General features: G+C 44.2%; 1 protein-coding gene and 3 long non-coding RNA genes across 6 annotated transcripts; 2 read left to right on the top strand and 2 right to left on the bottom strand.

Moving 5' to 3' along the window:
• Positions 1–5568: 5568 nt before the first annotated feature.
• On the bottom strand, positions 5569–9444 carry LOC307209956. Its single transcript, XR_013835798.1, has 3 exons — positions 8697–9444; positions 8405–8548; positions 5569–7446 (listed from the first exon to the last, which is right to left on the bottom strand). It is a non-coding gene; the product is annotated as an uncharacterized lncRNA (long non-coding RNA).
• A 45689-nt stretch (positions 9445–55133) lies between these two features.
• On the bottom strand, positions 55134–131931 carry BAHD1 (bromo adjacent homology domain containing 1). 2 transcript variants are annotated; one of them, XR_013835587.1, is made up of 8 exons: positions 131438–131931; positions 83477–85123; positions 72155–72516; positions 66803–66962; positions 63680–63756; positions 60701–60792; positions 55997–58579; positions 55134–55962 (listed from the first exon to the last, which is right to left on the bottom strand). XR_013835587.1 is itself a non-coding variant. In XM_079964504.1 (7 exons), the coding sequence occupies exons 2-7, from the start codon at positions 85104–85106 to the stop codon at positions 58390–58392; spliced, it is 2511 nt and encodes an 836-aa protein (XP_079820630.1). In that variant the 5' UTR covers positions 85107–85123; positions 131438–131931; the 3' UTR covers positions 55134–58389. The 2 variants fall into 2 exon arrangements, 1 of the variants encoding a protein (XP_079820630.1); XM_079964504.1 differs by having other exon boundaries at positions 55134–58579.
• Positions 58468–76485, top strand: LOC307209949. Of its 2 annotated transcripts, XR_013835794.1 has the most exons (4): positions 58468–58586; positions 60511–60683; positions 61421–61821; positions 74915–76485. It is a non-coding gene; the product is annotated as an uncharacterized lncRNA (long non-coding RNA). The 2 variants fall into 2 exon arrangements; XR_013835795.1 differs by lacking the exon at positions 74915–76485 and having other exon boundaries at positions 61421–63512.
• Positions 78365–87381, top strand: LOC307209974. The gene is made up of 2 exons (XR_013835804.1): positions 78365–79139; positions 86797–87381. It is a non-coding gene; the product is annotated as an uncharacterized lncRNA (long non-coding RNA).
• Positions 131932–144179: the final 12248 nt, after the last annotated feature.

The following is a 144179-nucleotide window of genomic DNA, read 5'->3' as shown; positions in this document are numbered from 1 at the left end:
GCTTAGCGGCTTAGAAAAAGGGAGGGAAAGGGGGGGGAAAAGTCGGAAAAACTCACAAGACATTTCGTCTTGCGAAGCAAGCCCATAGGGAAATTCGTTTTGCGAAGCGCCTCCAAAACGGAAAACCCTTTCGTCTAGCGGGTTTTCCGTCTTGCGAGGCGTTCGTCTTGCGGGGCACCACTGTATAATGCTCAACAACTTGTAACAGTAACGAATTCCAACTAACTACCCAATCAGTGAAAGCAACTCTCAATCCTTCATTTGCATACTGGTGGCACAGAGTGGGAACTGCAGCCAGTCTGAATACATAACAGCAGGAATATGCAGCTGTCCCATGCAGGGATTTAACCTCCAACCTTGGCTACATTTCTTCTTTCTTTTCCTTTTCTATTTTTTGCAAGGCACTCTGTATGCCCCCCCCGAACCTTCAATGCCCACCACACTTTTAACAACAACCACCTTGCAAGCTTATTGATATACTAGAAGTCTGGTAGCACAAGTTATATTTTTACCCAGTGTATGTCCAGAGGCTTCCTTCCCTTGTACTACGCAGGCAGCTTCACGGCTAAATATCTTTTTACTCTGGGCAAGGCACTCTGAGTATGCTCAGAGGCTGCCTGTTCTGGTGCTAGGAAATAGTAACTGCAGACTGTAGTGTCTGTGTTATTGCAAGTCATATAATAATACTTTAATTCTATTAATGTTTAATTGTTTTAATGATTTTTTAAAAATAATTCCCCCTTCTCCCTTTTATATCAGTTAATTCCTCTGGAGTCATGGTGGTTTTGTAAAAGGGCTGTGGACAAAATGGATGTGCCTCAAATCTGTAGAACTGCCGCCATAAGCAGATAATATGGTTCTTGTTGGGAAAGTTGTACAGTGATTGCAAAACTAAATTGATCAAAGCTTCAGGATTTTGATAATCTGGAGAGATTACTTAAAAATAATACCACCAGGCTGCCTCTTATCAAACAGCCTCTGAAAGTTCCCTGGGGTCTCTCTGAAGTGTGTGTGGTGTTAAAATCAACTGAGGTGTTAAAATAAGCTGAGACCACTCAGGGCTTATGCAACAAGAGATAAATTCACTAAGATTAAAAAAGAAAAGTATAAGATCTGTAAATGTTACAGAGGGAGAAATGCAATGCCCCCAAAATTACACAAACCAGAAATATTCCAAAATATTCCCTTAGGAGCAAAACCAAATCAAAACTGGATAAACAGGATTCTCAGACCCTAGTCTCGAACAGTTCCTAACTCATCAGGCTCTTAGCAGATTTTCCTGGCCGTGATCGTATAGTGGTTAGTACTCTGCGTTGTGAGGCTCTTAGTAGATTTTCCTTGCTCACAAGAAGGCCTTTGGTTATTTGAAGTGTTTCTCCCAGGCTCCCCATAGAATCATAGCACTGGAAGGGACCCCCTTCCAGGAATCTCAACTAAAACATCCATGGCAAATGGCCATCCAATCTCTGCTTAAAAAACTCCAAGAAACAAGAGTTCCATCACCTCTCATGTGAGTCTGTTCCACCGTCAAACAGCTCTTAACTGTCAGAAAGATCTTCCTGATGTTTAGTTAGAATCTCCTTTCTTGTAATTTGAATTCATCGGTTCGAGTCTTACCCTCCAGAGCAGGAGAAGACAAGCTTGCTCCATCCCATGTGACAGCCCTTGAGATACCTGAAGATGGCTATCATATCTCCTTTCAGTCTCCTCTTATCCAGGCTAAACATACCCAGCTCCCTCAACCCTTCCTCCTAAGGCTTGGTTTCCAGACCCTTGATCGTCTTGGTTGCCCTCCTGAGATTGCCCATGTGAGATCTGCATGGCCATGTTCAAGTTTTTATTTAACACACAGTTTAAAAAACAATGTCTCTATCTTCTACATAAGGACTGTGAACATCACCAAATCTGACAGAAGCAATCAATAAACTATACCCACCATGTTGACGCATAAAAGGGCTGGTATTGGAGTCTTTCCTTCTGCCTGCTAACCAGCTGTTTTGAAGAGCGCTGTCACTGATTTCATTTGCTACAGCTGCAGCTTATTCAGATGCAAATTTCCATTTGGGCCAGTGTAATCACTTTTGTTTAAAAGATAAATTATAGCCTGCATACAAAGAAGTGATTTTCAGTCATTAAAAGCTAAGCTCTGGCAGCCAAACTAAAAATGGTCATTTCTCAATATAAAATTTAATGTTTTGATCTCCCTCTTGGGGGCCTATAATCAGGCTGTGTTTATTCTGCAATTGCAGTAGTGCAAAATTGGGTACAGAGTGCATAATTCAGCATACTGTACTTGGAATACTGGTTTATTAAAAAGGTCCTTCGGCCTATGAAAATAGTGTGCAGCAAAGTCCAAACCCTCCAAATGTCCCTATTTTCCAGGGATGTCTCTGATTTAGAGAAGCTGTCTTGGTTTGGGATTTGATCCGGGAGTGTCCCGCTTTTCCTTAGGATGTCCCTATTTTCACTGGAGAAATGTTGGAGGGTATGGGGTTATCCGACCCCCAAGCCATCTGAAGAAAATCCTGCATAGTGAAGTTTTTTTAAAAATGTTTAATGTTTTCTTATGTTTTTATATATGCTAGAAGCTGCCCAGAGTGCTGGGGCAACCCAATAAGATGTGTGGAGTATAAATAGTAGAATAATTATTATTACAGAATGGGACGTCCCTATTTTCATCAAAGAAATGTTGGAAGTTATGAAAGTCTGATGAAACTGCAGAAGCCAGATCAGTATTTATCCACCACCAGTTATTAGCTTTGGACGTAAAAAGGGGTGTGAGACAGAAACTTTCTGTAAAGTGTAGAAGCTCCCTGTATGATCTCTATTGGTTTTAGCACGCCAGAATGTGTGGAGTAGATACAAACCAGGTTTTACTTATGGTTCAGACTCACCACAGGCGAGAGCTGTTTAGGCAGCTGAGTAAGACTCTGGGAGCCCTTTGATGCACTAAAGAACTTTAGCTCTTGTTGCCTCTTGGAATATAATTACATAAAGGGTTTGGGCAAATTCATAGAATCATAGAGTTGGAAGGGACCGTGAGGGTAATCTAGTCCAACCCCCTGCAAACCAGGAATCTTTTGCCCAACGTGGGGCTCGAACCCACAATCCTGAAATTTAAAGTCTTATGCACTGGGGTGGTTGCCCCAGATGCAAAATTGTTAGGGGTGCAAAATTTCAACATCTGTTGCCTCAATACAGCTGCCTGCTTTCATCACCGGGCTCCTTTGAAAATGATTTCTCCATGCAAACCCGGAAGTGACCTCTCCAGACAATGGAACAACTCTTCTTTTCTTATCTCTGTGGCTGCGGCCTCCTGGGTGACGTGGATGCTGTTAGGCAGCTGCATGAACATGCATACTCCATCCGTTTCCTTCCCTCCAAGCGGCCCCTGTTTGGACTGACCCAGCGAGGCTCTCCTTATTTTTTGAAGCCTGGGTGGAATTACACACATAAAAACACGGTGAAAAGGGTTTTTTTTTTTTTTAAAAAAAAAAAAGTTTTGAAAAATACACTGAATTTGGCATAGCTCACTGTCGCCATCTAGTGTCACATTTGTATATTGCACTTTGCAACACATTTAAAATGTTTTACTTGCATCTGTATAGTTGAGTCCCTATTCTCAAGGGAAAAGTGGGATCAGTTTTTTAGGTTAGAGAAAGGAAGGGCAGCAAAATTGTAGCTCTGGGGTTGGGGGCAGAGATCCTGAAGATCTCCATATCTGTTGAACCCTCGACACTTCTGACCATTGGCCATCTTGGCCAGCTGGGGCTGATGGGAGCTGGGGTTCAACATTTGGAGGACCATAAATTCCCACCTCTGCTGTAACCAAGAGGACTTTCCTGTCACAATAATTCAAGTGGAAACTATCTGAAATCGGAGGGAACATGTAAATTGAGATAAGAGTTTGTTCACGCAAAATAATGTTCTCATTTGTGAATGTGATCCTCCAATTTTGTCTTGTTGATAGTCCAAGGTTTTACTGTCAGAACAATTTCCCGAGGGAGCTGTTTTCCTAGGACACTTGGAATTCCATGCAGCATTTATTTGGATTGCAATCCAATCCTATAACCAAGTTTTGTTGGGTATCCATAATGCCCGGCCTAGCAACAGAACAACTTAGAAACAAACTAAAGTTATCTCAGCTGCAAAGTCAACAGCACGATCGGAGAGGCAAAAATAAAAATGAAACACAACTTCTCCAGCTACTCTCACAGCTTCAGGTGTAACGTTCTGTACTAATGGGGCATCCATCACAACAGACAGCCACCGTCGGAGCCCAGTGGCTGGGAGGAGACCCACACAGAGAAAACAGAGGTCACTGCAGTGCAAGAGAAGTTTCTAAAATCCGACTGATCGAGCACAAACACTGTGCAAATCCTTGCACGCAGAATAGATCTTGGTGTCCTTAAGACAGGGACAGGCATTTTGTAAAAAGAGAGGTGCGGATCTCTGCAGCATCAATCCCCATGACCTGTTGCTTGGCACCAGCTCAGGAAACAAGGCTGGCTAGCAAAAAGCATTCAGGAGGACTGTGAGTGAGAGACAGGATACATAGGCAAGGGAGCAGAGGGCTCCTCCACCTTTTTCACCTGCGTGTTATTTTTTTGCTCCTTAATCATGGCTTCTCCTCTTTCTACATGATTCTGGCAGATCTAAGTTTGAACAGAAGGATCTGCTGTTATTGCATCTCAGCGGCGCTTTAAAACACAATCAGACCCCTACATCTAGAGCCCTGAGACATCACAGTCATGGCTTCCCCCACAGAATTCTGGGTGCTGTAGTTTGTCAGGGGTGCTGAGAATTGCTTGGAGGCCTGTAGTCACCACAAAGAGCTACAGTTTCAGAGTTCCCTGTGAAGAGGGATTTATTCAGGCATAGGCAAACTCAGCCCTCCAGCTGTTTTGGGACTACAATTCCCACCATCCCTGACCACTGGTCCTGTTAGCTAGGGATGATGGGAGTTGTAGTCCCAAAACATCTGGCGGGCCGAGTTTAGGGATGCCTGGATTTATTGATATACCACTTGGAGAATAGGAGCTCTGTGAGGGGAACAGGGGCCTCCAAACAACACCCTTAACAAACTTCAGCTCCCAGAAGTCTGTGGGGGAAGCTATGGCTATTTAAACTGGCATAGTGCTCTAAATGTGTACTGGGACTAATGAAGTTACATGGCTTTAGCAGAAATGTTATAAAGAATTAAGTATAATAGATTGTAATTGGATTAAAGGAAAAAATAATGTTAGAATTTGTTAAGTTAAATGATAGGACAGAAGTTTGAGGAAGATGGAAAGGATTTGCTGAAACAAATAATTGAAGTGGAATACAAAAAAAGGGAGGTGTGAGGAGGTCGCTGAAACAAGTAAAAGAAAGTTAATAACATTGAAAGTATTGGTTGTGTTTCTTTTTTCTTTTTTAAAATTGTTTTTGTTTTATTTTTGTTATGTATATGTAATATTTTTTTGTTTTTGTATTGTATTGTATGGTTTTGTTATGTTTAATTCTTTTTCTTTTTTCTTTCTGTAACTTTAAAAACTTTAATAAATATTGTTTAAAAAAATTAATGTGTACTGGGACTGTGGCCTGTGTCTCAGTGGTGAACTGATATGCACCTAGAAGAACATGTGCTATTAAGGACCCAGCGGTGATGATGGAAGGACCGGTGAGGAACAAACTGTGTCTGTGGTTTAACAGCTTTCCTCCCCCCACTTTTGTGAAATTGCTTTGTTGTGAACCAAAAACTCCTGACTGTAGTTCTACAAGTGCTTCTTTTATTAAGAACACAACAAATTGCTTCATCTTGGCACCATCTGAAAAGATGTAATCTGTGAATAAAAGCTTTTTGGTTGTTCTGATCTAGGAGCTGAAAGCACAGACTGTGTCTTTGTGGGCTTGATTTTTTTCTTTTTTTAATGACACATAAGTGACATGGAAGCTGGAGCTGGGTGTACGCACAGCCCAATCTGATGCGCTCTCCTAATGGCACAAAGTGGGCTAGATTATGGGCTGCTAAACATTTACACACCAGGGGGCATTGACAGGCAGGGACAACTTTATCCCAAGCTAAGGAATTAGAAGTGCCTTAAGGACTCCAGTCAGTGTGAAGCTGGTTTGACAAACAGCATCCAACAGCAGCACCTGATAACAAAGTGCAGGATACATATACCTTTTGGATAATGTGTGAACAGAGATTAAAAACCCAGCCCTGGAAATGCAGAGAGTGTACAGTAATCAGGAGTGTGAACACAGCCAGGAGACCTTTCTTTCTCTTTTTCTCTGGACTTAGGGTCCCAGGTCGGAACTGATTTGGGAACCATCAGCAATACCTCTCTGCTTTGGAAACTTGAAGCAGCAGCAAAGTTGCACTCACTTGGGATGCAGAATTGACCCAGGAAGCATTGATTGCTGACCCCCCTATTCTAGCAATGCGTCATTACAGATACTTTAGGGAAGTGACTCCCAATTAGCTAAGGACTGTGGCCCCTGTTTTTCAAAAGCCAAGCCACTTTTGATAACTCTATGATAGCTTTTGTTATGTGGGTGGTGCCAGGGACCCCCCCGGGTGAATTATGTGGACTCCCTGAGGCAGGGAGGGCCATCTAGGGGGGCAAGTGTCCCCAAAGAAATTAAAGGAAGGGGCTAGGCCCCCTCAAAATTCTGCAGCAACTGTGTGCATGCCGTGGATGAGCATCATGTGATGTGCTTATCTCACTCGTGCATGCTGCATGGCGTGTTAGCGTCACTTGTGCAAGCCACAAAGCATGCACACAACATGTCAACTAAACTCCTGTTTGGCTGCTTTTTATCTGGTTGTTAGTTTGTAATTATTAGACAACTCAGGGCATGAACCATTCAAGCTTAAGCACTGTTATTTCCCATTGATCTGAAAAGTAGTGCTAAGTGCAGGCTGAAATCAATGAGTTTTTGAAGCAGTTAGTCTGGATTGTATCCTTTCTATCCATTTTCGGAAGGGGAAATGTATCCCCCCCCCTTTATTTCAATGTCTTTGCAAAGCAGTTCAAAATAATTTGCAATGCATCATTTAACATTATGCAATTACTGCCTCCATCTTTCTAACAGCTGCAAAACAACGAGACACGTTGTCGTTCCTCTTTGAAGCAAAAGCACATGTCACACCACTGTTGTGTCTCTATGAAAATATGTTACATTTTGATTGCGTTCTGTGCTTTAGTCCTTTGGCACCTTTGACCTTATGTCTCACTCAAGAATTGCTAACAAAATTAGCTCAGCTAATTTCAAATGTGTCAGAACTTGCCATTTCTTGTCCTGTCAAAATGTTCCGGGTAAAATTGTTCATGGCGCAGAAGGTGAGTGATCGGTTTCGATCGGGGCTGCTGGTGGAGAATACTTTTCTCGGGCTCTGAACCAGCATGGGCTCCAAACTCTCAGCTTTCATTTTTTTAGAACAGTAAGTCAATCTGACACCTATAAAGAAAGTTAGAAAGGAAAATGTGCAGATAATGTTGTCAGGCTTTGGCAGACAAATACAGAAAAGCTAGGTATGTTTAATCATTGTTGGTATGCAATTGCAGGAAAGAATGCTGATCATCCCTGCTTGGGCTCGAGAGAGACCCTCCCAGGACAGCAGAAAAACAGGAGAAGAAGCTTGTTTCTGTTATAATAATAATAATAATAATAATAATAATAATAATAATAATAACAACTTATATCCTGCCCTCCCCAGCCGAAGCCGGGCTCAGGGCGGCTAACAACAATAAAACAGTACAAAAGTACAACACAACACTCTAAAATCATTCATTATAAAATTAATTGTTGCTGCCAATCTGAACAGAGGATAGTCTTCCTTTGTACTGAGGTGCCTTCCTCCACATCCACATTATTTCACTTACTCCCCAAATGTGCTGCCTTAACATTATCAAACACAACTAGCTGGCTTTGGCATATTTTACTCTGAAGTATTTCCCTTGAAATAAATGAGGCTTCCTTCCTACTTGGAAAAAAATGTGATATTGCCATGTTCACCACCATCTCCAATTTTCCATGTCCCCCACACAGCTGCTAACGGGCTGTTTGTCATCACTGGGCTGTTATTTATACAGGAACCATGAACCACAAATGTAAAATACAAAATGAACCAGCAAATACAATGAAAAAACCATCAAATGCCCTACAGCTGCAGCAAGTCAGTATTCATAGACTCATAGATCAGAGCTGGAAGAGACCCTGAGGATCATCTAGTCCAACCCCGTAAAATGCAGCTGTCCCTTATGGGGATCGAACCTGCAACCTGGGTGTTTTTAGCACCGTATTCTAACCAACTGAGCTATTCCTGTCAAATGAATTTCAGCACACGGGTGGTTTTACTCATAAAGGTTGGTAAAATGTGTGTGTGTTTTGCTGACAGCTGTGAAGCTATACATACTTAATAGTATCTCTTGCTGGTTGTATCTTTGTATTGGTTTTCCTCCCCAAAGCTCAAGGCTATGTAAATTGTATCCCCCTCTTCCCTTTTAATCTTCACAACAGCCCTGTGAGGTAGGCTGAGTTGGTAGTTCAGACACCAAATCTGTGAAACTGAACATACTTAAAGTATTTATTTGCTTGTTATTGATCAGGGTTGGCAAACATTTGTTTTTTTGGGGGGAGAGATATTTTGTTGTAAATATTGAGACTATGAAATGTTGCAGTTAAATCAAGGCAGGGGGCTGATTTACTGACTCATTTTTTCTTTATATGATCTGTGTATGGCATGCCATATTTGTATCTTGGTTTTTTTCTGCCAGGAGTTAAGGGTTGTGTCAGTTGTTCTCCCTTCTCCCTCCTTCTGTCTTTGTAAGAGGCCTGTGAGGTAAAATAGGTTAATATATGCACATAAGCAGAAGCTTTTTGCTAATAGATTGCCTGGCAGAATGGGCAGGGCAGGGGGAGTGTTGTGATATACTTCAGGTTTATTCTGGGGTAATTGGTTTGTAATGGCAGTCACCCACTGTGGAAACTAGAGAAGGTTAGCTCTCAAGAAGGATTCAGTTTTGTGTACTTTAAAATATATAATTATTTGCAGAGAATTTTTTAAATAAAGACTTTCTTCTTTTATTGGGGGAAAAACAAGGAGTTGTGGCAAAAAAAATTCTTTATTGCCTTTTTTTTCATTTCCACAGCCAATATTCTGCAAGGTAGGAGCTATCTGGAGTGATAATCCTGCCCCCATTTTGGTTGCTGAAAGCAAGATTCAGTAACATAAGGGATGTCACGTTGCACGAAATGGGGGTGGAAGACCATAAGATGTGCTGCAGAGTTGGGAAAATGAGAGATTTAATGCCAAAAAATTTTTATACAATCCACTCCGTCCACAAAATGCATTGGGCTTGGGCTCTCAGTTGGGAAACAGAACATTTATGTTAAGGTTGGAGGGATCCACTTCTTCATTCATCTGGCCATATGATGGTCAGGTCCCCAAGAGAATGGCAGTCAATCACTTTTAATAGGTCCCAGTAACAAAGGAGTTTCCCACAATGTCTGCCCCTTAAGACTCTTGATTGTGAAGCAATCAGTATCGTTATCGCAGGGTTTTTTCCTTTACTTTTTTCCCCTCTCACTATAGTCTCATTATTCTACAGGCACAATTCAAGTTACTTATCTATTCTTGATTAAATGATACACCACGGTCTTGGAACTACTCCTTTTGTTGCCCGGTTACAATGTGAATTTATGCCCTACTTTTCAAGGAAAGAAGCTTTCAGAAAGCAAATGAATGACCAAGACTGGATTTCTGAAGAGCCTTACTTAGAGGCACCCAGAAGCAATACTTTGTATTCCTTCACTCCATGTTGCTCCTCATGAGTCCAGAGGAACATTGCCCAGCTACTGTTTTATTGTTTTAATATGCTGTAAACTGTTTTGAGATATTTATTAAAAATATAAAGCGGTATAGAAATTTAATAAATACATAAATTCTCCTCCTAACATAAATCCTGGCTACGCCTGTGAGCCTTGTACATACAGCGGTACCTCTGGTTACATACGCTTCAGGTTACAGACTCCGCTAACCCAGAAATAGTACCTTGGGTTAAGAACTTTGCTTCAGGATGAGAACAGAAATCGTGCTCCAGCGGCGTGGCAGCAGCAGGAGGCCCCATTGGCTAAAGTGATGCTTCAGGTTAAGAACTGTTTCAGGTTAAGAATGGACCTTTGAAACGAATTAAGTACTTAACCTGAGGTACCACTGTACTTGTCAGCTCAGTCAAAGCTGGATTTGGAGGAATGAGGAAGCTCCAGAAAAGGCTTTGGAAGTAGCTGAAGATCTGAAACAAAGCAGAGACCGGCCCTGCAAACGGTTGAAGACTGGAGGCCTAGGTTCAACCAGTTCTTTGGCAGAACTGGTATTGTGAGCGTGAGTTCTTCGTCCAGCAGAGAAGGGGAGGAGTTTCCTTCACAGCCAATCAGAATGGCCTTACATGAAATCATTAACATTTTAAACTCTTTAACGTAGCTGAATCTGTATCAGTTAGCCAACAATCTGTTTTACCAAATCGCATTTGCTAACGTTTGCAGTTCCATCTGTGCTGGCTCAGTTGGTTAGAGCGTGGTGCTGATAATGCCAAGGTCACAGGTTCGATCCCCATAAGGGACTGGCCGCATATTCCTGCATGGCAGGGGGTTGGACCTGAAGCTCTTTAGGGTCCCTTCCAACTCTACAGTTCTATTATATGCCAAAACAGTTTTTTGAGTCTCCCTTTGACCTTGAGGCCCTGGGACAAATTGCTTTCCTTCTCCAGCCCCAAATAAACCTTGCCCTCTCACATCACTCAACTGTGTTTCTTTGGATTCTCTGGAAAGAGGGAGCAACTAACAACACAGATTATGCCTGTAGCAGAGATGTGTTGGATCAATGCATGGCTAATGGGCAATTCAAACAAAAATGGCTTTTTCTTTCAGTGTTCAGCTAATGGAGCAATTCAGGAGAGAAAGCCTTTCTCCCTAAAGAACACATTGGTAGTTCTTTTACAGTCAGAGGACCTAATGAAAACTACTGAGTGTATTTAGAAACACCAGGTGTCTCAACAATGAAAGTGCAGATAAGCTATGTATTACTCATTATGAGATGTTTATATGTACTTCCTTTTCATATAATACTTTGTTTTTAAATTGTGTCAGTTTTTGCTGCAAATAAGAGGGTGAAGAAGCTGCAGATGTGGTTGCTGGATGGTTTGTTTGTTCATTCCATTTAATCAGGTGCTAATAAGCATAATTCTCTGCTTGATGCACAAAATAAAACAGATTAAAATCATAGTTCCAATAAAGCAAGACTCACTCAAGCGGTGAATAAAACAAACTGTAAAAGCAAAACAGTCACCCCAAAGCAGAGCTCAAAAGAGTAAATACATCATAGCAGAAACAAATTCAGTATAGAAAATGAGTTGTAGATGAGAGGAAAGTGCTCAGTTCTTTATCCAAGTGCATTCTCTTCCCCTGTATATTTTCTTTTGTGTTAACTGTGTTTCTTTGTTGTGACATTGTTATGTCTTAGCTGCCACGAGTTGTCTCAGTCTTTCGATTGCTTGCAACCATCCCCACTGAGGACTGTCCTGGGATCCAGCCTTGCTATAGAACTACTTCCTTTTGTACACACAAGTGACCCGTTATTCTGCCTCTGGAGTTTAAAAAGCCATTTAGCATTTCCAACTCATCGATAGCCAGTTGGGGTGCTCAAAATACATTGAATTTTCCTCTGTGGGAAGCAGGTTAGCTGGTGCAGGTTATTAAAAAGATTATATAATGCAGCTTACATCAGAGTGTAATAGAAAGGGAACAAACAAGATACTTGCCATTTCCAAGCTGTTGGTACTTGTAAAAACAAATAAACACACATGTGGATTCAAGGATGCCTAGAATTGGCACCCCACTTGCATCTTGAGGGTTAGATTTGTTTTCTTCTGATAAGCTCAGTGGGGGTGAGGGAAAGACAAGGATTGCTGGATGCCAGAGAGGGGTGGGAATGAAATTGCCACAGAACAGTGGTTCCCCATTGGTGGTCTGCAGACCTCAGGAAGTTGGTGGCACATACCCATCAAATGTTCAGGACATCCCATTAGGAGGGGGTGCTCTTGCGTGGGTCATGTGATGCATGTGGGAGCATGGTCTGTAAGACGCATGTCCTGGTTTGGGGATCATTAAGATAATGATCCCATCTCCAAAGAAATTCATTTTTCTTCTTCTGTGCAGTCTGTGAAATATCTGTTCAGATACAGATATATAAAGTCAGGATGGCATGCTGAGATTATTCTAGGAAGCATGCTAATGCATCCTGGGAACTTTTTGTCCTATTAGCTGAGTTCCATAATAACTATTTTCTATTAGTTCACAGCAATGTGATTTTAAGATCTTACCAGCATGCATTACCCTCAATGAGGGTTCGTAATAAGCCCTAATTTGCAGCTCACTTGGTTTACTATTTCATCTCTGATATGTGCTTTCAGCATGGAGGGTTTTGTTACTTTAAGAATCTACAAATTATTTAATTATTCTTTGTTGAATCTCAGTCTTTTGATGAAGGGAAACAGATAGACCTCATTTTCTTCCTTTTAGTTCTTTTGTCAGCCAGCAGACCAGCTAGCACCCTAGTCAATTTCCTCCTTCTGGTGTATTTAAAGTTTTGAAATCATTCTTGGTTGTCTTAATGCTTTTAGTGATGTGCTCCTCAAAGTCTTTAATTTCTCATTTTGTTTTTGTATTCTTTCTTTTTCCCCCATAGAGATAAATGTGTGAGGTTCTAGATGTCCATCAATTCCTCCTCTTCTTAGGGTGAGACTGATATTTGGACCCTTAAAGGTAAAGGTAAAGGGACCCTGACTATTAGGTCCAGTCGCGGATGACTCTGGGGTTGTGGCACTCATCTTGCTTTATTGGCCGAGGGAGCCGGCGTACAACTTCCGGGTCATGTGGGCAGTATGACTAAGCCGCTTCTAGTGAAGCCAGAGCAGCACACGGAAACGCTGTTTACCTTCCTGCTGGAGCAGTACCTATTTATCTACTTGCACTTTGACGTGCTTTCAAACAGCTAGGTTGGCAGGAGCAGGGACTGAGCAGGTTGTCAGGAGCAGGGATTCAAACCACCAAGCTTCTGATCAGCAAGCCCTAGGCTCTGTGGTTTAACCCACAGCACCACCCACATCCCATTGAAGCCTTAGGTGAGAGGTAAGGGAAGTGTCATTGTCGAGTATGTTAAATGTTGGATGAATTGGTTTCTATACCCACCAGGGTGAAATCCTGTTATTGGGGATAGATTCTGCATCTTTCCCCCTGTCCAGTGAGAGATAAATGTTTTAATTAGGGATTGTTCATGTAGTCTTGCTTCCTTCTGTGTTAGTATTTATTTAGCTCTGGCCAGTTCTCAAGGTGTAGACATGGGAGTGGGTTGTTAGTTGAGGATGTGGAATTGAATTATATGAGTGACTGCAGAGCACAGAGAGTGTGATTTGAGGGTGTGTTAGAATAGTAAACTTAAATATTGGTTTAGAGTTTAGAGCATTGATGTGATTGAATAACTGTATTGATCATGTATGGGTAAGCTCGACTGGAACTGAATGGGATGCACTTTTTATGTAGCTAGATTAAGTTGTGCATATAAGTGGCTAGAAATTTACCTGGAATGGTTTGTTTAATAGTATGATTAATGCGTGGTACTTGGGAAGTGAACTGATTTTCTTAACTCATGTGATTTTAAAAGGATGAATTTTGATTTTTATTTGTAATATTTTACTTCCTGGTGGTTAGAGGATATTTTGTTTAGCTGTTTGCTATGTTTATTATGAATTTCCTTTGCATTTCTTGAGTTTATTTTTATGTTTGATATTAAAGAGGATGCTCTAATTGTTTACTGTGCTTTATAGAATGTAAAAATGCTCTGGTATTTTTATATTTGTTGTTTAGCGAAGACATTTTCACCTATGTTTTAAACAGATTTAGATTTAGATTTAAATATAAGCAGTATATGAATTGGCCAAATCAAATAATTAAAATAAATAAATATCTGTGTGCAATTTTTTTATTTTATTTTTTGGTCTGCAGATTTGTGTTCCTTCCTCCCTGCACCACCTCATTTCCGAAGGAAGACTTCTTGCCTCCAGCGACTTTCTTGACTGTGCTCATTAATCTCACTAGACTTGCTGGTACTTCTCCTGATCTGTAGTATTCATTCTAGTTGGGTTTCTGTTATTATGAACAACCTTCATTCATTCTGGGGATATTGGGCTCTCCCTTCCCTTTCAGCTTAATATCTAAATATATTTATAGTCACTTGATGTGTTGTTGAGCTTTTGTAAACTACTTGATTCACAGTCATACAAACACTGTATTTCTTCCTTCCAGTAGCACCTTAAAGACCAACTAAGTTAGTTCTTGGTATGAGCTTTCGTGTGCATGCACACTTCTTCAGATACTTCTTGTATCTGAAGAAGTGTGCATGCACACGAAAGCTCATACCAAGAACTAACTTAGTTGGTCTTTAAGGTGCTACTGGAAGGAATTTTTTTACTTTGTTTTGACTATGGCAGACCAACACGGCTACCTATCTGTAACTGTATTTCTTGTCTACTGAAAATCTTCCTCTTTTAAAAAGCCTTTGAAGTGAAGATCTTTATCCCAGTCTGTGTCTGTATTTCAATTATTGTTAACTGTTTCCTATATGGAATTGTTTTTTAATTGTTTTCTATATGGAACTGGTTTTAATTGTTTTTACAATTGTCCTGTTTAATAATCATATATTTTATTGTTGTATCCCACTCTGAGACTGTACGGTGAAGGCTAGGTAAGAAAACTACCGGTACTAACTAACTAAAATATACTTATTATATTGGTTTGCTAACATCTACATTATTTGGATAGCATAGGGCAGGGGTGGTCAAAATTGTTGTCCAACTACAGCTCCCATCATTCCTGACCATTGTCCATGCTGGTGTGGGACATTTAAGAACAAGTCCACCAGAAATTGACACCAGTGTGTTTCCCCCCCATCTGTTTCTGAGCTCCTAGAAAGTGTAATATGGCTGGGGGCAGGTAGCTGGGACTGAGATAGAGAGGAAAATCATGCTTAGACCTTAAGAACATCACAGGTGCTTTTGGGATAAATTCCTTTATCACAGCAGGGTTTGTTTTCCAATGCACTCAGGAACTTGGGAAGTTGCCAGATACGGAGTCAAATCACTGGACCATTTTCTACGCTTGACTGGCAGTGGATCTCGAGGGTTTCGGGAACGGTTTTCAGAAATGTATCATAATAACTATTGAAAGAAAGGACAAAAGTAGTGTGGTTGTTGCTTGTTACCATAATGATGTCTTGATCAAATACCACAAACATTCAGGAAATAAGGGTAGGCTTGCTATTAACGTTCTGTTCCTATAGGAACAAATAGACAGGGGAAAACAGGAAGTTAGACTAATGTGGCTGCTTCAGTGCTAAAACACCGTGGGGTTTTGTTTTCTCTGCACCAGATCTGGCAGAGGGAGTGAGAGAGAGAGGGAGAGAAGGAGGGGTTTGTGTTTCCTTTGGGAAAGAGGCATAGCGGAGACCATGGTGTTTTCAGGATATATGGTTTATTTACACCTATATACAGCCTGAGCCTGCAATGGAGGGGTTCACAGCATCAACATCCCAAGAGGGTCTTGCTTCTCCCATCATCACAGCCTTGGATTCCAGCAGAGATCAACCATGTTCACTCTCTGCCTTTCCAGTCTGTGGCTTTTGGTTCAGCTTTTAACTCACATAGCTCAACTCTAGCCTTTTGACCACTCTTTTGTTTCCCTTCATGGCCCATCACCCAGGCTGGCCTGGCTATTCCAGCAATTGAATCTGTGCTGGATCCAAGAATTAGAAGGGGACCCAGGCATTCAGCCCCCCTACCCCTCATAACAGTATCCTTTTTCAGCTTTCAGACAGAGGTGCTGTAAAGCTGCTAGGGTGCAATTATTGAAATAACTACAACACTGCAATTTTTAAATGCACATAAAATAGTCAAAGGTAGCTCGTTCCTATCAATGCCATTCTTCCTAAGCCAAAGTCTTGATCTCATTTATTTCATGCTGTTTTGAACACAGTGTTAAGGGGGCTGCCACAGCAGACCAGGTCTCAGGAATTGAGCCTCCTGCCGCTATAATTACAGAACTGCAATTCTCCCTATCCTTGCCTAGTTTAGCAACATAACTTACAAGTGAGAGAACAGATGCCTGAGCACTCGCCGAGCGGGAGGCTGTGGAGTTGTCATGATTCTGTTTCCTCCCTGCTGTTTCTGTGCATATGAATTATGGGGAAGCAGAATGAGACAGAGGGACGCTCACCATATTGAGGTTTCATAACCAACTGCTCAGCCAGACCTGACTTGGGAAGGTCTCTGCAAGTCTTACTCTCATGTCTAAAACCTTGACACCCACAGGTAAAGATTGCCATAGCTGATAGAAGCAAGCCAGCAGTAAATCACACTGAGCAAGTTGGAATTAACTATTTATTAGCAAAAACAAGATCTGCACAGGAGTGTCGGGCCTAATGAGCATGTCTTCCCCCCATGAAGCAGATGCTGAGACTGTGCCTCCCCACAGCTGCCTAAATCCTCTCCTCTCCAGGGTTTCTCTCAATCAATCTGAGACTGTGCCTTCCATGAAGCTAACTTCTCCACCCTTTTCATGCCTCTCCTGGTTCTGGGAGACTGCGGGAAGGGGAGCTTGCCATAGCAGGAGGGGGAGACACCTGTGGAACCTATCAAAGTCCTGCATACCTCAGCCTCCTCTCCAGCCGACTCTGCAGTCAGGTGAGTAACACAGAGTCCAACCAGAGCCCAAAGACCTCATGGAGCCACTCAGAGGCCTGCAAGCCCTCAGAGTAGGACAGAGAGGTTCACATTTGTTGTGAGGACTTGGTCACTTATGTGGACATCCAGTGGCGAAGCCATAATAATAATAATAATAATAATAATAATAATAATAATAATTGTACTGCCTTTTTCCCTGTCAAGGACTCAAGGCACCTTACAGATAAAAGAAGAACAATGGTGTCTTCACATCAAGTTTTGTCTGGCATTTCCTGGGGGATTTCCTGCTTTCTGTCTTTTGCAACTGTCTCTTTAAATTCCTCTCTTCCAGATCCCACTCTTCCAGCTTCAGTGAGACCCACAAGGGCCTGGACACTTGGTCTGTCTGTCATGGTGCTCAGGCCAAGCATCCCCATGGGGTGCTTCATGGGGAGAGCTGTGGGGACCTCGATTCCAAACCAACAGAGCACTCGGCTCAGTTTGAGCACAGCCTGGCGGGCCCATTAGCCCCACCCCTTGCCTATTTTGCTTATTAAGAAGAAGAAGAAGAAGAAGAAGAAGAAGAAGAAGAAGAAGAAGAAGAGACTGCCTGGCAGGGCCATCTCATGTGATATCAGTGCAATGTGTGGGATGTAATCCACTGAGAGCGATCAAGTACAACATTCCTTGTATTGCTAGAGAAGACATGCGGGGGAATGTTTGATCCAGTCAATTGAAAACTTTCTGATTCCTCCTGGCTAGAGCATCCTTCCTTTGCATGTGACTAGAGGTGGGCGTGACCTTACCTGTCCAGGTAACAAAAAGACAAGTCACACAGCACCCTCTCTCTTTTTCACTTCCTTCTTTGTTCGACCAGTTTCTCAGCTAAGAATGCCCTGCTAGCTGCCAGCTAGCAGAGGCACTGGATTATTCCCCCACATGGGGTAGATCCACATGTACATATTTGTAACTAAGTCTGCCTTCAGGAACCCAACTGTGAACTGATGTGAGTAAACTTCTTTTATTGACTTTAACTATGATTGTCGTGTCTTTATTCTTTTAAGAGGAATTAAAGGGAATTTACCAGGAACTATACAATTCAATCTGAGACAGACTGAATTGTATAACAGTGAGAGGCTTACACAAGCCTGCAACCAGCTATCTGCTGTGCGTGAGAAGGGGAATGTAAACTTTGTTAAGTAAAGGAACTTGCTAATGCAAGTTAGGAAGGATGTTAATAAACAATATATCCTCTCCTGCCACTCTGAACATTCCCACACAATGTGACTCACATTCTTGATTGAAGTGCAGTGCATTCAGAATGACATAATTTCAGTGAAAGAGAGAATGGTGCTATTATCCCAGGAGAAAGCATGGAATTGACAAAGTGACTCATCAAACGAAATGTAGGGGTGGTGGTTCAAGTTGTACTCTTCTTGGTGCATTAGTTATTTCTGCCCTGCCCCCAGTATTGCATTTGATCTCCACGTGTATCTCAGTCTTAATCAAATGCATCGCGGCTCATATTTGGCATCTCTCATTTGGGTTCGACATGGCTTAGTATTGCATGAATATTGCAATGCAACCTACATCTAGAAATCTTCATGAAGTGGGTTGACCAAGATATAGAAGTATGTTTGAATTTTATATAATGCTCTAGTTATGCTGAAAGCCACTTAAGCATTGAGCGAAGGATCTCTAGAATGGTGCCTATAGAGACCTTCTCTGGAGCCTCCAGGGTCCCTTCTCAGGCACACCCCTGCTGAAATTAAGATTAAAAGAAGCATTCTGCTGAACCAATAGAATGGGCTACAATGTGTGTTTGGTTGTGATGTGTGGTGCCTATTTTCTGTTTTGCAAATGTGCCCACAGGCCCACAAAGTTTGGCAGCCCTCACATTAAGCCCTAGTTTTTGGTATTTGACATGCTACGCTGACTTGTAGCTGCGTTCAATGGGGCATTTCTACAGAGGCCGGTATCGCCCAGCAGAGATTGGGGGTGGTGCGCACCCTTTGTGGTGCCACAGCAGCAATAGTCAAGGGAGCGATTTGCTTTGCAGTGTACTCATTTGATAAAAAAACAGTTGATGGAAACCTCATTGGCAAGGGATGAAATAGGTGAAACGAAACACTCAAACCAATGTTAATAAACACCACCACTTCCACAGAATCATAGCGACGCAGGGAAGCCAAAATAATCCTGCAGTTCTGAAAGAAATTCATTAAGTGGAAGTAAGTAGGAAAGTGTGAAGGATCAATTACTCTCTAGAGATTACAAGGCAGGATGTAAACAGCCCCATCATGTGTGCCCTGTCGCATGGCAGGAGTGGTTGTAAAGACTCCCAGCTGCACCTGATAATAACACTTATTATACGGGTGCACACAGTAAGGTATTGGGGGGAGGGCAAAGGAAATACTCCAAAGAAATAAATATACAGATGCATAATATGCACAAAACTAGCATCAGAGAACAGGCCTACTGTTCCAAGTAGACCTGGTGACTGAATGACAGTGAAGCCTAGGCAGACCTGGCCCCTGTATTCTAGGTCTATCCCTCTGTTTGTCTCTCGACAAATGTGTCTACCCAGAGATAGATCTGGCATCTGGACACCACTGTAATGGCTGGGTCTCTCCCACAGAAGCAAGACAACTCCGGCAGCAATTAACTCAGGTTTATTGCTCAAAACACACAAATCATTCTGGAGCTCAGTCACTCAGCACCTGCTTCCAAATTAGCTGTTGCCGAGTCTGAATTCCACCCCTTCCGACTCCCACATTTAAAGCCCCCCTTTGCTTCCTTTCCTGTTCACGCCTCTCATTAATTCTTGCTCGCCTACGCATCATGGGATGGGCTATTTCAGGTGGCCTTCCCTCTGAGTCCGAGCTTAAACTGTCAATCTGTGTCTTCCCCCTTGAACTCCCCCCTTCCTTCTCCTTGTTTTTGGAGCTCAGGCTTCTACTGCAACTAGGCTGCTCCTCCCTTGTTCCGCATTCCTGCCTAATTACCTCCTCCTGTCTCTCCAAGCTCTCCCCTTCTGTTAGCAATGGGACACAGCAGACAACCACCTTCCATTTGCTGTTTCATCCTTCCATTCTTTCGCTGACTCCCTTCATCCTCTTTAGCCCTTAATTAATTGCATTGCTTCTACAGTCCACTTCACAGTCACACCCACCCAACCATATTGTAAGGAGCAGTTTGGGAGAAATCCGGCTTGGACAGAGGAAGGCTTGGCTCCAAAGCCTTCACCTGAACCTATTTGACTGGACACTGGCAGGTCTTCTTTGTTTTGTTTTGACCGAGGGGCATGTCTCTCATGTTGTCAGTTTTCAAACAGATTGCTCACCAAAACCTAAAGGAAGGACATAAAATTCCTTGATCCTCCCTGGTAAGTGCTGAGGCCATCACCAGCACCCTGTCGGAAATCAAGCCTTTATCAGGAGAAACTGGCAACTCTCCCAGGCACCCGGCTTGGTCTCCTGTTGACCTCCCTGTCTGCTTTCCCAGCAAGATCCAGGCTAGGTCGCGATAGGCGATTCTTCTCAGCGTGAGAAGAACACCCCCCCTCCCTCCTGCTCTCCCGGCAGGGAAAAGGAGATAGACAGAAACGTTTTTACATGCTTTTATTTCTGTCTTTGAAGCATAACAGAAAACATAACTGCTCTCTTCAAGCTCCAGCAGTTGAGTGACAAACACCTCCTGTACTTCCTGTACAAGAGCAAGAGGAAGAGCTCATATTACACTCTGAGCTAATTCCGGTGCTTCGCACTGTGAATTGACTGTCCCTCTGTTTCCCATGGAACAGTCCCAACATTCCATCATGTTTTGTTTTCAAGCTAGCAGTTTGCAGCTGCATTGCTTCTATATCGTAACACACCCCTGCTAGACCTACTTCTAGCTTCAAGGCTCCAGTGGCAAGAAATGATTGAAATTAGAGTGGAGAACTGGTAAATGGAGAAAGGATGGGGTAACTCTCTTCCTCCCTGCCCGCAAATTCTCCCCTAGAAGTGGTCTATTCACCCAGTATATTTGCCTTGAAAGAAAGTCAGGACATGGGACCTCCATGTTTCTCTGTTACCATCCAGTTGCATCCACACCCTCTTGGACTTCTGCCTCTACAGTCCACCACACTGGATAGTAAGTCTAAAGTGGGAAGTGATCTATGCATACCAACTGCCCACAGGGATTTTGAACCCTGCAAAATAAACGTTGTTGGTTTCTGCTCTCTTCACTGTGCAGCGAAGTGCTTGTCACGAGACAGGTGTTTACATTCCACAGACAGCATTGCTGTTGGGTTTCTCACGGGAAAGGGAGACTGGATGTGACGTACACTGGTTTCCTGTTTTTCACTGTTTCAGTGTGATTCTCTCCGTGCTTCAGAGGACAGAGGATGCATTCTCTGCTCCGGCAGAGGCAAGATGTTTTTCTGTAATCTACCAGCTTTGAAATGTAAATAAAGCAATATAGAGTATGAGCACGTATTCCTCATCATTCCGCTGTGCACGGGTCTCTACAAATCAACAAACGTTGCATGGGGAGCTGAGGTTCACAGAACAGACTCCCTGCTTGAGACCTCCTCCTCCAATGCATGGAGGGTGTCTGAGCCAGGCCACAGGGGTGCAACGGAGAGGGCTAGGGTCACTGAGCATGACTCCACTCTTCCCTTCATGCCATGGTAATAATATGACAAACCTCAATGCTATTATTCATCTGGATCCCAATCCCATCATGAAGAGCTTTGTCTGTATTTTAGTTGCTCTACTTTCAGGTCTGCAACATGAGTGCTGCACCAGCTGAAGACATCCAGTTCCCAGGATAGGCTGCCCACTACCATTGCTCCCTAAACCTCCCTGCCGTTGAGGTTTTTTTCTTTCTTTGCTGCTGCTGTTGCAGTGGTGGCAATGCAGGCTCTCACCCCAAAATTCCTCACCTCAGAGGAAAGGCACTATGTCTACTATAGGGTGATTCCTTAGAGTGAGGCATTGGAGCTACCAGGGCCAAACAATTTCAGAGATTCTGGCTGCTTCTGTTGCAAAGCAGCAGCAGCACCCATGCTCCCCTTGGGCCACTTCACCCCACAATGCCTTCCTCACAATGTCTAGCAGGGGAGCATTAGGCAGCTCTACAGCTGGCTGGAGAACAAAGCTCCACCTGAGATGAGCAGCTCAAGTTGCCAAATGGGAACGCCATCAAGAGCATCATAACACCCACCGATGGGTTTTAAAAAATAATGGACCTTGATTTTCTCATTCCTTCTCACTTTATCTTTCAGATTAGCATCTTAAAGAGGCAGGAAATTGCCCTTCTTTCTCTTTAAAGCACTCTGAAATCACAGACCCGTCATTATTCTTATTAAGAAGAAGACACAGAAGAAGAAAACAGTGTACCATTGCTAATTCAAGACTGTTCCCTGTATCATCTGCCTCTGTTTTTTAGTGGTGAAGCTTCCAGTAATCTCTTCTACGTGAAGCATGAAACGAGCTGGCATATTTTTCCCTCTCTCTCTCACCTGGAAATCCAGGTGTGAAGTGCCAGTAGAGGATGAACGATAAGAGTTTAGAAATAAGAGTAAAGCCACAGGTAAGGGATGCAGATATCAAAATCAATGAAACTCACAAATAAAGGATTTGTACACCTACAGTCTTGATATCTACCCTGTTCTGTTGGCAGTGGAAAACTGAGAGAGAAGGATTGCCACAATATAATATATGCAAGCACTTTGAGCTCTCCAAATGTTAAGCATTATAATAATTCCACTGGCATTAATGGATTGAGTTTAGATTCTCATTGAATAGGCTCTTGAGGTAGTTTCCCACTGACTAGGATGCTTAATGTATGCTAAGCTGGTTAGAGGGTTTTTTGAAAGAAAAAAAAACCTTCTGAACAGAAGGCAGAAAAAGTCAGACCTCATAAAAATGTGTGTTTCTACTAATTTTGCAGTAGATCACAAATAATTTCTGAGTCCCAATTGTTTAATAACAGGGCAATTTCTTTATTTTACAAATTAGGCTGCTGAAATGAAGAAAAATTGTGTGTGTGCAGAGGTGCGTGTTGGTTCCTTTTTTATTCCTCATAATGCTAAAGCTCTTATATAGTATAGCAAATTTATCCAATTAATTCAAACTCAATCCCCCCCTGAAAAGAATTATTCCTTTGGGATGAATACCAGGTAAAGTGGTCCAGTTACCTGTTTATCAGTAGTCAATAGCACTCTTTAGACCTTCTTTCTGAACATGCAAGAACTAAAAATGGGGACAGCCAGGTGTGCACATCTGAAGAGGATTTCTAAGTCCATTTGGTTGGCAGTTGTTACCTCTTCTTGATTACAGAATGTTTGGCAGCAGCAAACCATGTGATGGAGCAGAGGCACTTACCTGATGCACTGGCGAGGGCAGCACAGTGTGGACACGCCAGCAAACCCTCCCCATCATTCCCTTCCAGTAAGTCTGCTACTGATGATTAGCTGACCATTGTTCTAAAATAACTGTGGGCCACCTTGATTATTTTAAAAGGTGGGGCATACAGCCCAGGGAGAAGGAACCATTTGGGGAAGGATGCTGTTCCATCCCTCACCCCTGTGTTTCATGTCCTTCCCCCCACCAGGAACTCTTATATATCTGGCTAACTAAAAGTCATCAAAAGAAACACCCCTATCTTTCCTTTTTCTCTAAGCAAAATGAAAATGCCAACCAATATCATTTGTTCAGTACAGAGATGTAACATACACAGAACGGAATGGAATGTAACACAGAAGATAGAAATCAGGATTTTAGAAAATGTCTCTGCTGCTAGCCTAAGAACAGAAATGCCATTTCATTGCCTTCATATTGGCAGCTTACATAATGCTTTGTAAGCCTTTAATACAAGATTCTTTGGTGGGAAAATGGCAGGCAAAAAGGGTGCACGATGGGTCAGCCACATCTGAAAGATTGCTATGGGGGAAAGAACTTGGAAGCATGTCTCAAAGAATGCACTGGAAATTACAGGCTGCTTAGCTTAATGTCTTTCCTAGGAAATCTGTCAGAAAGTATTGTTAAAGATAAAATAACCAACAATGTAGAAGAAACAGCTTTTCTGAACTAGAACCAGTCTAGCTTCCAAAAGGATAGAGCCTGTCTCACATTTGAGTTCTCTGACAGCGTCAACAAGCATATAGACAGAGGTGATGGAGCAGCTAGAGGGCGCTTGGACTTTCAAAAAGCTTTTGACAAAGTACCCCACCAGCAAGTCCTAAGCAGGGGCGTAGGAAGGGGTGTGGGGGGGTGCGGTCCACCCTGGGTATCATCCTTGAGGGGGGTGACAAAATGGCACATTATGGGGGGTTGGCACTTACCGTGGGGCCTGGAGGGATGTAGAAGGTGGAGCCCCTCAAGGATATGCACTGGGACTTGTGCTTTTTAACTTGTTCATAAACCATCTAGAGTTAGGGGTAAGTAGTGAGGTGGCCCAGGTTCCCAATGATACTAAATTCTTCAGGGTCATGGAAAGAAAAAGAGATTGTAGAGAGCTCCAAAAGCACCTTTCCAAATGGAGAGAATGGGTGATTAAAATGGCAATACAAATGCAACACAATGTAAACAAGTGTAAAACAATGCATGTCAGGGAGGCAGAATCTTAATTTGACATATACAGTGGTACCTCGGGTTACATATGCTTCAGGTTACAGACTCCGCTAACCCAGAAATAGTACCTTGTGTTAATAACTTTGCTTCAGAATGAGAACATAAATTGCACGAATGTGGCACGGCGGCAGCGGGAGGCCCCATTAACTAAAGTGGTACCTCAGGTTAAGAACAGTTTCAGGTTAAGAACGGACCTCCAGAACGAATTAAGTCTGAAGAAATATTTATTGCTCAGATAAGCCTTGACGTCCAGCCCGCTTCGGCTGCGCAGCCTCCGGACTTCAAAGGCCACATTCCAAAGGCTCTGAGCAACAGCAGAGTTCAGCAGCAGCGGTGAGAGAAAGCTGTAAGTTCCAGTGCTTACTTCAGTGTGCTTAAATAAAGTCCACTCAGGATCTTAGCAGCTAAAAGCAGTTTTTATTTACAGCAGACTATCCATTATCTATCACAGCGAACAGCATCGTGAAAACATGTCCTCTCTCCTCAAAAGCGAAAGTAGAGAAAAAGAACAAAGGCTGGAGACTCTCGGAAATGGCGCAGAATCTCCCCGCTCCCAAAAGTAGGCAGGGCGTACACTCTGAGCTGTTTAACCCTGTAAGCTCAGGTTCTCTTCACATTAAGTTCTTAACCCAAGGTACCACTGTACACTCATGAGGTCTGAACTTGGGGCTGTCGTGGATGTTGACCCAGGATGCGGCAGCTGTGAAAAAGGCAGGGGTCATAAGGAAAAGAAGTGTAAATGAAAACTTCCAGTATCATAACACCATTATACAAATCTGTGGCGTGACCACATTTGGAATGCTGTGTATGCTGCTGGTGACCATCTCCTCAAAAAGGGTATTATAGAGTTGGAGAAGGTTCAGGAAAGGGCAACTAAAATGATCGAGGGGATAAAGTAACTAACCCATAATGAAATGTTGCGGCAGAAGAATTGACATGAGAGAGAAGTGCATTAAATGGTGTGCAGCATGGAAAAAGTGGATAGGGAAAGTTTTTATCCCTCTCTCATAATACTAGAATTCACAGGCATCCAATGAAGCTTAATGTTGGAAGGTTCAGGACAGACAAAAGAAATGTCCTCACACAGCACTTAGTTAAACCATGGAACTCACTGCCACAGGAGGCAGTGAAGGGGTAGATCTACAAATGGGGGGGAGGAACACCCTATAAATAAGTCAGAAATTGGATCGTTATAACAAAAGGAAAAAAACCCTATGTATAAAAAATTCATGCTCTCTGGTGCATATTTATAACACATTCACATCGTTGTTTCTTTACTAATGCAGCTGAGTCCATGGCCACCAACTTAGAAGGCCTTAAGAGAGGAGTAGAGAAATCCATGGAGGATAAGGCAAATTCATGGAAGACAGGGCTATCATTGGCTGCTGCTCATGAAGGCTATTGAATGAATTTTAATATTACGGTCACAGACCAGTTCCAGCTCACTTACAATATCAGGAAAATCATAAAACACAACAGGAATACATTGAATTGCAATTGGGTATAACAGAGACAATTCAGATATAGCGGCAGTTTAAAATATATATTAAATCTTGATCACTAAAATATAACCTAAAATTGTCATTTAAAACTTTAATCATTTTGGTAGTACAGCTTGTTCCCTAAGTTTTATGGCAGTCGCACAGAATTTGGCCACCCTTAGCGTGATCCTTGTCCTCTACCAGGAGTTTTAGACATTGAAGTTCGGACCCATTTGGAGATTTTTGTATAACAGGAGTGATAAATACCGAACGTATATCCCCGTAGAAATGGCAGCATAACAAGACATGAGAGACAGTTTCTACCATGAAGGCTATTCTGTTCTTCTGCGGTCAGAGGCAGCATACTTCGGAATACCTGTTGCTAGAAACTGCAGGAGGCGAGAGAGTGCTCCAGTGCTCATGTCCTGCTCCCCAGTTTCCCACAGGCATCCATGTGGCCACTATGGGAACAGGATGCTAGACTAGATGGTCCACTGGCCTGATCCAGTAGGTGGCTGGATGGTTACGTGGGAGCCGGTTGAAGTTAAATCCTTCGAAGACAGAGGTCCTCTGGCTGGGGCGGGACGATATGGGATTGAGGGGGCAACTCCCATCTCTTGCGGGGGTGCAATTAGTGCTAGCACCGTCCGTTAAGAGTTTGGGTGTAATCTTCGATACCTCCCTCTCTATGGAGGCGCAGATTACAGCTATAACAAAGGCGGCATTTTTTCATCTCCGCCAAGCTAAGCAGTTGGCCCCTTATCTCTCTCGCCCTGACCTAGCCACTGTGATCCATGCGACGGTCACCTCCAGACTGGATTATTGTAACTCGCTCTACGTGGGGCTGCCCTTGAGACTGACCCAGAAACTCCAGCGGGTGCAGAATGCCGCGGCGAGACTCCTTATGGGGTCTTCGCTGCGAGATCACATTCATCCAGTACTATACCAGCTGCACTGGCTCCCGGTGGAGTACAGGATCAGGTTTAAGGTGCTGGTTTTAACCTTTAAAGCCCTATACGGCCTAGGACCCTCGTACCTACGGGACCGCCTCTCCTGGTATGCCCCACAGAGAAACCTACGGTCTGCAAATAATAACATCCTCAAGGTCCCAGGCCTCAGAGAGGTTAGGCTGGCCTCAACTAGAGCCAGGGCCTTCTCGGCTGCGGCTCCAATCTGGTGGAACGCTCTGTCACAAGAGACTAGGGCCCTGCGGGACCTGACATCTTTCCGCAGGGCCTGCAAGACAGAGTTGTTCCACCAGGCCTTTGGTCAGGGCGCAGCCTGACTCCCTCCTCTGGCAACCTGCACAGAATCTTGCTTAATCGGTTGCCATTAATTTGATTTTAATTAATTTTTATAATGAAATATTTTTTGAATGTGTGACTATTTGATTGTTTGATTATTTGATTATTGTTAGCCGCTCTGAGCCCGGCTTCGGCTGGGGAGGGCGGGATATAAATAAAATTTATTATTATTATTATTATTATTATTAGGCTCTTCTTCTTAACTCCAGCATACAGAAAGAGCCACTGAATTAGGCAGACACAGTATATGCAGCCTGGGCGATATATAAAAATGGGCAAAAGTACTGAAGAAAAGGATGGTTGATCTATTAGTACAAGTTCCAGTTTTCTAAATGCTTTCATCTGAAACAAGCCTCCTAATTCTGTATAGTTGAGAGCAGTGATTATTTCTTTAAAAATGTAGGGGTACTCTCATTTTGACTCAAGAAAACCACCATTTTATAATTCAAATCGGGGGGGGGGGGATACAGTAAATGGACAAAAGTACAAAGATTCACAAAATGTTTAGGGGTATGTGTACCCCTGTGTACCCCCCAGAAAAAAGCACTGAATGAGAGTCCTCAATAGAATCGAGGTATATGCTAAAAGCTTGAATGGGAAATCTCATTTTGTAAATCTTAATTCTGATCCTGCCAGAGGCCTGGTCAGTATCAAACTTGAATAAAACTTCATCTGAAGGAATCTGCTGTAGGAAATAAAGGCAATAATTGACAAAGGGTTCCCCATGTTGAAATGACTTCATTATAATTAATGAGCTATAGTTTAAGGCCCGCTATGCCACTAATCACAAGGAAATAAATCAAGGGACTTGAGAACGATGGCAAGGACTTCCTGTTGTGCCTCTTTTGGTAACCACACAGTCAGGGCTGATCTTACTCTCTCCCTGTCTCAGCAAGCGGACAATTTCTTCTCCGATAAGTTCCAGACCATTAGCCAGGCGTTGGATTTTCCACGAAAGTACGCAGCAATTAAAAGGGAGGAGAAAATGCCCACATCAAATTTCCATTGCTTAACACACATCTAAACTAAAGGGAAGCAGAGCTGAATGGGAAACAGCTTTGATTCACCCTGCAGACTTTGCAAGCATGTTTGCTTGGTGCATATTCTGCTCTTGGTGCTCCTGCAATCCTTCCTCCACTTAGAAACTGGAATGCACCCAACAGCCAGCAGGTCCAGTATTAATGTCCTTTCCTTGGCCAAATTCACTGGCAAGGGACTCATTTCCCCCTCCGTTAAAAGCAAAAGGGGCCGGTGAACCACATGAAACAGGAAAAATAAAATGCATGTCTAGAATACTCAGCAGCTTAGTTCACAAGCCGCTTTTAAAGCCTCATTGATTCCCTTAGCCAGATTCTAATGGGTGCAGGGGGCCTGCAATGGTGTTGGACTACAACTCCCATCACCCCTGGCCTTTGGCTGTGCTGCCTGGGGCTCATGGGGACTGGAGTCCAGGCAACATCTGGGGGGCCAGTGTTTCCATCCCTACTCTGTTGGAAGCAACACCCTCATACCTGCAAAGAATCCTGAGGATTCTTAAAGCTGCTGAGAATTGTAGCTTTGGGGAGGGGTAAACTATAGTTCCCAAGAGTCCTTGGTGTGGAGGTGCTTTAAGCATACAAGGCCATAAATTGAGGATGGAACCAGACATTACTGGAGGAACAGGGGTTCCCAGCCCCATGTGTCCCTTGAAGCCCTTGTTTATTTGTTGCATTTATATCCTTGCTTTTCCTCTAAGGAGCTCAAGACGGTGCACACAGTTTTCTTCCTTCTCATTTAATCCCCACAATGACCCTGTGGTGCAGGTTAGGCTGAGTGCCAGTGACTGGCCCTAGGTCACCCAGTAGGCATCAGGTCCTCATGGGGATTTGAACCCTGGTCTCCCACATCCTTGTTGTTGTTGTTTAGTCGTTTAGTCGTGTCTAACTCTTCGTGACCCCATGGACCAGAGCACACCAGGCACTCCTGTCTTCCACTGTCTCCCGCAGTTTGGTCAAACTCATGCTGGTAGCCTCGAGAACACTATCCAACCATCTTGTCCTCTGTTGTCCCCTTCTCCTTGTGCCCTCCATCTTTCTCAACATCAGGGTCTTTTCCAGGGAGTCTTCTCTTCTCATGAGGTGACCAAAGTACTGGAGCCTCAGCTTCACAATCTGTCCTTCCAGTGAGCACTCAGGGCTGATTTCCTTCAGAATGGAGAGGTTTGAGCTTCTTGCAGTCCATGGGACTCTCAAGAGTCTCCTCCAGCACCATAATTCAAAAGCATCAATTCTTCGCCGATCAGCCTTCTTTATAGTCCAGCTTTCACTTCCCACATCTTAGTCCAACGCTTTAACCACTACACAAAACGGGCTTTCTAATGTGTCTCCTCCTGGAAGAGGAGAACTGATAGCCTGGAAGAGGTTGCTTGGTCCCTCCCCATTCTTTGCAATTACCCCCCCCCCGGCTGCTACGAACTGATTCCTTCCCATTCACCCCCGATTGGGCTTTTTGAAGTACAGACCCTCCAAGTGTCCTTGTTTTCCAGGGACAGTCCTGGATTTACAGAAGCCATCTGAGTTTCTGATTTGATCCTGGAATGTCCCGCTTTTCCTTAGGACGTCCCTATTTTCATCAGAGAAATGTGGGTATGGAGTTATGTGACCCACGAGCCAAGGAGACAAATAATTATACAGTTATAATTATAGAAGACATCTGAAAGCGGCTCTGTATAGGGAAGTTTTTAATGTTCAATGCTTAATTTTGTTTTTATATATGATTGAAGCCACCCAGAGTGGGTGAGGTATAAACAAAAGGAGAAGCCAGGCCAAGGAAAAAATGATGGGCAGAAGTCCTTTGTAGAGGGAGCTATCAGTTGCGACTTGCTTGGCTGATGTGCTGTGTTTATTCCATGAAATACCATAAAGGTAAAGGTAAAGGTACCCCTGCCCGTACGGGCCAGTCTTGACAGACTCTGGGGTTGTGCGCCCATCTCACTTAAGAGGCCAGGGGCCAGCGCTGTCCGGAGACACTTCCGGGTCACGTGGCCAGCGTGACATCGCTGCTCTGGCGAGCCAGAGCCGCACACGGAAACACCGTTTACCTTCCCGCTGGTAAGCGGTCCCTATTTATCTACTTGCACCCGGAGGTGCTTTCGAACTGCTAGGTTGGCAGGCGCTGGGACCGAGCAGCGGGAGCGCACCCCGCCGCAGGGATTCGAACCGCCGACCTTTCGATCGGCAAGCCCTAGGCGTTGAGGCTTTAACCCACAGCGCCACCTGCGTCCCCATGAAATACCATAGGAGTTCCCTTTCATAACAGGGCAGAGAAATAGCACAGAGGCAGCTGTGAGGGCCAAGCCTGCTAAGCCAAAAGTCCAGCAGTTGGGTACAAGCAGTCTGAATCAACTCTCCAAAGGACCAGGGAGAGAGGGGGAGAGAGAAAGTGGAGTTAACCATATGGTGAAAATAATACACTTTCTCCCTGGTGGAGCAGAACAAAGAACAGCAAAGTCGCTCGTTCTATTGCAGAAAGGTCTGCCCTTCGTACTAAGTGCTACTGTTGGGCTTCACAGCCAGTCGCTCTGGAAATCAATAATTCTCCGTGAACAAAAGGTTGATCCTCATCATCACTGCACAAGGATGCTTTTCCCAAGGATTCAAAGCATTCTTATCTGCTGGTCTTTGTTAAAATAAAGAAAAGGGAAGGGGGAGAGGTCTGGAGTCAAGACGGCTCGGAAGTTTGTGATCATTAAATCCCAGCCCATCTCCACAATCTAAACACAAGGAAGGCAAGCGAGGACAGAGACTTCCTCCGCTGTTTCAGCACCTGCTGCATACTCTATCAAGGCACACACAAAGGAGCCGAGCAAAAGGCCAATTAAGACAAAGCACTCCTCCGGTTCTGGGGGAGTTTCTTATCGGATGTACTTTGTGCCAAATGGGATGCGTGCCTGCCTGTTTAGAAGTATTGGAAATGACTCAAACCCAGGAATGAGATAACTGGAGAATAGAAAAAACAAAAAAATTCCTTCCAGTAGCACCTTAAAGACCAACTAAGTCAGTTCTTGGTATGAGCTTTCGTGTGCATGCACACTTCTTCAGATACACTGAAACAGGAGTTTCCAGACCCTTCTATATAGTGAGAAGGTGGGGAGGGGTATTACTCAGAAGGGTGGTGGGAATGGGTGATTGGCAGATAGCTGTGATGAGCCTGTTGACGACTCTTAACGACTGCAATAGGTCTTACAGGAAAAAGCAAGGGGTGAAAAGGTGAAAAATGGCTTTGTCATGTATAATGAGATAAGAATCCAAGGTCTTTGTTCAGACCAGGTCTCTCCATGGTTTTAAGTTTGGTGATAAGACTGGAAAGAGAAGCTGCTGAATTGCAACTTATCACCTCACTACTTACCCCTAACTATTGCGGTCGTTAAGAGTCGTCAACAGGCTCATCACAGCTATCTGCCAATCACCCATTCCCACCACCCTTCTGAGTAATACCCCTCCCCACCTTCTCACTATATAGAAGGGTCTGGAAACTTCTGTTTCAGTGTATCTGAAGAAGTGTGCATGCACACGAAAGCTCATACCAAGAACTGACTTAGTTGGTCTTTAAGGTGCTACTGGAAGGAATTTTTTTGTTTTGACTATGGCAGACCAACACGGCTACCTATCTGTAACTGGAGAATAGAAAGTACAAGCAGTTGCACTAAACGGGGGCGGGGGGCGGGGGGGACGGACTTTTTCAATCCAACAGGCCACATTCCATTCTGGACAACCTCCCAGGTGGGCAGGACCAGAGGTGAAAGTGAGCAGAACAACACAGGTAAACTTTACCTTTGCAGAGTATGCTATTTTCTACACTTACTCATACTAATTGGGTGTATGATGTGTTAGGAGAAGGGTAGCACCTCTGGTGGGGCATGTTGTGCTCCTTCTGGGGTAGTTTGTCCACCTTTGGTCCCCACCCCACCCCCGACTCAGCTCTCACCTGTGGCATGTGACAGCCAGCACGCCCCGAGAAACAGCTTCCAGGTGAGGGAAGCTGATGGGTCTGAAGCCCTCAGTGAGTTAGGGACTTCCCCTGCATGCAAAGGCAGGCTCCTGCAGATTGAGTAAACAAGAGCAATAGGGGGTCCCATGGTCAGGAAGGTGGTTTCTGCGCATGCTGTTTAGGGAAGTGAGGAGCAGGTGGGGCTCATCAACCTGGGAATGTAGCCCATCTAGGAGAAGGAAAACTCTGATCCTAAACCTTCCATGCTTCATGAGAAGAAATGGCTAAGGAGTGAACCCCACACAAATCCAGAGTGGAGTCCCTAAGATGGTTGGATGGTGCCTTGCATGCCTCCTTCCAGCAACTCCTGCAGCCAAGCTAGTGACAAATATATTGTAAGGCCGAGAGAGGGGTCTTATCATCTGGACAGCCCAGGACCACCATACACACTGCCTTGGCTTGCACCCTGGGGAGCTCCCTTTGGTGCTAACACAGAGGTCTGTCTTTGCCCCCAGAAGTGCACTCCATTGTCTCTCGAGACAGATGGATTCCAATACACATACTCATGTACCCCTCTCTATCCTCTGAAGCATTACCAGAGATCAGGGACATATTCCAGCCAGGCAAAAAGCTCTCAAGGAGGGTGCAAAGCAGGAGCAGCCAAGGGTCTGGCTCGGGAGGATGTGTGACCTGGGAAGAGCCAGAAAGAGAGGCCTAGAGGACTGATTTGGCTTCCAGGCCTGGCCTGGCCTGAGGTTTCCTACCCCTGTAGCAGGGTGTCTAGAATTATGCTTCTGTCTTTTCTCCCACCAATTCTACAATCAAGACACAATGCTGGAGGGAAACAGGGAAGAGGCCACAACTCAGGGACAGAGCATCTACTTGGCATACAGAAGGTCCCAGGCTCATTTCCCAGGATCTCCAGGTAGGGGGATCTCTGAAGCTTGGAGAGCCACTGCCAGTCAGTGTAGACAGCATTGAGTTAGAAGGATCAAAGGTCTGACACAGTTCAGCTTCCTATGTTCCTAAGACAAAAGTCTTCAAATTGTGAAAACTCACTTTATATCTGTAGCATGTATGGCAAGTGCAAAACTCTCAATATGGGGGTTAATATCTCAGCAGAGTGAAGAAATAAGTAACAGAAGAGACACATAAAAACGCAGTAAGAACTGTGCTGGCTGAGACCAGGTGGTTTATCTGTGTCCTACAGTGTCCAGCCAGATGCCTCTAGGAAGCCCACAAACATGAAGGCAGCAGATCTCTCTCTCTTTCTTGTCCCCAGCAGGGAGCAGTCAATATGCTACACCCTCTGAAGCTGGAGGCTGACATACAAAAGACTTCTTTTCCCACCAAGTTGTCTAAGATGCTTTCAAAGAAATCTAACTGCATCCCTACAGCAAATGCTGTAGTTTCAACTGCAGTGTTTCAGAAAAGCCCTGTTCCGATGTGAACCTACGTGCCGTCTGGGACCCTGGACTCCTGCTGCGTAATAGATGTCTTTGGTTTTGTCTCTTAGCCACTTTCCCAGTTTAATCACCTCCCCCCTTTATAGCAGCCCAACTAGTCTGAATTGCATGGCTGTTTCATAACAGAAATTTTGTGTCATTTAAAACAGTGGAGATATACTATGAATAGATGTTTCCCAAGACTCTATTCAAGGACGAATTTTGAGATATCCTAGCGGTTGGTTTCTTCTTTGAAATTCCTGCTGGCTGCATTAGGTATTGCAACAGCCTACATTTTTAGAGGAATTATCAGTGCCCTCTGCTGCCACCTGCTGGACCAAGTTGCCTGTTTTTCAGTGCTACTCTTTGTTTTTTCTCTTTTTCTACACTCTCAGTTTTTGTTCCTTTGCAGACCAAACAAGCAACCCCGGCTTGCTGATGGCATCTTTTGGTTAACTGTGAGCCGTGTCAAAGGATTCAGATTTCCCTGTCTTTCTTTGGAAGGCATTTTGAACTCGGCAGTGCCTTTGTTATTTTGTCTGGGGTACTGTTTTCTTGCAATTGCTGTTGCTGTTTGTTAATGTGAATAAATGTGGTTGCTTGGCTGCATCTCATCTCATCTCGCCCCCACCCCTCCCGTGTGTGTAGAAAAGGAATGAGACAGGTATCCAGACATGCAAATAACTGGGGTCCCCTGGTTCCTCATCCCTGAACTAAATAGCTGTGTTTTGAAAAAGCAGAAATTAGCAGGAGAAAAGGAAACAAACCATTGGGCCCATTATTGAGTAAAATGAAAAGAGCACAAAAGCACCAATATTGTTCACAAAAAACAAAACAAAAACAAATTAACACCACTGAGGAAGTTTTGCAGCACTCCAGCAGGCCCCAACATCAGCTCCACGTTGGGGAGACTCCTTGGGCAAGACACCCTCTCCATGCCCCCCTCCTTGGCCTCCTCCCTGGTGCAGGGACAGGGAACTCTTCTCAGTGGGGACTCTGCAGGGACATGGACCCTTGGCAACACAGAAACCAGCTCCTAGGGGCCATGGGGACTTTGGCCCCCACAAAAAAATTTGAGGCTCCCCCCCAAAGTTGATGGGAATTGTCATTCAAATGGTGTGCGTGCACTGCAACATGTGATTGATTATGTGGGGTGGGGCATACCTGCCCCCAATATTTTATTCAAGTTGTTCCCCTGCTTGGCAAATGATCCAACATACCGTATGGCTGTTGATGCCAGCCTTGGGTCACCCACAGGGAATTCTGAGACTACTTTCTCTTTGACTGTGTAAGAAGTCACTGTCCTGAAGGTCAGAGTTGTCCACTAACCAGAGTTGATATTAACTGATCTGTCAGAGGCCACCAGACACCTGGGGCTCTTGGGGCACTTGGCTCCCTGCCTTGCAAGTGAGTAAGAGAGGGCAAGAGGTCAGAGAAAGCAGTATCTGCGCATTTTTCAGCAGCACCACGTCATTCAGTCCGACTGCCCTGAGGATGTGGTAACAGTGCTGCACCTTATCCTAAAAGGTACTTATTCTCTTTTTCAAAATAAAAAGTTTTTTTAAGAGAGAGAGAGAGAGATAAACCAGCCTACCACATCTTATTGATGTATGTTCTAAGCTGCATACATAGTTTAATAAAGAGGTTGCAGCAACTTCCTGTACCTACTATCCCAGCAAAGTGAATGCCAATTGTTTGAAAATATATCTAGATCTTCTTTGTTTGGTGACTCATCACCACAATAGAGAAATAAAATCTTGTTAACCGTCTTAATCAAAACGGATGACTCACATGCCACAAGTTAGGCAACTTTCCTTTGGAATCAGGGGGTGGGGGAGTTTCTGAGTCTCAGCTAAACCCACTTTTCCTTTCAGCTGAGCAAAACTGAGCAGCAGTTGCTAAATTGTGAGGTTGAAGTTCTCCGTTTCTTATTCCCACAAACGTTTGAAACAGAGACGAAAAAGGGGCATCAATAAGGAACTGAAATTTGTCCACCACGTGATGAATAGGAGCATATACTGTACCTCATCGAGTTGCACTGCTTGCAATTGCCGTAGAAAATATCCAGTTGATGATTTGGAATGAAATGTGTGCCATTTGCAAAGGTGACGCAACAATTTGAACAAATTTAAATTGGGAGCAACCTCAAGATGTTTTAATTAAATTAAGGTTGATTTAAATTTTGATTTCATTTTAATTGTAGATTATATCACAGAATCATAGGATTGTAGACTTGGGATACCAAAGGTCATCTAGTCCAACCCCCTGAAATGCAGGAATCACAGCTAAAGAATCGCTGACAAATGGCCATCAAACTTCTGTTAAAAAAAGGAGGTTTCATTGTCGAGCAACTTTTACCATCAGAATTCTTCCTTGTGTTTAGTAGGAATCTCCTTTCTTGCAATATGAATCCATTAGTTTGGGTCCTACATTCTGTAGCAGCAAAACAAGCTTGCTCCATCTTCCATGTGACAGCCCTTCAGATATTTGAAGACAGCTATCACATCACCTCTCAGCCTTCTCTCCTCCACGCTAAACATAACCAGCACTATCAACTGTTGCTTGTGAGGCTTCATTTGTTTTATTTTATTGTACTTGCCATGGCCTCTGGCTACAAGCAGTAAATATTTATCATACCACACTCTGTATCATTTCCCCTTCAGATCCACAATTCCAATTAAAACTGCCACTTTTTGCAACATTCTTTGACATCTTTGGTAGCCTCATTTGCATGCAGCAACACTATTCACAGGTTTCAGCTTTTATAACTAGGTGAGGAAGTGAATTCGTATGCAACTAATTATCTAAAATGCCCCTTTGAAGCATAAATTGCATTGTGTTTGAACTGTCCCACTGCAACCTGCTTTCGGTGCAGCAGAATCATGTATCCTAACGTGTGCCTTAGACTACCAATTTCAAAAGCTCTCTTAACATCAAGAAGAAACCAGTTCTGTCTCATAGCACTCTTTGATCAAGAGCCACAAGCATTTTGTCTGCAGAGTGTGACAAAGCAGTTGTAGAGAGAGAGAGTTCGATGTCAGACTGTTTTCGGGTTCTTCCTCCTTCTTTTTACAGTTTGCACATATTTTACTGCACTCTGAGTTTGACAACCAACAATACATGAAAGATGGGAAGGCTACATTAGCAGAGGGTGCCAAATTGGATGTGTTTTTAAATGCAACTTTCTCTTCATGCCCCCTTTTTATTATTTATTTTTATTTATCAAAATACATGATTGTAGCAAAATCCCTAAGCAGTTTACAACAAGTATTAAAATTATCAACAAAAACAGTTAAAAACAATAAAAGACAATAAAAATTAACAGTAAAAGAAATTAAAACATGACAACACATTTTAAAAGGGCATAGGATGTAAATCAGACCAACCAAAGGCCTGGTTAAAAAGGAACATTCAAAGGTGTACTGTATAACAAAGGCGCCAGGCAAATATTCCTGGAGAGAGCACTCCACAGATGAGGAGCCACTTCAGAGAAGGCTCATTCTTGTGTCGCCACCCTCCAGACCTCTCGAGGAGGGGGCACACAAAGGAGGGCCTCAAAAGGTGATCTCAGGGTCCGGGTAGGTTCACATGGAAAGAGGCGGTCCTTGAGCTGTTGCGGTCCTGAGGTGTTTAAGGCTTTATAGGTCAAAACCAGCACTTTGAATTGGGCCCACAAACTAATTGGTAGCCAGTGCAATCGGACCAGGATCAGTGTAATATGCTCAAACCGTCTTGCTCCGGTGAGCAACCTGGCCGGTGAGTAAAGTATGCCTTCTTTGCTGCCTTCACTGTTACTAGGTAGGCTTGATAATGAGCCCTTACCAGTGTTCGGTTGCATTCATTCAGATCTTTCCTCCACAAGCCGTCTCCCAGCTTGTTTCCTCGCCCTAAGCTCTGGAGTGTACCAGGGGGCCAATGGGGTTCCACAAAGTGGGAAAGGGTGCTCAGTAGTCAATAGCCCAAGCCATTTGGGTGTTCCAGAGGTTGACCAACATCCCCAGCAAGGTTAGTCAAGGTTTCAGGCCGGAGACAGCATAGGATTCCCATGAACTGTGTTTCAGTTCCCTGTCTTATAAAAGGGCACTCAGCATCAAAGCTTGGGCTCTGCATAGGAAACTTTTTGTCTCTGTCTTCTTGGCCATGTTGGAGGTGCTTCCAGAGGGATAGAGTTGGTCAAATCTTTCAGGACCTTGTGCTCTGTGAAGAGGCAGGAATTTGTTATAAGAAAAACTGCTCCCTTTCCCTTATGGGGTATTCCAGAGCCCGTATAGAGTCCTTAAGTGGGTTCCCTATTGGCAGGAGAAAATAACATAGGCCAACCAGAGTATATTGAGAAGCAAAGTGGCTCGTAAGCCTGATCTTTATTAAAGAAACAGTTGCAACAGGGTCCCCACTCACCACACGCTAGAAGAGAGCTCACTAGGCTCCTAGCTGGGTTGATAATTAACTGTTGATGTTCTCTGCTAGCCTTCATGTAAGTTGCTCATTCATTACATGCCATTATAAAAATGCTTCTTCCTGCCCATGCATTCATTGCCTGACTTAAATGACAAGGAAAAACATCCCATCAAGAGGCTGCAGGAGCTGCTTCATCAGATGTGTAATTGTGTTTTGCTAGCAGCTAACACAAAAAGCTCACATATAGATTCATAATGCTTTAAACTCCAAAGCAGAGAAAAATAGCATGCATCAGAATTATGATATAGTCATATGTTCTTTGCAGGTAGAATAGGCAAAGAGGGGGAAGCACAGCTCTGACTAACTCTTTGGTGGTCTGTCCATGTCAACTGCCAACCTAGCAGTTCAAAAGCACACCAGTGCAAGTAGATAAATAGGTACCGCTGCGGCAGGAAGGTAAACGGCGTTTCCGTGCGCTCTGGCACTTGTCACAATGTCCCATTGCACCAGAAGCGGTTTAGTCATGCTGGCACATGACCCGGAAAGCTGTCTGTGGACAAACACTGGATCCCTTGGCCTGAAGAGAGGTGAGCACCATACCCCATAGTTGCCTTTGACTAGACTTAACCATCCAGGGGTCCTTCACCTTTACCTTTTACCATGTCAACTACTTCCCCAGTATCCATAGCATAGCGCCCATCTGGAATTTCTGTATTTGTTGACAATCATATAGTATGATTTTTAGCTTGCCAATTCTGAGATGGAAATAATTTCACTGATACTGGCACAAAGATGCAAGCTGCCCAATCTCTTTGTATTTCACAACCATCCTGTGATCCTAGCCATGTGGTCCTGCACGGTAACGCTCTACAAGTAGGCAGTAACATCTGGTGTCACTTGTCACATGATTCTTCCTGGCATGGGGTCATTATGCTTGTAGTACTACTTCTGCTTGCACAGCGAAACTTCCCCACCCTCTCTTCCTGCATGCAACAACCCCAATCCACTCTAGGGGGTTTTCCCAACCCTCTGGAGCAGACTTCGGAGAGAGAGGGGGCGGGGAGAAGGCAGAAGAGGAGACATTCAGTTGCTTGAAAGGAAGTCATTTTGTGGGTGCATTGACTTCTCTGGATACAACCCATGGAAATTCCCCATGCCATGGGAAGAAGCCACATGAGAAGCCATGCTTGACATAACAGCTAGAAAGTTGCCACTGTGAAGCAACCCTCCATGTGAATAAAGTAAGATGTAGACCAGTCTTTCAATGAGGACAGGTGGGCCGTGACTATGTATGATCATATAAGCTAGGAGCTGGGCAACATGGTGCTCCCCAGATATAGTTAAACTACAACTCCCATCAGTCCCAGCCAGCATGGTGAATTGTCAGGGATGATTGTAGTCCACCAACATATGGAAGGCATTGTTTTGTCTACTCATGATATAACCCAACTACCTGCTGGAGAGGATTTCATTAGAAACATTTGTGAATGTTCATTCATGTGTTGTTGTTGTTTTAAACAAAATCATCTAGGCAAGCCTTAAATGCATTTGCCCTCCAAAAATACCTAGGCATGACATTCAGCTAAATCTGGCCAGGTGTCAGCTAAACTTCATTGGATACGTGGGAGTCACAAGCATGAAGAAATACACAAGACGGTAACTTAGAGCAAATTTAAATGTGCAGAAATCACCGATCTCAATGGTATCTAGTGCCCGCTGGGGCTGATAGGGGAAAAGGCAGGCAAGCCAACAGTAGATGGAGACCATCTCCTGTTCATCCTCTCTCCCATCTACTAACAACCAGCACCATCTCCTGAACCAGTTGAAAGAAAGGAGGCAGACAGGTGGAGGCTGGCTGAGGGCAGATTGAGTTTGGTGAGGAAATGCCTCATTGGCCTTAATGGACCAGGATGATTCCCAACTCAGTACTCAGCCTGCATCCTTCATTATAAGCCTAGACGCAGAACCATTAATACACACCCATGTTTGATGCCCGAAAAGTCATGCTTCTATGTAGCAAGAAGTGCCTTCCATCAACTGAGTAGGTGGTTGTGACTAAGGGCTCAGCCAAATTTCCTCTTGCGCCATGTTTCTAGGCACAGGTCCATGCTTTCAAGCGCCATGTCCGAGCACTTTTTCTCTTGCCCTAAGCATATCCAATAGGGTGGAAGATCAGACACGTGGATTTGAAAAGAAACTTCTAGATAAAGATGAGTGGGTTCCTTGGAATAATGAAACTGGGTACTTTCTGTATGGCCTTCCTGCAGATGCATCAGTCTGGTCTGATGATTATCTGCTGGAATTAATATAAGCCCAGTGAGTCATTCACTGGGATTTGTTTGCCTTGCCTTCAGATCCCAGTGCTGCGCACATGGGTTAGCTTGAAACAGAATTCCCTGAACAGACTGCATCTACCCAGCTCAGTGAAGAACTGTGTATATTTACTGGGAGTATGCGACAGCAAAGTGCAAATCCATGGCTATCTTTTGAATGTTTCATCAGGAGAAGGTTTTTAAAAAACAGGAAAGGCTTCATGATCCTTTGACAGTCCTCACCCCATTGCCACTTCCCTAATTTTAAGTTGTACATTAACTTCTGGACTTCAAATTGAGTTTCCAAGAATGAGAAATATTTATAGCAGGCCTACTTCCTCAAAGATTTATTATTTTTTAGACTGCCACTTCCTCTGAACTTCACTATGCAGACACATTATTATTTTGTTGCCATTGTCCTTCCACTTCACAAAAAAGCCTCAGCAATCTTGCCAAGATATTAATGACATTTCACTGCTTTTCCCCATATATACTTTAAAAAATTAAAATACAACAACCACAAAACACTCTTTCTTACTAAGCAGCCTCTTTGGGATTTAAAAACAGAATAAACAACACAAGGAACACTCCAGCAAATTATCAAGCAACACGTTTCTCCAATACTGAGAAGGCCTTCTGCATGTTCATCCTACCTATTTTTCCTACCTTCATTCTTTCATTTTTATAGCAGTGGAATATTTTGGCAATGCATACAGTTTGCCTGGAATTCAGGTGGCTTATTATTATTGACTCAGCAGTCTGTGTGAAAAGACAAAGGAAAATTGGATCAAATGCCCAGAGTGTTGAGGCAAATAGGCCTCTGAAAAATGTACAATGGGGAAATCATGGGGAAACAGTGTGGAGTGCAGAAAACTTTTGATACTCCTCTTTTGATAATCCTCTCTAAGAAGTGCAGACCAACAGATCTGCTGAAGTCAAAACAAAATAATTTTTTTTTCCTTCCAGTAGCACCTTAAAGACCAACTAAGTTAGTTCTTGGTATGAGCTTTCGTGTGCATGCACACTTCTTCAGATACACATATCTGAAGAAGTATCTGAAGAAGTGTGCATGCACACGAAAGCTCATACCAAGAACTAACTTAGTTGGTCTTTAAGGTGCTACTGGAAGGAAAAAAAAAATATTTTGTTTTGACTATGGCAGACCAACACGGCTACCTATCTGTAACTAGATCTGCTGAAGGTAGACACTTGGTAAGGAATTGGTGAGGGCAGCTGGCAAGCAGGTAGAAAATACTGTTGTGGGCTTGAAATTGGTCTTTGGGGGTTGTAATGACTAGGGAAGGAGGGAGAAATTAAATTCAGTTCAAATTTCAAGGCAAATTTGCACTTTCTGAAACAGTATGAGAAACAAAACACAGACATTCTTCAAAATCCACACTTACCTAAATTTTGCAATGCAGTTCTCCAACCAAACTGTATTTACAAAAATGCACAAATCAGGCTGAAGTGTGAATAAAAATGAACATATTAGTTTAAAACAACATACTAAAATGCATTATATTAAGAAAACTTGCAAAACTGTAAATATTAGTAAAAAATTCCTACTAATTTCAGGGGCATTTCAGGGGAAATTCCCACTAAAATGCTGCTAAATTTTTATGATAAAAAAAGACCAGCAAACAAATCATTGCAGAAATGTGAAGAGCTGAACAGAAGAATGGAAAAATGAGAAACTGAGAGAACCACAAATGGCAGACCCTTCCATCCCTAGACTAGCAGCCCATGGGCTGGGGTGGGGCTGCCCTCATGAAACACAGTAATTGCTGCTGCTCAGAGGCGTAGCTGGGGGGGGGCACTGGCTGCCACATCAAGGGGATAGCACTTACCACGCCTGAGCCATGCATCTCTCCTGGGATTGGCATGGTGACTTGGGCGCCCGCAGGCTCTGTACTGCCCCTAAAAGCAAGGCAGGTCTGCAGGGCACCGGAATGGAACAGGGCTTGGGCATGGGAATTCTGGCACACCCTGCCACACCCTGCGGGCACCTTGTCCCACCCCCACAGGTTCCCTGTCCTGCTACGCCACTGCTGCTGTTTATCTGAGTGAGGCTGGGCAGGGGGGTCCTGGGTTGAGGCCACTTCAGTGGAAGTTGCATCATTGGTTGCCAACCTGCCAACCTCCCTGCTGACTAACAACTTGGTGATTCTTGATTGTAAGAGAGAGGGTGGGTCTCAAACATGTCCAGCAGGCAGATATAATTTATGGGTTTGCAGGAGGCAAGGATCTCCTAAAATTCCTGGGTGCCAGGTTCTTCCAATGATGTTGAAAGGTGGGACATTCAGTCTCGGAAGGGGGTGTGATGTCACCACAGGAAAAAATGTACCTTTTACATGAGACTTGGGCTGCATTTTAGCAAGGGCTTTGGGGGAGAAGGGTAGGGCCAGAGGCCACGTGGGCTGATGGATGGACAAGCTATGTTGAAGGAGACACAGAGATGGTGTTTTGTCTGCCTTTGAATCCAATGTTGTGCCACTGTGGGAGCAAGCCCCTCTTGAGATGTGGTGCTTGGAACCCTCTCTCCATCCAGACACAGATGTAAATATGTGTGTTGAATAAACCATATTTCATAAAGGCACTACAGCCCCTTCTGCACCCAAAGGAAACAAACCCTGGCTGAGTGCGAAAACCCCTGGAATTTCACACCACTCAGTAGAGACTGGGGTGGCCACTAAGAATTGCAACCTGCCCTGGGACCTTGTGATGAAGGGCAGGTAAGAAATCTAATTAAAACAGAACAAAAGAAAAGAAAAGTACACTGCGGTGACAAGTTGCCCGGGATCATCCTGTTGCTAAGGAGATTGGCTATATCAAACGCTAAAGGAAACAGAAACTCCTCCTAGAAGGGAGAATTTCTTTTCTCCTCCATCTCCTCCCTTCTCTGGGCATAAGGTCACCCAGCTGTGTTTGTGAAAAGGGAAGAGAGCTGCAATTGTTGAGGGTCTACAGAGTCTGAGGGTCAGAGAGATAAGCTGGAGCTCAGAAAGATTTTACCTATGCTGCACCTGTATGTTTGCAAATCAAACCAAATCTTACAAAACACCAACAAGCCTCTAGTGACCTCATTCAAAGAAAAGCGAGTCTGAGCAAGCACTGCAGAGGGTGGCTGTTTATTTAGCACCAAAAAAGAGGAAACACATTGCCAGGAAGAAGGGTACAGTACTAGAATTTAAATAGAAGTACCATACATCTCGGGGACGCAGGTGGCGCTGTGGGTTAAAGCCTCAGCGCCTAGGGCTTGCCGATCGAAAGGTCGGCGGTTCGAATCCCTGCGGCGGGGTGCGCTCCCGCTGCTCGGTCCCAGCGCCTGCCAACCTAGCAGTTCGAAAGCACCTCCGGGTGCAAGTAGATAAATAGGGACCACTTACCAGCGGGAAGGTAAACGGCGTTTCCGTGTGCGGCTCTGGCTCGCCAGAGCAGCGATGTCACGCTGGCCACGTGACCCGGAAGTGTCTCCGGACAGCGCTGGCCCCTGGCCTCTTAAGTGAGATGGGCGCACAACCCCAGAGTCTGTCAAGACTGGCCCGTACGGGCAGGGGTACCTTTACCTTTACCTTTACCATACATCTCACCATAATAGTAAAGACTGTGAGCAGGTGATGTGGCAGCCTGCTCAGTCTGCTGTCCAGGTGCTGAAGTGTTGATGGGCAACTTCATGGTCCCCGCTCAATCTTTAAACTGGAACTGGATCAGACAGCCCTTCAAAGAAAGAGCTCTGTCTTCAGACAGCCTTTCCAATAGACAACTGTCCTCTGTAAAGTAGGATTAATTGCCACCACTGCATGGCAGTGTGGTGCTGAGCCATATTACTGTTTTGTAGCGAGCCAGCTCAGGCCTATCCTATCTTGATGAGTTCACAGGGTGAAAAGGAGAATGAACAAAGGAGGGAACTTAACTGCCTTCCCTCCAGATGAGGGGCATCTAGGAACATAATTCTATGGTCTTAACCCCTTCATGCATTAACTAGTGCTAAGATTGCTAGCTATATTTGACTGCAATTTCCCACACAAATTGCCACCCCTCAGCTGCCTTTCTTGTAGGGAAAGTGAGGTACTAAATACAGCCCTTTAATTGCTAAATTGCTCTCATCCTGTAGCAATTACTTTTGAACTGGACATAATTGCTGCCAAACATGGCGGGGGGGGGGGAATGGCACAGGTTCCTATTAGCAACAGGCCCCTGCTGTTTGTCCTGCCTGGTGGGAAGTATACATATAGAGACTCTTTCTAGGAAGGGAAAGAAAAGTTTTGCATGCTATGCAGGCAATGAAAGCTGGATCACAGCAACCTACTGTTCTTTTCTCATCGCTCATCTCCATTTCTACATTTACCTTGGGAGTGATTTTCAAAAAAATACTGAAGAGAGACAAACAACAGCATTTTAAAAAAATATATAGAAGCTGGTGGAGCGTCACAATGTACAGGCCTCAAGTGGTGATGATAACACTCCAATCAGTTGCTATTACAAAAGCTACTTTAGGCGATATGCCTTGGAGTATAATAGCTCTTCATAAAGCTTCTGCACTTTGTGACTGCCGGCAAAACAAATTATTATTTATACAGAACAATCAGCAGGCATGACACTTTTCAGCTGTATAACGTAAGCAATAGAGAGGTCCTTACTAGAAACGAGCAAATTTTTCTCAGAACACGTTCTCCTCCCTTATAAATTTATTTATTTGCTTATTTTATTAACTTTGCATACCCTCCTTCATCTGAAAATCCCAGACTGGTTCACAACATAAGAATACAAAATAAAGAGATAAAATACATAATAAAAAACAAGACAAACCAAAAGCTCCTACACCCACATTTAAAAGTACATCGAATGATAATGAAGGTGCCAAGTGAGCTTCCCTGGGGAGAGCATTCTGCAAACAGGGAGCCACTGCAGAGAAGGCCTGTTCTTGTGTTGCCACCCTCTGGGACCTCTTATGGGGGAGACACACAAAGAAAAGCCTAAGGGGATGACTGCAAGATCTGGGTTGGTTCATATGGAGAGAGGCAGTTCTTGAGGTACTGCAGTCTTGAACCATTTAAGGCAGGGGTCAACAACCTAAGGCCCATGGGCCGGAAGTGGCCCACAGAGGTCGTTTGACCAGCCCCCGAGCCACCCCAAACTGAGTTGCCCGCTCGCGCGCTGCACTAAACTGGCACAGCACAGCACGGGGACTCGCTTCCGCAGCATCAGAAATCACGTCTGTGCAGATGCAGAAAATTGCTCACATGCACCCGCGATCCAGCCTACAGACGGATTTCCGTGGGACCGATCTGGCCCAGGCAAGATAAATCTTGCCAACCCCTGATTTAAGACTTTATAGGTCAAAACCAGCACTTAGAATTGGGCCTGGAAACTAATTGACTGGCAGTGCGGTCGGGCCAGGATCAGAGTAATATAAGCAAACCATCTTGCCCCGGTGAGTAACCTAGCTACCAAATTCTGCACCAGATGAAGTTTTGGAGCCATCTTCAGAGGCAGCCCCACGTATAACACATTGCAATAATCTAAGATGTTTCCTCCACTCCCTGCGAACCCACACTGTGACAGATACCCTCACTAAAGAAGGGTGCTGGGTTTGAGGCAAACTATGGCCCGGGGGCCAGATCCGGCCCAATCACCTTCTAAATCCAGCCCACAGATGGTCCGGGAATCAGCGTGTTTTTACCTGAGTAGAATGTGTCCTTTTATTTAAAATGCATCTCTGGGTTATTTGTGGGGCCTGCCTGGTGTTTTTACATGAGTAGAACGCGTACTTTTATTTAAAATGTATCTCTGGGTTATTTGTGGGGCATAGGAATTTGTTCATTCCCCCCCCCCCAAAAAAAAATATAGTCCGGCCCCCCACAAGGTCTGAGGGACAGTGGACTGGCCCCCTGCTGAAAAAGTTTGCTGACCCCTGCATCTAACCAGTAACACCCACTCAGTCCCTTCTAGGATTTAACTTTCTCCCAGGGACTCAAAGGTGGGTTGCTCTCCCTAGCTAACCCCACTCAGATAGTTCAAACCCTAACTGCCCACACTGACAGTTACTACCCACTCGGGTAGCCAAAGATCCCCCCCCCCATCATCCCACTTAGAAAGTCCCTCTCCCCATCTAGCCAATCCCCTATCTCTAACCAAGGCAGCCCTTATCTGACTGTTAAACTGTCAACAGCTCACTTAAATTCCAGCTTCTCTCTTCCTATTGGCTGTTGGTCTGACCAGGGCTCACTGGTTGTCGGGTTAAGAAAAGGCTGAGTCAGGGTGTGTCCATCACCTACCCAAATAAAAATACAGCTGTGGACGATCCCAGCCCCTACCTCATATTCCCCACATTTTTGTGGCTACTGCCATTCTCCCACACAATGTCTTGGAATAACATTAGGGCTTCATCTGCATTACTACTACTACTACTTCTACTACTACTACTACTACTATACTACATTTAAAGCAGCTTCATACAAATTTTAAAAGTCATGACCTCCCCCAAAGAATTCTGGGAGCTGTAGTTTGTTAAGGGTTCTGAGAGTTGCTAGGAGATCCTTATTCCCCTCACAGAACTACAATTCCCAGAGTTCTCTAGAAAAGCAGATTGATTGTAAAACCACTCTGTGTCTACACAGTCAGAACCGCTCAGTTTCTGAATTGACACACTTTACATTTCAGAATGAAGTTTGATCTCAGAGAAACATAGGAAAGTGCCTTATTCCAAATCAAACCTTGGGTCAGCTATCTCATTGTTGCCTATGGCACTGACTGACATCAGTGGCTCTTTAGGGTTTCAGGTGGAATTTCCTCCACAGCCCTACTTGGAAGTGTCTGGAATTTAACTCTATCGCATACAAAATAATGCCTTGCCGCTGAACAACAGCCCTTCCCCAACTGTTTGGCTGATGGAAAGTGTACTACATTGCCATATGTTTAAGACCATTCCCAGTCAAATCCTCTTGGAAAGTCCCCAAAGCAGGCCAGGCCAGCTGTTACCTGCCCCTAACTCATAGCAATCATCTCCCAATAAAACTTAACTTATCTGACTGGCTTCCTTGCATAGTTCTGGTAGATCCCCTGCTATAATTGACATTTTAATGACAATTTTGACATTAAAATATATTTCAATAGCCCTCAAGATAAAAAACAAAACAAGAACCTAGTACTGTGGGGTTATGGAACAGAAATGGGAGGAATATACTGAGGTATTTATGTAAGGTGTGATTGGTTGCGAAAGGAAAGTCATCTGCTTAAAGAGGGGGAAAGTGCAGAAAATCTTTATAGTCTGTTTATTACCTTAGCAGACATTTAGAGTGTTTTCACACAGCAGTTTAAAGGTGGTTCAAGGCATCCCATGAGTGCACTTTTTTTTTGTATCATCTACACAATGTCATCCTTATCCAAGTAGCAGCTTGCACTCCCCTCCCATTTAATTTGGAATACGGGGATTATGGTTCATAGGGGTGAGCCCAGTTGCCCCACCATGGATGCCCCTGGGCACAATTTCATTTAAGTCATGAACAAAGATAGGGGCAGAAGGCTAGTCGTGGCACACACTCCATGGCACCAGCATCTGACAGCTGAAGCCCCCGTCTCATTTTGTCAAATGGCTGGGCCATCCCTGAAAAAGCCCACAGCACCCTCATGAGTGTATAGGAGCACTACATCTGTGCAAAGTTTGGCAGCATATAATCATTTATTTAATTAACTGATTCGATTTCTCTCCATCATATACAATCTCAGGGAGGATTGCGATGTAAAATCACAGTACAGCTAAAACAACATATAGGCAACGTGAAGCTTGTAAAAGGGCACTATACTTGAATTATTTCAATTTCTGATCTCCAGGGGGAAAGGGGATGACAGACAAGCATTTCCCAGCCTTGTTCTTCCAGGCCCCTCTTAACAATCTCATTGCCATCTATTTCCTAGCTTCTTTGCTGCTTCCTGCACTCCTGTTCTCATCACGTCCTCTTTGGACTTTCTTTACATTTCCCCTTCATTTTGTTTGCTCCATGCTTCTGTGATGTCACCACAGTGCAATGCAGCCAATGGCAAGGGAGGTCTCTTGGAGAGAGACACATAAAAAGCCCACTTCTGATGGCCTCAGATTTGAAGCGTTGCTTTAAAAAATATCTATATATTTAGCTGGCTGTGCATCCTTTGACATCTCAAAAGGTAGCAAAGATAGGTGCTGATAGGTGGTGTACTTGTGATATGAAAATCAACATGAAAGTAAATGTGACAACTATAGCCTGGCTAAAAACCAGAGTCTTGCATTATGGAATAGATGGAAACAAATAATTGCAGCAGACAAGCTTTTAAAAGCCTGACACCACTTTGCATGTTGATAGTTACTTTGAAACTTTAAACTGGATGTGCCTGTGTATATTGTACAGTGCCTTCCCTTGAGTGGCTGTTTTAACTGGCATCTCACGAGCGGAGGGTCTTTAACCTGGAGGTATTAAAGCATAAAACTGAAGAATAAATTGCACTTCCACTGGGCATCATTAAAATAAAAACCTCGTAAATCTACTTCCCTTCATTACATATCCTTTCCTCTTCAAAATGGATTAATGTCTTCACCAGAGAGCAGAAACTAGGAACAAGCCACTTCATTGCTATAGCAACATGGGCTACAAGCTAATGCATCCTTCCTCTGTTGTAAGCACTATTTGATAAAATTTCGCACACCAGCCAGATGCTCTCTGGATGTTCTGTGCTACAGCTGAAGAATCGAATGTTGTAGCTGAGGCTCCAATACTTTGGCCACCTCATAAGAAGAGAAGACTCCCTGGAAAAGACCCTGATGTTGGGAAAGATGGAGGGCACAAGGAGAAGGGGATGATAGAGGACGAGATGGTTGGACAGTGTTCTCGAAGCTACGAACATGAATTTCACCAAGCTGCGAGAGGCAGTGGAAGACAGGAGTGCCTGGCGTGCTCTGGTCCATGGGGTGACGAAGAGTCGGACATGACTAAACAACTAAACAACAACAAAAATGCTTTTGGGTGTGACTAAGTTATATCAATGCCATTGGTGGAAGATTCCAAGAGCAGCTCAGTTCCTCCTTCCTCCTATAAATTAGTATAGGGGGTTCAGTCTCATGGGAATTATTATTATTACTGGTTGGTGCAATCTTAGATTACGTTTGGTATTAACCTCATAGCATTAGGCTGCTGATGCTGCAATATGGCCTTTTTATATATGCCACGGATTGAAAGGAACAATAATCGCTAATAGTATGGGAGAGTATACTTGTGTTTTGAATGTGCAGGCATAGATTGAGCTGTGTATGTAAGTGGGTTTGGAATTAATGTGGATATTGAGCCAGCGGAATCCTGTATTATGCCCCCCCCCCCATTTTATCTACTGTGCAAGGGTGAGAGCCAAAGCATTGTGAGCAGACTGAGTAGCACTATAGGCTTCTCCTCCTCCAGCCCCCAACACATCCCCAAAATCTGCTCCAGAAGGTTAGAGGGAACCGCTTGGAGCAGATTCTGATACATGTGTTTGGAGACTGAAGGGGAGAACCCAGAAGTTATCTTGTGCTAGTGGAGTGCCTTTTGTACAAGTGGGTGGATGTAATTGGATCTCATCCTCTGTTATTTGGTGCTGTGGTCTGCTTGTCCTTGTAAACTACTTTGCAATCTTTTCCAATTAAACATACTTGAAACAACAACAGCTTTTCTTGACACGATGAATGGGAGATATGTTGGTTCAGATTTGTCTGTCTTCTACCTTACTTTGCCTCATGGCAGCCTCTTAAATTCTAAGCCACCAGTTGGCTGAACTGGATTGGAACTACAATCCTAAACACATCGACTTATTAGGAAGACCCATGTCCTGTATGGTAAAATTTCCTTCCAGGCTGGATTATTTTAAGATTACATCCTGCCATAGGATCAAAGACTTCCAGAATCCTGGGCCATGGCAACATAAAATGATCTTAATACAGTTCAAAGCATTTTATAGTTAATGCTAGTTCTATTTTAATGTGGGAGGTGGGGGATCCTAGTCTGTCTCCTCAGATGAATTGGGATCTTCAGAATTCCTCACAGCAAAGGAAGGATCTATCTATCTCTTTGACCTCAGATGCTTGACACAACTTATTTGGAGATTTCTGTTTGGGAAATGTTTTATCATGCTATTTGGGTGTTGTTCACACACCAGGGCAAAATGCCAGAATCCTGCTTGCTTCTTGCAAGGCCTTTTGAAATGTTTGGCCTAGTCACTGCGAAGTGTGTGTTTTTTCCATTATTATATGAGGATGTTTATTCCAAGCAGAAGCTTTGCTCTTTTCATGGTGATGGTGCTGCAATTTCATGTGAAACGAACAAAATGAAAAGAATTGCTAGTACTATTATGTATGCCCTGAAGTCAAGTGCCTGGATTTGTACAAAAGGCTTTGAAGTGTTCACTTGCATAATTATTGATTCGTAAACATGGTGTTTGTTATAGAAAAGGCTGAAAACAGCCACTGGATACCAATTGCAGTGGCAGAATGTTATCCTTTCAGGTGATTTAAAAGCAAAAGTGTGTTTGCCTCTTTTGTGGCTGCACGAAGACTGGCTGACCGAGATCTCTTAGAAATAACCCTTAGTATACTGAGCAAGATTTATCTACATTATGTATGCTCTTTCAGAACCAGAAAGGACCTCCAGTGTGGCTAAAAAAATAAGAACAGTAAAAACAAAACAAAACAGAACACAAAACTGTGGACAACCAGGGTAGCCAGTGGTTTAAAGTGTTGGTGCAAAAGAAAAATATACAACGAGAATTCACTAGGTGCTAAGATCCAGGTTTGGGGCAAGTACTCTTTGGTGAAAGAACCTCAGCAGAGATTTTAAGTCACAAAATATGCAGCAAAGCAAAGCTTGGAAATATAGGCTGTTTGACCTTTAAAATATGCCCTTCCAAGTTTCCCTCCTACCCTGGCATAGGAAAAGACTACACTTTTGATAAGTTAGAAATTGATTTATTTACAAATTCTTCAAAGGTCTGGTTCATGTGCTTTTCATCAGTCAGTAATACATAGCTTAGTTAAAGGTAAAGGTACCCCTGCCAGGACGGGTCAGTCTTGACAGACTCTGGGGTTGTGCGCCCATCTCACTTAAGAGGCCAGGGGCCAGCGCTGTCCGGAGACACTTCCGGGTCACGTGGCCAGCGTGACATCGCTGCTCTGGCCAGAGCCAGAGCCAGAGCCAGAGCCGCACACGGAAACGCCGTTTACCTTCCCGCTGGTAAGCGGTCCCTATTTATCTACTTGCACTTGGAGGTGCTTTCGAACTGCTAGGTTGGCAGGCGCTGGGACCGAGCAGCGGGAGCGCACCCCGCCGCAGGGATTCGAACCGCCGACCTTTCGATCGGCAAGCCCTAGGCGCTGAGGCTTTAACCCACAGCGCCACCTGCTAAGTGGCAAAAGTTCCTAGATTAATCAAGAGTGGCTTGTGAGAGCCATGCGGTTGAGCTGGAGCAACCAGCAGAAACCTCTTCACACACTGAGTTTCTCAGGTAGACTGGGGGGTGGGCAAGCAGTAGGCTTGAGTACTTATTTCCTTCCAAGGGAAGTGACATAGCTAAGCCTGGCAGGACAGCTTACTCTATGGTATTAACCCCCTCATGCATTAATTAGACTTAAGCAAGTTGATTATATGAGGCTGGTTATCCCACATAAAGAACCCTAAGAACAGAGATCAGAAGGACCTTGGCATTGCCCAGCCACACTCAGACTGACCAGGTCACCTGGTCACAAGTCTTCCCCACAATAGCAAGCTGTTGTGTATTTCTATTTAAACTGTAGTCATTATTTCTAATTTTGCATCTTTCTATATAAATTAGCACATGCAGATTTTATGTAAAATGACTTTCTCTTTTGTTTTCCTTTTGTGTTTCTTCATTTTAGGCAATGTGTAAATAGCCACTCCAGGCAATACTGAATCTTAAATGGTATCAAAAACAATATTAAAATATCAAATGTAACCCCCCCCCCCATATTAGACATGTGAATATATGTAATGATGAACAACATATTCCCACATGGATTAAAACATGCATCCTCGACTCTTTCGGGGCTTCTTTCTATGTCTCTTAATTAAACCAGATTTACAGTAGCATACAACCACTTTGTCCATGTCTCATTTATCAGTACAATCATTTTAATGGACCAAAAACAATAGGAAAATCCATTTAATTGGATTGGTATTCTATCATTTTAATATGACAGCCACAATTACTTCCAACACTCAATTGGGGTAATTTCGGGTGCAATTACTGTCACTCACAATTAGCCATAGTAAAACTGCCAGCAAAATGTAAGCAAATATTTCATGCATTTTGCCCTCTCGTTACAGCTCTGCAGATAAGGAAAGGCCCACTCCTAATCCTGCTTTTAGTACTTTGTGTACAGTCGCTCACAAAAATTAGCAGGACGCCATCTCCTTAGGCTGGCAGCGTGGGAGAATCAGTGGTACATGACCTTTCCTGAATGGCCAGGTAATATGAAGAAACTGGGGCCCACGATATATGCTATACAGTTGTAGATCAAGCCATTCAGGTGCTTGACAACTCTGCTATTTTTACAGTCCCAGGCAAAGTACAAAGGTGGGAGGATTATTTTGTCCTCGGTGGCCATCATTCATGACTGACAGGCTGTGTTGAGTTTGACGAATACTGAATTGGGCACATCTAACCAGGTGGTCATAAAATCATAGAAGTGTAGACCTGGAAGGGTTGTCTCCTCTGCCCATCAGCCAACTGCAGCATCCATCATTCAGAGACCACTTCCAAATATTTTCTTGCATTGCACTGTCACAAATCTAAGTGAAGAACAAGGACTTGGAAATTGGTTTGTCTTAGATGGAAACATTAAGAGCAGCTTGACCAATCCATTGTCTCCTTCGGCACACAGTTTGGCAACTTGGGAAGCACACCAGTCTGCCAGCAGATGGCACTTACTTACCACTTAACTGCACATCTCTGAAGGGTCTCTAACTTCCAAACTCACCAGGTGAGGAAAATCAAAATAACTACCTTCCCTCTGCTTGCATTTGTGTCCAAAAGCTGCACAGGGAAGCAGCGGCTCCAAGTTCAGTTCCACACATGAACATTTCAGGCATCACTTTGCACTTGTACACTCTGTCACTGTTAACTCTGTGTGACAAAAGGCATTCCCCCTTCAGTTAACGGAAACACCACTGAGTGGGGGTCTCCAGAATAAGGGCCATCCGAGTCAAAGAAGAAAAGAAAAATACCCACAATGAGCAGCAGGAGTGAAGCTCTTTGAATGCTGAGTCATCTCTGGTTTGCTCTGGGAAAGAAGCTAGGACTCTTCCTCTTTTACAGCCCCTCACAGGAAAAGGCCTTCCTACAACAGGGTACAAACGGAGCTAAATCCCAGCCCTTAAGCATTTCGAATGAGGTGGGGATTTTCTGCAACAAGTTAGAACTTGTGGACCTTTCAAAGGGAGGGGATGGAAATTAAGTTGGGAAGGAGGGAGAGGAGTTCTTCGAACTCCACAGCCCCCCAGCTCTAGTACTCATTTAATTATGAAAAGATAATTGTGGGGGGGGGGGGCAGGTGGACTTGATCTGAAGGGGTCAGTCTCCTTGCATCTTAAAAGGATCCTTCAGGAAGAATAAGCTTCCACAGTACACCTAACATGCTCCCAGCGCAATTTCTGTTCCTATTTTCAGGTTGCAAGAGTAGTTTGCTTGCTTCCCAGGCCCCATCTGGCAAGAGCGATACTTGTGAGGTGCCCTCCAAGACCAGGAATGTTTTCTAGCACTACAAGTACAAATGTAACATCCACACATTGTCATTTGGAAAGGAAGAAGCCATGGCGGTGGGCCATTCCTCCTGTTTTCCGGTATGCCCTCTTCCCATGTAGATGCTACAAGTGGATGTCCTCAGGTGGATATACTACTTTACTGATATAGAGCACCATATCTACTTCTTAAGTGCCAGTGAAAGACACTCTGATCCCAACAAACTCTCCCTGTGTGTGCAGGTTATCACAGATGGCCAGCCTGAAAGTGACTTCGAAACAGAAAGTTAGGTGAGGCATCATGAGGATTGGGGCCTTTTTTTGATGTGGCATTCTCCTTATGGAAAGCCCTCTCTAGAGAAAGTTGCCTGGGCCCATGCAATCTCCAATCTTAGGGAAAGTGGTTTGTTGTCTCTGGGAACAGAGGCACTGTCTCTGAATACCAGTTGTCGAGTAGCAACAGTAGGAGAAGACCATTGTCCTCACTCCCAGATTGTGGGCCTTCTGTAGGCATCTGGTTACCCATTGCAGGTTACAAGGTGCTGGACTAGACAGGAGTTTGGTCTAATCCAAGAGGATTCTTTTTACATTCTAATATTTATGAGATGCTGCATTTTATGAGTTTAGGAATGGATGTACCTTGTATTCAACAGGAGTCTTCTGTGCCAAACTTTTTGGGGGGAGGTTTCCTGTAAATTCTTTTTTTTAATAATATTTTTTTTTAGTCTCCAATTACAATCCAATAATAGCCTCATTACTGTGCCAAACTCTAAACGTTTGCTGAAAACAAAATTAACACCACTTTACAATAGTCTATTGATGTTTGATTTTAATTTCTTTTTGCTTTTACTTGTTTTTAACTTTTTATGAAGTTATTGTTTGGTTTGGTTTTTATACGGCTGTGCTGTAAACTGCTGTGACACAGTTTTATGATACAGCTGTCTATAAATATTTTTTTCTAAATAAATACTGGAATTTGACATGCCTTTGTGAACCACCATGAGACTAAGAAAATACATTCCATGGCCTTTACTGTTACCAAGTAGACCCCCATCAACAGAATAAACACAGACAAGAAAAAAACTACATTTGAGCTTTGTTTTCTAAATCAATACAATTTCTCAAATTTATTTTTAAGAATTACTTCTAATATATCTTTTTCACAGAAGGAGGGTATAGGGAATGCTCTCATTCCATCTGTAAACACTGAAATACAGATCTGGGAAACAAGGGAAGAGACACAAAAAAGTGCATTTTACAAAATTATCAACTAAAATATATTTTACATGTATTACATTTCAATTTAAATTCTACTGACTGCATTTTCAGTTTCAAAAATATTTCCATATCTAATAGATTAAAAAAGCATGAAATATTTTCATTTCAGATAAGACATTTCAAATCATTTACATGCTGCCCGCAAAACAGCATAAAACAACCACACAAGTCTTTAAACAATATTTCTTGGCCTGAAGTAGATTCTGACAATATCAGAAGCACGGAAGGGTTAGGGGTTCTCCTCTCCAGATAGGGGGCTTCTAGCCCACCCCCGAACCTGGGCAGATATACAATTTCTTTCCTTTTGTACAATTGTGTGAGTTTATTTTCTCTGTTCCTGCCTGGAGAGGAGGCAGGATGAAGGAGGAGGAGGAGGAGGAAGCAGTAGCAGACATCAGCTTTTTCAGGAAATGAGTCTGGTTTCTCAGTTTTCCCAAAAGCTCTTTTCACAGGGCAGTAGCACCCTGAACATGAGTCTCGAATCAAAAGCTGTGAGGATTCCCTTCACTATACCATGAACACTACTATTTTCCCCCCTCCCTGGAAAAAGAGGATACCTAGCAACGTGGTTTCTTCCCCCCACCCCCAATTACAGGGGCAGAGAAAGGAACCCCAAATCTGATTCTGCATAGATCAGACTACTCAACTCCTAACACACACACACACACACACACACACACACACACACACACACACACTTTACCCATATCATTCTGGGAACATTCTCTATTCCAGTCATTCTCTTTCCCCTACAATTCCCTCTTCAACCAGGCAAATGGAAGAACAGGCAGCAACTACAGAACCCACAGTATTGCTCCCAAACCACCCCTGCATACCTCGAAACTGAAAAGAGTGATTGATGCCAGCCCCTACCCTTCCTTCCATCCAATCTGAGCCTCCCTCATGGTCAGGCTCTCTCGCCTGCTTGAGGGAAATATCACACGGAAACTTCTGTTCCATTCCTGTGCTATGACAAGGTGTGCTTTGTAGCACCAGCAACTCCCAACAGCCCCCCGACATGCCCAAGCAATGGTTATGGGGGGAAATAAAGCCATTACTTTGGCACTAGCCAGCTTGGATCAGCCACAGATTCTTGCTCGGAATTAGGGTGGGGATTTTCTCCGTAACGGCAGGGAGCAAATCCTTTCCCTACTAAAACACAGTAGGAATCGTCTCCTCGTGACCTTGAGGTATAACCAACCATCTCTTGCTTTGACCTTCTCAACCTCTCTCTCTCTCTCTCTCCTCCCCATCACTTTCCCATCTTTGGTATGATGAGCAAAATCTGCAGATCTCCACTCATGCTCATGGCACAAGGAACTGAACATAGCAGGGCTACTTCCTCCGGGCCAGGCAGGCAGAGAGAGCCCAGGTGACGAGACTCCATTCCAGCCTGTGGGCAAGTACTACTTCTACTTGAAAAAAGACGACAATATTAAAGCCGTAGGAACACGTTTCTATCATCGTATAACACTAGTTCAGAACACTCCCCCCCGCAACACACACACCCAAAAAGTAACCCCCACAGGTCCCTCGTTCGGGTGAGCGACTCTGGCCATCAGCAAGCACATCGACTGATCCAGTGTTAATTCTCATTCTTTAGAATTAGTGCAATCTACAAATGGAATCCCAGCTTTGTGTGACCGGTTCAGCGGGCTCTTCGTACGCTGTCCTTTGGTTTGCTTTTAGAATTAACTGAAATAGCTTCGTGTTAAAGCCAAAACTAAAGTAGTTTTTTCTTTCTTTCTAACACCTATACATGTAAGGCAAGAGGCAGAAGTATCCGTAGGAATCAGGTAGCAAGTTTTTTTTCTCTCTCTCCAAAATGCAAACCTCTCATTGGTCAGTTCCTTTTGGGAGCCAAAGAGTCTCGCCTTGGTGGGCATGCTCAGATGTCAGTGTTAAGAGGAGATTTTTTTGGGGGGGTGGGGAGGTGTTTGGGAGAGGAGAGAGGTAGGCAGGCAAAAGCAGACCAGACTGGTCAAGTTAGGATGCCTGTTTCGAAAAGAATGCAGTTCAAGCGGTACAATGTCCTTGCTAACTCTGGCTTTTAAGCCCTCCCCAAGTACGCTGGAGTGTGCAAATCCAGGTTCTACAAGGGCTGGAAATAAGAGCAAAGAAAATGGAATCGGGATGGGAAAGAATATCCACTATTTCAACCAGCAGAAGGGATGCCTCTCCAAACATCTGGAGGGAAGGTATCGGTTTTGTAGCAGCTGTCAATTAAGCTCTGGGAGCTGTTCAGGTGCTTGCCCACTTCTGAAGCAGTGATCCTTAAGGTTGGACCCTGTTTTCTCTCTCTCATGTGTGTGTGTGTGTATTAAATCTACGCAGCTTTTCATAACGGTCTGAAGTAATCCTATTGCATCTTTCCCACTTCCTGCTTTGGAGGTGAAGCTCAAAGACAGTCAGGAAAGCAAACAACGGACTGGACAACCCCAGAAAGCAAGTGTGGTCCTCCTCCCCTTACCAAATCAAAACATGTTCAGCATGTGGCAAGGACACGCAGCACGTAAACGTCTCCCAAACAGGGGTGCTTCTCCAACCTCAAGTATGAAACTGATCAGAAGGATCTCTGCCTCAGCCTTCATATCGAGGACGCGAGATCAAGGGCCCATGGCACCTCAGCTCTCTTCGGCACTCGTTCCCCTTCTGTATGCTCTAACCATCCCCACCAAGACTGGCTCTGGATTCAGTTTATACTGGCTTTTATCCCCTGGACCACCCCGCCCTTTCCCCTCCCCCCTCCCTCCCTCCCCCCTTATAAGATGTTCATTGTACATATATATATAGATATAGATTTACAGAAGCAAGTACCTATATCTATATACACACACACACATTTCTCTATAGATATATATTTCCATTTATGCTCTTTATATGAAGTGCTGTGCTTTGAACATCTGCCTCGGCAGGAAATCTGCTCCCCAAACGCAGAGGATAGAGTGCTTGGGCATCCCCTCCTGTGCCCGAGGGCAGGGCTCCACCACAGCACGTGCCGGCAAGGAGGTCAGGCTGCCCTTGGCTCTGCAGCCGCCACCACTTGTCAACCCCACGGAGCTGCAGAGCTCGGCTACTGCGGATTCTTCAAGATGCGCCCATGCCGGAAGTCGTAGACGTGGCGGCAGAGGAAAACCAACTCGGGGTCAGTGTCCTCTGGCACCTTGCGATGGGCAGGGGTGGAATACTCTTCCGACGGAGGAACCATCATGGCTTTCTTGCCCGGGATCCCCTCCACTCGACGCTTTGCCAAGGCACAAAATCTGCAAAGTAAAAAAATAATAATACTAAATTTTTAGCATTATTAAATTCATCTAGAACACAATAAATGTCTAGTTGAGCCTTTCTAAAGGGCAAGCAAAACCATTGACTCTGGCGTTGGTTATAGTGATCTTCCCATTTTGAATCTGCCAGAAAAATGAGAGGAGGGCCATGAAGGCCCATGATGCACTGATAAGACCTCAGAGAAAACACATGGAAGAAATGTATAGCAATGTGGCCCTACCGACTGCTCTGCTCCACCCCAGCCATGTTGAAATCCAAAGAAAAACTCCCCACATGTTCTGTTGACAAGGGTGACTGGGGGGGGGGATTCACTCGCTTACACAGCAATTGGACTGTGGATGATCAGTGGAAGCTTCTCTCTGCTCTTGCACTGTTGAATCCTTATCATTTGCATGCTGAGTTTGTATAAGCATAGACTGGACTACTGCAGTGCATTATGTGGGGCTGCCCTTGGAAGCTCCAACTGGAGCAGACTGTGGCAGCCAGACTGCTCATGGGGGCACCTGCCCATCTACTACTGAGCCGGGTTCAAGGTCCTGGTATTAATTTACAAGGCCCTGAACACCTGAGGTCCTAGGTAGCTTAGGGACACTTGAACATTTCTCTTCCAGCTCGATCTCTAAAATCATCAGAAGCATTGCTGGTTGTTTCCCAAGTTCGCAAGGCTTATTTAACAACAAGTAACTGAGCCGCTAGCATCATGGACCGAGTCTTGTTGAAAACTCTGCAAACAGATTCAGCAGACGCCTTCTATTTCAATATTTTAACCCCACTAGGGTTATGCTGGCAATTAAGAATATATCTTCCCACAATACTGTAGTTAGCTTATTTCTCAATTAAGATTTTTTTATATGTGGCTTTTGGTATGGTTTATGTATATATTGTTGTAAGCTGCTCTGATACTATTTATGAATCATGGTATAGAAATAATTTATATGAATAAATAAAATGAATAAACAAACAAACCAGTTTTAACCCAATCTGATTTTTAAAAATTATACAGTGGTACCTTGGTTCTTGAAGTTAATCTGTTCCGGGAGTCCGTTTGACTCCCGAAACGGTTCAACTTCCAAGGCGTGGCTTCCGATTGGCTGCAGGAGCTTTCTGCACTCAATTGGAAGCCACGGAAGTAGCACCAGACATTTGGCTTCCGAAAAATGTTCACACACTGGAACACTCATTTCTGGGTTTGTAGCGTTCAGGAGCTGATTTGTTCAGGAGCCAAGCCGTACAACTACCAAGGTACCACAGTTGTACTGCCTTTTCACAAAGAAATGCACAAGGCAGTCTTGTTTGTTAAATGAAAAAAAACAACAGTCAAATTATTTAAACAGGAGCTTCTTTTAAAAGGGAAGATATAGGCGGCTTGGTTTATAGGTGGGGATGGAGCTCTCAATTCCGCCCTACTGCACAGCTTAATCATAAGGTCTGGACACTTCTATATCTTATATGGCCCCATGGACTAGATAGGCGAGGATTGCCTTGGACTTCAAAACTATTTTATAACAATGAAATACTTTAGGAAACCAACAGCTCACAACTGCAAAATTATACAGAAGACTGCTCCCTATAGTCCAGACAAACGTCCTTTAATAATACACAGGAGCTTAGATACACTTAGCAAACATTAAATGTTCCTTCTAAAAAGGATTCAAATTTCTCTACTGGGGGAAGAGAGATTCTCATGCCTTAAGCTGTCTTTAATGTTAGTGGGGTGTGGTATTTTGATTAAGACTGTGGTTTATAAAACGGCACTCTTCCATTTTTTAATCAAGCTTTTAACAATTCTCCCCCCAATCCCAGTTTTACTGAGAGAGTTGGCAGGTGGGTGGTGAGTGGACAGTTTTTGGTTTTGTTATTTAAACTAAAACAGGAAAGAGGCCAAAGTAGTAATACTCTTTTCTCCTAGACATACCAAGAATAACCAACTGAAAATGGATTGAGATGCCCAGACAAGCACGATTAATGCCAAGGCAGCGAGAGAAGGAACACACCCATCAGCAAATGCAGCAAAGCAAAGCGAAGCACACACCATGCCGTGGAACTGCCTTTCTGGAACTCTGAGACAACAGCAAAAGCAAGGTAAGAGCACCACCTACCTGCAGTATTCTGCAAAGGTCAGAACATAGCACTTCTCCTCGATGCAGGCAACACTGTTTTCATCCTGATGTCGGGATGCAAAGATCTCATTCTGCAAGAGAGCACACAGTTGGGACCGTCGCAATGCATAGCAAAATTTCATGTGCAGGGGAGGCACTTGTCCTGTGATACTTTTGTCTCTGGTCTGCTAAGACATCATGCCTGCATGTTTCTCTGCCAGCCACTTTGAACGTAGGCCGTGAGGTAACTTCTCATGGGACACATATGAGGTGTTGGTCCAAGTAGAACCTATGAGCTGTCATCTTTTTTGACCAGCCTTTGCCAGCCTGGTGTCCATCAGATGTTTGGAACCCAAAGTCACCACCTGGAGAGCACCAGTTTGGTGAAGGTAGTTTTAGATTATATAAGGCATTCACTGTTGAGATTCTCCTTTAACTTTCTGGGAGCTAAACTGCCCAATCTTAACGTATGGGTACTAAGGAGCAAGCCCAATTAAAATTAATCTCTTGATCCCATGTCTCACAGGGTCACACCAATCTACCTGATCACATGCAGGTGGAGGATGCTCCAGACCAACTGTGACAGGAAGTCCTCCTGGCTGGAGTAACATCCACCTGTGTGTCCACTCAGGGCAAACAGGAAATGTTGTACTTGACTGCTTATGTTACATCCCATAGGTCTCGGTCTCTCTCTCTCTCTCTCTCTCTCTCTCTCTGTAGAGTCTTGTGACCTTTGAAGATGTGGCTGTGTATTTCACAGAAAGCCAGGGTGCCTTGCTGGACCCAGACCAAAGGATTTTGTATAAAGATGTCATGATGGAAAATTATGGGAACGTGGCCTCATTCGGTTAGGAACTTGACTTGACGTTCTATAAGAACTTGAAGGATGGGTATCGCCTCTCCATCACTGGACAAATAAGGAGTCTGTATTAATTTAGATTTCTTCAGTAATTCCTTCCCCCTCTTCCTAACTTATTACACCTGGGTGAGTTGCATGATATACTTAAAAAGGTAAAGGGACCCCTGACCATTAGGTCCAGTCGTGGCCGACTCTGGGGTTGCGGCACTCATCTCACTTTACTGGCCGAGGGAGCCGGCGTTTGTCCGCAGACAGCTTCCAGGTCATGTGGCCAGCAGGACTGTGCACAGGATTACAGCCTTAATTTAATCTCAACAGCCACAAGGCTTCTAAGCCTTACTAAAATTCTATCATTTAAATGATTCACGTGAAGGTTGCCGACATCTGATTGTCTTGATAGACAATGGAGTGCGCCTCTGAGGGTGAAGTCAACAGCTGTGTTAGCAGCACCAAAGTGACCTCCCTGGGGCACAAACCTGGGCAGTGTTTATGAAGGTCCAAGGCTGCCCAGACAACAAGACCCCCCCCCCTCTTGGCCTCACTAATACAGTCCAAAGGAAAGCAGAGAAGTGCATTTGGCACCAGCTTGGATGAAGGAATTGCCGGAAGGAGGAGTACAAAGCGCTAATCATCTTGGAGGCTTCACTCCCAGATTTATGTGGGGTTTAGTCCTTAGCCTTTTCTTCTACTCAAGATACCACCCAAGGCAGTGGAGGTATATTGCCAGAAATAGGTAGAATTGTTTTTGAAGAATTATACTCCCTAGAGTAAATGTGGTTTTTCATGTTATTTTGCAGCCAGTAAGAAAACCACTATGTTGCAAAATAGTTTTTATAAAGGATACCATAGAATGCTTTTTGACCCTTATGCTTTGCTTTTTCCTTTTGAGAAAACGTTAACTGGAATCCATTTTAACAGCGCTGCTGCTTTGCAAGCTTTGGGGCTTGGATGTTAATGTTTATATTTTACATGGGACTGTTAATTAAGACAGAACTCTCTCAGTTTAGAGACATTCAAGTACATTTTAAAAGGTTGCACTGCCTTTCCAATCACTGCAGAAGTTGGACCAATATACAAGATTCTTCTTCTTTCTGTTTCTGGAACCAGCTCGTCAACTCTTCAAATCAGATGCCTCCCTTATCCTCACAAACTCCTCCTTTCTTTCTCACACAATTTTAAAGTGTTCTTTTAACTTGAAAAGCAAGAAATAGCATACTTTTTCCCCCTGTGTCATTCTAGAACAGATATGAAGCAATCAGGAGTGGCTGAATCATCCTGTCAGCAGGGCAACATAGCTAGAACTAGTTTGATAAAAGGAATTCTAGGGTGTTGCGTTTTTTTGGTGCTGAAGAAACAAGGAGAGCATTTTTGCTTTTGCTGCTGCTCAAAAAAGTGCAATTGACCTATTAAACTGTGGGGAAGATGATCAAACCTTTCATAACAAACACCTTTGTATTTATTGTACAATAAAAGAATTGCCTGCGAAGGGAGAAATACAACAGGTGCAGATCTTTAAAATCTAGTATTTAAAGAGGTCTCTTTAAATACAGCTGTACCTAGGTTTCCAAACAGAATGCATTCTGGGAGTCCGTTTGACTCCCGAACTGTTCGAAAACCAAGGCGCGGCTTCTGATTGGCTGCAGGAGCATGCGCCAGATGTTTGGCTTCCAAAAATTGTTTGAAAACCAGAACACTCAGTTCCGTTTTTCGATTGTGCGGGAGCTGAAACGTACGAGTTCCAAGGCGTTCGGCAACCAAGGTACAACTGTACAGGTAACTCACAACTTATGCACATTTAACTTGCATGCATTCAAAAAGGGAAAAGACTTTCACAGAGGTAACAGCACGCTTCCAAAGCAACTACAAGTTGACTGTAAAATCGCAAACGTTCTGAATGAGGCAGTAGAGGGCTGGTTTTACACCGGAACTCAGATTACTTATCAAGCCACACTGGTTACAGTTACAGAAAGAGATGGCCTGGCTAACCAGGAATAGAAGATTCCAAATGTTTTGAAATAGGCAGCACCTGTTAATCACTCTCCCTTCTTCCTGCAAGAAAATGACGGCACAATGATCCCCACTTGATCATACAAACCACCACACGGACACACTCAACTCACCTGATGCATGCTAGGATTGCGGCCTCCCTGAGTGTGCTCTGGTCTGTAGTACCACAGGAGGCTCATCATCAGCTCCCCTGGAAGCAGACAAGGTAGGTTTTCAAAGAAATCTCGCTCATCAGCAGGAGCACAGACATAGCAAAAGAAAGAGAGCTCCCAGCATTCCCTTGGCTATAAGGCGAGCCTGACTTCATGGCAGAAATAAGAGTTGTGCATACTCATACATTTCTGCACCACTCTAGAATTGTCTCAAGAAGGCTCGTTAAGAAATATTTAAGTAAGTTATGTGACACTCTCCACTTTTAAAAAGTTGTGCGTGTCTTCACTCACAAAATTAACAGTCATGGAAGCAGTTAATTATTTGCCCAGGATTGAATGACTTGTTCTAGTCAGTTCAGTCTTTACACTGCAGCTTTGGGTCAGCCTGTTTAGACTTCCTTTGGGCTGCTCAGATTGTCTCACAAGCGACAACAAACAGCTTCTACAAACAGGATGGTGGTTCTGCCGTTTCAAAGCAAGGAAACATGGTTGTGGGTTGAGCTTTATCTGAGCAATGCTCTTCAACATTGAGTTCCCACATGTATTGGACTACAGCTCCCATGATCCCTGACCATTGAGCTAAGCTGGGAGGGCAAGATAGGAGCTATAGTCCAACATCATCAGGGAACCAGAGGCTGAACTAAAACTGGATTAGAGAATTCCAAACTGCTTTCTTAGCCACACAAAGCCTCAGCTGTAGGAACTCTGGGACAACTGCACAGCATTCTTCTTTAGGAAGCCAAAAGGTTTGGATGCTCCTCATACCCTTTTTACTATTGGTGTTTGGAATGTAACTTTTTATTTTTTGGGAAAAAAAATTGTTAAGTTTTCAAGAATAAATAAATACATAAGCAGCGGATGCTGATACAATTGCATCAAACTATTATACTACCCTCAAATAACTAATTGAAACGAAACTAATTCCTTTCCTCCTCCATCCAATAGACCCTTTGGTTCAAAGTGTCGTAAGAATGTCCTGTTACTCCTCAACAGGCAAGTGTGGCAAAGAAATGTGAAGCATAACACATGCCAAAATATAGTAAATCTACCAAAATAGCACTTTACTTTAAGATGTCCAAACCCTCATATGTTGTGAAGGAAGAGAAATCCTTAGTTTTATCATTAACAAAGGTGGTAAAATCCCACCACCCTCCCACAAAGTAATCTTTATTTGCAAGTCCCCCAACTGCTTCCCATTTACATGTAAGTTTTCTCACTAAAGTTAATGCCATTTAACTTTTAAGTCTTGAGTCATCTTCAGCAAATTAAGAAACTTCACCTCAAAACCCAACTACCCCTTGGCCCGGAAAGGGAGAAACCACCTTGCTCCCCCACAGTACTTTTGCTTTTTGTTCCCAGCTGCAGCACAGCATGATCCTAGCTGCTAGAAGACGGATTACAAAGCAGGGAGAAACCAGAGTTTGACGCTATTTCCCAGAATGCGAACTATAAAGAACATTAGTCTAATTAGTGGCTTCTGAGATTCTGGCTGTTAAAAGAATCACGTGGCAGCAGGTGTTGCTCAGATGTTACGATCAGTAGAGACAGTGCAACTGTTTGGAGGGCACACATTCCCCAAGTACGTGGCTGGAGGCAAGAGCCAGAATTTGCAGTTCTTAAGAGCAGTAAGAGAAAAGGCATTCCTGTACTTCCCCTTGTTGTTGTTGTTGCTCGCAAGGGAAGGGAAATGAAGGGAATAAAGTTGTTCACTTCACTTCACACACTCTTGGCTGACCTGGCCAAGAGAAGGAAGCCTGCAGGAATGAGGGTTGGGGGGCAAGCTACGAAGGGATGGGGGAAGAGTTTTTGTGTGTGGGCTGTTTGTGTGTTAGGGTGTGAAGAGAAGACTGGCAATGGGGCAGCAGCCCCTAGTACAAAATAATTAAATTGGTTTTCTCTCCTCTCCTTGGAACAGAGGCCACCAGCCAGATGCAATTCTCTGAAATGGGATGGATGCACTTGTGTCCCACATAGGGTGCAATTCAGGGATGACCAACTGATTGCTCTCCTGCACCTTGAACATGGGAGTTGCAGAAGACCTGGCCACGGAGGCTGAAGAACTCCCCGAGCACTAAATAAGAAGCTCTTTCCGTGATAATTGCAGAAGCCTCTGAAGTGGCCTCCCATTCAGTACAAAGGGATGAGGAGAGTTATAGTTTGGCATGATCCGGAGAACCAAAGGTTCCCCACACCTGATGTAAGGTTTCCAGAGCATCACTGCCATACGGTGCCTTTGTGGTCTGTCTTTAAAGACAGTTCAGAAACTTCCAACTGTTTCAAAACACAGGTGCCCAGGAAATGGCACCACCTCTATTGCTCCAGTTACACTGCCAGTGCTACTATATTTCTAAGCCAAATTTAAATGTCTCTTGTTGGCCTTTAAAGCCCTGAACAGTTTGGGGCCACGTTATTGAAGGACTGCCTTCAGTCTCATCAGCCTGCCTGTGTGCTGGGGCCGTTTCAGATGCTTGCCATGTGTGAGCCATCAGCCGGTGGACAGAAGGGAAAAAGCTTTTTCGGCAGTGACCCTACGTTTGTGAAACTGTTCCAATTGGGATTCGGCTGGCTCCAACGTTACAGGCCCTTAAGGGGAAATGGAAAACTCATTTGTTGACCGCCAACTTTTCACATTTTTTAGGATTTTAACTGGGCTGCTGTCCTTGTGATGCTGCTTTATTTTGAGATCTCCTGTTCTACTGGGCTGAGCGCTGCTTTGATATTATTGTGGCTGCTGTGGCTCGGTTCTGTTGAGATGGTGGGCTCACAATTCACTTCCTTAACGTGTTCCGCTAAGCCTACTTGTTGCCCCGTGGGGAACTTTGACATAATGGGCCTTCTGCTTCCTTCTAATTTGGATGGAATCATTAATAAAATACAGGGGCTTTGGCAGAGGTGTGGAGGCAAGGTGGACAGGATGACCCTCCAATTCTCTTCTCTTTAGTTCTTTTGATAAAGAAATTCAGTATTAGCTGGGTGTGTGCATGCGTGCATTTACAAGCCATCCATCACTTGCTACCTTCCATTCCATTTCTCCCTGACTGCCTACAAAGGAGATGGTTATGCAATCATTCACCCATCCAATACCTGTTTTGGGGTCTTCCCATAGGGCTGATATCTTTGCCACATAAGGCATAGATTTCTTTCGTGGTCCAGATTTCAGGAGGACTGTGTCTCGGACCCGGATGATTTCTCCATCTCTCTCCACGGCCTGGTAGCTCTTGCGAACGGCTGGCTCTGGTTCGTTCTACAAATATTGACAAGAGAGAGCGCCGAGGAAAGAAGTGAGGTAGGGAAACAATGCTGAGAAACAGACGCCAGCTTCCTTGAATCCACCTACACCAAGCAGAAATCTTTCTGCCAGAAAGGGTGTGTCTGCTCTGCCAGAGGAACCCATGGAGAAGCTGCAGCATACAAAACAGCAGGATGCATCTCTCCTCCCAGCAGGTTAATTTCAGAAGCAAAACATGCTGCTCAGATGAAAGGCAATGATTATGAAACCCAGAAAAGAAAGGGAAAAGAAATCTTCAAGCAACTTCAGTTTGTTCACACCGGTTTTAAGGAAAGCAACTCTGCAAAAAGTGGGGTACTTCAACACTCTGGTCACAGGCTTAACATCCCCGGGAGAAGAATCTGTTTAAACTTCTTTGCAGGGCAGTCCCACTTAATACAAGGATGCTCTATGACGAAAGATGTTGGAGCCTAACAAGGCTCCACCGGTACTTTTTTCCAACACAGAAGCAGGAGCAGGGTGGGGCAGGGCATATAAAGTCAATCATCATATTTTTGTAGTGAAGTTTCACCCTGGGCCAGCAGGGGGATACTGTATATAGTTTTCTACAGGTCTGTAGATAGTTTTCACTCAGGTCCACGTCAGTTATTTTAGGCGGGAAACGCTGGGCTGTTGTTGCTACAATGTTGACAGCCGGCTGCCTATAAAAGCAGGCCGGCTGAGCTGTTTGCAGTCAGTTCTATTCCAGCTTACAAAATAAAGAGCTACTTGGAGAAATCGCTGTGTCGTCTGCTATGTCAACCCACAACTTAACACTGGATGGATGAAAGGGTGCCGTTAGGGCATGGCGGATGCCCAGTCCCAAAAGATACCGCTCAAACGTGCCTGACGTGAACTGCGGTCCGTTGTCAGAGACAAGGACATCAGGACACCCATGCGTTGCAAACAGGCCTCGCAGCACCCGGATGACGGCTTCGGTAGTGGTGGAGGGCATCAGGGCGACCTCCAGCCATTTGGAATAGGCGTCCACCACTACCATAAAGGTCCGGCCGTGAAAGGGGCCAGCCAGATCGATGTGCACCCTCGACCAGGGTGTCTTTGGCGTCTCCCAGGTGTGTCCCTTAGCTGCCGGTGGTGCAGGCCTCGACTCTTGGCACGCTTGACAGGCGGACACCCAGGCAGTGATGGCATCGTCCATATTAGGCCACCAGACGTAACACCGAGCCAACGCCTTCATTTTGACAATTCCCGGGTGGCCAACGTGCAGAGCCTTCAGGACGCGCTGACGGAGTCCCTGGGGAATCACGACGCGGTCTCCCCACAGCAGACAGCCGCGATGAGCTGAGAGTTCATGTTGTCTGGTTGCGAAGGGCTGGAACTCCGATGCAAAAGGCCCTTGTGGCCACCCCCTCCATACCCAGTTGAGCACCCGGCTGATGGTGCGATCCTGGGCAGACGCGGAGGCCACAGTGGCAGCCGATACAGGCGCTGCCGGAAGATCCTCAATCAGAAGGAGTGATGAAGCTGGAGCCGGGTCTTCCACAAATGCTGGAAGAGGGCAACGGCTGAGGGCGTCGGCATGGCCCATCGATTTCCCGGGGCGATGGATGAGCCGGTAGTGGTAGGCAGCCAGGAAAACAGTCCATCGCAGCATGCGTGGCGAGAGGACCGGTGGAGTTGGACGATCACCGGCGAGGAGGCCCAGGAGCGGCTTGTGGTCAGTGATGAGGTCAAAAGTCCTGCCATAGAGGTATTCATGGAACCTCTTCACTCCAGCCACAAGTGCCAGTGCCTCCTTGTCGAGCTGGCTGTAATTCCGTTCCGTCGGAGATAGCGTCCTGGAAAAGTAGGCGAGCGGTGCTTCTCTTCCGTCTGGAAAACGGTGACTAAGGACAGCACCGATGCCAAAAGGTGAGGCGTCGCAGGCAAGGACCAGCGGCCTGGATTCACTGTACTGTACCAGCACACTGTCTGATGAAAGGAGAGCCTTGACCGCGTTGAAGGCCGCCGTCTCCCGATGACCCCAGGCCCAAGGCGTCTTTGTGCTAAGGAGTCGATGAAGAGGCTCAGCCACTGTGGCTTTGTGGGGCAGGAACATGTTATAAAAGTTCAGCAGCCCCAGGAACGCCTGCAACTCCGTCTTGTTCTTTGGGGTGGGGGCCTGCTGGATAGCGCGGATCTTGGATGTGGTCGGGTGAAGGCCGGAGGCATCGATAAGATAGCCCAGGAACTCTACCTGTGGAACGGCGATCTGGCACTTTTCCCTCTTTACCTTGAGCCCAGCCTCTTGGAACCTGGTCAGCACGGCACGGAGGCGCTCGAACAGCTGCTGGTGTGAGTCTGCAGACACCAAGACGTCATCAAAATATGGTACCACGCCCGGAAGCCCTTGCAGGAGACGCTCCATAAGGCTTTGGAAGATGCCAGGAGCCACACTCACCCCGAACTGCAACCGGCGGCAACGGAATGCCGCCCGGTGGGTGACGATCATCTGGGCTTCAGCAGTGGCAACATCGACTGGCAGTTGTTGATAGGCTTGGGCAAGGTCCAGCTTAGCGAAGACCTTACCCTCACCCAGGGAATGCAGCAGGTGTTGGACAACAGGAACCGGATAAGTGTGCTGCTGAAGTGCCTTGTTGATCGTGCACTTGTAGTCAGCGCAGATTCTCACTGACCCATCTGGCTTGACAGGCGTGACGATGGGGGTTTCCCACTTGGCGTGGTCAACCGGCTCCAAAACTCCTTGGGCGATCAGTTTGTCCAGTTGTTCGTCCACCTTAGCCTTGAGAGCAAAGGGAACCCGGCGTGGCTTTAGCTTGATGGGGGCGACTTGTGGATCAAGGCTAAAGGAGATGGGCGTACCTGTATATTGCCCCAAGGTGCCGTCGAAAACCTCGGCCAAGTCTTTGACCATACCCTCAGTCTCTGCGTTAGAGATGCAGTTGATGCCGGTGACTTCCAGGCCGAGGGCATCAAACCAGTCTAGCCCTAGGAGGCTTGGCCGCTGACCTTCGACCACCACCAACCGGAGCAGGCCCGAAAAATCCTTGAAGGCAATCCGGAACCGGCCAACGCCTACCACGGGAATGTCGTTTCCCTGGTAGTCTCTCAGGTGTACGCGGTGAGAGTCGAGTTGCCTTTTGGACACTCTGGGTACCAGTCTTTTGATGGTGCTCCATGACACGATGGACAGGGCAGACCCGGTGTCGATCTCCATGTCACATGGAGCTCCTTCAATGAGCACCGTGACGTTCAGCTTGCGTCGCGTAGGCGAGTCGGTTTGGCCAATCGTGGTTCCAGACGGGCAGCGGCAGTTGGTGAGAGCGAAACAACTTTCCTTGGCAGACTGGAGTGAAGACTTGGACTTGCGAGTCGATGAAGGGGGGGTGTCAGACGGAGCCGATCGGCAGACCTTAGCGATGTGGCCCCTTCTGGAACACTTCCTACAGATGGCGTCTCTGAATCGACACTTGGCACGGGAATGGTTGCCTCCGCAGCCGGCACATTCCGGTTGGCCCTTGGACTTCTGTTGGAACTTCCTGCGCTCCCGCTTTGTCTGGTGCACGTCATCGTCTTCACTGGAGGATGCCTCATCACTGCTGGCCTCTTCATGATGCACCGGAACTGGCTCCCTAGCAAGACGCGGGCTGCTGGACTTGCAGATCTCCTGGGCGGAGCGTTCAGAAGCTTCTGAGGCCACAGCCTCCTCAATGGCTTTCTGTAGCGTGAGGTCTGGCTTGGCAAGGAGACGCCGTTGCAGATGGATGTCCCGGACCCCGCAGACGATTCGATCCATCAGGGCATCGTCTAAGTCTCGGAACTCACAGTGCATTGCAGCCTGTCGCAGGGCGGTGGTGTAGTTGTTGATTGACTCCCCCTCTGCCTGGTTCCGGTGGTAGAACGCATGGCGGGCAGCAATCTTGGACGGCTTTGGTGCGTAGTGGTTGCGGAGCTTCTCTTGGATCGTGTCCCATGGTGTTGCCTGGACTGCTTCAGGCGCAACCAATGCTCAGGCCGTCTCAAACACCTCAGGCCCACAGAGGCTGAGGAATAGGCCCCGCTTTTGATCCTTTGATACTGCTGTCAGCTCGTTGGCTTGGAGGTAGCAGTCGAACCGAGCGAGGTAGGAGTCCCATGATTCAGAGGCTGGCGCAAACGGCGGTAGAGGCACAAGTGAAGCCATGATTCCGATGCCGGCGTGAAGGGCGATGGATGGAACACAGTGCTCTTAGCCAGAACAGTCAGCTCTGAATTGGTTCTGTCCAGTGATTTCGCTCAATGATTTCGCTCTGTGATTCAGCTCAGTGATTCAGCTCAGTTCAGAGGCTGGCCGCATCTGGCTGTGCTCTGATGTCCATCGATCCCATCCTCGTCGCCAGTGTTAAGTTGTGGGTTGACATAGCAGACGACACAGCGATTTCTCCAAGTAGCTCTTTATTTTGTAAGCTGGAATAGAACTGACTGCAAACAGCTCAGCCGGCCTGCTTTTATAGGCAGCCGGCTGTCAACATTGTAGCAACAACAGCCCAGCGTTTCCCGCCTAAAATAACTGACGTGGACCTGAGTGAAAACTATCTACAGACCTGAGTGAAAACTATATACAGTATCCCCCTGCTGGCCCAGGGTGAAACTTCACTACATAACAATCATCATCATTAATTAAAATTGTATACAGTCGTACCTTGGTTTTCGAACAGCTTAGTTCTTGAACATTTTAGCTCCCGTACACCGCAAACCTGGAAGTGACTGTTCTGGTTTATGAACTATTTTTGGAAGCTGAACGTCCGACGGGGCTTCCGCGGCTTCCAATTGGCTGCAGGAGCCCCCTGCAGCCAATCGGAAGCCGCTTTTGGTTTCCGAATGTTTTGGAAGTTGAACGGACTTCCGGAACGGATTCTGTTTGACTTCCAAGGTACGACTGTACTGCCCTATACCCACGTCTCAAGATGGTTACAACGTAAAACAATATAAAACACAATAACACAATATAACAATAAAACAATACAAAAACACAAAATACATAACAACAAAAACAACCCAACACATTTTAAAAGGGCACTGGATGCCAATCAGCCAAAGGTCTGATTAAAGAGGAATGTTTTTGCTTGGCACCTAAAGCTGTATATTGAAGGTGCCAGCATGCAAGCCCCATCATAAGCAAACCTCATTATTGGAGAAAAAACCCGCAGTTTTGGCAGGCTACTTACCACAACATAGACAGCCTTCTCGGAGGCTGCTCCAATGGGTATCCAGCCATTGGTGGCTCTTCTCCGGTTGATCCGTTGCTGCTTTGGATGAGAGTGACCCCCAGCGGTTTTGCTGTCAGACACATGTAAACAGCTGGCGGTGTTGCGGAGGCCTGATTTGGAGCCACTGGGAGGCTTGGAGCTCTGTGGGCACTCACGGGCCATAGTCTGGGGCTCCGAGTTGGGCGTCTGCAAGTGAGGAACAGGTTCTGCAGCTGGTGGCACACTTGGTACCGGACATCCTGAGAGTGGGTGGGCAGGTGAAACAGGGTGCCCTGCCACAGGGATTGTGAGGCTCAGCTGGTCCAGGGACTTGCAGCTGTCTACAAGGAGATGAGGAGGGAGGGAAAGCAAAATATAGCGTGAGGCACTGCTTGTCGGAAGAAGGGAGAATTATTGGGATGGTTCCTGAGAGCACGACTGTAAAGCCCTCCTTAACAATGACTAAGCACAAATATTACCATCGGAAGCCAAGTGTCTCGCTCAGAATAACAGCAGGAAGAATGACATCCTGGCTCCATAAAAAAATACTTTTTGCTTCTGCCCAGTTCACCTTCTCCACCACAGTATTTACGCAGCATTTTCAGTGTTCAAAATACTTGACTGCCCGGTGCCAAATTTGTCAGAACGTATTTTCAACCTCAAGAACCAAAGTCTCATTTTCTTTGCACCTTCTTTCTCTTTCAATGGCAAGATTTTAGCTTGTATGCTCTAATTATCAGTGGGGGGAGGGGGAGTAAATGTGCAAACCAATTTTGACTGAGAGATAGAAGGCAAAATGGGTCTTCCACGAAAAAGATTCCTGTACTTCCCCATGCTATCAGATGCTCTTCTCCCTAGTCCCTACATAGTTACTGCTGCTTCAGGTGTCCCAGAGGGAGTTATTGCACCATATTATTAGATTTTGAATGAAAATAACAGAAGATGAAAGGGGGAAAGCTCTCATCCCACTCCCAAGAAATCTCCTGCAACCAGAAGAAAATGTGGAAGATCCCTATGATTCAGTAACAGTTCACATGAGAAGACCTCTTCTGCTTGCCACGCATGCAGAAAATTCAAACCTCTTGGGCGTGCAGCTGCAATATCAGCGGCATGAGGGCTGCTGCCATATTTCTGGTCTACCTACCAAGTCAAGTATAAAAGCAATACCAAAACACCCGCAGTTCCTCCTGGCAGAATGCACGCAAAAAGGGCTTCAGTTTCTTAGGAAAAGTTAGAACGGGAGAATGACTGAGAGTGTATTAACTTATGGTCTGTGTGTGTGGTTTGGGAGCTGCATGGTCAGGGGAAAAACAAGGCTGTCCAGGGTTGTAAAGACTGCGGAGAGAATAATTGGGTGCACTCTTCCCACCTTGGATCAAATCTATGCTTCCAGGTGTCATACGAAAGCTGCAGAGATAGCACAAGATAGTGCACACCCCAGAAATGATCTCTTTCAGCTTCTGCCTTCTGGAAGAAAGTACAGGGTTATAAAGACTAGGACTAGCCGCCTGAGAAACAGTTTTTATCCAAATGCGATTTTGGTTTTAAACACAGTTTAAGATGTATATTGGATGTATATTGTATTTAATTATGGGGTATCAGAGTTTTTAGGGGGTTAACCAGGCTGGGATAGCTGGGATAGCAGGCTTGTTGGTTTTTGAATGTCTGATGTAGATTTTTTAAATTTTGTTGTTCTGTATGGGACAATGACAATAAAGATTATTGTATCGTAACTGTTCCAAAATAATGCAAAAGGCTGCTTCCTATGTGGGACAGGGGATCCTAGCTGTCACAGCCAAACACCCCTCGGTGCAATGACGTTTTTGAATGGCAAGAGTAAACATCGGTGGAAAGGTGCTTGCCTAGCTCAGTTGGTAGAGCATGAGGTTCTTAATCTCAGGGTTGTGGGTTCAAGCCCCACGTTGGGCAAAATATTCTTGCATTGCAGGGGATTGGACCAGATTGCCCTTGGTATCCCTTCCAACTCTACAATTCTATGAGTCTATGATTCCCCAGCTCATGACCTGACCAACGCTGCAAGAAGGGAGCTCCGAACATGAAGATAAGCCTGCTTGAGCAGGCTGGCCTGAACCTTTCAGCGGAGCAACTTCCGTCGGCCTCTGATAAGTGAGGAAGTTCACAGAAATGGATTGCAGCCTTGGAAATCCCAGCAAATTAGAAGAATCAATGCCACAGCTGATTTCGATCTAAAGAAGCAAAGTACGGCTGAGTCTTTTTGCTGTGGGAAACTGCTGCCCTCTGCCTCCCACTCTGCAAGCTGTAAAACAAGGCTGGGAAGCAGTCCTCCCTCCTCAGAGATGGGAGTATTAACAAGCAAGTGCCACAGCTGTAAAAACAAGGACAGCTAATAAAATATGACAAGATCTTTAAATGACCTGATTATTACAGGCACAGCCACCTTTCCAGGGCTCCCTGAGTTTGATGTGCAGAATCCCTGAAGTCAGAAACTGGAACGGAGCTTTCTGGAGAGGGTCTCTTCTCCTGGGGAGTTGTAGCACTTTTTGTATCTCAAATCTAGTTCTCAATGAGTTGGACAAACCTGCATTTGGGCTTTTACACTTCAAGCTGCAGGTGCTGACTTGTGATTGAATGAGCCCTTCATACACAAATAGGCAAAGGTAAAGGGACCCCTGACCATTAGGTCCAGTCCTGACCGACTCTGGGGTTGTGGCAGTCATCTTGCTTTACTGGCCGAGGGAGCCGGCATATAGCTTCCAGGTCATGTGGCCAGCATGACTAAGCCGCTTCTAGAGAACCAGAGCAGCGCACGGAAACGCCGTTTACCTTCCTGCCGGAGTGGTACCTATTTATCTACTTGCACTTGACGTGCTTTCAAACTGCTAGGTTGGCAGGAGCAGGGAGCGAGCAACGGGAGCTCACCCCGTCGCAGGGATTCAACCCACCGACCTTCTGATCGGCAAGCCCTAGGCTCTGTGGTTTAGACCACAGCGCCACCCGCGTCCTTTCATACACAAATAATAATGCTATAAATCAGGCTTCCTCAACCTCAGCCCTCCAGATGTTTTGAGACTACAATTCCCATCATCCCTGACCACTGGTCCTGCTAGCTAGGGATCATGGGAGTTGTAGGCCAAAAACATCTGGAGGGGTGAGGTTGAGGAAGCCTGATATAAATCACCCACCTAGAACCAGTCTTCCTGAAATATAGTTCTCTAGCATTATGTCTCAGTACACAAAGAGGTAAGGGATGAATTCTAGCTTCCTGCATGACTCAGGGAAGCAACCAAAGATTATCAAGCTCACTGGGGGACCTTGGGCTAGTCACTCCCTCTCAGCCTAGCCTACCTCGCAGGGTTCTTGTGGGAATTAAATGGAGAGGGAGAAAACAATGTAGGCCACCTTTAAGAAAAAGGTGGGATATAAATGCAAAAAACAAAAAAAACAGTAAGTAAGTAAAAATATACAAGCAGCTAGAAGGAAATCTCAATTTGCTGCAACGAATCAAGCATTTTAGATTGGGACGGGAAAGGAGAACAAACAGGAGAAGTTTGGAATCTCATGGGTGGGAACAGGGAGACGGGAAGAAAGGAGTCACTGTCTCAAGACTGGACTCATGCAATAAAGCTGGCAGACAATAGGTTTAAGTCAGGACAAAATACTTCGAACATTGCATTAAACAGAATATCCAACACACCAGCACAAAATACTGTGCTGGCTGAAGTGCTAAGATAAAAGGCTTTTAAAACAAAAGGATTAGGTGAACACAGACACCACCAAGAGGCTAGAAGTGGAACTTCCATCTTGAGTGTTCGCATCTATGAGTATCGGACACTGAGGCAACGAGGGACTGACACAACTGTTTTGACCTGTTTCTGATCTTCTTTGGTGCGTCTGGCTGCCAACGGCAGAGGGAGAAAGCTCAGTTAGGTGATCTGATCCAGCACAAAAATTCCCACAAAAGTTCATTAAAAGGCTAAATGGCAGTTCTCCGCTGTGCAAAGCATGTTTTAATTACGTCACTGAAGACTCAGCTGTTCAAAGGTGGCTGTTATCACAAAACCATCACATTGATGTATCCTGAGTTATGGAAGACTCTGAAAGTAAATCCACTAAATACCAGCTCACACCTTTAAAGCAGGAATAGCCTAAATATATCACAATTAAAAATACCATGAGAGATCCATGCCACTTCTCCAACATGGCACAAATCTGTGCAGTCGGCCACTAAACTGACCAGCTAGCAAGTCTCACTGCAAGGACTGGGGAGACTGGTGCAAGGAGTCTCCATTTTGCCAGTGGTCTTTCACCTGTTATTGGATATTACTGCCAGCTCCATGACACTCAATGGATCTGGAGGAGGGCGTCTGCAATAATCTTGCCAGACTGAGGGAAAGTGAAAGAACTACAAGTGACTTTCAAGCAACTGCTTCTGACCCAACTTAGAAGTAACAGGTGATACGTGGATTGTTTGTGCCAGCCAGATGAAAGACAGGCAGTTGAGGGGAGGGCTTCAACGGCCACTGGACCAATTGGCACCTATAGACCAATTGACTGCATACAGTCCTGAGTACCATCAACTACCAACAGAGGATAGAGCTGTTGATGGCTACTAGTAATGAGAGCTATGTATGGTCAATGTGTCTCTGAGCACCAGTTGTAGGGGGATGTGAGTGGGAGTGTGTTATTGTGCCCGTGACCTGCTTGTGGGAGGCTTCTCATAGGCATCTGATTGCATGCTGGACCAGATAAGCCTTTGATCTGACCCAGCAGGGCTCCTCTCATGTTTAGCCACCACTCAAACCTCCTAATTTATGAATGACACTCATTTTCCTTTAGCAACTTCATCCCTTTCTAAGAAAGGCAAAACCTGATTAAAGGTCTTCCCATGACTGACTCAAAATATTTACACCGCCTTCCCAGTTCTGCCAACTAAACTACAATCAAGTTCTTGATCATAACACAATGTGGCTTAGGGCACTGCCCCCTTTTTACAGAGTCTGCACTCCCCCAATTTCCTGAATGTGTTGTGCAATCAATAAGTCTTTAGTGCAAGGTAGGTTTTTGAAGGCACATAAACCCACCAGGTGAGAACAAAAATGGCACTATGGTAGCACACATATTTACACAAATACACTCCTCTTTGCTCATATATTTGAACCGCAATATATTCCGGGAGCAGGAGAAAATCGTAATGCCCATCTTATCCCATAGTCCCAGTTTAAACATTTCAGCCATCTACCTAAAACCCTCCAGCAGTTTAATTGGATTAGCTATCCTTTCCTGCGAATCTTAAAACGGTTTTCACAGCATGGCTGTGCACAGCCGGAAAGAGATGTCCACAGAGGCAACTGCCATCTCGGGGAGAGGAAATTACACCTCTTTATTGACTAATTGTATAAATAACAGTTATTACAGATATAGAATTTTATAGTCCGGCAGCTTTTATTCTAGACACAGAATTTCCTAGCACAGCAAGAGTGAGAAGCGTTATTAAATCGTTGGGATCAACATTTTACATGCTGCAAGAGAAAGATCCAGAGAACACATTGATGAAGCCCGGCTATGCAGACACCAGAAGCTGTATCTGAAACAAATGACCTATGAAGCTGCCTTATACGGAGCCAGCCTCTTGGTTTATCTAGCTCAAGCCTTTCCCAACTGTGGATCACTGGGTATTCGGACAACAACCCCCATCAACCTCAGCTAGCATGCCCAATGGTCAAGGATGGTGGGGTTGTAGCTCCAACAACTTCTAGTGACCCAAGCTTGTGGATGACTGCTCAACTTCAAGTGGTCTTACCTCTCTGTGGGTACCAGGCAGAGAGAAATCCTTTGACGCTGGAGATGCTGGGGATTGAACCTGCAGCTTTGTGCACGCAAAACATGTGCTCTACCTACTGAGCTATGGCTTCTCTTTACATGGATTCGAATAAGAATACAGGAAACGAGAACATACGGGTTGTGTATGACTGGGGTCATACTCTGTGTAGGCCCACCAAAATCAACGGAATTACTAATTTGTCCATTGATTTCAATGGTTCTACTGCAAATATGGCTTATTTAAATAAAACCCTATTTAGAGCAGTGTTTTTAAATAAAAAAAAACCCTTACCTATTTTTAAAAAAACAAGGTTTTTTGCTGTTTTTCTGTAACAAGCACGGCTGGATTAAAACAAAACCTTAATGTAACCTTCATCACCTAGAACAGAACTTAAGTTTTCTTACAAACTTACAAAAGGCTGCTTCTCTCTGTAAGGTAACATTGTGGAGAGCTATCGCCAGTCACCAGTCATCGCCATGCAGCACAATAGTTTATGTACTTGCACTATGGCCTGATCCTGGGGGCCAGGGACTGGCAAGTCACCACTTATCCCTCTGTAAAAGGGTCATAACTCAGTGGTACAGCTGCACAGGTCCTGTGATGGAAGCTTCCCACAGTCAATTCCTAGCATGGCCAGGGAGGGCGGCTGCTACCAGCAGATCTAAAAGTGTGTGAAATTAGTAGGCAAGCTTTAAAAGGTGTTGGAACTACAATCCACCAAGTGCAATTTTAGCTTAGGGAAGGGGAAGACACTGAGGAGAACTCAGTGTTGTGACCTACTGGAGAAAGTGCGTGGTACAGAATTAAGAATCTTTTTTGTTTAACTCAACTCAATTCTCTATAAGAATACTAAAGGCTGTAAAAAGAACTTTGCAATATGTACTGAGGCCTCTGAGTTTAGCCCCAAAGTGTCTGAGGATCCCCCGCAGTGGGATAGGCTGCACTGAAAACCACTTGGAGAATAAAACAGAATAGCCGCTAAATGGCAACCACCAGGGCGTGTTGACAGGAATCTTTAGACCCAAGCCATAATCTATTTTAACAGAGGTTTGTAAATAGCTACTTGCTTGGTTGCTAGTGAAGAGGAAGAATCAAGGCCAGGAAAAGTTGTCCCTCTTTTTAGGATTAAGTAGGATACTACGCTATGCAAACCTGGCAAATGTAAGTCTTAGTTTTAATTCTATCAACGTTTAATTGTTTTTTAATTATTCCCTCCTCACATGCCTTTAGCTGTTCTTATTTTTATCTGTAAGCCGCCTTGCATCTCTGTCAGGGGAAAGGGGGTGGTGCAAATAAATGTATAATAATTTATTTGTAAGTTGTTTTGGTCTGAAACAACTGTAGCTTACCCTGCACACCAAACACAGCCCTGACTTTGTGGTTTGTTTCTGTCCAAACAAACCATGAGAAGAAGCCAAGAACAAACCACTGGTTTGCACATAATGTGATTTGTTTTGCCTGAGCTTGGCAAAGAGAGGAGACAGACGAGCGCAATTCACAGCAAGACATAGTTTCAGACTCACTGTGAAGTGAGAACAGGGTTGCTAGTGGGTGTGTGGGCAGGTGGCATTTGTGTACCAACCTTCACAACTGCCTTTTGCTTTGTTTCCTTCTCTTCCCTTTACAAACTGCTTGGCTTCTTCCGAGTACCAGAGCACTAGAGGAGGGTTTGTGGGGCACAGTGCCTCTGGATGAGGAGCAGCTTGGTATGCTACGCAGCATGACCACCAAACTGCCTGCCCCTTCCTCTATCTAATGGGAAAGAATAGTATTCAACCAGCCAGGATCTCTCCATGTTATCAGCAGCCCCAAACATGTATTAGCAGCCAGATATGTGGAGCTCTAGGGGACGCGGGTGGCGCTGTGGGTTAAACCACAGAGCCTAGGACTTGCCAATCAGAAGGTCAGCGGTTCGAATCCCCGCAACGGTGTGAGCTCCCGTTGTTCGGTCACTGCTCCTGCCAACCTAGCAGTTCGAAAGCACGTCAAAGTGCAAGTAGATAAATAGGTACCGCTCTGGTGGGAAGGTAAATGGTGTTTCTGTGCGCTGCTCTGGTTCGCCAGAAGCGGCTTAGTCATGTTGGCCACATGACCCAGAAGCTGTACGCCGGCTCCCTCAGCCTTTAGAGTGAGATGAGCACTGCAACCCCAGAGTCAGCCATGACTGGACCTAATGGTCAGGGGTCCCTTTACCTTTACCTTTATGTGGAGCTCTAGAAAAGTCGGGCAGCTGCTTTTCCCCCTGCACCCTCCATAATATCCTTCCCTACTCCCCTCTATGGACTGAGCAGCTCACTTGGAAATAAAACAAGCACAGACCAAAATATGAGGTTACCACTGAAATGTGAGACTATCAGTAGAAGTTTCCCACTCTTAAAACTATTTGGTTTTAAATATATGAAGGCACATAAGAACTCTGGAAAAAATTCGCGGGGGGGGGGAGTGTTTTGCTTTCATTTTCGTGCAAAGCCTTTTTTATTTCCTCTACCCAAATTGAAAAATGTTGGGCTATGAAAGGATAGAGAAACTTGTTTCAATCAAAGCATTACTTCAAGTTTTAGAGGTGCTTGATGGATATGATGACAAATATGAAAAAGCAGAAGCTGATAATAATAGCTCAGAAAATGAGACTGATTAAATTTCATGTACCGTATTTTTCGCTCTATAACACGCACCTGACCATAACACGCACATCGTTTTTAGAGGAGGAAAACAAGGGAAAAAACATTCTGAATGAAACAGTGGATGTATCATTTTTGTGCTTCATGCTGTGGCCACAGACATGTGATCTGATGGTGAATTTGGGGTGACCCAATGCAAAAATCCTGAGAATCCCTGTGGATCCATGTTTTGTAACCACATTTTTGCACCATTGCAGCCCCAGGCAACAGTGGGTGCGTGATTTTTGGGGGGCAGGCTGTAGCCATGGACATGCTATGTGCTCTGATGGTGAATTTGGGCTGACCCAATGCAAAGATCCTGAGGATCCATGTGGATCCATGTTTTGTAACCACGTTTTTGCACCATTGCAGCCCCAGGCAACAGTGGGTGCGTGATTTTGGGGGGGGGGCAGGCTATAGCATGGACATGCTATGTGCTCTGATGGTGAATTTGGGCTGACCCAATGCAAAGATCCCGAGGATCCATGTGGATCCATGTTTTGTAACCACGTTTTTGCACCATTGCAGCCCCAGGCAACAGTGGGTGCGTGATTTTTGGGGGGCAGGCTGTAACCATGGACATGCTATGTGATCTGATGGTGAATTTGGGGTGACTGAATGCAAAGATCCTGAGGATCCATGTAGATCCATGCTTTTTAACCACGTTTTTGCACCATTGCAGCCCCAGGCAACAGTGGGTGTGTGGTTTTTGGGGGGCAGGCTGTAGCCATGGACATGTTATGTGATCTGATGGTGAATTTGGGCTGACCCAATGCAAAGATCCTTAGGATCCATGTGGATCCACGCTTTTTAACCACATTTTTGCACCATTGCAGCCCCAGGCAACAGTGGGTGCGTGATTTTTGGGGGGCAGGCTGTAGCCATGGACATGCTATGTGATCTGATGGTGAATTTGGGCTGACCCAATGCAAAGATCCTGAGGATCCATGTGGATCCATGCTTTTTAACCACATTTTAAGTGGGGAGGGAAGGAAAAACACAGAAGGGACAAGGAGCAGGAGAGGGGTGTGCAGAGAAGCAGCTGGCTAAGAATGCAGGAGAGGGGTATAGGGAGGAAAGGAAGGCAAAAGTTTTCCCTCACCTACCCACCCAAGCCAGCCAGCTCGCGCGCGCGCTCTCTCTCTCTCTCTCCCTCCTGCATGTTTTCAGCTTTCCCCTCTGCTTGCCTGGAGGGGAGGGGCTTTCCCTGCTCTTTGTTCCGTTTGAGCAAACACAGCAAGGAAACAGAGGTGGGTGGGCAGTAAGACCCTGAGGCAGAATGCCGGAAAGCAGCCGCTTCCTCTTTCAGGTTTCCCTTCTAGGAGACGCGCGGTTTGATTTTTGCCTGCTTTTTTTTGCCTCCCCTTGCACTATTTGGCTCCAGGGACCACACATTCGCTCAATAACACGCACAGACATTTCTCCTTCCTTTTTAGGAGAAAAAATCTGCGTGTTATAGAAGGAAAAATACGGTAATATTCATTGAGTCTTGGTTCCTCTCCCCCATCCGCCTTCACATTTCTTTCAATGGAATTGAGTGCTGCGGGGGACTGAAAGAAGCATGGCTGACTTAAAGGTAAAGGTAAAGGTAAAGGTACCCCTGCCCGTACGGGCCAGTCTTGACAGACTCTGGGGTTGTGCGCCCATCTCACTTAAGAGGCCAGGGGCCAGCGCTGTCCGGAGACACTTCCGGGTCACGTGGCCAGCGTGACATCGCTGCTCTGGCGAGCCAGAGCCGCACACGGAAACACCGTTTACCTTCCCGCTGGTAAGCGGTCCCTATTTATCTACTTGCACCCGGAGGTGCTTTCGAACTGCTAGGTTGGCAGGCGCTGGGACCGAGCAGCGGGAGCGCACCCCGCCGCAGGGATTCGAACTGCCGACCTTTCGATCGGCAAGTCCTAGGCGCTGAGGCTTTAACCCACAGCGCCACCTGCGTCCCTACATGGCTGACTTAGGCTCATTCATTTCAATGGGTATGCTCTTGAGTAGGACTTAGTTGAATAGAAACCATAGTAATTTTCTTTCTTTACTCTAATGTTGACGGCTTATCCTGTTTTTATGGGGGGGGGGGTGTTGCCTACTTCTCACCAACTGGTAAAATGAGAGATGCCATGTTTCTTATAGCGCAGCATAACTCTGTGGGGTTTTTTAAGGAAATTCAATACGAAATTATAGACTGAATAAATGGCATTTCTAATATACCAAACATCATAAAGTAATGGCAAAGTTGAACATGATATATTTTATGTTCCTAAAGTACCCAAATGACTTTCAAAGTGTAAAGGATGCTAAAAACCCAAACACTGCTTATTTCCCCCCCAAATTCCCCCATCCAAAAACAAAACAAAACAAAACCCTCCATGGTTTCAAAATTTCTGGATATTTTACATTTCTACTCAGGTTCTTCTTTTCATAAATGAATTTTTCTGAGGAAAAAACCCCGAAGCTGAATACCCACATTGGACAACCTGTAAGTTTGCAAGCCTTTCATCTCACACAGCAAATACGGCACATGGTATGTGTACCCCACTTGCAAACATAATTCAGTTCAAGCCATCTGGCAGGAGAAACTGGGCTGCTATGGGCAACCATTAAAACATATCGCTGCAAGACAGGTCATGCTAGGAAGTAAGATGAGACAGTCGCTTCAAGGAATGTAAATGTCAAGGCCAGCACAGTATCCCAGCATCTGATCACCTAGGCAAAACTAATTCATTCTCAACAGGCTACAGTAAAAAGCCGACAACCCACATTGTAAAGCCTCAAGTACTCTTAAGTATGAGCAGCCAAGTTTTTCTTTTTTTAAGGCGTGGGGAAATCCCATTTCAGACTTACCTGCTGCAAAAGGCATCTTATAAGGGTAGCAGTTCCGCCCTGCATGCACAGTACTGATTCTGCTCTCTGGTACGTGCATAACTCCACAAAGGCTGTAACTGTTAATTGCCGGTCCTTCCCCACAACAGTAGGGAGAGCTACACCAGTGGAATGGCTGGAACGAGGGGTCTGGCGGTAAAGAACCCGGAGATACCAAAAGCCCCTCGCAACCCGTCGCCTGGGACAGCTCATCCTTCGGGTAAACAGAGCAGTGAGTGTAATCATTGTATCCGCTTTGGCCATAATAAACATAAAACCCATTCAATGGAGTCAAGTCTGACGATTCGTAGAGGCAGCCACAATCCGTATGGTTTCCTGGCACGGGCAAAGGGTGGAACTGAGGTACTGGGAAGGAAGGTTGATGAAATTCCTGCTTGGGAGTCGGAGATTTCTCTCCGGGTCTTCCATATTCAGGTTTCATAGAGGCTTGCCCACCCATGAGCAAAGGCAGTCTGTGACAGAAACCCTCCGGGCCTTCGCAAGAGTTAGGTAGCGGCTCATAACTGACAGACTCCGTTTCCCCCAAAATTCTAGGAGGATCCTGATGGGCTGTTTTTGTAAATACGCCCTCAGCGACTCCTTGCCAGCTATGATGACCTTCTATTTTTACAGTGGACGTTTCCTTTTTGGATTTAACACAGTTTTTCCCACTGGCTTTGGCCCATTTGAGCTTGGATTTGGAACCGTGGTTTTCAGGCTTGCTCTCTTTTTCACCAGTGGATTTACTCCTGGGCTTCAGCGGCTGGTCTTTCTCATGGGTCAGTTTCAGAAACGCCGCGGCATTGAGACTGGCCAATCTCTTTGGAGCAGGGTGGTAGGAAATCCCGCCATCCTCCCGCCCTTTCCCGTCAACGACACCATCCAGCGGCTGAGGAGCACACTTCGGACTCGGTCGGTTTTGGTTCTTTCCCTTTGCTGCCTTGGAGCTCTGCTTTTCCACCGAGGGCCAAGCGCCCTGAGTACTGCAGCATATATTCTTAGTGCAACAAACTCCGCCGACTTTGGGGGGATCTTTCCGGAAACGCCGGCCGGTTATTAAGCCGTCGTCCCGTTCGAAAAGCAGGTTGTTGACTGCCTCTGCGTTCAGCGAGGCTAGCCTGCGCTTCCTGGGTTCTGCAAGACAAGCATCGCTTCCCTGCCGCCCGGTCCCAGAACACGATATTGTGCATCTCCCTGCCGATGGCTCTTGCTTCGCTGCTCTCACGACCTGAACGCGATCCGGAAGGCAGGCGGGTCTGAAGTCATCCATACAATGGACGAGACCTCTCTTCATCCCACTCTGAGTCTCCTCCGACAGGGATCCGGCAACATCCTCCAATCTAGTGAGGAGCACGGAGCATGTTTTTTTATCCACGGATGAGCTGAGGCGTTTTCTCAATGGATACGTCTTTCTGAGTTCCTGCAAATTCCTGCTTTTATTCACGCCTGCAAATCGACTCTGGCAGGTTTGCCCCTCAGCGCCATTGCCTCGCTCGCAATCCTCCGCCTCAGTCCTATCCATTCTCTCACCGTCAATCGGTGACAAAGCTTGGCCAGCAGAACCAGCTGAGTGTTTCAGAAGTAAGAGCTGTTTCTTCCGGGCATGCGTCATAGGATCAATGTCCACCCCTGAGAACAAAGAGGAAAATGTCTTAATATCACGGGTTGAGAATATCGCACAATACACCAAGAGATGGCAGGGATATGTTTTAGAAGCATTTGCCCTGTAGGAAAAAAATGTGGACCCTTTCAGTGAGGGGGAGCTTTTCCGTCAAATTAAGAACCTAGATACATTAAGATGGGGTTTTATTTCAAACTGAGGAGCTTGATAATTATACGCAAAGCTAAAGGCCCAACGCCTTACTACTAAGCCTCCCTTTCTTCTCTCAGATGTGGGCTACCTCAATCACGTCAGCTGGGTGAACGCTATTTATGATGTAGTTACTTCATTAAAACCACATCTACCCGTGTTTCCAATGAGAATTTTTCACTTGCAGTTCTCCCACAGAAGTGGGAAAACCCACTTTGGGGGGGTGGGCCGGAATGGAAGAATTGGTTGTCTCTTTCTATGAGAGATAGAAAGGGATGAGCGCAAGTATGCATTTGTCTGGAAGGGAGGAGCAGATATAGATATAAATATAGATGATATAGATATAGATATGTGTGTATGTGTACACACACACACACACACACAGAGAGAGAGAGAGAGAGAGAGAGAGAGAGAGAGAGAGAGAGAGAGTGTATACTAAGGAGTTCAGCCACGGGATGGTGTAATAAAAACACAGTGAGAGGGAGGAAAGGAACTCTGCACATGTTCAGAGGAGCCCACTTTGCACACAGGGAGCCTTGCAAGGTGTTGGGAAAAGAGGAGAGAGTGAGTGGGGTGTGCACTGAGCAGGGTTGGAGGGCAACATGAGCTAAAACGGCAGCCCCGTGTGTGTGTTTTTGTGTAAACACAACACCATATGTGACACAAAGTACTGAACACCCTCATTTCCCCCTTTCTTGCCATTCTGTGTTAATAATCGAACACGGCTCTTCAGCAGAAGCAGCTATTTTGTGGCAATCTGCTTTAAAAATTTAAGCTGTCGTATGGGAATTGGGATCCTGGAGTGTGTCGTTTTAATTCATGTTTAATAAATGCTGTTAAAAAGCTCTAAAAACCAGCTCATAATCTATTTGAGCTTCTATCTGCACAAAAAGCACCAGAAGGGAACAGAATGGTGGTGGCCTGGGCCACGGAAACCCTGTGGGAAATGCGATGGGCCTGAGTGAAAGTGAACTGCGTGCAGTGTCAGAAATGGGCTGCAGAGACTGCGAGAAGGAGGGTGGGAATATGTTGCTTCCAGGCAGACATAGTAAACGGAGGCATGCGGGAAGAATAAAGGTGTGCTTGTTAATAGCCACCTCACTTGGTTGCATGCGGCAAGAGCCTGGAGCCTGGATAGCCCAGTGGGTTAGAGTGTTGCTCTGATAACACCAAGGTTGCAGGTTTGATCCCTGCATGTTCCAGCTCTACAATTCTATGATTCTAAGAAAGAAGCATGTACACTTTAAAAAAGGTGGTTCGCCCTCTACCATCTTTAGGCACATATCAAGAATGCAGGTGTGTTGTGGGGGGCGGGCAGGACAGTGAAACTTTGTGGGCCTACTTGGAAGTAGGAAACGGCCACCCACAAGACAGCATCTTGGATGGCTAGACTACGAACGGTTTATCAGATAGGTTAGATGAGGCATCTTTGCAGCTCTGCGCTTCAGGGTTAGCTTTTGCATGATTTGTGGATTTATCTCTTGCCCTCCAGGGTTTTGCGACCCACTTGAGAAAACATCCAGAATAATGCAGCGCGTCACATGGAAACTTCCTATTTTGAAAGAGACAAGCAACAGGGCTCTGAGGAGCAGAAACCGGCATTCCACAGGTGCAGAACGGCTGCAGCCGCTCCCCGTTTGCTCAAGGAGCTTCCACTTGAGGCCTGCCACCTGCCACACATTTTGTACATCAGTCGCAATCAAATGCACGCATCACATCTGATAGGAAGAGGACACCCAGAAGAGCCCTGCTCTTCCCTTTAAATACAGGAGGGAAAGTCTCTCAAAGACACCAGTGCTTTTTTGCCCTTAACTGGAAAAGTTGCAGGTAATCATAACTCCACCTCCCTCTCCCAGAGCCTTCATTCAAGGTTGCTTTCGGTTAAAAGCACAGGGTCCACCCTAAGACAGCATCAAATGTGTAGCTTGTCCTTGGTCACCCATTGAAACGTCTGCACATTTTATCTGCTGAAAGGTAGAATGGAAGCCTCTATATCTTCAAAAGAGGCAGTGGAGGTACAACAAAGCCCAAACTGTTGTTTCTCCTTCCAATGAATGGATAAAGTCCAACAACTACAGGGCTATTGCCTTTCTGTTTCTATTATCTTACAGCTTCTTGATTCGGGGGCGGGGCTCTTCCATATGGTAGGAAACAACCCAAACTGTGGCTGAAACGTATCAGTACAGTGGTTAAGCACTTAATTCATTCCGGAGATCCGTTCTTAACCTGAAACTGTTCTTAACCTGAAGACCCACTTTAGCTAAAGGGGCCTCCTGCTGCCGCCGCTGCACAATTTCTGTTCTCATCCTGAAGCAAAGTTCTTAACCCGAGGTAATTTTTCTGGGTTAGCAGAGTCTGTAACCTGAAGCATATGTAACCTGAAGTGTATGTAACCCGAGGTACCACTGTACAGTGGTACCTTGGTTTAGGAACAGTTCGGTTTAAGAACGATTCGGTTTACAAACTCTGCAAAACTGGAAATAGTGTCTAGGTTTGAGAATTTTACCTTGGTCTAAGGACGGAATCTGAACGGTGGAAGGGCACCAGTGGCAGGAAGCCTCATTAGGGAAAGCACGCCTCGGTTGAAGAACGGTTTTGGTTGAAGAACGGACTTCCAAAACGGATTAAGTTTGTAAACCGAGGTACTACTTTACAATATTTAGACTGCCTGGAGGAAGTCAATGGCAACTGAAACAAATCTATTCCTCTCCACCCCCTCCTTTACTTAGAATAACCTCTAATATTAGGCCGATGACAAGGTTACTTCCTACATTTAGTCTTGGAAAGATTAGGCTGCTGGTGTACCCTTTTTTTGCTTGAATATGACCTCAAGGGTGAACAAGTTTTAGAAATGCTGGGAAAAGACAACTCCTTCTGTTAAAAGTATGTGGCTCATTTTGAAGCCCTGTTGCTGTTCCACTGAAGGACAATTCAGCTATCTCAATCTTGGCGCAGATCATTCATTACATTTTCTCAACAGAGGGAGAACATTTAAAGTGACTTGCACCAAGAATTCCATAAACTGTGAACCCATGACAGAATGTGAAAGACAGTTCTTAAACCATGAAAGTCCATTAAAATGGGCAAAAAACAAAACATTTCAACTTGACAAGCCTACACGCATTTCTTATTTACCATGTACCAAACTCTACAAATACCAAACTCTAGGCTGCATTTTAGCAAATAAACATGAAATTTATTTTCTCCTACTCTGCACATATCAGCCAAATCTGGACACAATGGTTTTTTACATGCTCAAATCTTGAGTTTGTGTCTCCCCCTTCCCTCTTTTGACATGACCCCATGAAGATTGGAAACTTGTGCTTCCAGTTTCAATTAACAACAGTTTAGTGCTGTATTTGAACCCTAAACCATGGTTAATTTTAACTATCGCCAGCTGAAACAAGCCAAGTACACAAAGTATGTTGTGAGGTCAACTATGATTTATTGGTTTAAACAAGCAAAGAGTATCTGTAGCATATTTTGGTTTAGAAAAATTTTAACTGTTGTTTGTCTTGGGGGGGGGGGAATGCTTCCAAACTCATTTCCCCGGCTGAATTTCTTTTATTTTGAAATCCTTGCAATTCCGTATTAGGATGCAGTTGCATCACTGACTCCTTGCCCCCCCCCCCGCCCCCAGTTCTCTATGCATCCTCAAAATCTGCTTCAGAAGGTTGGGTGAGACTCCACAGAACATGGCGGGGCACACAATAGAGCAAAGTAAGAGGGAACTCCCCTCATCAAGCACTGGATACAATCCACTGTAATTTGGAATACTTTGCATATGATTTAAAGCTTTCAAGAACCACACCTTTATGGTGACAGCACAGCACCAATACATCAAGTGGCAGACTGAATTCTGCACTACCTCCACAGGAACCTAGTGGGACACACTGCATCAAAACTGAGGCTTCGTCATATTGATACAATTTGTTCCATAGCTTTGAAAAACATGGCTTACATGCCCCAGGACAATTAATTGTTTTGGGACTAAGGTATGAAATTTGCAGTCCATTTCATGTGACAGCATCTTCAAAGTCCCTAATCAAACGCAAACCAGGATTGTTCAATAGCTTTTAAATCTCTGGAGGTGGCGATATGTTAGGCTATTAGAACAAATAGCAGCTTCTAATAAGGGGCAGGGGAGAGAATGCTGGTTTGAATGTGCTACTGGTCTTATCTAATACAGCCATTCTTGAGTTTTGATCCCAGTTAATGCTAGCATGGCCATAAAGATTATGTCTACTTCCCTTTACCTAACTTGAACAGTATTGCAAACTTATGTGTCCCAGGTCAAAAAGTACAGAGACGAGTTTCATCATCTAGTTACACCACGGACCTGGCACTTAATCAACTGCATTAACAGTGTAGAAGTAAACACACTGGCCATCTAACCCCTCTCTCCTAGCAATTGTGATTTGGGCGGCTAAGGAGAGCTGCCAGCATCTTGATGACGAAACACTCATAAAACATAAATGCTGCACTTGGCATGAAGAGGAGGCTCCGGCAATTCCCTCCCAATTCCCAGGGTCCTTTGACAAGCAAGTTTAAAACCAATTGGCGTATAATTAGTATAGACGTAACTGTGTAGATAAATACAGGCACCATGAGTAAACTTGTCAAGTTAAATTTGGCGAGGGCTTTCGTGGCTTTAGGGAGAGCTTTTCCTGGCACCTGTCAAAATTCGACTTTCACGCAGTATCCCACCTTGAGCTGAATCTGGCAAAGCCCGGTGTCTGGTGTGTGCAAGTGGCAAAAGTGGAGCAGGGTGGAGCAGCCCTCGTCAGAGTGACACAAAGCCCTGGAGCAGGAGTGGGCAAGCTCTAGGTTTGCAGGTTCTACTTGTTTTCCACTGACATCCACCAATCAGAGTCAGGTGCAAAATAGTGGCTCCGCTAAGACTTTAGAAAATGCCCAACCAAGAAGTTTGTGATCAGTACGAGAAGCAATCTCACAAGACCATTTTCACACCCAAATCCACTCCTGGTTCGCTCCCTCCAACCCCTCTTTCTGGTCAGCCTAATTTGGGAGCGAAAAGCTTTTAAGTTGCTTGACAACAGAGATAGAAAACCTTACTGATTTACTGCAAATCAATCCATCTATCTATCTGTCTTCTGCACCCCCTGACCTAGAATACAGTGGTGCCTCGCAAGACGAAATTAATCCGTTCCGTGAGGCTCTTTGTATAGCGGTTTTTTCGTCTTGCGAAGCAAGCCCATTGACAGCTTACCGGATTAGCGCTATTAGCGGTTTAGCGGCTTTTAGCGGATCAGCTGATAAGCGGCTTATCAGCGGATCAGCTGATAAGCGGCTTAGGGCCTAGGAAAAGGGGGGGGGGAGGGAAAAAACTCCGCAGGAACTCGCAAGACATTTTTGTCTTGCGAAGCAAGCCCATAGGGAAATTCGTTTTGCGAAGAGCCTCCAAAACGGAAAACCCTTTTGTCTAGCGGGTTTTCCGTCTTGCGAGGCGTTCATCTTGCGGGGCACCACTGTATGGTTTAAGACAGGTTGGGAACGTGGTGGGGAACCCTAGTCGCTGGAGCACCGCAGAATAAAACCCAGAGGTACCACCTGGAATATTTTATACAGTGGAACTGAAGTCTCTCCCCCTCCTGGTCCATAAAAAATCCTGTAAAAAACTAACTGAAAATGCAAAAAGAAGTTACAGGTCCAAACTCTCAGAAGTCCTTCCCTACACGCTTCTCATTCTAATTGCACAAAACTTTGAATAAGCAACGTCTTTGCCTCCCTTGCAAAGTAAAGTACAGCTATGAATAAGGGCCATTTCTGAAATTGGCAGTTTCTTCACTGCACAGCTCTAGAAATCTGTGCCAAAAAGAGCTGCTGATCTTTCCAGCTATCACATAACCATTGGCGTACCTGCTGGTAATCTTTTCAGTCAGACCAAAAATGCAAGCGTATGCAGAGTAAGCAGCTTTTTAAATTTTATTTCTTGTTGAATACGGTGGCTGCGAACATATGGGTCCCTTGAATCTCTGCGGGTGCAGACCCCATCCTAGCAATTATATCACTGTCAAGCAATCACACTCCACAGTAAATTATAGGACACGCTAAGCTGTTATCAAACCCAGCGCTTGCCTTTGCTGCAATGTTTGATTTTAAGGCCATGAGGCAAGCACATATGAATGCAGGCAGTAGTTGCAGGCTCACCGCTTACACAGGAGTCTGCTGCGGTAGGCTTGCACCTTCCCTTAGAACCCACTTCTAATTGCAAACATTTAAATCCTTTGGGGTTTTGCACTGCTGGCTAGGCTTAATTTCTGGCCAAGTGAGTAGTGCCTTGAATCGCTTGGCAGAAGCACAAAACCCACAAGGACAACAGCACATTTTCATTGACGCTATAACACAATCACCAAGCTTTATTCCGATGGGAAGATAAGTGACCCTGAGGATTTAATAATAGTCAGATTAAAGGTGAAGTGAAGCAAGAGAGGAACAGCTAGGAACAGTACCAAACTTCGCCCAAATCCATGAAAATCCAAACTTGTTCCTTTGGGGAGAAATCATACCTTAGAGCAGCGGTTTTCAACCAGTGTGTCGTGGCACCTTGGGGTGCCCTGAATGAAGGTCAGGGGGGCCGCGGGCAACACTGGCCTCTGTTTTTCCTTCCTTTTTCCCTCCTCTGATGCCCTCTTGCATCTCTGCCTCACAAAGGCTTGCAAGGCTGTTTGTTGCAGCAGCCCTGGCTATAAGCTCCACAGGCAAATGGTGTCTCTGGGGCTGGCCAGGGGAAGCTGGATGTCAGGAGCTAAAGCGGCCTCAGAGTAAGCAGGCAAGCAGGCAAGGAAGCCCAGCCAGCCAGTCCACCAGCCCTTGCTGTTGGGAATGGATGGACAAGTCCCAGGCCCCTGTGGGGCAGTGTGAGGGGGCACCTCTCTTTGGGGCAGCTCAGAGACCAGGGGCGGCGGCGGCAGCCGCCTGGAGGACTCCCAAGGAGAGAAGGAGGCTGAAGGAACCCTCCACAAGGGAGGGGGCTCGGAAAGGGGTGAGGGGCTGCCGGCTCTGCAGGCAAGGGGTGACATAACTGGGCTCCTGAGCCCCACAGGGGTGGCACAGAATGGATGTAGTTGGTCAAGGGAGCCATGGGCACAAAAAGGTTGAAAACCTCTGCCTTAGTGGTAAATCCATAGAATTCTAGAGTTGGAGGGACCCTGAGGATCATCTAGTCCAACCCCCTGCAATGCTCTAACCAACTGAGCTACCCATGCACATGGATTTTCAAGCAGAGCGTCCACAATTCAATCCCTGGAACAGCCAATTAAAAGAATCAGGTTGCAGGTGGTGGGAAGGACCTCATGGAGACTGTCCAGGGCTAGACGGACATAATAGTCTGACCCAGCATAAAAAAGGGGTTGTTTATGAAGGTGACCCAAAGACTTGCAAAGCATCTGGGCACAGCACTGTATTTGTTTGTTTGTTTGTTAAATTTATATTCCGCCCTTCATCCAAAGATCTTAAGGCAGCTCACAAGATAAAAATATAGGCTAAAAGCACAAAACAAATAGTTAAAACAAAAATAAAGCAAAACCCCTCCAAACACATCCCAAAGGCTGTAGAATATTAATCAGCCCAAGGCCTGGTTGAAGAGGAACATTTTGGCTGGGCACCTAAAGATACCGTATTTTTCGCTCTATTGGACGCAGTTTTTCCTCTCCAAAAATTGAGGGGAAATGTGTGTGCGTCCTATGGAGCGAATGCAGGCTTGTGCTATCTTTAGCCCTGCGCTTTAGCCCTGGCTTCTTTAGCCCTGCGCAGCGTCTCCCGGCAAGGAGAGGCTGTACGGGGCTAAAGAGGAAGCCAAAACAGCGAGCGGGATCCATCCCGCTCGCTGCCTTGCCTTCTTCCATAGCTGCGCGCAACCCCTCCGGCAGGGAGAGGTTGTGTGCAGCCTGTATGTTGCTCTTTGGGGCTGGGGGGGGGGAATATTTTTTTTCTTGATTCCCCCCCCCCTAAAAACTGGGTGCGCCCTATGGTCCGGTGCGCCCTATGGTGCGAAAAATACGGTATGTAATGAAAGCACCAGGTGAGCTTTCCTGGGAAGAGCATTCCTCAAACAGGGAGCCACCGCGAAAAAGGCCCATTCTTGTGTTTCCACCCTCCAGACGTCTCACAGGGGAACTACACAAAAAAGGGTCTCAGATGAAAAACACAGAGGCAATCAAGCCACTCCTTTCAGCACCCACAGTACATGCCGGCCAGCAGTATATATATTTCGCCCCTCAATAAATAAAAAGGGAAATAAAAAATATAAATATTCCCAATTATGTAGCAGGTGCATAGGATCTGCTGAGTATTTCCACCCTTTGCTGTGGCAAAAGTTAAATTTATTCAAATGTTCAGTGTACAATTTTGCTTCTCTTTCAGTTTCAAAAAAGCTACAGACTGTTTCAAATTTTAGAACCACGTGGTGATTTCACAGTTTGTTAGTGTGCTTAAAAAATGCTGTATGAACGATAGATTCTGTTCCTATATTGTCAATTATAAACCTCCTGGTTTGAGATTGATATGAAAAGTGGAAAAGGAACTAATCTGGCATGACCTGATGGCAGAGGTGGGAAGAGAATTTCCTTCGCAGAAGCATTCTGAAATGCCTGAAGAGGGAAGACATAACAGCTGATTCAATGTTGTTCACAGTCGTGGATAACAATTTCAGAATAATATTTTAGGTTAAATGCCATATGTCTACCAACTATACTTCAACATCTGTCACATTCATGAAAATATGTAAATCATGCTCAAAGGCATCTAAAATATGCAGATTTCAAATCTGGTGCTGAATAAATTGCTCACTTCTGTAACAGACACATGAGAGTACATGCATTCAGGAGCGGGAAAGTAAGAGTTCAAAAAGGAAGGATGAAAATGCAAAGAGAGGATCTGCAAAGTAGCAAATGTAGAGGAGGATGAGCACAAACCAGAAGGGGGTGGCTAATAATCTGCATTTTTATGTTCCATGTCCAATTTGAGCTAAAGTCTGGGTAGAAACTGTGGCTTGTTAAGGAAAAAGCCCACAATCCCTGGGTTTAGACCTAACAGGAAGCCAAGGCTTTGTTTATCCTGCTTTCGCTAGCAGAGAAGCAAAGCAGGAGCTGGATTATCATCACGTGTGAACACACCCACTGTTGTTGAACTCCACTTGAAATGGATGTGAAAAGGCAACACATAGGGCTGGATCGAACTAACCCAGTGCACAAGCGGAAGCCAGAGGAAGGACTCCTGCTACTCTAACCAGGCGTTCCTCTGTCTTCTCTCCCTGCACCTTCCCCAAATCCACTCAGGGTGGTTCCCCAGAACAGTGCAGAGCGGGAGGAGAGGGGAGATCGCTCCATGGTGCAAGCAGCAATGCCTGTGCTGGTGGAACGGTAGTGTTAGCGCAACAGGATAGCTCAATTGGTAAAGCAGGAGACTCAATCTCAGGATCGTGAGTTCAAGCCCCATGTTGGGCAAAACATTCCTGTACTGCAGGGATTTGGGCTAGATGACTCTTCCAGCTCTATGGTTCTATGAATACTGAATTACACCCTTTAGTTTTTAATAACCACTTTTAAAGCATGCACACACACGTAAACACAGGCTGCCTCTAAGATGCATGCTTTGAAGCAAGTGTGAAAAGAGGAAGCCCAAAGGGGCATCTCCAGTCAGTGTATGGAAAACTACAACACAAGCAACTGAGTTTGTCAGCTGTGCAATGCTAAGTTCACTGTGCAGAGAACAGCCTGGAGAAGCAAGGTAAGTGCTCAAGACAAAGCAGCAGGGCTGCACGTACTTCTAGACAGGTATATCCATGACTTGCTGAGTCCTCTATCTCTCATATATCCGCAGTTGCTCTCCCACCTGCACATGCCATCTGTACCTCTATTTCCCTCAGGCCCCAAAGTTGTTGCAACATCCAAGTCCTTTGGAAGTATTCAGCAGAGGCACAGTGAGCTTATATTCCAGGAACTGAATTTAGATTTTTGCCAGTGGCAAACGTTGCCACCCCACAGATCTTTGGCTATGACCAAGAAGCATTGTGGCTCTCTGTTACTCAGTCCCACTTCAAATACACCGTTGTTGGGGCAGCAAAAGTACAGTCAAAGCTCGGTTGTCGAATGGAATCCATTCCGGAAGCCCGATCGGCTTCCAAAACGTTCGACAACCGAGGTGCGGCTTCCGACTGGTTGCAAGAGCTTCCTGCACTCAAGAGGAAGCCGCGTTGGAAACTGGAGCGATTACTTCCGGGTTTTTGGTGTTCGGGAACCAAAATATTCGAAAACGGAGCCATTTGAGAGCTGAGGTATTTGCCAATAGAGCAACTGCAGAGCTGAACACCCAAACATCCCAAAGTGAAAAGGAGCAACAGTTTAGCAAAAGCTGTGCAGTCACTGCGACAGTTTATTTATAGACCTAGCCAGCTATGGATTTTGTTTGTGGTTTGTTAATGCACTTTGACTTATCCCTTTTGTTTTAAGTCCAAGTATATTAACACACCACGAACAAAATCCATAGCTGACTAGCCCTATAAATGAAGCTTTTATAGATTATCCCCCAGTGTTAATCTATGTAAATGACTGAAGTACCCACAGATCTTTGCAAGGCCCAACTATTCCTTGCTCCTTCTTAGCATAAGCTGCGAAGGGGGGCGAGAGATCCTTCAGGCACATTCTTCCCGCAAGGAAGGACAACAAGTACTAATGTTCTTCCCTGACCTTCAGAGTTGTGTGGTATAGATCACAAGAGCGTAAACTCCAAAATCTCAATGATTTATAGCAGCAGCAACTCTTGACAGTTGCCAGCGGGGGCTGTAACTTCTCAGCTGGGGTGGCGGGTGGTTTTTATTATGGTTTGTTCCCTGTTTCTGAAACATCTGCACTGCTGGAGACTGACAGGGCTTTAAGGGCAGTGAGAACATTTTGGCACTAACACGAACCCTTGGGATTTTCTGACCAGCAACACCTGAGATACTTCCTTGGGAAGGCCAAGTTGAAGGAGGGTGTCCCCAGAAGGGACAGCAGGCTCATCCCTTGGGGGAGGAGTGAGGGGCAGGGGCACTGTCCTTACTGTACAGTGGTACCTCGGGTTAAGAACTTAATTTGTTCTGGAGGTCCGTTCTTAACCTGAAACTGTTCTTAACCTGAAGCACCACTTTAGCTAATGGGGCCTCCCACTGCCGCTGCTGCTGCATGATTTCTGTTCTCATCCTGAAGCAAAGTTCTTAACCCGAGGTACTATTTCTGGGTTAGCGGCGTCTGTAACCTAAAGCGTCTGTAACATGAGGTACCACTGTATTGGCATCGATTCCCCTCTCTGCATGGGAGGCAGGGAAAGGAGGTTGGGTGGGGTCCTTCAGGTTGGGTGGGGTCTCCCCATGGGAGAAGCAGGTTGGTTTCTTGTAACCACAAAGACCTAGGGTGCATATCTGATGCCTTCAAAGGGAATCAGCAGTGAGAGGACTAGGGCTGGGCAATATATCATCCAAAACTGGTTTAAAGTCCATATCATGTTATCGGTTTCATCGTTTTTTGACATGGCAATATATTGCAAATTACGATGTGTGCACTATGCAAAAATCACAATGTGGGGAAAACCGTGAAGCCAGCCATCGCCTCTATATAGCTCCATCCTTATTTCAGATACTGTGATCTACCATTATATTGTGATGTTTAGCTGGTGATATATCGTGGAGTTGAAAACCAGATATTGCCCACCCTAGAGAGGACAGAATGGAGGTGATTGAAGCCATTTAGTGTTGGCAGGAGGGCAGCTCCCTGTGAGGAGTAATAAGAGACTTATGTTTGAGCACTCTATGGTATATGATCAAGCTGCTATGAAGTACTTTAACTTTTAGCCTCTTTACGCATTTTCTAGTGCAAATTTATTAACTGCTATGCGTTTCATAAAATAAGACCAAACTGATAGGAACTGTGTGCACTTTAATTTTTAGCCTTCAAAAAAAGAATTACACACTTTGTTACCTTTAAATCATTTGATATAGTACTACCAGGCAGTGTCTGCTGGTTTTATTATTGATAGTATGTAATTGTGATTGATTGATAAAAATTGATATGTGTTAATGATTAATGGCTTGTTTTATAGTAATTTAAAATGTTGTAATTTAAAATGTTGTAACGTTAATATTAGCTAAGTGAGTTGTTTGGATTGTCATTATGTTCTCAAAGGAACTGTTTTCAAGTGTTATTGTAAGGATGTACTAAATTGCAGTTCTGTTGTGTTGTGTTGCGAGTCGCTTTGGGCATGCATACAAACTGAAATAAAAATTTTAAAAAGATACACAGCCCTTCACCAAAACTGGTCACAGTAATTGTTTACAACAAGATAAGCAATATGAAACACATATAAGCAAGAACATTAAAAATTTTCTCATAAAATATGTAACATAATAAATGTTACAACTTAAAAATGACACAAACCCTAAGCCTCTAAAAAGGCAAGTATTTACCTGTAAGCAACTCAACTGTTTCCTATGACACCTTGTGATGCACTCCCTGTTGAATCTAGCCACTTGAACACAATAAACGATTCTGAGAAAAATGAGCAAAACTATCAATCTACTTGTTGTTATTATTATAATTTATCACCTGCCCTTCACTCTAAGGTCCCAGGGCAGGTTACAATTAAAACAAAACATTAAAAACAGTTTAGAACAATTTACAATTGCAGAAATAAGCTAAGTCCTAAAAATATACGTCTCTGGTGTCAAAAGCCAGGGTGAAGAAGTGTGTCTGCAGCATTTGCCAAAAGCTGAACAATGAAGATGCCAGATACATCTCTGTGAGGAGGTAGTACCACAATGGGGCTACCACGAAGAAGGCCCTCTCCCAGGACACCCCCCACCTGAGCTTTTGGGGGTGAGGGACCTACCAAAGGGTCTCGTTTGAACACCTGTGGAGAAGGAGGTCATTTAATACAAATTCCACTCATTTTGTGTTGAAAGCAAATCAGAAAAGAAAAGCTATGGATGCACATTGTGAACACAGTATGATACATTTTATTGCAAATATGATATTTACTCATCAGAACTCTGGATTGGCAGGAGTCCTTCACTACTTGAGCAACTGCTCCTATTCCTTGATGATACTGGAATGCTTCAGGCTAAACCTATACATGAAGCATTTCTGGTAATAATCTAGCATAATCTATCGGATCTTCCCCCAAATTATCAAGGATTATAGATTAAGAGCAGGCCATGTGTAAGTTTCCATGTAGTATGACTGCCAAAGACACTTAAAAATTGAAGCTTGTTACAAAACCTGATGGACATAATCCTAGGAAATGTAAGGGAGAAAAATCAAGGTAACTGCTTGCCTTTGAAACTTGAACATGCATGCATTCAAATATACATGCAATGAAAACCAATTTCCATGCTACTTGGGATAAAAACAGCAAGTGATGTGAAATTTACATTCGGCTTCATAGCAGAATTAAACAATTCATTCAAAGAGCAACAACAATGGTGTCTAGTATACTTTGGGGACGAAAATCTTGCTACTATAAAAACTGTGCCAAGATGGTTCTGTTTCATCCAAGTTGTGAGTGGCATTCTTCATGTTAAAAACAGATGACTAGACTTGATGAAATGCCACATGTGCCATTTGACAGAAAGGCTGGCACCGCTTCTAACTGTGCGGATAGCAAAATATTGACAGGTTACATCTAAAACCAAACTCAAGCGACAAAGAGTGTTACATTTATAAATATTAACACATGTATTTAGTCTTCCCATTTCTTGTATTAAGTGACAGATTCTACTCCATCCAGAAATTCATTTTCAGTTTTGTTTTTAATCCAGCTATTTTGAATGATCACTCCCCGCATCGTAGGTAAAAAGTACTCCACAGCATTCTTGCCCTTTTGTTTAGAAGTCAGAGATTTTATTTCAATCAGCGTTCAGGGGGGATGGACCATCTCTTTTCCCCCACTGGCTAAACCAGCAGTGTTCACACTGTGTTCCAGAGAACTGTGAGATTTCTCAAGAGAAAAATGTGAAGACTGCTGTACACACATTACAAACAGGCTGAATTGCAGGACGTTAAACCATATGACCCGGTCGGTGGTTCCTTTTAACCATTTGTAATTCTACAGAAGCTTAATCATATCCAAGACCAAAATATATGGTCGCTATGAGACATAACACTTAATGAAAAAGGAAGATTCTCACTTGTTATTATAGTGTCTACAATTGTGTACATCTTGAAATATGACATTTGTGACATGTTTGTATTCGTGGTGGGCCGTCTCCAACGTTTTACTAGCACAAGAGACTTGCACTAGAAGAAAGGAACTATCCTCTCCTTTCTAGCTCCTATCCTGTGTACCCACTGAAGAAGATGTGGGGGGCTGCAGGGGAAGGAGAGGAAATGAAACGACTTTGGATGAAACCCTGTACAATGGAACTCAGGTTATGTACCATCCTCCTTACGAACGCTTCGGGTAACGAGCTCCGCTAACCAGAAGTAGATGCTCCTGACAGCAAACTTTGCCCCGGGATGTGAGCGGAAGTCACACACTGGCTGCCCCATTAGCGAAAGCGTGCCGGGTTAAGAACGGTTTCAGGTTAAGAATGGGCCTCCAGAACGAATTAAGTTCGTAACCGGAGGTACCACTGTAATAGGCCTGATTTTAAGCGTGGTTACTGGAAGCAAATCCTACTGTGTTCAGTGGGACTTATTCCCAGGAATAGGATTCCAACATTACATAACTTACTGGCAAGACCAATAAACTAAAATAATATCCCCAATTAACTGGATATGCAACTTTTTTCTCAAACAGCAGCTTTTTTTAAAAAAGGGGGAGGGATAACAGGTGCCTGGAGAAGATTTTGTCCTTTTCTCACACACTGAGGTAGGAATGCCTCCAATTCATACATGTACCACAACATCTAAGAACGAAGAAAGAACAACTTTTTCTTCAGGCTTTTGCATTCATTCACATACAAATATATGAAGATTTGAAATGATTACTGAAACTTGTCCTTCCTAGATTAAGAGATTTTTAAAATGAATAAATCAGGCACAGTGATAATACCTTGCAAGGCTGTTGTTAAGGATGGCAGAAAACGAAGGTGAAGAGTGCTGAACATTTTAGAAGTGCTACTTAAATGCTAATCATTCAAATTATAGGTTATATATTAACCTCGGCATATGGGAATCCCTTGCAGATTATCTCAGTGCCTCATGAAAGACAGTCAGGTTGTGTATCTGTAGCAGTGACCAGAGGAGTAATGACCGCTGGGAGGAATCACAGAGAGAAGCGCTGTGGTGCACCTGTAGCAGCACAACTAGATACCTTCATCTGCCCCAGCTGCCACAAAACATGTCTCTCCTATATCAGTCTCTACAGCCACAACAGGTGCTGTAACTCTCCAACTGTTTGACTTTACCCCCGAAGGTACACTCTTCCACTGTCTCCCAAGACAGACGGATGCCAACAATAATCCTAGGTAAAATATTACGAACAGCTCTGAGAAACGAGTGAGTTTTTGCTTTGCTTCTCTTTGGATTCCACTCCTTCCATCTAACTACCTGAAATGTCATATTGCCAGCTGCAATCTGAAAAACATAACAAACTCAACAGATTCTACTTGGGTAGAACTGCAGTGGGCTATGAACAAGTTCCATTAACACTTTAAGACTGATCCTACCTATACAAACTTCTGGTATTTCCAACTCTCTCGTTGCTGCAGAGCAGGGAAATAGAGAACCTTAAAGTTTAAATAAATGAGAACATGTGGATTCCATCCCAGCTGTCATTGAAATTAGAAACACAAAGCAAAGGGAAGTTTCTTTTAATCAATCATTTCCCTTGGGACTTTCTTTGGACTTTATGGCTACCTTCACAGTACCCAATACAAATTTAGCTGATGAATACTTTGCTATTTCACATAGTCCTGTTTTATTTCCCCTCTTTCCCTCCACTTGTTTCCCTAATTCCAGCAAGTTCTGCATTTTGGAATGAATCAAAAGTAGTGTGGTGCTATTTATAGAATACACTGAAGGGTGTACCTGCAGGTATTGCTAACATCAAGGCTACAATCCTGTCCACAGTTCACTTGCTTAAAACTAACTGGAACCAGCAGCTTTTAAGTCACCCAAGTGCATGCAGAATCACAGAACTCTGAAGGAACCCCAGCTTTCTGATTATACTGTTCTGGGGATGATTTTCTACATCCCAATCACATTTTCAAACTCTGCATTCTTACCCTTGCAGTCAAGACTTGCCACTGAAAGACTAGGCAGGAGGGACGTCATCCTACCAAAGAAATACATGACCCAAGCAAGACCCATCTCTCAAAAGCACCAGCAAATCCCCCATGAGCAGGTGTACTATGGTAAACCACGGGGGACAACTTACGAAGGGAATTGTGTCGGCTGTTCCCGCACTTAGAAATACAACTAGCATGACTGCAGTGCAACATTTTTCTCTCTATTCCGCCAGGCTTATGCAGGCAACTGAAAAAACACCTTTCCACAATAGTCAGCTGATTTCCAGTCTTAAAAGTTTTATTGCATGGTTTTATGTTTAACATTTCTATTAAAAAATAAGTGAAATAGACATTATCAAGAGGTCCTGTTTCTACTCCTCAGTTTCTGGCGAAGACAACAAGAGTCTCAGCTTCTACCTTGGAGGTGGGGACAGAGGGGTGATGGTTTCCACAGTTGTGATCTTTGTCGGCTCAATGTAGGGAACCCAACTTTGAGAAACACTGGTATAGGGAGTGGAAGTATCCTTGCCCGTTTCTCTACCTGCAAGCTAGAGAGAAAGGTTGTAGATGACTTGGAACACTTCTGCCAGCCAGCACCAAATCAACCCCCTGCTCTTCTCCTCCAGCTCCAAAACCTTTGGCGTGGAGAAGCTATCTTGAAATTGTCTCCAGACTCCTGTGCATGCACAGCAGTAGACCACAGGTTTTCTACAAATGAAAGTCACAAGCAAAGGTATAGCACTCTCGAGCTGATTCAGTGGTATGGGTTTGCCACCCAACGACAGTGACTGAATGACACAGTGGCCTAAAAGTTACTAAAATCAAAACTGGAAAATGTCATTTTAAAATGAATCCCTACTATACTATGCTCCAAAACTAAAAATTTGCCCATCGTGTCTCTTATTCAAGCACACATATGTTTTTGGCCAGGTAAGGCCAGGTTATGAGAACCTCAAGTTATTAAACATCTCCATCAGAACAGACAGTTTCTACCAGCCACTTTCCTGTAAAAGTTAATTGCTTGGCAATTAAATATTTCATTACTAAGCAATTAGCTCTTAAAAGGTTTAAGTGCCGAGCACTCAGCTGCATTCCAGAACTGCACAGGAGGCAGGGAAGGCACCAATCCAGGCAAGGAGGGCACCGATCCAGCAATCCAGGTGGCACAGGGGAGACCAGGTATAACACAAAAGCATGTGTCAAATGCCATATTCCTAAGAGAAGACTCAATGAGGGATGAGCTTATCATCTGACAGTTGGGCTTGCATATTACAAAAGCTATAAACTGGTGTTCAGGCAGCAAGGATGCAAGCAAGGAATGGATGTTAATAAAAGGAGCTGCAGAACCCTCTGAGAAATTTTACTAGGAAAATGTTTTGCTTTGGGTGAAATTCCTTGTGCTCTTGTGTTAACAGGAAGCACGCACACATACAAATGCATCTCAAACCTTTGCTCTAGGAAGGAGCTGGCAGCAACAGCATTCTAGAATTGCAAAGTTGGAAGGGACCCCAAGGGTCATCTAGTCCAACCCCCTGCCATGCAGGAATGACAGCTAAAGAATCCCTGACAGATGGCCATCTAGCCTCTGCTTAAAACTTCCAAAGAAGGTCTTCCAATGTACAGTGGTACCTGAGGTTAAAAACTTAATTCATTCCGGAAGTCCATTCTTAACCTGAAACTGTTCTTAACCTGCGGTACCACTTTAGCTAATGGGGTCTCCCACTGCCGCCACACCGCTGCGCCATGATTTCTGTTCTCATCCTGAAGCAAAGTTCTTAACCCGAGGTACTCTTTCTGGGTTAGCGGAGTCTATAACCTGAAGCGTCTGTAACCTGAAGCATCTGTAACCCAAGGTACCACTGTATTCTGTTCCTCAGCTCTTACCCTCAAAAAAGTTCCTTGTAACATTTCTGTTATAAATATAGAAAAAGGCAGAATAAAAGGTGGAACATAGAAAAAGGCTTTATTTCTGTTCAGACTATTTGCCCATCTAGTGCAGAGGTGGAGAATCTGTGGTCTTCCTGATGTTGTTGGAACAACAAGTCCCATCAGCCAACATGGTCAATGGCGACAAAGGAGGGTCAAAGGTTCCCTTTACCAAGCCAATTATTCTGTACTCTGAAGAGGAATGGCAGAGGTATTTCCCAGAACCTGTTGCCTAATTCCCCCATCCTCCCTTTTGTAAAAAGCTGCAGATACCAAAGACTAAACCAGGGAACAGAGCATGTCCTCAACTGGGTATAGTTGAGGAATGGTCCCTACCTTAAGTATGGCTGAGGTTAAACAACCTCTGAAAATGCATATAAAACATACAAGATTCCCTAAGTAATGAGTCAGTGTTGACAGGAGGAAAAGAGAATGCTGAAGCAGGAATAAATGGCCCTTGGGAACAGTGTCACCATACTAAGGAATGAGATGGACTTAGGAAAGACTCAAAGTAGGCTTGCTGTTGGGCCAAGGAGGCAGAGGCAATAGTTGGCTATGCAGGGCACAACCTTAGCCAAAGATCCTACACAGAATGAGAAGATCGGTTTACAGGGGGGGGGGGTATAAAAAAGAGAAAGGAAAGATAAAAGACATGCAACTTACAGGAAGAAGAGAACAAAAGCAAAATTCCACTAAGTGTCATGCAGAGTTCAATTTTCTCAAGTACACAAAAATGCAAACGATTTCAGTTTATATAAAATACTCTTTAACACACAACACAGAAATACTGGGCTGATTACGTAGTAAGAGGAAGGAAGGAAGGAAGGAAGGAAGGAAGGAAGGAAGGAGGAGCTTTGCATTCAACTCAGATACTTCCTTTCTCTACACTCAGTGTAACAGCCCTTTCTCAGCATCGCATCTGTAATGTCCACGCAACAAGTCTGTTCCAAGCCTTACTGTGTTTACACGACTTACTAGCTAAATTCAATTTTTTTGTACTTAGTAAAGAAAGAAACAAAAGCTTTACTGCTACTAGTAAAAAGTAGTTAAGGATGACAATGGTGTTATACCATGGGTAGGCAAACTAAGGCCCGGGGCCTGGATCCGGCCCAATCGCCTTCTAAATCCGGCCCGTGGGCGGTCCAAGAATCAGCGTGTTTTTACATGAGTAGAATGTGTCCTTTTATTTAAAATGCATCTCTGGGTTATTTGTGGGGCATAGGAATTCATTCATTTTATTTATTTTTTCAAAATATAGTCCGGCCCCCCACAACATCTGAGGGACAGTGGACTGGCCCCCTGCTGAAAAAGTTTGCTGACCCCTGCGTTATACTATGCAATCTGTATTAGAAAAAGTCAAATGGAAACCACCACTAGCAACAAGATACTCCAGATGATTTTTCCTTTTGGGAGAAAACGCAATTTAACAAACGAAACCTCCACTGTTGGTCTCAGGAGTACAATTTAAACAGACTTAACCCAGGATTATTAGACAGGTATTAAAGAAACACACAACCCTTTGATGACAAGCACAAATAATATGATTCATCAATTTCCAAGTGACAGGGGTGGGTATGGTGCTTTCAAATTCCTAGGAACAGCCATACACACAATTTCTATGAGGCTTTCCTTCCAAGTTAAAACTTAAAACAAAGACAATTTTATGAGTTCTTTGTAAAAAAAAAAAAAAAGTCAAAGGATGTGCTATAATGTGCTTAATTGTGTGCTGTATAGAAACAGTTTGGCTTTTGAATCCTGTTGTTCCATGTTAAAACAAAACCCAGCCATAAATTCAGGCCATCAGAACTTTATAGCAACTACTGTACTACAAAACCTTTGCCTATCTAAGTAACTAATAGTACACAAGTAGTACATCATCTGATGTTCTTCTGAACCTTTTGAGGGGTCCTACACAATGCTTCCCCTTTCCCTTTTCAGTCTGTTTCTGGAGGATATCAACATGGTTTCTCTAAGGAAAGGTTCTGCCTTACTAATCTTTTCAAATACTCTGAGATTAAAGGCATACTTATCAACAGAAACAATGTAGACGTTATGTATTTCTGTTTCTGTAATGGTTTGGATAATATTTCCTGACAAAAGTTGTGGGATAGGATGTGTCCTTCTATGGATTAGAAGACAGATTTTTTTATATATATAAAAAACACACCTAAATATTTGGAGTAAGGGGTCAACAATGTTGTACCCAAGCCTGCAGATAACATCCGTTATTCAGGACGATGAAAACCTGTTCAATGGCAAACAGCTCCCCAAAGAATATTTCCAGGGTGAGCAGGCAGTAAAATGGTGAACGTGATTCAAGGTATTTGATTGGCAGAAGATTTGAGGCAGATAAAAGAAAGTTCCTCTTCACAAAGTAGTTCAAAACAAAACATAATTAACAAGGAATCGTATCCAACAAAGTTGTCCCCTTAGGACACCTCTGACTCTTTTGTCATCCAAAAGTTTAGCCACTTCCCAAAGTTCCAATGCCAAAGGAAGATAAGGCGATTATAGCTGAATTAATTCTTTGCATCTATCTTCACAGGGAAAGATAAATGGAAGATTCCTGTGCCTGAACTAACTTTTGCAGGAAGGGTGTCTGAAGAACTGAGGCAAACAGTGGTGTTGAGAGATGAAGTTCCTGGCAGAATAGACAAAATAAAAACTGACAAACTGCCAGTTCCAGATGGTATCCACTGAAGAGTTCTCAAAGAACCTCTCAAAGGGGAAATTGCTGGATCTTCTAACAAAAAAAAATGTACCGTATTTTTCCTTCTATAACACGCAGATTTTTTCTCCTAAAAAGGAAGGGGAAATGTCTGTGCGTGTTATTGAGCGAATGTGTGGTCCCTGGAGCCAAATAGTGCAAGGGGAGGCAAAAAAAAGCAGGCAAAAATCAAACCGCGCGTCTCCTAGAAGGGAAACCTGAAAGAGGAAGCGGCTGCTTTCCGGCATTCTGCCTCAGGGTCTTACTGCCCACCCACCTCTGTTTCCTTGCTGTGTTTGCTCAAACGGAACAAAGAGCAGGGAAAGCCCCTCCCCTCCAGGCAAGCAGAGGGGAAAGCTGAAAACATGCAGGAGGGAGAGAGAGAGAGAGAGCACGCGCGAGCTGGCTATCAATTTAGCTCTCTGTTCTGAATATATTGCCTTTATAATTGTACTGCCAGTTGATAAATCTTAACAGCTCTTTTCCCTCTTACAATACCCTTTCTCCTCACAAAGCCTCTTTAAATCCAACTAGCGTTGTCTGTTCATCACAGATATTTTACAGATAAATCGTAAACTTTCTCCAGTCTCCCACTTCCATCATTTCCAAATTTTTCAACATGAATTCCCATGAAACATTATCAAACGCTTTCTCTGCATCCACAAACATTAGAACGGCTTGTCTCTCATTACTGGCAGTCAAATATTCCAGAATATTTATTATATTTCTTACATTTTCCTTCATATGTCTGCTAGGAAGGAAACCTGCCTGATCTTTATGGATATGATGTTGCAATATCTTCTTAAATCTTGTTGCCAAAATACCCGAGAAAATCTTATAATCTGTGTTTAGCAGTGATATCGGTCTATAGTTCTTCACTTGTGTGAGATCAGAGTCTTGTTTTGGTATGAGTGTTATAAAGGCTTCTTTCCATGTTTCTGGTATGTCCTGTTGTTTCAAAATATTATTCATAACTTCTTTAAGTGGTACTGTCAGGGAGTCCCTCATTTCTTTGTAGTAAGTTGCTGTAAATCCATCTGGTCCTGGTGCCTTCCCTTTTTTCATCTGTTTTATAATTTCTACTATCTCCTCATTCTCTATTGGGGCATTCAGTCTGTCTTTCATTTCTGTCGGGATCTTTTGCACCTTTTTTCCTTTCAAAAATTTCTCTATCTTCTTTATATTGTTTTTCTCTCGTTTTGCATATAAATGCTTATAGAAATCCAAAAATCCTTTTCTGATACCTTTTGGGTTCTCTATTTCCTTGCCATCCACAATGATTTTGTTAATTGTACCTTGCTCTTTCCTTTTTTTGATTTGCCATGCAAGCCATTTTCCAGGTTTATTTGCGAATTCAAAGTTCCTTTGTCTCAGTCTTTTAATGTTCCATTCGACTTCTTTATTTATGATCATGGCAAACTGTGTCTGCAAGACTTTAATATTTTGTTTTATCTTGATGTTATTTGGCTTTTTGATTAACTTTTGTTCATTGTCCATTATTTGTTTTAGGATTTCCTTCTTCCCTTTCTCTCTGTTCTTATTTTTAATCGCATTCTGTTGGATGAAGAATCCCCTCATTACCGCCTTGCTTGCGTCCCAAACTGTACTGATCTTTGTGCCTTTGTTCATATTGTCTGCAAAGTAATCCATCAATTTTTTACGGGCATCTTGAATGATTCTTTCATCTTCCAAAAGGTAATCTTTCAGTCTCCATCTGAATGTTCTTTCTTCATACATCTTTATCTCCATTTTTATTGGATTGTGATCCGAAATTACTCTGGGTTGGATTTCTATTTGTTGGATTCTAGTAGTTAGTTCATTCGAGATCCAAATTTGATCTATTCTTGACATGGACTGATTCGGTTCCGAATAAAATGTGAACTCTTTTTCTAATGGGTGTCTAAGTCTCCAAATATCAATTAAATTGAGATTTTGCACCAGTGCGAAAAAGGTCTTCGGTAGTTTCCCTTCTTTACTGTCACTTTTTTCTCTTAATCTATCCATTTCCGTTGATACAACTCCGTTCATATCTCCCATTATTATAATTTTTTGATCCATATATTCAAACAACCTTTCTTCCAATTTCTTGTAAAAGTCAGTCTTATTTCCATTAGGTGCGTAGATCCCGACAATTATTAATTTTTCGCCCTGCCAATTGATCTGTATTGCAATTATTCTTCCTTCTTCATCTTTGAAGATCTGTTGAGCTTCTATGTTTTTCCTTACATAAAGGACTATGGCTCTCTTCTTTTCTTTATCTGAGGATATAAATTCATTACCCAATCTGTTGTTAATCAGAATTTTTTTTTGTTTCCTTGCCACATGTGTTTCTTGAAGACAGATGATGTCCAAATTTTTCCTTTTTAGATATTGTTCAATACTGTTTCTTTTCTTCTTATCATTCATCCCATTAATGTTCCAATTCCATAATTTCAATGCCATATTTTCTGTTGATTAATTAAATAATATAAAATTTGTTTCAAATTATCTCTTTATAATTCCTCTTTTTCTTCTTCTTCTTCTTCTTCTTCTTCTTCTTCTTCTTCTTTCTCCTCCTCCTCTTCATCCGTCTCTATTCTTTTTGTACTTTCCTTTTAAAAGTTTTCCTCCCATTGGGTCAATTCCTCCTACCGCGCCTTCTTCCTCTTCCTCTTCTACCATCAATTCTTTGTAGCGTCTCTGAAACTTACTTGTTTCTTCGGGACTTGTAAGTCTATGTCTCTTGGCTTTGTATACAAAGGAAATCCCCTGAGGGAATTCCCATTTAAATTCAATCTTGTTTTTCTTCAGAATTTGGACCAATGGTTTATATGGGTCTCTCCGTTTCAACAATCTGACCGGTATGTCTTTAAAAATAATTATGTAGCTCCCATCGATATTCAATCGCTTCTCTCTGTTTTTTTGGAGTATTAGATTCCTCATATCTTTGTCTTTAAAGGTGATCAAGCAATCTCCTGTAACTTTCCTTGTCTTAGTTGTCCTTACTCTCATCCTAAATGCGTTTTGAACTCTCTTCTCTACATCTTCCTTTTGTAATTCCAACCATTGAGCAATTTCCGTTATTAATTTATCTTTGATGTCTTCTCCTTGAACCTCTGGAACTGCTCTCAACCTTAGATTCACCTCCCGTTGCCTCAGTTCGTTCATGGAGATTGCATCCCATAACTCCTCCTGCGTTTTGCTCATTTCTAAGATTCCTACTTTCATCTTCTCCTCTTCTTTTTTAACTTCTATTATCTCCACTTTTGTCTTTTTTAATCCTTCCTCAACAGATTGTGTTCTCTTGCTAATTTCTTTTATTTGGCCTTTCAATTCTTTTACTGTGTCGTCAATCTTTTGGTCCATTTTACCTATTTTATTATCCACCTGCTCAATTCTAGTATCTACATGTTCTAATTTATCCTCCAAATTCTTTTCACTTTGTCTTATTTCTGCAAACATTTTTAAAATTTCGGTTTTGAAATCTGCCTCAGGTTTTGAACCTCTTCTTTCTCCCGGTGTTCCTCCTTCCCCAGCTTTCTTCTGTAAGTGAGACATTTTCTCCTTCTCCTTACTTTCTACCCGTTCCCTTTTCTAATAAATCAGTCCCACTGTTTCCCTAATTCAGTTGGATCCAAACCCTAAATTATACTGTGTCCCTCCTCAAAACAATTCTTATATCAAACATATAAATGACACTTTTTTCAAAATTCAAAATACAAATACCACTTTCATCCATTCATAGTCCATCAAATCCAGTCCAAATCTCAATATAATTAAATATAATCAAATAAAATCCCAACAGTTCAAATTGACTATAAACGTCTTCTTGCCACCAATTAGGCTAATCCATAGGTACAGGTATTTGTTTTAAATATGACCCAACTCTTACAAATTTGCTGAAGTTAGATGTTAATGTCCAAACCAGTCTTCTGCCACCAATTAGGCTAATCCTTAAGTCGATATGAATAAAAATTTCTTCTGCCACCAATTAGGCTAATCCAAATTTGTGTAAATCAATGGTTCTTTTAATCCCAAAGCCAAGAGTTGTTTATTAGAGAAAAAAAAATAAGGACCCGAAAAAAACAAAGAAAAAACCAAACAACAAGTTGTTGTGTGTCTTCTAGCCACTAGGGACAAGGTCTCCAAGCCGTTTTAAATTGCTCAAATATTTAGATATTTCAATAAAAAGAAATTGCCACGAAAAAAGAAATAGACCATCAAAGGGTATGCCGAATTATGTTGAATCCTGAAATGCCAGACCAGATCAATTTAAAAGAACCTTCTTTCCTCGGCAAACATCAGACATCAGACAGTCTCGTAGAACTTTAACAATGGAGTCTGGAAATCCCCCTTTGTTGCGCAGTTTTTATTTCACCACCACACCAAAGTCTAGTTACGGCAGATCAAATTCACAAGCCCCCAAAAGGACTTAAATAGCTCCGTCTTGTTCCTCTGTCCCCCCCTTTTCCTTCGGATCTTCCTTGATAAATTGTATCTTCCCAGAAAGGATTATTTTTATTCAGTTAAAGGGGAGAAGAAACAACAGCCGCGAGCGGTAACTTACTTTCACTTTTGATCGCTTTGTTGTTTTCATGCGTCTAAGCTGATTGCGGATAGAAAGCTGGTCTCGTACCTTCCAATTTTTTCATCCGGTTTCTTTCCTTAATTTTAAGATTCTTCTTTATATCCAATTAAGTCCGAATTTCTTCCCAATCAAGAATTGAGAGCTCTCCTTGCAAGCCCGGGGCTTCGTTTCTCAGAGGTAGCTATGGCCTCCCTGCAACCCGCTCTCCCCCCCGCCATTCGCGTCACTCTTTTTAGGAGCTACCTGACGGCCAGGAGGTTTGCGTTTCGGCTGCCTGCGGGAACCTGAGTGTCAGAACACCCTCCTGACACTACTTCGAGGGGTCACTGCGCCCTGTGACACCCCCAATCCTCCGAAAAACCTGGGATCCCCCCAAGAGGGAAAATCCCCGCTTGCGCTCGGATCGCTGTCAACCGGAAGACCGATCAGCCTCTATATCTCAGGACTGGAAAGTGCCCAATGCAACACCAATTTTCAAAAAAGGATCAGGGATGGGGAGAGGGAGGTTAATGGAAATTGCAGGTGAGTTAGCTCAACATCATTTTTGGGAAACCTGGCGAAAAGTATTGTTAAAGATACAGTGGTGCCCCGCAAGACGAATGCCTCGCAAGACGGAAAACTCGCTAGACGAAAGAGTTTTCCGTTTTGGAGGTGCTTCGCAAAACGAATTTCCTATGGGCTTGCTTCACAAGATGAAAATGTCTTGCGAGTTCCTGCGGGTTTTCCCCCCTTCCCCCCCTTTTTCTAAGCTGCTAAGCCGCTTATCCGCTTATCCGCTAAGCCGTCAATGGGCTTGCTTCGCAAGACGAAAAAACCGCTAGACGAAGAGACTCGCGGAACCGATTCTTTTCGTCTTGCGAGGCACCACTGTAAAATAGCCAACCACACAGAAGAACAAGCCTTGCTGAAACAGATTCAGTATAGCTTCTTGAAGGGCAAGTACCGTCTCATAAACCTGTTTGAGTTCTCTGAGAGTTTCAGTAAGCATACCTGAGGTGTTCCAGGTCACATAGGAACTAGTTAAACAACAGGAAGCAGGAAGCAGGAATAAATAGTTCTCCCAATGTAGGGATGTTGAAAGTGGAGTGCTGACCCATCAAGGATCAGTACTGGGACCTGTGCTTTTTAACTTGTTCCTAAATGATCCACGGTTGGGTTGAGCAGTGAGGTGGCCACATTTGCTGATGGTACAAAACTGCTCAGGGTCATCAAAACAAAAAGGGACTGCACAGAGCTCCAAAATGACTTCTCCAAACCGACTGAATGGGTGGCAAAAAAACGGCAAAAGCAATACTATGTAAACAAGTGTCAAGTGATAACATGTAGGGGCAAAATATATTTATTTCACATAAACACAAAGTGACACATTTTTTCCCATGTGTAGGAATGCTGTGTGGGAATCCCCACCTTAGTCATAAACTCCCATACATAATGGAATGATTTCTAGCCTACAGGAAATGAGTGCAGCAGAGCCAATTCATGCACTACATTTTTAGGGGCGTATCTGAAACATCCCTAGTTATGCATCTAAAAATGTGAAGTACAGTGGTACCTCGGGTTACAGACGCTTCAGGTTACAGACTCCGCTAACCCAGAAATAGTACCTCGGGTTAAGAACTTTGCTTCAGGATGAGAACAGAAATCGTGCTCCGGCAGCGTGGCAGGCCCCATTAGCTAAAGTGGTACCTAACGTTAAGAACAGTTTCAGATTAAGAACGAACCTCCAGAACGAATTAAGTTCTTAACCCGAGGTACCACTGTATGAATTTACAAAAAAACTGTCAAACTAGTAGTTACTATTATTATTAGTTATTTATCTATATGCTGCTTAATTTTTTAAAAAGTTTTCAAAGAGCTGTGAATATGCCTCCCAGTTGTGTTGGCTACAAAACCTGGGCTAGCATATAATTTGCTAAATAGCCAGTGTAACAAACACAAAGGCCCAAACTCCCTGCTTCTCTTCAGAACCCCCCTTTTCTGCCCACAGACATCTTCCGTTCATAAAATGCACACACAGTGTTTGCATCATCCTACATATCGGAAGAAAAACATCACAAACTCAACAAGGTGCTAAGTATTGCTACTTCTCTCTCTCTCTCTCTCTGTGTGTGTGTGTGTGTGTGTGTGTGTGTGAGAGAGAGAGAGAGAGAGAGAGAGAGAACGAGAACCCCAGATAATCAAAATCCTCACTGACTGGATTCTTATTCCTTCTCCAAAATCACATGGGAGTCATGCCATTAAAATATTGTGGTTTTGGGGTTTGCCTTTATTATGGATGACCTTGCAGAGCTTTGTTTGTCCCCTTTCACCAACTGAACCCAGGCTGAGCCTGTAGAAGGATACTCTGCTATGTACCTCAGAACAGCTGCTATAGGATTTCTTTTGAACAAGTGCCACACTGTCATTCTCATAGAATCATAGAGTTGGAAGAGACCACAAGGGCCATCGAGTCCAACCCCCTGCCAAGCAGGAAACACCATCAGAGCACTCCTGACATGTGGTTGTCAAGCCTCTGCTTAAAGACCTCCAAAGAAGGAGACTCCACCACACTCCTTGGCAGCAAATTCCACTGTCGAACAGCTCCTACTGTCAGGAAGTTCTTCCTAATGTTTAGGTGGAATCTTCTTTCTTGTAGTTTGGAACCATTGCTCCGTGTCCGCTTCTCTCACCCCTTTTAAAAGCAATGCTTTGCTTCTTTATGTCCCTTGGTCCTAATATTAATATATCCCTATTAGGGCTGGGCAATATCAGCTTTTCAACATCGTGATATATCACCAGCGAAACACTGTGGTGTGGCAATATACCACGATGTTGAAAAAACAAGCTGCATTGGCTTCAGACCGGGTGAAATTGCCACAGCTCTCACTGCCGGAGCTGAGACAGTTTCACCCCAGCGCCTAGCGGGCTGGGACAAGGCAGCTTGTTTGTACGGCTGTGTCAGGGAACTGCCATCAGGGCCGGAGGGAGAGAGCGGGCTCCGGAGGGGTCCCAGAGAGCGTCCCGGGATGGGGAGAGGCAGCCCATCTTCTGGGGAAGAGAATCAGCGTAGCACCAGGGGAGAAGGGGGGCAGATGGGGGAATTGGCGAGGCGGTCCCATGACTCCTTGCCGGGGACCAGCGGGGAGAGTAAGGGTCCTCCGCTGCCTACGCCCTCCTTGCGCAGAAGGCTTCCGCGCAGGGAGAGTAGGAGGAGACTAGGCGTCAAAGAGCTTCTTTGCTGGAAGAAGTTCAAGAAACGCCCACTGACGGATTCTGCCAGCGGGTGAGTGGCTGTCCGGACAGAAAAGGTTCACTCAGGCAACCCAGCCAGGTGTTGCACCGGTTTACGCACGAGCAACCCCTAGAACCATTACAGGCTCAGCTGGCAGAGCCATCCCTGGTGCTCCCCCCGCTTACGCAGGAGTCAGCGCCAGGCTGGGGGATCCTGCTCGGCTGAGGGGAGCAGCAACCGCACACTCCTCAGCCGAGCAGTTAAAAGATGCAGAGGGAGGAACAAGCTGTATCAGCACCTTGCCAGTGTAGCTTTTTTTCTCCCTCTGCACAGTATGAGGGCAGAGTGGGATGGCGGTTTCACCAGTGATATATCACTGAGTGAAGCCAACATTGCGGTTTGCTCCTCATACCAGTCCTGGGCGATGTATTGATACATCGCCTAGGCCTAATCCTAATTGGAGCTCTTGAAAGTGCCTGGTCAATTGAATTTAGGATCCACCCAACCACTCAGCTACAGTGTATACATGCAAGGAGAGGTATCTGGAAATCACAGAAGAATCACAGCCTAGCTGACCGTGATCACTGGACTGAGAAAAACATGCACACAGGGACCTTGGAACCATTACTATTAGCTACCAATTCTTGTGGATAGCTGAACTTCTGCACACAAACTCAGTAAACACTGAAAACATTCACTTGGTCACAAATAACTTAGTATCATCCACTGCCAAACACAGATTATTAATCCTAGTAGACCAAATGTTGCATTAACAGCATCATTTATAAATTCACTTTTCTGGATGCCTTTCCGATCTACAGGACACAGATGAAATGCAAGGTGTTCTGGCTAAGATTTTCCATTCAAATAGTTCTGTGTAATTCAAAAGCTGACTGCATCATATCAACGCGTTTGTATTTATAAGATGCACATGCTACTTTCCCAAAAAACTATGCTGAACTATGCAGTTTCCATCAAACACTGGAAAGTTATTACCTGGACAGAATGCATGAGCAGAAACCAAAGAATATGAACAAGAATGTTGAAGAATAATCAAAACTTTTTTTAAAAGAAACACCCTCCTATCACCAGCACACACACACAAAAAATTTGGCCACACCACTGATATGCAGCGAAAATCTGCTTAACAGCTTTTGTTTCCCAAAGGCACATTTTTCAAGCCGTGCATTTTATAGACGCAGTCCTTCCTACTGCAAGCGCCAGTCTACCAAGCAGCGATCCCTTTTTAAGCCTCCTCATGCTTTCATAAGTACCTCCTGCGTCTGCCCCTAGACCTCCTGGAACATACCCATCCCAGCAAGAGAAAGAAACCTTTGCCTTTATCACTAATTGTATCCTCACAGTAGGAAAGATCAGATAAATCCCAAGACAGGCACTTCTATCCGGATTGCACACAGGCCAAGCAGCCACATACAGTAAAAGACACACATCTTATGTAGTTAAACCTCCCAAGCGTGAGGGGGGAAAGTGGAATCATTACTTCCATGACCTCCATAGAGCAGCTATGATTCCGTGGCCTCTAGTAGTCTTCCTTTTCGCTAATCAAAGGTGCGTCTCACACTCCACCATTTGACGGAAGAAAATAGATGCTCTTCTCTCCCGTCAAGTAAACAAGTAAATTAATGGCACTGAGAAAGCAACTTCAAAGGTGTTTCGAGTTAAAAAACACTTCACAAACTTTACAATTTCTATCTTGTAGAGAGCACATTTTCACACCCTTTACTGGAAGCGTGTATCGGTTTTTATTATCACAACAAAAACATTTCATTCGTGGAATATGAAATTTTAGAAGTACACTACAGTCTGTAGAAGCCAAATAGTGAAGTTCAGCAGAATATTGCACCTGCCAAGTAAGGTGTGGGTGGCAAGCCACAATTCAAAGAAGAATACAAGCTTATCACACGGTGGTTAGTGCAGTTCCCATCATCCCTGACCGCTGGTCCTGCTAACTAGGGATGATGGGAATTGTAGTCCAACAATAGCTGGAGACCCAAGTTTGTGAAACACTACTCAAGAGAGCTGTCGTGCAGAAGGTGGGTCAGACTTGTTCTCGGCTGCTCCACAAGGCAGGACTAGAACCAACCAGTGAAAATTGCAGGGAAACAGATTTTAATTATACAATAAGGGAAAGCTTTCTAACCCTAAGAGCTTTGAGCTCTGGGAGGTGGTGGGCTCCCCTTCAATGAAAGAGTTTAAGCAGAGGCTCCATGGCCATCTATTAGGGAGGCTATAGTTGCACCCTGCATGTAGATTTCGCACTGAGCAGGGGGTTGAGCTAGTCTGCCACTACAGTCCCTTCCATGTCTATGATTCTAAGTCCCACAATGGGATATTACTCCAAGTGTGCACAAGATGGAGGGTGGTACCAAACAAAGTTATCCTGTTTGTGCCGGGGCTTCTGCTTGAACAACAAAACTTCACCTTTCCTTTCACCTCCCTATCCGTCCCCCCATTCCGCTTGGGAGGGTTGAGGGAACCACGTAAACAGATTTGGGGGCTGCATGAAGTTCAGTTTTGCACGCGGGACGACTTTGTAGGATACAATCCTTGAAGTCATAGATGAAGTTCTTCCTCATTTCTATCCCTCCAGAGAAGACTAGTTTCATTTTTAAAATGGCAATCTTCACTATGCCAAGCCACGGAGGCAAGACCTATTTCTATCCCATGGCCTCCTTTCACCCTAATCCCCAAAACCAGAAACACCTTCTTTAGCATTGCCTACAATACCTGCTCTCCATGTATGAATGATTAGGAAAACAACACTTTCTACTCTCTATAGGTTAGCCAACAACAGCACCAATTCAAGTTTTATTATTATTTATATCCTGCCCCTCCTCTCTCAAAGGAGCCCAGGCCACATTCCAGAAGCAAAATAATGTTTACTAAGGCTTCAAGTACTCAACCATGTTTTGGTGGTTGTAGAACAGTTGTGGTATACCATGGGTGTTATTAGGTCTTTGCTGGTTGTGCTTACATTGCTGGGCACTACTGACACAGCAGCAATTTTTCATGACCAAAAGCCACTCTCATTCTACAGATGCTTATTCCAGTATTTACAGCCTAATCATCAAAAAGAATTACTACCCACGGGTACAGAAGTACCATGAAGGTGTATACAAGGAAGAGAGAAATCCCTTGTGCTTGGTTCTTTGCTGTTCTGGTACCAATCGTTGTTCAGCTTCTTAAGTCTGATGTGGAATGATAAACCATGAAAATGTTTCATGAAAGCTTGCTATGAGCTGCAATAGTGCAGGAAATTAGTGCGAAAATAAAATTACAAAATTGCACCTCTGGCTACCAGAGACCTCTCTCAGACCCAAGTCTCTCTTCCCAAATAATCTTTGCTACATATGCTAGACAGCTCTTACCAAGGATCATGCTACTTTTGCAAAAATTGCCTAGGCCATCACTTGAGGTCACCTTCAAATGCAAACACCACATCTTGGCCAGCATTACCCAGCATGAAGGACTGGGTGGTGATGTTGGTGTCCCAAAATACAAGTTCTTAAGAGTCAGGAGGCAGGAGCTGCAAGGATGGTTTTGTCATGCAAGTAGAGACAGGCAGCTCTCTGTGCTGCATACTTCATTTGGTCCTTTGCAGTCCTTACTGTTCTAGTCCTTACTGCTTTTTAAACAAATGTGATTAAATATATATATATGAAAAATACAAACCGAAAACAGTAACCATAATCAAGCTCCCACTCCCACTTTGTCCAACACAAACACAGAGTATGAGAATTAATCTTATTCTTATTCTTATTAAGATTTATATACCACCCTTCATCAAAAGACAGTTCACAAGATTAAAAACACGAGATAAAAGCACAAATCAATAGCTAAAACAGAAAAAACAAAACAAGAAAATAGGATGGTATAACCAGTGCTCCCCCCCCCCGAAAAATAGGTGTCGGTACTCAGCATTAAGTTATTATAGTGTCACACTTTTTAACAACTGCGTGCCCTTGAGTACCCCCTTTAAAAAAGCACGGGGTATAACCAAAAGGCTTTTGTGACTTCAAAACATTATAGTCATAAGGAAAGTCAATCAATTCTATATTTCCAGTCATAGAATAATACAATCATAGAATTGTAGAGTTGGAAGGGGCACAAGGATCATCTAGTCCAGGGGTTCTCAACCTGTGGGCCCCCAGATGTTGCTGGACTACAACTCCCATCATCCCTGAGTTCCTGCCTTGCTAGCTAGGGGTGATGGGAGTTGTAGTCCAACAACATCTGGGGACCCACAGGTTGAGAAAGGCTGATCTAGTCCAACCCTCTGCAAGGCAGAAATCTCAGCTAAAGCATCCATGACAAATGCTCATTCAACCTCTGCTTAAACACCTCCAGACCTTTGATAAATGAAAGACAACATATTTTCTGAAGAGTGTAGCATTTAGTAGTATTTTAAGACTTTCTGATAAAATGCTTTCCATGACAGATTCATTGACATCCAATGAAGCTAAATGTTGGAAGATTTAGGACAGATAAAAGAAAGCGTTTTTTCATGCGGTGCATAGTCAAACTATGACGCTCGCTCCCCTAGGAGGTAATTATGGCTTTAAAAGAGGATTAGACAAATTCACGGAGGAGAAGGCTATCAATGGCTACTAGCCATGATGCCTATACACTACCTCCACTGTTGGAGTTAGCAATGTTTCTCAATACCGGTTGCTGGAAATCACAGGAGGTCAGAGAGTGCCCTTGAGCTTGTGTTCTGCTCCCTGGTTTCACACAGGCATCTGGTTGGCCACTGTGAGAAAAGGATGCTGGACTAAGACGGGCCACTGGTCTGGTCCAGCAGGCTATTCTTATATTATCATCAGTGTCCGGATCACAACTGACATATGTGAACGTATACACCAAGTACAGGATGTGGACTCAGAAATCACATATACTGATACCTCTGGTTACGTACTTAATTCGTTCCAGAGGTCCGTTCTTAACCTGAAACTGTTCTTAACCTGAAGCACCACTTTAGCTAATGGGGCCTCCTGCTGCCGCTGCACCACTGATGTACGATTTCTGTTCTCATCCTGATGCAAAGTTCTTAACCTGAGGTACTATTTCTGGGTTAATGGAGTCTGTAACCTGAAGCATCTGTAACCCGAGGTACCACTGTACACACAGAGAGAGCTTGGGTATTGTATGAATAAGCCAAATCAACTAACAAATAGGCCTGGACATTGTTTGGGAGACTTGTTCTGGGAAAAACAACCCCAAAGTTAGCCTTTGGTCAGTTTTAGAAATCTCAAACAATGATAATGACGACAGCCCTGTTCTAACTTGCTGTAATTGCTGGTGTAGAGATGATGATGCGGCAGGCTGTACAGAAACATCCAGGTTTACTGTACATTCGCGTGCTGCCCTAATACAGGGAACAAGAAAGTTCTTCACCTGATATTAACATTTCCAGGACAGCAGATGACGCCAAACAAAAATGCAGAAAAGCAATGGAGAATATTGCTTGACTAGCAGTGCAGACTAAACGACTTTAACCACTGTGATGAAAATAGCCTTTTTTTATGTACTTATGTTTTCTCTAACTACTGTAGAATTGTCGCATGGTGGGAGTTATAATAAATGAACCCCTGACCCATGAAAAGATTACACACACTGTCTCGATCTCCCCTAGGAAAGCTGGAAGCGTCACATTTTGCATGGATGCCCCCAGCTGCAGACTCCAATGCCTGCTCTTCTTGTTTTCTTAGAGCTTAAAAGCCTCCCTCCCTAACTTCTTGCTTTATACCAATGAGTCCAGGTGTTAAGTACGTAGTTTCTTCAACCCATCAATGCTATATCAAACCGTTTCTTGCACATTCCTGCCACTATTTAGCAACCTTTATGTCTCTTTATGGTTGCTGAAGTCTCCCCAAACAATTCAGCAGGGAATCCAGGATTTTGGCTTACCCACCCAGCTTCACATAGACAAGTCCTGTTTCAATTGAGCTTCAACCTTTACCCTAAACGTTCCTAACTGCATGCATTTCCTGCATGAAAAATACTTTTAACTAAGCTAGAGTGAAGATGACAATGCAATGACAAACCTAGACAGCATCTTAAAAAGCAGAGACATCACCTTCCCAACAAAGGTCCATATAGTTAAAGCCATGGTTTTCCCAGTAGTGATGTATGGAAGTGAGAGCTGGACCAAAAAGAAGGCTGATCGCCGAAGAATGGATGCTTTTGAATTATGGTGCTGGAGGAGACTCTTGAGAGTCCCATGGACTGCAAGAAGATCAAACCTCTCCATTCTGAAGGAAATCAGCCCTGAGTGCTCACTGGAAGGACAGATCATGAAGCTGAGGCTCCAATACTTTGGCCACCTCATGAGAAGAGAAGACTCCCTGCAAAAGACCCTGACGTTGGGAAAGATTGAGGGCACAAGGAGAAGGGGACGACAGAGGACGAGATGGCTGGACAGTGTTCTCGAAGCTACCAACATGAGTTTGACCAAACTGCGGGAGGCAGTGGAAGGAAGACAGGAGTGCCTGACGTGCTCTGGTCCATGGGGTCACGAAGAGTCGGACATGACTAAACAACTAAACAACAACAAGAGTGAAGATGCATACAGCATAAGTACATCTTAGTGTCTGTACTGCTAGCAATCATGTAAAGTTTGCTTTATTTACCTTTCAGGAATCTTTGGGGGATTTAAAATGGTATATATAGCAAACTTAGGAATATTAAGTATTTTTTTAAAAATCAATTTTGCACATTTCATACACATTATGAAATATTATTCACAGTCATAGTTCCAAAATATTAGAATATATAACTAAATCCATGTGCTACATCCCATTAGTATATTTTTGCAATTAGAAAAGGAATTATTTGTCTTCCTTCCTTACATTTCACTGCCAACCTTAACTATTTTAATTATTTCCCACAAACTCACTAGAGACTTCCAAAGCAGGTGCACTTTCTGTCTTGCTATCTCTATTTTCACTGTCATTATGTTGGAACCACTTTAGCATCCTTTTTGCTAATACTCAGACATCTAACATATCCAAGTAAAATCGTTAATGAATCTACGCATAAGGAATATCCGAAGTATTGAGTATGCTTGTATTCTGAATTTTCAACCCACCAATGTTTACAGTCTGCTCCTACTAAACCACACTTCCAAATATAGCCTAGAATTTCTTGAATCTTATAGGACTCACATATGTATATATGCATTACTCCATATAGTGGTTTTCTTTTAGACTATCAGCTATTGATATCTGGAACTATTTTTTAAAAATGTAAATCCATACATGTTCAGCTGTTGTAATTTTTAGAACTCTTTTCCCAGCCTCTTGTAAACTTTCATTCTCAAGTAACACCTTAAAAACTGATTAAAGACCAGTTATAAGTATGTGCTCCTAACACCTCAGATTTAGTAAACTAGCCAAAAGTACTAATATTCATCACCTGTGGAAGATAAGCAGTTAGCTGGAAAAATGTACACACATGTGCATTCCGCATTTTTTAAAAATTCGCCTCTGCTAAGATACTAAGTAGAATTAAATACAATCACATTCTTGAAAGTTCAATAGACTGTCATATCTAGAAACTGGCTAGTTTTCCCAACCAGTTAAAACACCTATTGAGATTAATGGATTAACAGCAATAAGAAAATGGACCCAGTGTTCTAAACAATAATAATGTTACATACTACATTAAAAGGTATATGAGGGATTGTGACAGGATAAGAATACCTTAGAAACACAAGGATACGCCACTCTTGTTTACTCCAAGTTGAAATAAACGATAGCGATACAAAGGTTTGAGAATACAATTTTACATTATGTTTCTCCTTTATAACCAGATATCCATTTTGGACTGATACTGCTTGACCCACTCCCACTAAGATGAAGGTGGATATTATTTTAAAATGTTCTTGATAAAGTATATACTTCAGGACAAAAGAGAAATAAATTTAGCCATTTACTGTTATCTATGATATTCCATATTGATTCAACTGATCCTGATCTCTTTAAATCTTATCAACTAAAGGACTGTGTTTGTTTGAAATTAAATCCTAGAGTTAGAAGTGACTTTAATCCCCAAATATTTTATTGAAGGTTTCTAAGGAATTTGAAAGAAATTATATCTTGCTTTTACAGCTATATGATATGAAAAGTCATAAATTCCGACTTGGCTGTTAATCCAGGACGAAAACTAAACTCATTCATTAGTGTTGTGGTTTCTTTTTTCCTTCACGTGCCATATTAATCAATTTTGGGCCTTTAGATAAAAATCCTCCCCTTTCCAATTAGAAAAAGGGTTCCCATTACCCACTGAAACACAACTGGCTCATGGATAACATAAAACTTTGCCCCAATGATTTAATGCATTAGTCTGTGCAAAACTGAAGGTGAAGGAATAATTCCGGTGAAAGAATTAAGCACCACTAAATTAAATAAGTATAACTTTCATCAACTCCACAGACCTATTGTATTTTGCTCCTCTTAACAGTTAAAAAAAATACTGCACTTGAAATCCTCTCAGGCTGGAACTGTCTGGAATTGGATTTAAAATCTCCTGCCCAAAAAATGCCGCTTTTTTCAAGGCTATCAACATAATGAACTCTATACAGCAATCTTCTGAAATCTGCATTAGGTTCGTATCCTGATCCCATGGCAATTTTGCTTCTGTATGCATTTCTTGCTGACTTTTCAAAGTTGCCTATACAATCTCTCACTGCTTTGCCCTTGTTCTGTTGCTACTCTAGCGAATGAATCAGCCATATGTCCTAGCAGAACACAAGAGCGTCATCAATAAAAAAAATGTGTTGTTGTTGCTGCTGCTGTTGTTTAAGGCAGCTAATACAGGTATATGCAGAAACGTCACAAGTTACCGTAATTTATTTGGGAAATCAAGAGTGAGCAACCTACTGTATCGCAAGGAATTAGCTCAGCACAGGGACTCACTCATAATTCTGTTAGTGCACACACACAACCCACGGTTTCATTGCCTCGACCAATCCAAACTTTTGTTACGTAGCACACATTCACTGTGCAGTGCTCCTTACTTCCTCTATTTTGTTCAATACAATTAAATTACAATTATGCACAGGACTATCATGGCGATTTCCAATTAGTTCAATTGATTACTAAAAACTAGAAGTTGTTCCCACAAATAGCCTCTTTGCATTATTCCTTCATCTGGGTGTTTACAGCTACTTATGTAGGTTAGTAGGGAGAGGAAAATATGCATTGCACAGAAGCAAAATCCAAATGTGTCATCTCAGTATCCTCTACTTGATGATCAAGGCTGGTGGTGAGTTTTCTTTTTTTAATTAACAGATATTAATTAAGATAGTTATGTTACTTGTGGTACCAATTGATAAGGTATAATTGCATGTCTGACTACCAAGGATCACCAACTATTTCAGCTGTTTGTTTTGCATCTAATGATTGCTGGGAGTCGAGCTTCTGTACTGGAATAAGTCTGAACAGTATCTGAAGAAAAAGTATTCCCAGCCTTCTATTTCAATAAAAGTTTCAAATACTGTGCAAGAAGCACCAGCATTTTTTTTTTTTTATTTTAAAAAAGGATCACAAGGCTGAGGACAACAGTCTGTTGTCCCAAGGACTGACTCCTCCATGTATTCATCTCACATCCTCAACACATATTAACGGACCAACTTTTTAACAACCATAGCCTGAAATCAGGGAGGCACAAGGCAAATGCAGGAGGAAAAGGAGGCCAGAGGTGCCTACCAGGTTCAAAGAGTTACTCAGCAGCAACAGCCACTGAATAGTAGTTACTGGAGCACATGGCCAAGACAACAGGCCCTGGTTAAAAGACTTACAGTCTATAGTTTGACACAGAGAACACAAGAACAGGCCAACGGCCCATCTAGTCCAGCATCTTGTTTTCACAGAAGCTGATCAGTTGCCTGTGGGAAGTTGCAGTGGAGAGGAAGGGGTAGGAAAGGCCCACAGTATAAACAGCCTTCTGCAACACAACTATGGATATACCGTATTTTTTACTCCATAAGATGCACTTTTTTCTTCCTAAAAAGTAAGGGGAAATGTCTGTGCGTCTTATGGAGTAAATGTGTGGTGCCTGGAGCCGAATTGCCCAGGGGCGAAAAGCAGATCATGCTTTTTTTTTCTTTTTTTTTTGAAAGAGGGAAGTGGGTGTTGAAACAAAGCCGCTAATCACCAAGCGATCGGGGAGGGAGATAAGGGAGCTAGAGATAAAGGAGGCTGCCATGGATCCTCAGGATTTTTGCATTGGGTCACCCCAAATTCACCATCAGATCACATAGCATGTCCATGACTACAGCCTGCACCAAAAACACACACACATCCACTGTTTCTTGGGGCCACAATTGCGCAAAAAACGTGGTTACAAAGCACGGATCCACATGGATTCTCAGGATTTTTGCATTGGGCTACCCCAAACTCACCGTCAAATCACATGTCTGTGGCCACAGTATGAACCACAGAAATCATACATCCACTGTTTCGTTCAGAATATTTCCCCCCCTGTTTTCCTCCTCTAAAAACTAGGTGCGTCTTATGGTCAGGTGCGTCTTATGGAGCGAAAAATACGGTAACTCAATGTCTCTGTCCCCGTAAGATATTTTTATTCAAAAGGACTGTATCGAAGAGTTACTGTTCTATAAAAAGCTGTGACGGGCTATAAAGAAGTCAACATTCCATTTGTTTGTTTGTTTTGTTAAAGGAGGAGAACAGAAGCCTTCAAAGAATGGCACAGAAACTTTCAAGGATTGGTTCAAGGAGGAGCTGTAAATATTGTGACAGCAGATTCGGTACTGCTACATGAATGACGGGGTATTATTAGGAGTGTTTCTTATAAGGGAAACAAATAGGAGAACGGTGGAAAAATGCAAAACTGTCTATGAAATGTCACACTGTGCCCCACTTTAAAGGGTCACTAATCCCACAAACATTAGGAGGACCCAAATCTAAAGAGTGTCTTAGGTTCTCTCACTGTCACCTATATGAAGCTTTGCCTCGACAAAGGGCCTCTTTAAAAGTGCTGTAATAAAGAATGTTGTAGACTGTGTTCATAGAGATTAAGGCAGGTTTTCAACAGGAATGTTGGGCTCGGGGTTCTATCTAATGCTTAAGCAAATCCACTCAGAGATCAGAGGATTTCTGGTCCTAAAGGTGCTCTGGTTTTCTCTTTGCTTTGAAAGATCAATGACAGGTGCCTTACTGGGGCAAAGGTCACAAAGAGGAAGCATCCAGAATGAAACTGACAGGTCTTGCTTACAGAGGGAATGCCCACCATTCTGGACCTTGCAGTGATTCTTCTCTTAAAAGAATGAAAATGAATCCTTTCCTTGAATCCATTTGCTAGAAAATTCTGTATTTTTAACAAAGTCTCTCAAAACGGCATTTAACCCGTTTGCAGCATATCAACTGCAGCTCGATGCAGCATCACAGCTGAGGAGTGTGGACTCGGAAGTCCTTGGTCCTCACAGCCTCAACCCCCCCCCACCCCACCTGCAATATGGTCAGAACAATACAGTGGAACCTCGGGTTACAGACACTTCAGGTTACAGACTCCGCTAACCCAGAAATAGTACCTCGGGTTAAGAACTTTGCTTCAGGTTGAGAACAGAAATCGCGTGGTGTCAGCGAGAGGCCCCATTAGCTAAAGTGGTGTTTCAGGTTAAGAACGGACCTCCGGAACAAATTAAGTTCTTAACCCAAGTTACCACTGTATTGACCTACCTCGCAGGACAGGAAGTTATAAAAGATTGCAGAAATATGCATTCAAAATTATTTGAATAGGTATTGAAAATGCACGTTATAAATACAGTCGTACCTTGGAAGTCGAACAGAATCCGTTCCAGAAGGCCGTTCAACTTCCAAACTTTCAAAAACCAAATCACGGCTTCTGATTGGCTGCAGGAAGCTCCTGCAGCCAATCAGAAGCCGCGGAAGCCATGTCAAACATTCGGGTTCCAAAAGAACGTTCGCAAACCGGAACAATCACTTCCGGGTTTGCAGCATCCGGGAGCCAAAATGTCTGAGTTCCAGGGCGTTCAGGATCCAAGCTACGACTGTACTAAGTCATCAAGCCCTGCTCCACAATCCACTGACTAAAATGCAGTTGATAGGTAAACAGTGCAAGGCTACTGTTTTGGCTTCCAGACTTTGGAAGTATCTAAACGCTTGAACGTCCAGCCCTCTCTTTGATTCTGCTTTGGCATTTCGTGAAAAATGATACTGCTCAGCAAGGCTCTGGTCCATGACTGTGAGCTCTTCTCTTTCATGATGATGATTTTACGCTGGGCTATTTCTTCAGGGCCAGTAGTTTTGATTAAAAATAGCAGAACGTTGTTAGCACCTTTAAATACTCATTAACAGAAAGTAGAGTGATGAATAAAAGTATTTTAATAAATAAAATCCACTTCCCTTCTATTTTGAGATGATTTTTAATGCAGGCAAGAATTCCAGTCTACCTGTATGGATCCCTTCAAACCTTGTTTTCTATGACTGATTTACACACTTGACTAAGACGAGAAACCCATCTCTAACAAGGACTCCAGATTTCTGTTCATCCTGTTTTGAGCTGGGGACATAGGATAGGCGACATCTAACTTCTCCAGAAGTGCAACACAGCACGACACTATTAGCATACACATTAAGAAAGAAGATTTCAGTAATTTAATGTTGGGGCTTACTCTTTCCCAAAGTTTGCAAATGGCCAAAGACACTGCAAATCCTCCTACCCTTTTTAACATATTTCACACTTATTCAATGTATATGTACGATGGTGCAGCTTGTACAGCTTTTCCTGCCTGCTTTATACTGAAATTATATTCAATATTCACAATGTTCTCCTCGTTCTTCATTTGCATGCTGTTCCAGCCCATCTTCACTGCTACATGCTGATACCTATTCTCACCTTTCACTTTTGTCCGGTTCATCTGACTTTAAGCAAGCATGGACAAAGCCCCCTCGATGTCCAACAGAGAAACTTTGTTGTTGTTGTTGTTTAGTCGTTTAGTCGTGTCCGACTCTTCGTGACCCCATGGACCAGAGAACGCCAGGCACTCCTGTCCTCCACTGCCCCCCCGCAGCTTGGTCAGACTCATGCTGGTAACCTCGAAAACACTATCCAACCATCTCGTCCTCTGTCGCCCCCTTCTCCTTGTGCCCTCCATCTTTCCCAACATCAGGGTCTTCTCCAGGGAGTCTTCTCTTCTCATGAGGTGGCCAAAGTACTGGAGCCTCAGCTTCACAATCTGTCCTTCCAGTGAGCACTCAGGGCTGATTTCCTTCAGAATGGAGAGGTTTGATCTTCTTGCAGTCCATGGGACTCTCAAGAGTCTCCTCCAGCACCATAATTCAAAAGCATCAATTCTTCGGCGATCAGCCTTCTTTATGGTCCAGCTCTCACTTCCACACATCACTACTGGGAAAACCATAGCTTTAACTATACGGACCTTTGTTGGCAAGGTGATGTCTCTACTTCTCAAGATGCTGTCTAGGCCTGTCATTGCCCTTCTCCCAAGAAGCAGGCGTCTTTTAATTTCGTGGCTGCTGTCACCATCTGCAGTGATCATGGAGCCCAAGAAAGTAAAATCTCTCACTGCCTCCATTTCTTCCCCTTCTATTTGCCAGGAGGTGATGGGACCAGTAGCCATGATCTTCGTTTTTTTGATGTTGAGCTTCAGACCATATTTTGCACTCTCCTCTTTCACCCTCAATAAAAGGTTCTTTAATTCCTCCTCACTTTCTGCCATCAAGGTTGTGTCATCTGCATATCTGAGGTTGTTGATATTTCTTCCGGCAATCTTAATTCCGGCTAGGGATTCATCCAGCCCAGCCTTTCGCATGATGAATTCTGCATATAAGTTAAATAAGCAGGGAGACAAAATGCAGCCTTGTCGTGATCCTTTCCCAATTTTGAACCAGTCAGTTGTTCCATATCCAGTTCTAACTGTAGCTTCTTGTCCCACATAGAGATTTCTCAGGAGACAGATGAGGTGATCAGGCACTCCCATTTCTTTAAGAACTTGCCATAGTTTGCCATGGTCGACACAGTCAAAGGCTTTTGCATAGTCAATGAAGCAGAAGTAAATGTCTTTCTCCAGCTTTCTCCATAATCCAGCGCATGTTTGCAATTTGGTCTCTGGTTCCTCTGCCTCTTCTAAATCCAGCTTGCACTTCTGGGAGTTCTCGGTGCACATACTGCTTGAGCCTTCCTTGTAGAATTTTAAGCATAACCTTGCTAGCGTGAGAAATTAGTGAAACTACTGCATTTCTAATACTAAAAAAGTGCTGAGCTGAGCTATCAGCACTAGAAAATTCCTTTACACCAGGTACTTCCTGCCCCTGTGTGGCAAGGTGCTTCATATTCTAACTGTAATCAAATATTAGATGGGTAAAAATCAAACAATACAACTTAAAAAACACACTAAGCAAATGAAAAAGTCAGCATATATCCTTGAAGCGAAGCATGCACTAGATCAGCTTACAAACACGAAACAAGCAAGATTCTTGAACCAGCAAATATTCTGATTTATTATGATGCCAGAGATTCTTTCAAATGCATGAATTCCTCAAGCACTCTGTAAAAGTCCCTTTGGAATGTCACAAGGAAAATTTAGCATTGCGCCACCTACTTGAAACCAGAACTCTGGATCTCAATCCAATCTACAGAACACATCTAGAAGCTTGCAAATGCCCTGTAGGGAAGAGCTTTACACATAGATAATTTGGAAAGAAGGGCAGCCAATGAAACCAAAACTCAAGCCACGGTTTATCCATAGATTCACCAGGTGATCTCAGGCATCTGCCTTGGATCAATTTCTTACAAAATGGAAATTAACAAAAGTCGATGTAATAAGGAAATGTTACATGCCTTAAGGATTAGTCAGGCTACATATCTAAATAAATAAAACGTAATGATCCATCTAGAACTGGCTAATCTCATAAAGTCAGAAGCATCCGGAAAGGAGCAAGAGCTGATCGCCTGAAGTTACTTTCACATTTTACTACAGAAAGCAACACAAGCAACCGGTTTTGTTTTCCATACAGATAGAAACAAATGGAAATCAGTGTCATCTGACTCTTAACTTTATTCCTCTACACATACGACAAGAAACCTTAACTTGGAAATAAAAACAGAAAGGTACTTTCCTAATCCTAACATTATTCTTCTACGTAAACACAGCTTCCAGATTTTAGAAGCTCAAGTCAGATGTGTGAACATGTGGTCTACATAATGAAACAGAATGCATGATGTTCCACACTGTAGTTATGCATAGGGAGGAGTGACATACGCACTTTTCACAAAACATTCGTCCAACATGCAACACTGAGTTGCTACAATCTGAGTACAAGATTAATTTAATGCTGTTACCAAACATTTTTAGAACACTCATGAAGTACCACAAGAACCCCTAAAGATAATTTTCGCAATACTACTTCAATCCTCTTTTCTGTTTTTAAAATAAATGAAGTTCTAAAATGAGCCTGTAAAAGGTTTTTAAACAGGCTGGAGATATACATTGTGGATGACTAACCAATCATATTTTAACCTTCCCACAATTTTGCACATCACCTGCAAACAGAAATGTTCCATCAACTGCACCATTTCAGTTCTCCACCCATTCCTGCCTATTCAGAAGGCTATGGTGGGAGGGAAGATAACCTGTCAGAAACACTGATGTGGATTTCATTCTGGGTACCCATTTGCTCGCTCTCTGTTGCAACTGTCAGACATGGAAGGGAAGGGGACTTCTTACGTACACTCTCTTGCTACTCTTAGGACATGCGGAGGGTGTGAAAACTGGTGTTAGCATCTTCTCCCTAAGTGCAAGGGGTGACATTTAAAACAGGAGAAGAATGAGCTTGTGAATGGTGATAAAGTACATTCCAGTACTCCTTACTGGAAGGGAAGAAGATTCCAAATTTGATAGCCAATGCACTCAAAAATGCACATCTGATTTTGGCCTATGCAAACACTACACATCCAAGTTGTGATAAATAGAGAAATACCACACAAAACAAATATTTATATTCCCTGAACTATTAACAATTACAAAATAATTATCTCCAGGAACAAGTAATACATCCGCTTGGTTCCCTTTGTTTTTGCTACCACCTCACAAACATCTTCCACTATTTTGATGGCAGCTTTCAAATAGCACAGCAAATCAGTAACTTTACTTTGCCTCACTGAGGCATGTCTCTTGAGACAGTGTCAAGTTATTAAGTGCCTTGATCTTTCTAGAGAAAACCCATCAAGATTCAGCTTCCGGTGCCTCTTTCCCACGACCACTTTCTTTTTTAAAACCCTCTTAGGTTTGATCGCTTCTGTTCTGGCGCTCGGTTCCAAGTTCCTGTTCCAAAAGACCCCTCACGAGAAAGAGAGAGTGTTGCATGCGTCTTTGTCTTTTACAGCCCATTTTAAACAGGACATCTGTCTCTGTGTCTGGTTTATCCCAAAAGGTGCCTCGGATAGACACAGCAGCCCTCTCCCAACTAGGAAACAAGACTGGGTGACAATGTCGTTTTCCAAGAGGCAAGGGACAAAATTAGGAAGGGGGGAAGGAAAGAGAGAGAGATAGCGCGAGCGCCAAGGAGGCCCTTCACGTGGTCTCCCATGGGTTCAGTTCCTGCCTTTCCCCCAGATGAATCGGGAGGGGGAAAGGGGGTGTTGTTTTCTCGATCGTCGATGTAAAAGTTAAATGGCTTCATTACATAACTTTAGACCTTAAAGCTAATCCCAGGAAGCGAAGCGGCAGCCTGACCCTCGCTCGCATGATCCAAGTGGGCCACCGGGGAGTCGTTGCCAGAGCTCAGCCCACCTGCCACCGGGGGCCATTTCCTCCCTGCTCTCCGGCGGCCGGGTGATGGGCGGGGAGAGACGGGAGCAGCCCGGAGTGTCCTTCAGCTCGGGCAGAGGACCAGCCCCAGGGCCACGGCGCCCTTCGGGGAAGGGGGATCGCCGCCCACCCCCAGCGACAAGGCAGGCCCCCGGCGACACACACACTGGAGAGGGAGAGGAGAAGGTTGCAGGGGAGCGGCGGCGGCGGCTGCTACTGGAACCGCAGCCAGCAAACCACCCACCCACCCACCCACCGTGACACGAGGAAGATCAGGGAAGCGGGCTGAGGCGCCCGGAGGGACACGCTGCCTGAAGACCGCCACGGATCGCCCTCCCGCCCCTCCAGGGCCCCGTGCCGGCACCAGCCGGATCCCAGCAGAAAGTTCCCGGTGGCCCCCGGCTGAAGCCTGCGCGCCGACTCGTCCCTCAAGAGCCGCGCCCCCCTCCGCCCCCCGCTTCCCCGGCGGCACCTGTTCCCATCACCCGCCCGGCAAGTTCCTCGACGCTGCGCCCTTCCAAGCAGCGCCGCCGCCGTCGCCGCCGCCTCCGGCTTGTGGGGCTCGCGAGGCTGGCGGCGTCGGCGGGCGGAGCCCCATCGCGCTGCCGGCCGGCCGGTGCAGATTGACGGGCTGACGCCGAACTCGCTGGCTCGCTCGCTCGCACTCACCGGGGCGCTGGCGGGCTGCTGCTGCTCCTCCGTCGTCGTCGTCGTCGTCGTTGCCGGCGCCGTTCGGCTCAAGCGGGCCCACCCAGGGCAGGCGGAGGCCCCGGCCGGGCTGGAATCCGGCGGCTGGAACGCCCCGGGGCGCCCGAGTCCCGGGCTCCACGCTGCTGCGTCAGCGCCGCCTCCTCCTCCTCCTTCGCCGCCGCCGCCGCGTAGCCGCCCGGCTGCGGGATGGGGACTGGAGGCGCGCCCCCTTCTGGGGCCCGCGCGCTCAAGGCCGGAGGAGGGGGCGGCGGCTGCTCCCGCTGCTGCTGCTGCTTCTCCTGCTCCCGCCGCGGCTCCCGCTCCCGCCGCTCCCTCGGCCGAGGAAGGCTCGGCTGCCGTCCTGCCGCTACCGCTGCTCCGCTGCTGCCGCCGCCTCCGCGCCCGCCGCCGATGTGCTCTAACTCCCCGAAAGCAGCAGCGGCAGCAGCGAGCCCCTTGCTCCGCTCAGGCTCCGTCCTCCCTTCCTGCTTCCTCGTCGGCAGCCAATCGGCGCCCTCCCCAGCGCCGTCCGCTCCGACGCGCCCGCCAATCGCCAGGCACCTGGCCCGCCCCCGCTAGCCAATCTCCGCACCAACCACCCGCCCCAGCCAGGTCCCAGCGCAGCTTGCAAGGCAAGGCAGGCAGGCAGGCGAGGCGAGGCGAGGCGGGCGGCTCCCAGCGGACACGGCATGGCCACGGCCGCCCAGCCGGGGGAGGGGCGTCCCCACGCGAGCGGCAGCATCCTCCGCGCGCGCCCCGCCCCCCCTCCCACCGCCCAACCTGTCTTCTCGGCAGCCCCGTCGCGCCTCCAGTCCGCCCCATCGCTCTTTTCCCGCCTGCCCAAGTCCCCATCTGCTTTTCCCATCCTCCCCTGGACGTGAGCGGGGCGGGGGCGCCTCCCTCCTCGCCTCGGCCGCCCCTCGTGCTTCCCCACGCGGCTTACCTCGCGGGGAAGAGAAACGCCTCGAAGAAGTTTATTTAGCCCGGCTCCGTCCGCCCCCCGCCCCCCAAATTCTCCCCCTCCTCTTCCCGTGGCTCTTTCTCGCCCTGTCACACAACGGACTGGCCGTCACCTTGGTCGGCCACCAACAGCACCCTCCTCCTCCTCCTCCTCCTCTTCCATTCGAGCGCCTCTTCCTTTGTTGCATCCAGTCCCCTCGGGAGATCTTCCATATTCAGGTCACCGGCTCTACTTGTCAGTCACCCTCCACCAGAAGCCGCCCACATCGACCCGAGTCCCTCTGCTTTCTACCCATCTACTTTGCCCAGAAGTTCCTAAGCTAGCAATCCTGCTTTCCCTCAACTTTCCCTTACTTATTGGACTTTCATCTCGACCAGTCTCTAAAGCTTGGAGGAACATTTGTACAGCTAAAGAAGAATCGCCGTCCCCCAAATCCCCCATCTCCTTGCTGGCATTCAGGAAGGGAAGGGGTGGCCTTAGCAGCCTCACTTCCACTGTTGGGTACTAGACTGTCCTTGCGCCTCATCTCTGCAACAACAGGGCACCTGTGGACCATAGCTGTGCACACCATAGACAAATGCAAGCTTGATTGCATTACCATTTAATATGATTACATAGCACTGAATATTGAACCAAATCCTCAGCACAATATCAAGGCTGCAGAATAAATGAGCAAAACATTGCATGCACCTTGGTAATGTTCATTGTGTGTGTGTGTGTTCCTCTTTCAGGGAGCCTAATGTGAAAATGTCAGGTTAATACAACAGGCTTTTCAATTTTGCCTTCTAACTGTCCAGTGTTCGTTCATTCTCATTTTCCAGTTTTGCTCATAGAGAACCAAAGGTTCTTTGCTCTGTGCTGCAAAAGACATGGTTTGGGGGCATTTAAGCTGATCTGGAATCATTTACTGCAGAATAATCTCTTGAAGGCTGTGGGCTACCTACCCTCAGGCTGCTTGCAAGGTTGCGACCTTTTGAGCAGCTGGAATTTAATTCCAGGTGCGCACATTATCCACCTTAGATCACACGCAAGCACTCTGCCACCCCAAATTCTAACCATATTAAGCTACAATGACTGATAAAAGGCCACATGAATGCATACATAATCCATTTTGCTTCTCAAGCTACAATTCCCTAAAAAATGAACAAATAATCCAAGAGTACCATGACACTAGCCTACTGCGTGTACATGATTTCACTTTTGTATTCCTTGTTAATTATTTTGGAATAATTACCGGTAACTACATTTCTCTTGATATAAACAAACACTACTATAAATTTCCTTTCTGCTGAAAGCATATACACTTTTTGCAGTATTTTCCAGGAATCCCAACAGAAACTGTTTATTTTCCCAGGAGATGGGGGAGAGCCCTTGCCCTGGGTGAATGTGGGCTCAATATATGGCGCAACAGTGAAAAAAGGAAAAAGGTAGTGGTTCACATTCGATTAGTTTTAATACACTTTAATATAACAGAAATTAAAGTCATCTACATCTGCAGGCATCTTGGCTTCTTGTAATTTTGCTCAACTCTTCTTGATCTTTCTGGTGCTCCTTTTCAGTTGCTGCTTCTGCATCCACTTACATGCTTACTGGTTCATTCACATGAATAAGCACAAGGCAACTCCTATCGTGGTGCTTTCCAATAAATGAAAGCTCCTGCTTTCATTTATTGGAAACCACTTCCAATGTTACATGCCCGTTATCTGAGGATCTAATATTTACAGGCCTAGTACTTTCTCAAAGATCTGCTTATAGTTGGTTCACAGTTCCCCAGATGTCATTCCATGACATCATTATCACAATAATCTCTTAGACACTAACAAAATTCAGTTGTAGTTGAAGTGTTTATTTATATATCAATCTCAGATCAGTTTCTAAAAATGAATTGAAAATTTAAACACTGCTTGTGACTTGGGATCATAGGGAAGGGTGAAAGGTTCAGAAAGGGAGAAGGGAGGTTCCCTGCCTGTCACTACTTTCTAGAATTTACAAGACGGTGAGATCAAGTTGTTCTGAGAAGTGTAAGGAGGTCATCCACATCAAGTGATCTTAAGCATGCATGTTGAATCAGGTGCTTGAAGAAGACTAAACTGCAATCCCCAAGAGCAATCCCTGAAACACTGGTTCAGCCAAGGATATATGCATTAAAAGTGAGGTCCACATATGAAAAGTGAGAAATTTCATTCCATATGCCTAGAGCAGCAGCAATCCTGGTTTTTGTATAATTTCTGTTTTGTTTATTGGGAAAATGTCTACATTTCTTGGAAAAGTGTCTGAATTACAACACATTTCTCTGACTCATCTTAAAATGAAGCAGCTGTCACTGCTGGATTCTTTAAGAATGATTTCTTTAAACGGGGGCATCTTCTGCTTCAAAATACTTACATCATTCTCCCCTCCCCTCAACTCCCCCTGCCTCCCAAAATAGCTTTGTGAAATTGCTATCTGTTCAACTGTTTTAAGATACAAGAACTCTGAACAGCGACACAATGAAACAATTTCTGTATCGCTGTGGGGTTGGTTGTTCACAACAGCTAGAGATTCCAAGGATGCTATCCCACATCAACTGGGCTAGCAGAGATGGCGCTGCCCAGGTGTAGCCAAGTGTTGCTTAAAGTAGCAGACAATGCTGTACTTTTTCCTTTAGGGTACTGATTGCCACACTTCCAGTTCAGAATAAGCCAGAGAACAAAACAGAAACCTACGATTTGGGCAGAGCCTAAGAGCTTAGTAGAACTGGAGGCATGGTTGGTTGTTTCACACATCATGCTAAGTCAACCTTTGGCCTAGCTGTGTTCCTGTTATGTACTGAGTTGAATAGGATCCAAACTGCAGCAGTCTGATTGGTCCTAGAACAATAGGATCCAAATTGCAGCAGTCTGATTGGTCCTAGAACAATAGGATTCAGAATGCATCAGTCTGATTGGTTGCAGCAGTATGATTGGTTGGCAGGAACCACCCAATCATGCTCCAGATATAAGTGAATCCACAACCTGATTGGCTTACAGTAGAATTCCAGAATAGCCAATCATGTGCAGCCCATTGTGTAAATAATGTATATAAAGCAGATACTGTGAGGGGACTTTCATTCATTCCTCCTCACCACTATGAGCTGAATAAAGAGCATGAAATCACTTTGCGACTCTGAGTATATTTCAGTTCCACATTCCTGGAGAGTGTGGCCACTTAGTGCCCTCTCCTAAAAAAGCAAACACAAGCTGCAAACCTTGGTTACAGCTTGTAACTTGACTGGAGCAAGCCAAACCACAAGGTCAGGTTCAGATGACATGCTAAGCCGAATCAAACTATGACTTAGCTTGCAGCAGCAGGACCAGAGATGGAGCCATGATCTGGAGGCCACACACTCCTCTATTCCCACCAAAGCTTAGTGTTTGGTTTAGGGTTATGTGTGAACCAGGTAGTTTTTAGAAAGCGTTTCCAGGGACATGATAAAACATTTGCTCCAGTTTTAATGGACTTTGAATATATTTACTGACTGAAAATAAAAACACTAAATGGAAAGGCTCTGAACTGACTAGGCCATTTCTTGATTCCATGAACCAGATTCATATGCACACACAAATAGCACAAGAAAAGCTTTCTGTGTGATAGTGCCCTTAGTGGCACACCACCTTCTCAATCTAACTAGGTAACCCATGATGGATTTAGGGTGGTGTGGGTGGTTCCCCCCCCCCAGAGGGCACTGAGCCAAGGGGGTGCAAAATTGAGAAGCTCCATAATTGAGAAGATCCATTTGGGGGCACTTAAGTCCAGCCCTGTTGGTAACCCCACGAACTTGGATGTCAGCAGGGTAGAGGAGGCTGGACTTGGTTACTAATTTCCAGCTCCTTATTAAAAAGTTCAAAGCACAACTGCATGAGCAGTCTGAATAAGGAACTGTATTCTATATGCACCTCAAATTAAGCTTTGGGGCTCCTAAACATGGCCTGCGGTCACACCCATTAAAGCGCTATATGGAAACTCCATTTTGACCAAAGAGAGTGCTGTTTTTCTTGAAAGAGAGTTTCTCTTTGGCATAAGAGCCTCCCTAAAACTGAGGGCGCGGGGGAATATAAAATTCCATTTATTATTCAGGCTGGTTATGTAGGAATACAGAACTGGGACCTAGCAAATAACCTTATGGGAAGAGCTCAATGGTAGAGCATCTGCTTTGAAGGCAGAATGTCCCAAGAATAACCCCCAGTATCACCAGTAGGACTGGCAAAGACTCTTCCCTGAAACCCTCGAGAGCCACTGCCACTCAGCTTAAGTGATGCTGAGCTACATGGACCAATGGTTTGGCTCTGTGTAAGGCAGATTCATATATTCCTATCCTCAAGTGGGTAAGAAGGGCATCAACTCATTGACATGAAATAGCTCTCTGGCCTTCCAGTCACATAATAAAATGTAGTGTGCTCCGGGGCTTACACGTTTTACTGAAAATAAAGTCATTTTTTTTATTTTTTAAAATAATATTTATTAAAGTTTTGAAAGTTACAGAAAGAAAAAAGAAAAAGAATTAAACATAACAAAACCATACAATACAACCCAAAAAGAAAATTTTTACATATACATAACAAAAATAAAACAAAAACAGTTAAGAAAAAGAAAAAAGAAACACAACCAATACTTGCAATGTTATTAACTTTCTTTTGCTTGTTTCAGTGACCTCCTCACACCTCCCTTTTTTGTATTCCACTTCGATTATTTGTTTCAGCAAATCCTTTCCATCTTCCTCAAACTTCTGTCCTATCATTTAATTTAACAAATTCTAACATTTTTTTTTCCTTTAATCCAATTACAATCTATTATACTTAATTCTTTATAACATTTCTGCTAAAGCCATGTAACTTCATTCCAACATCTTTCTAACATTCCTTAATTTTACAATATTTCTGTAAATAATCTTTAAATTTCTTCCAATCTTCTTCCACCGACTCTTCTCCCTGGTCTCGGATTCTGCCAGTCATTTCTGCCAGTTCCATGTAGTCCATCACCTTCATCTGCCATTCTTCCCGGGTGGGTAGATCTTGTGTCTTCCAGTACTTTGCAATAAGTATTCTTGCTGCTGTTGTAGCATACATAAAGAAAGTTCTATCCTTCTTTGGCACCAATTGGCCGACCATGCCCAGGAGAAAGGCCTCTGGTTTCTTCAAAAAAGTATATTTAAATACCTTTTTCATTTCATTGTCATGTACCACCTGTAAATCATTTCCATTATATTCTCTCTTAAGGCATTACATGCCGTAAATTTCATACCTGTGGTCCGTAACTGTTCCCAGTTTCCAGTTATTTTCATGCTTGCTCAGTACTGTAATGCTTTCAAAGGCTTTTTATGACTCTGTACATCACCTGCTGTGTTTTGTTTTTGTTTGCCCCCCCCCCAAGAAGGCGGTATATAAATTCATTCATTCATTCATTTACAAATAAATGCTAGCATACTTCCATTATTTTCATGGATTCTTACTATTTAATATTATTATTTTTTGGATTTCCTACATACCCTTCACCATAAGTTCCCAGAATGGGTTACAACAATATAAAAACACAATATAAAAATCAGTACTAGTGTCTTTTTTAAAAAAAATCAGAAAATGCGGCGGGCCCTGAAAATGTTCTACCATACTAATCCGCAACTCCTCCATGAGGTCTTGTTTTTCTTGCACCATAGACAGCAGAAGATTTTTTTCACCACTCATTTCCGGATGGGCAATAGCGTCAGACTATATGGATTTCCTGAAGGCCACCCAAAGGGACATGGTCCCACTAGAGAGTTGCAGCTGGATCATTGAATGTGCAAAAAAGATCCCCAATTCCCAAAACACTAATAAGAACTTGGAAGTTGTCTGAGATCATCAGCAGGAATGTCCAGAAGGGCAGAATGAATGTTTGATCAAGAGATACAACTACAGACCATCTGGTGGTTAAGCAGCCAGCCCAGAGCTTCATATACTGAATATCAGAGACTTTGGAATATATATTTTGAAGTACCGTATATTTGTAATCCATGAGTAGTTATTGGAAGACTTGTGAACTTTACTCTTAATCTGACCTTTCTCAACATGGAAGAATACATGTTCAGCTACACCTTCCTATTAAGATTTGTTCATATAAGAATGACATTTCTTTACCTACTGAAAAAGAAACTGTCCATTTGTACTCAAGAGCCTGAAAACAAAATTAATCAATCTGAGACCAACTTCTGCTATTCTCAAAACATACACCCCTACATATAAACATCTAGCAACATAGTCCAGGGTGTCCCCAGTAGACAGTGAGTAAGAATGGAATAAGCTTTCAGGTATTCACTTTAATCTCCAGAAAAAAGAGTATATGTTCAATTCTGGACCATACTTAGGGGACCACTAGATAATATGAATTGTGCAATACAGCAGGAAGTGGTGCTGATGAGTTCATGGGTGAACTCTGCCCTCCAGCTTCCACCTTGATCAATAGCATGGCTCAGTGCTAGAGAACAGCGTGACGCTTGTAACATCATCTCTTCTGATCAAGTACAACTTAGATCTTGTTTTTGCTTACAGTGTGCCAAAAGACAAGGTGCAAAGAACAGTCTTACACATTAGGGATATCCTGAACAGCTTTCACCTTAGAACATCTCACCAAGTTTCTATACAATGGAAAAAGGGAACTGAAATCGGGGGGGGGGGGGAGAGTTGTACTTTGCTCAGCCTACATAAAGCATAAACAGTTTACTTTTGCCACCAACGTAGGTATCCTCAACTTACTTCCTGGTGGGAACTTCTTATTTTCCTGAAACACTTCTGATGGATAAGCCATCTGTATAAAAGTTGTGCCGATGAAGGCATCTGCAACTGAAACATCTACAGCAGACGTGGAGATGCTGCTGAACTACAACTCCCATCAGCCCCAGCAAGCACAGCCAACAGCCAGGGATTATGGGAGTTGTAGTTCAGTAATATCTGGAGGGCCAAAGACTCCCCAACACCTGATCTACAAAAATTCCTCTCTTTGGCAATAGGTGCACTGTGGAATACAGGTACTTGTAGAAAGTATTCTCTCTTACTAAATAGTTACACTGAAATTTAGGAACAGGAGAGGCTAGTATAGATATAGAACAACTAGCTTAAATTTACTGCTAATCACATTTGTTGATTGTTGTGACGTGGGGTTTGTGATTTCAGCTCTCTTGACATAATATGCTGGAGACAGTTCTCTAGTAACACTTCTTTATTAAAGCAACAAGACTGAGACCTGAGGAGGGGAGAGCTACATTTATAGGGACAGGGAACTAGCTAGAAAGGATACATTTTGGAGGGAACAATATCAGGCAATCACAGTCCTGCCTTTTGGAGGAAACCAATAAGACAGAGGATCCAAATACAGCAGCTTAAATGAACCAATAGTAGCTGTACCCTCTGGAACCAAAAGGCAGTTACTTTACCCTAATGCAAATACAGACAATAATAATACAGATATAAAATCCTTTGACTCAATACACAACATTGATACCCCTTTATGATGGTCACTTCTGCAGTCTGACCCTAGACATGTTTAGTAGCCCACTAGGCTGTTCAATGGGGCTTACTCCCAATACCGTAGGTGTGAATAGACTGCAAGCTTAGTTAAGAACCTACATTTATACTTTTAATACAGATAGAGAAAAGGGAAAAGGTGTGGCAATAAGACCAGGATTTACTCACTGTACATTTGATGTTTCATGAATCAAATGGAATGCTAGAGCTTTTCAGCTGCTTTTCAAACAAGTGTATATGTGTTGTTTTAGGCAAGCTAGCAGACAATTTAGGTGGCATCGATCCCTATGAAGGTTGAAAAACTGCACCCTTCCCTCTCTCCCACTTACAGGGATTCCTTGAGGCGCTTTGAGAGGTTCCTTGCCAAAAAGAAATAAATGGGATTTAAAAACAACAACACCCCACTAATATCAAGGTTTCAAAGGGTCGCCTGGAAACTTCTAAAAGTCAGATGTTAAAAGACATCTGAAGGGAGGTTTTTTGTGTTTTAATATTTTGTTGGAAGCTGCCCAGAGTGGCTGGTGGCTGTGGCAACCCAGTCAGATGAGTGGCATATAATTATTATTATTATTATTATTATTATTATTATTATTATTATTATTTCATTGCCAGGCAAATGCCTCTTCCTCTTGTATAAGGAGCTGAGGTTTGCTTTTCTTATCTGAAGGAAATAAAGAATTTTAGAGCAGATAATTCACCTAGTGGCATTCTGTAAGTGAGGCTGTTGAATTTGCCACCATGCACCCACATAATAATAATAATAATAATAATAATAATAATAATAATAATAGCCAGAGAAGGAGAATCTGGTAATTCTTCATTTAAATTGTTTCTCAGCAAGAAGAAAGAAGAGTAAGTGCTAACTAGCTGCAGGTAGATAATGATGGTGCAGTCACCAAATAATAGCATGACTAGGATGGGGCAATAAAACTACCTGTCCCAGATAGAATTTAGATAAGGACACAGAATGGGCAAAAAGGTGTTGTAATATATGAGTCAGTTACCAAACGAATGTGACATTATATAACGTGTCGTTTTCAGTACAAAAGAATGAACCGTGTTTCCAGAATGGTAGATGAGGAGCCAGGGAGACTTAGCGAAGGAGTCAAGGCAGAATGGCACAGATTCAGCCTCTCGGTGCTCCTGTTTGTGCCTCTAGCCTAACACGGTGAGACTCATTCAACCATTGATCCTGCTAGAAGGAAGGAAGGCAAATATGTGACCCTGGACAGCGGCAGGCAGCAAATGATTTATTTACTTATTCGCTCCGTATCTATCAGAGGAGAGAGAACGTTCCAAATTTTTGCTGCAGTATCTTTGACAGTCCACAGCCAGCCTTCAGTGGTCCCTGGTGCTAATTTCTGCTGGGTGGGCACAGAACTAGGAGCTTGCCCCAAGCACAGAAACAACCAGTTATGGCATTCCAATTAGGGAAATATGTGAAGTGAATAAAACAGGACGCTGGCCTCCCCGGAGAGGTGAAGCACCAGACGTATTAATGGAGTGCAGAGATGGATTTATTGCAAGAACCCCCTTGCACTCAATTACCAGCTACTACATCTTGAGCTCCACTCTCCCTTTGAGTGCAGTTGTCTTGGCAGACTCCCTATGGAGGCACCTGCTCTCTGTACTTCTGGCTGGAACCCACTGGGTAAGGAGAAAGCATGCATTAACTAGTTCACCCAATCAGCGTAGGCTATTCCACCTTACTCAACTGCTGCATTGGTCGATGGTGCAAAATCCTGATTTAATGTTTCTGTGTTTTATAGATATTTAAAAAGATATTAACTTCCTTGAGTTCTCTCTCTTGTGAGACTCTAAAATACATTTCATATCCACACAACCTAATCCTTCCCTCTCCTTTGATCTGCCAGCTAATGGGCTAAGTAGGAGAGTGGATGTTGCCAGCTGAGCTTCCTGGCAAGACTCAGGTGGCATCTTTTTGACACAGAAAAGCTTTTTCATGGAAGACTCTGAGAGCTTCTAAAAAAATAATAATGGAAAATGCTGAGAGAATAAGAAATATTTGTGTGTCTTGATATCCAGTTAGCCAAGGAGAACCCTCCGATTTGATTGCCTGTCTCTTTTAAAAGATACCAACAGGATCATAGGTCTTTGATTAAATTAGAGTTGCTAATTTTTCAGGAAGCCTCTGCAGCTGTACCTCTTTAACCTTTTATCATTATTATAATCTTCCAAAATATTGCACATCAATCCAAGGAGGAAATAAGGTATTACTAAGGGAAAATCATAATTATTAAAGCCTTAATAGGATTTTGATGTGCAGAAATTAGCAGCTGATCATATTTGTCTCCATCCTGTGGAAAGTTTCGACTGATTGTCTTTGCTGATTAGACTGCTGTTCAAGGCACAAGAGCAGGGTAGGGTGGTTTCCCTGGTCAGTTGGCAATCCTAGATTAAATACAATCTGAAAGCACCATTGGTATTCCACTTCTTAAGGTTTGGAAGCCAGTGAGGAAGAATTACTGACAAACTTTTGATTATCAAAGGGAATGACTGATAGATGGATATGGATAAATATGCAACAGGAGCAATTAATTTCAAATTTTTCAATGTGAACTGAATGCCATGGTTTAGGAATGACAAAGTAACCCTTGAAGTGGCAATGTTATTTTGGATTACATGGTGCCTCTCTGACTTTAACACTCAATTGGAAAAGTATTAAACTATGCGGAAGAAGGGTTTTCAGCAAGTACAGCTTGGGGAAAGGTCATAGCTTAGTGGTACAGTGCATGCTTTGCATACAAAAGGTCCCAAGTTCAATCCCTGGTATCTCTAGAAAGGGAAAATTAGAAAGATTTCTGCTTGAAATCCTTAAGCACTGCTGCAAGTCAGGGTCAACAATACTGAGCTGGGTGGATCAACGGTCAGACTCAGTGTAAGGCAGCTTCAGATGTTCATGGAGTGGTGAGAAATGAGGAGCCTGCTCAAGTTCCTTGCTTTATGCAAATATTTAAATGCATAAGAAGTTTGTTCTTCTTTGCATTCAGTCCCAATGACTTGCAGGAGGGTGGAGAGGGGCAGCACAGTGAGGGGATACTTGGCTGTACACAGCAATTCTCTAGTACAGTGATGGCCAAACTTGGCCCTCCAGCTGCTTTGGGACTACAGCTCCCATCATCCCTAGCTAACAGGACCAGTGGTCAGGGATGATGGGAGTTGTAGTCCCAAAACAGCTGGAGGGCCAAGTTTGGCCGTCACTGCTCTAGTACAACATGGAATTCACACTTCCCATTCGACATTTTGCTTTATGATCAAGGACATCACAAACAGTGGAATGTCTATAAAGAGCCCATCTTTTCATATGGGTCTTTCTTGTGAAGAGAGCACTGTCACCGAAGATTAATCTGGATTAGCCCCCATCCCCCGGGTGATGATTCATGATCATTAAAAGAAATTAGAATCACTCTTCCAAATGCAAACTTCCAAAGAAAGAACAAGGAAGCCCACCTCTCAGTCGCCCTGGTTATTTGCACAAAAGGGCAGCTCATCGTGTGTAAGAAAGCCATTAGGCAATCATGAGCATGTGCCCTCAGTGCAATTTTGCCTGGATTTAAGAATCCTGCTCAACCCCCTCATTCAGACATCTTTAGTGGACTCCTGGGAATGAGTAATCCAGGCTTCTCAGTTGGCGATGGCCATTGGCAGCTGTGTGATGTGTTGCTTTCTGGGGAGCAAGTGGGATAATGGAAAAGGCTGCCCTCCCTATACCGTTCAAATCACACACATGCATACATTACTAGATCTACACAATTCACCCTGATTATTTCTCCTTGAAATTTCCCACCCAATCTATAACCACAATGCTTATGTCTTAAATGAAGAACCAGCCTTACCATTCAGAAGGAGGAGGAGGAGGAGGAGGAGGAAGAGGAGGAGGAGGAGGAAGAGGAGGAGGAGGAGGAGGAGGAGGAGGAGGAGGAGGAGGAGGAGAAGAAAAATGGGGGACAAGTAAGAAGAAAGTGGATAAAGAGAAGTTTTTCTCCCTCTCTCATAATACCAGACATTTTGGGCATCCAATGAAACTGATTGTTGGACACTTTCAGGATAGACAAGAAGCAGTGATGACCAGCAATTTGGATGGCTTTGAAAGAGGAATAGACAAATTAATGGAGGATAAGGCTCTCCATGGCTAATAACCCTGAAATATATGTTCTGCCTCCACTGTAAGATGCAGGATGCTTCTGAATCCCAGTTTATGGAAAACCACAGGAGGGGAAACTCC

Source organism: Podarcis cretensis, assembly GCF_951804945.1.
Source record: "Podarcis cretensis genome assembly, chromosome: 1".
Lineage (NCBI taxonomy): Eukaryota > Metazoa > Chordata > Lepidosauria > Squamata > Lacertidae > Podarcis > Podarcis cretensis.
Note: the sequence above shows the minus strand (reverse complement) of the source record. Positions and strands in the feature narration are given on the sequence as shown.

Coding starts and splice junctions, on each gene's coding strand:
- BAHD1 (XM_079964504.1), bottom strand. CDS start 85,106: ATGACGCATGCCCGGAAGAAACAGCTCTTACTTCTGAAACACTCAGCT. Junction 66,963..72,154: donor AGAAGGCTGTCTATGTTGTG/GTAAGTAGCCTG, acceptor CAATATTTGTAG/AACGAACCAGAGCCAGCCGT. Junction 58,580..60,700: donor ACCTTTGCAGAATACTGCAG/GTAGGTGGTGCT, acceptor TTTACTTTGCAG/ATTTTGTGCCTTGGCAAAGC.